Source organism: Cherax quadricarinatus, unplaced genomic scaffold, assembly GCF_038502225.1.
Source record: "Cherax quadricarinatus isolate ZL_2023a unplaced genomic scaffold, ASM3850222v1 Contig28, whole genome shotgun sequence".
In the NCBI taxonomy this organism is placed as follows: domain Eukaryota; kingdom Metazoa; phylum Arthropoda; class Malacostraca; order Decapoda; family Parastacidae; genus Cherax; species Cherax quadricarinatus.
The window spans coordinates 213,862-355,000 of NW_027195054.1; the positions used below are offsets into that span (position 1 = coordinate 213,862).

The following is a 141,139-nucleotide window of genomic DNA, read 5'->3' on the forward strand; positions in this document are numbered from 1 at the left end:
AATCGTCAGTGTTCATGATAACAACACCACCTCCTTTATCAGCGGTGGTGACCCTGATGGTCGTGTCTTCTGCTAAACCTTTGAGTGCATTGATGTAACGTCGAGGTATGACTGGGGAGCTGCGTGTTGAGATGGCTGCTGAGATGATGCCTTGAAGATAGCCTTTTTGGAAGTCGGAGTCATTGTGTCTGTAGTTTTTGGCGATGAAATTGAGGTCTTGTTTTGGTTTCGTGATTCCTGTTGCGAATTTGAGGCCTAAGCTGAGGGCTTCAGTTTCTGTGGTTGACAGTGGACGAGATGAAATATTTTGAATAATTTCAGGTCTTCCTAAACTTTTCCAATTACTATTATCGCAGAGTGTTTGTAGTTTCCTAGTAAGTCTGATCTTCTGTTGAACATTCGCTGTGGTAACTCTGCTGCGAATGATTTCGGCGGTGCGTCTGTTCATGTTGCCCCGGAGTGTTGTGCCTAGTGTTCTGGCTTGGAGGAAAGCTTCCTTTGTAGCATTGTTTAAGTCATCTGCACACTCTTCAAGGTAGGTCCGAGCTGTATCGGAGAAAGGTGGTTTGATGTTGGCAATTTGAGGAGGAGTAGATCTTGGTAAGACCATTTCTTGGATGCAATCACGAAGAAAATTGTGTCTGTTGCGAAGTGAGTAAGCTTTTAGAAGAAGGTCCAGGTATTCTCTGTGTGAAGGATCCATTTCTACTGCAGTGTTCCTGCGCGCACTCAGAATCTGCAGCAATGAGTTTCTTGAAGAAGAATGCACGATGATTGAACAAGTATTTTCTAAACTCCACTATCCTCGTCACTTCATCAGAGACTGCAGACGACGGGCATTAAACATCTTCAACACACCCAGAGAAGACACTGCCGAGAAGAGATACATAGTCCTCCCCACCAACTCCATTGCCAAACACGTTTCCAACATCTTTTCCAATACCTCATTTCAAGTATCTACCTCCACAACCACGACCATCAAGGACATTACCAGTGATAGACAGGACAAGCTTCCACCCTCTGCAGGGGTATACATAATCCCTTGTAATGACTGCAACAAGTTATACGTGGGCGAAACATCAAGGGACCCCAAACACGTATTTCAGAACACCAATACGCAAGCAGGTCTGACGACACAAGGAATGCCTGCGTACAACACCGTAATTCACACAACCACTTGATAAACTACAGAAACTCAAGACTTATCGCCACAGAAGACAACACTCAATACCGAAGAATCCTGGAATCATCACTTATTTCTATATCCGACAACTTCAACCAGAATAGTGGCTTCTATAACATAGCTGAACCACTTGCCAAGAAACTTCTTCATCGCTATCCCACATAAGAACACTGTAGAAGGTCTGCTCACAAACTTATCCAATCTCCTTTCCAAGCTACCCAAGTTTTTAGACTCTATAACCCCACTCGGTACATCATCAGATGCAGCATTCTCCACCTGACCTCAGCATTCTGAACCGGACTATAAATACTCGCATTCCTTCCACCCCAGGTAGTTCTGTTTGTGGCTTGAAAAAGCCCACTGTGTGGGCGAAACGTAGTCAATAAAGGATCACATTATACTGCATATGTGTTTATATTTCCATTATGGGCTAGTGGATGAGGTGATGAATGGACAGGGGATAATGGGGGGTGGGCGGGGGGGGTATTGTTGGGTATGTAGATGATACTACAGTGCTGGTAATGCATGAGGAAGATCTAAGGAAAGTTGGTGGAGTCATTCAGATATTTGGGGACGCTACGGGTATGAGAGTTAATTTAATAAAGTCGAGACTATTAGAGGTGGGGGATTGGATAGGAGGGAGCTTGGGGGAGGGGTTGGGATGGTCAGTAGTGGACAGAATTAGGGTTTGTGGAGTATGGTACATGGCGGAAGTGCAGGATAGTAGGAAGATAAATTCGGAATTAGTTACGAGCAGGGTTTTGGGTAGGCTTGGAGGCTTAAGGGCTAGGGACGTAACATTACAGCAGAGAGTTTTAGTGGTCAACTCTCTGGTTTACAGTAAGGTGTGGGGAGTGGCTGAGGTGTTCCCTTTAAGAGCACAGGATATTGCGGAAATCCAGAGGAAGGTTCTAAGGTATGTGTGGGGGTTTGGGAGGGCATGGTTGAGCAAGGACGTGGTGATGACGGATGTGAGACGTGGGGCTCTTGGCCTGATGGCATTGGGTCACAGAGTAATGGCTTTATATATTAAACAAAGATATGTCCGGACTGGGGGGAACCGGGGAGTCAGGGTAGGTAGGGTAATGGAGGATGCACGAAGATGGTGGTGTGGAAGGGATTTGAGGTATTGTGAAGACATGTTGAGGGTTTTATTGAATGTAGAACAGGTGTCCAAATTAAAGGTCAAACGGATGGTGGGTGCTGTGGTGGGTAAGGGTGTCTTACAAGGGCTTGCTGTATATCCAACATATGACTGGATGAGCATATGGAGGAAGTTTGGCTTGCTTAGAATACCAGCGAGGGTACGGGAGTTAGTATATCGTTTTCTAATGGGAATTTTGGCCTCTAGGGATGTGTTGTGTAAAATGGGTCTTGTGAGAGAGGACTCATGCTTGCACTGTGGGGACACCGAAACGGCTTTTCATGCGGTATTTTTTTGTCCCTCTTTGGAGGGGGTGAGGTTATGGATGGTGAGCGTTATCAGACTTTTTTTTTTTTTTTTGGGGGGGGGGGGGAAATGGCCATTCCTAAGGGCTTTAATGTTGGATGTAACTTTGGTGCCGGGTGATGTGGGTAGGGCTTTAATGTATGTCATGACGGATTATTTACATGTATCTTGGGGGATGAGGGAGGTTCGGGGAGAGTTGAGAATAAAAGCGTTAGCATCGAGATTTTATAGAACGATGTGTAGGAATAGGCAAGTCTATGGGGGGCGGTGGGTAATTAGCTTTTCGGAGGGTTACCGGAATCTCACTGTGGGGGGCCTCCTCCTCATGAACCCAGGGGGCGGGCAAAGGGTTGGTCTCCTACCGGGGGATGCATGAGGGTAGGTTGGTTTAGGCTCCTTTGTTGTGTGGATGGTGAGAGGGCTATGAATGGAGTGGGAAGGAGATGCATGATGAATTTGGAAACCTATGGTTATGTTCACTGCATACAGGATAATCTTTAAACCATGATAACTAAATCTTGGGATCTCGGGTTTAGAGCAGAATGATGTTAATTTTGCACCCAAGTTTAACTTGATCATAGTTCAACTTATGTTTGTGAGGTGCTGTGACCCTGCATAGTAGCTTTGTGGTAGAAAATTTTCTGCTTTTCGGTATAAAAGTTAGTGGGTGGTTAACAACAGGAATCCGGTGTTAACTACAGTTTTGGGTTGCATTTAACCCAGGTACATTTCATTGCTGTCAACAAAATTTGAATTGTTGCTTAGGTTAGCTGTGTTTATTCATGAATTCATGATCTTTGTAGTGTCAGGCTTCGTCAATTTTATGATCACATAAATGGCATCTTTCTCTATGTACCTAACCATGTATATGTGTGGGTTGTAATGACATATGAATATTATGATGAATTGTGAGGTATTGGTTAGGAGTGGCAATTTTAATGTGCAATGTCCATAATGGGGATTGAGTAAGATTCGTCAACCGGTTTTGTTCTTTAGTGTTATTGCGGAAAAATAAGGACGGAACACGTATGAACCTGTATGTCAACATTTTTAATTATATGACTATTGCATGTGCATGATGAATTTTTATTCCCATGATAATGTTCAGTATTATATCATCGTATTCTGTACTGGTAATGGTATTGATGTCCTATGTGGGACCCAAGGCCATGTACACTTGCTGACATATTAATGTATATTGGTTTTGATGGACGTACAGTATAAGCCTGTGTAACCCTGTAATTAGGATAGGTGGTGAGAGATAATAGGAAAAGGAGGGGGGGGTAGCATGTGCCTGCACGAAGTTGTAAGTGCGGTGAGTCTCTCGGCAATGAGATTATAATTATATGAAAGATTAGGAGCTAATTAATTAATTTTTATTTTATCTTTTAGACTGTATATAAAAAAAAAGTTTTGTAGAGGTTTTTTGTTAGTGATGCGGATGTTGTAGCACTTATATATGTCTTCATATTTTGTGATTTGAGTCATTCGTGTATGATATACAAGTATATTGTATACTGAGGGGTTATAAATACAAAATACAAAAATTCGGGAATGAATAGCTACAGAATGTTTTGGTGTATTAAATGCTAATATTACAATATAAATTGAGAGGCCAAAGCATTAGTGCACATAGAAAGTTTTGTATATACAGTCATATGAATTAAGGGCACGTAAGTAGGGTAGGATAGTAGTAATTTTTGATGTATGGTATTTGTTAATTTTGTTAATTATAAGGAATTTTTGTTTTCTTTGTAAATGTTTCATGTTTTGTGAACACGTCAATTGTGTGATATACATGTCTACTGTATCCTGTGTTTTTAAATAAAATAAAAAAAAAATAAGTGTCAGGGGCCCGAGACTGTTCAACTGCCTCCCAGCATACATAAGGGGGATTACCAATAGACCCCTGGCAGTCATCAAGGGGGAATCTGACGTCCACACATGAACTTTTTTATTTTTCGTTCGATTTCTTTCATTTTTTTTTTTTTTGTACGTAAAGAAGCACCTTCCAATAGTAATGTGACCAAGTTTCAATAAGATAGCTCAAAAAACAACTGAGAAAAAAATTATTTACTAATAATCATACATATTGAACAGAAACTTCGACATGGGACTTGGAGAAGCTGTTTTGGCATTATCTACGCATAAAACAATGCTAAACTGTATTTCTAACGGTTAGCATGACTCAAGAAATCGTAATGACACGATTGCAAATAAACCATACCCCCGGCCGGGATTGAACCCGCGGTCATAGAGTCTCAAAACTCCAGCCCGTCGCGTTAGCCACTAGACCAGCTAGCCACAATAAGATTCATCCAACTAGGTATATTTCTACACCATAGGAAAGTTAGCACAGGCACCTCTGTGACCACAAATGCAAGTTTTTACAGACGAATCTCCAGCTAGCGTGGCCGTGACGAACTCTAGCTCAAGTCCCTTCACTGCCGTCAACATGACTCAAGAAATCGCTAGAGTTCGTCACGGCCACGCTAGCTGGAGATTCGTCTGTAAAAACTTGCATTTGTGGTCACAGAGGTGCCTGTGCTAACTTTCCTATGGTGTAGAAATATACCTAGTTGGATGAATCTTATTGTGGCTAGCTGGTCTAGTGGCTAACGCGACGGGCTGGAGTTTTGAGACTCTATGACCGCGGGTTCAATCCCGGCCGGGGGTATGGTTTATTTGCAATCGTGTCATTACGATTTCTTGAGTCATGTTGACGGCAGTGAAGGGACTTGAGCTAGAGTTCGTCACGGCCACGCTAGCTGGAGATTCGTCTGTAAAAACTTGCATTTGTGGTCACAGAGGTGCCTGTGCTAACTTTCCTATGGTGTAGAAATATACCTAGTTGGATGAATCTTATTGTGGCTAGCTGGTCTAGTGGCTAACGCGACGGGCTGGAGTTTTGAGACTCTATGACCGCGGGTTCAATCCCGGCCGGGGGTATGGTTTTTTTTTAACGGTTAGCAGTTCTGTAATTTATCCTTTCTTCATTCTTAAAAAAAATAAATTTTGTATGGTTTTGACTTTTAGCCAAATATCTGACTTTTACCCTCACATAAATCAAAAACAAATTATGATATCTCAAAAAGCAAACCATTAGTTTGTAAAACAATCTTTCCTTTATGTTCGCTGTGAATTTCATTACATTCCTGCTATTATTAACGAATTTCGTGGCTCATATATGTGAATAACTTACTTCCGAGATAATCCGCGAAACAGCCGGACCACCGATTTTTTTTTTTTTTTTTTCGAGAAAATAACATTTTTTCTCAGTCTTATACTGCATTACGAGTGTATATCATAGTTACCCATGTTCGTTTTCTTTAATATAAGGACCCTGGAGGTGAAAGAAAGAGAATGGAAGCCCCTCTCTGAGAATGGGAATCTATTATTCCCGATGGAGCGCTCTGGGAATATGCCATATATTATTCATTCTGGAGTATTTACCATATTTCTTTGTTATTTATATTGTTTAGTATGTCATATTAGATCAATTGTGATAGATAAATAAGCCGTAGAAGCTATAATAGCGTTATATTGAGCCATATTCCCCGGCCACCCCGAGACTGGAATTTTCCATGACGTCAGCAAAATCGTGTCGGGAGGTTCCTGGTTGGTTGGAACTCTACGTATAAGTCCCGCCCAATGTATTATGATGCCAAATCGTCAATTATTATCTTAGAAAGAATAATACAATAAATAAACGAAAAAAAAACGGAAAAAAAAATTGACGACAGGTGAGCACACCTGCCGCGGGTGGTGACGTAACCCTAGGTGTTTTTAAATGACCATAATTCCTTGTAGGAATATCTTATCTTATCTTATCTGTAGAACAATGATTCTGGTACCATTGTGTTGCCAGAGAGTTAAGCTATTTTTATATAAGATTAATTCAGTTTGTGAATTTTTCGACAAAATTTTTCGTTCGCGCTGAGTAAGTACTAATTCCCCCTCAAGCTGGCACTGGACAAGCACCTAAAGTCGGTACCTGACCAGCCGGGCTGTGGCTCGTACGTTGGTTTGCGTGCAGCCAGCAGTAACAGCCTGGTTGATCAGGCTCTGATCCACCAGGAGGCCTGGTCACAGACCGGGCCGCGGGGGCGTTGACCCCCGGAACTCTCTCCAGGTAAACTCCAGGACACAATCTTACTGCTGCTAGCAGTAACTGTTTGGTTAGGGTGCCTAAAAACTTCGTCAGCTTACGAATCCGGTCAGAGAATATCTTGTTTTTAACGAATCCGGTTGGGTGTTAAGGGCAGATTTTGAATCAGGTCATTGGTTCATTTATTTTTGGACAAATCCACACAGTGGATCGCTTATTTGTGAACTAATCCAGGAAATTTTCAGTAACTATAATACTACTGCAAGAATAATACACGCTAATTAAATATCAGAAATACATAATAAATTCTGTTACTATTCGTACAGTACAGGTATCATACGGGAGTCGCCACACAATAACGCCTCATTCCTTCCTCAGTCTTTGCAGAGTACATACTGCGGACGCTACCTGCTGGTCGTGTTGTGCAGTGTTCTGGCTTATGGAATTTCATAGTTTGTACTGGTAAGAGCTGAAGTATCATATTGTTTGTAATGTCTACATGGTAGAGCTTCATACCGTGTATATTTGAGCTTCATGCAGTACATACAGGTATGTTTAATTTTTTTATTTTTGCTATAGTGTATTCTAGTGGGGGGGGGGGGGGGGGTAAGAGCTAACATGAAAATAAGCTAATTATCACTTGAACCAGTTTAGCTATCAACACTTAGCTGCCCACACCCGGGAGCCATTATGTACCTCTGTAATCTTTTGACTATCACCCACACCATGGGTAATGGGGGTACTGACTGCCGCCCACACCATGGGTGTGTGGGGGTAAGACTGCCGCCCACACCACGGGTAAGATAAGATAAGATAAGATTTCGTTGGGATTTTTAACCCCGGAGGGTTAGCCACCCAGGATAACCCAAGAAAGTCAGTGCGTCATCGAGGACTGTCTAACTTATTTCCATTGGGGTCCTTAATCTTGTCCCCCAGGATGCGACCCACACCAGTCGACTAACACCCAGGTACCTATTTGCTGCTAGGTGAACAGGACAATAGGTGTAAGGAAACGTGTCGGAATTTCCACCCGCCGGGAATCGAACCCGGGCCCTCCGTGTGTGAAGCGGGAGCTTTAGCCACCAGACCACCGGGCCACGGGTATGGGGGTACTGACTGCCGCCCACACCACGGGTATGGGGGTACTGACTGCCGCCCACACCACGGGTATGGGGGTACTGACTGCCGCCCACACCACGGGTATGGGGGTACTGACTGCCGCCCGCACCACGGGTATGCCGCCCGCACCACGGGGGGGGTACTGACCGCCGCCCTCACCACGGGTATGGGGGTACTGACTGCCGCCCGCACCACGGGTATGGGGGTACTGACTGCCGCCCGCACCACGGGTATGGGGGTACTGACTGCCGCCCGCACCACGGGTATGGGGGTACTGACTGCCGCCCGCACCACGGGTATGGGGGTACTGACTGCCGCCCGCACCACGGGTATGGGGGTACTGACTGCCGCCCGCACCACGGGTATGGGGGTACTGACTGCCGCCCACACGATGGGTATGGGGGTACTGACTGCCGCCCACACGATGGGTATGGGGGTACTGACTGCCGCCCACACCATGGGTATTTGGGTACTGACTGCCGCCCACACCATGGGTATGGGGGTACTGACTGCCGCCCACACCATGGGTATGGGGGTACTGACTGCCGCCCACACCATGGGTATGGGGGTACTGACTAACACCCACACGATGGGTATGGGGGTACTGACTGCCGCCCACACGATGGGTATGGGGGTACTGACTGCCGCCCACACGATGGGTATGGGGGTACTGACTGCCGCCCACACGATGGGTATGGGGGTACTGACTGCCGCCCACACGATGGGTATGGGGGTACTGACTGCCGCCCACACGATGGGTATGGGGGTACTGACTGCCGCCCACACGATGGGTATGGGGGTACTGACTGCCGCCCACACGATGGGTATGGGGGTACTGACTGCCGCCCACACGATGGGTATGGGGGTACTGACTGCCGCCCACACGATGGGTATGGGGGTACTGACTGCCGCCCACACGATGGGTATGGGGGTACTGACTGCCGCCCACACGATGGGTATGGGGGGTACTGACTGCCGCCCACACGATGGGTATGGGGGTACTGACTGCCGCCCACACGATGGGTATGGGGGTACTGACTGCCGCCCACACGATGGGTATGGGGGTACTGACTGCCGCCCACACGATGGGTATGGGGGTACTGACTGCCGCCCACACGATGGGTATGGGGGTACTGACTGCCGCCCACACGATGGGTATGGGGTACTGACTGCCGCCCACACGATGGGTATGGGGGTACTGACTGCCGCCCACACGATGGGTATGGGGGTACTGACTGCCGCCCACACGACGGGTATGGGGGTACTGACTGCCGCCCACACGACGGGTATGGGGGTACTGACTGCCGCCCACACGACGGGTATGGGGGTACTGACTGCCGCCCACACGACGGGTATGGGGGTACTGACTGCCGCCCACACGACGGGTATGGGGGTACTGACTGCCGCCCACACGACGGGTATGGGGGTACTGACTGCCGCCCACACGACGGGTATGGGGGTACTGCCTGCCGCCCACCCGACGGGTATGGGGGTACTGACTGCCGCCCACACGACGGGTATGGGGGTACTGACTGCCGCCCACACGACGGGTATGGGGGTACTGACTGCCGCCCACACGACGGGTATGGGGGTACTGACTGCCGCCCACACGACGGGTATTTGGGTACTGACTGCCGCCCACACGACGGGTATGGGGGGTACTGACTGCCGCCCACACGACGGGTATGGGGGTACTGACTGCCGCCCACACGACGGGTATGGGGGTACTGACTGCCGCCCACACGACGGGTATGGGGGGTACTGACTGCCGCCCACACGACGGGTATGGGGGTACTGACTGCCGCCCACACGACGGGTATGGGGGTACTGACTGCCGCCCACACGACGGGTATGGGGGTACTGACTGCCGCCCACACGACGGGTATGGGGGTACTGACTGCCGCCCACACGACGGGTATGGGGGGTACTGACTGCCGCCCACACGACGGGTATGGGGGTACTGACTGCCGCCCACACGACGGGTATGGGGGTACTGACTGCCGCCCACACGACGGGTATGGGGGTACTGACTGCCGCCCACACGACGGGTATGGGGGTACTGACTGCCGCCCACACGACGGGTATGGGGGTACTGACTGCCGCCCACACGACGGGTATGGGGGTACTGACTGCCGCCCACACGACGGGTATGGGGGTACTGACTGCCGCCCACACGACGGGTATGGGGGTACTGACTGCCGCCCACACGACGGGTATGGGGGTACTGACTGCCGCCCACACGACGGGTATGGGGGTACTGACTGCCGCCCACACGACGGGTATGGGGGTACTGACTGCCGCCCACACGACGGGTATGGGGGTACTGACTGCCGCCCACACGACGGGTATGGGGGTACTGACTGCCGCCCACACGACGGGTATGGGGGTACTGACTGCCGCCCACACGACGGGTATGGGGGTACTGACTGCCGCCCACACGACGGGTATGGGGGTACTGACTGCCGCCCACACGACGGGTATGGGGGTACTGACTGCCGCCCACACGACGGGTATGGGGGGTACTGACTGCCGCCCACACGACGGGTATGGGGGTACTGACTGCCGCCCACACGACGGGTATGGGGGTACTGACTGCCGCCCACACGACGGGTATGGGGGTACTGACTGCCGCCCACACGACGGGTATGGGGGTACTGACTGCCGCCCACACGACGGGTATGGGGGGTACTGACTGCCGCCCACACGACGGGTATGGGGGTACTGACTGCCGCCCACACGACGGGTATGGGGGTACTGACTGCCGCCCACACGACGGGTATGGGGGGTACTGACTGCCGCCCACACGACGGGTATGGGGGTACTGACTGCCGCCCACACGACGGGTATGGGGGTACTGACTGCCGCCCACACGACGGGTATGGGGGTACTGACTGCCGCCCACACGACGGGTATGGGGGTACTGACTGCCGCCCACACGACGGGTATGGGGGTACTGACTGCCGCCCACACGACGGGTATGGGGGTACTGACTGCCGCCCACACGACGGGTATGGGGGTACTGACTGCCGCCCACACGACGGGTATGGGGGTACTGACTGCCGCCCACACGACGGGTATGGGGGTATGGGGGTACTGACTGCCGCCCACACGACGGGTATGGGGGGTACTGACTGCCGCCCACACGACGGGTATGGGGGTACTGACTGCCGCCCACACGACGTGTATGCCGCCCACACGACGGGGGGGGTACTGACTGCCGCCCACACGACGGGTATGGGGGTACTGACTGCCGCCCACACGACGGGTATGGGGGTACTGACTGCCGCCCACACGACGGGTATGGGGGTACTGACTGCCGCCCACACGACGGGTATGGGGGTACTGACTGCCGCCCACACGACGGGTATGGGGGTACTGACTGCCGCCCACACCACGGGTATGGGGGTACTGACTGCCGCCCACACCACGGGTATGGGGGTACTGACTGCCGCCCACACCACGGGTATGGGGGTACTGACTGCCGCCCACACCACGGGTATGGGGGGTACTGACTGCCGCCCACACCACGGGTATGGGGGTACTGACTGCCGCCCACACCACGGGTATGGGGGTACTGACTGCCGCCCACACCACGGGTATGGGGGTACTGACTGCCGCCCACACCACGGGTATGGGGGTACTGACTGCCGCCCACACCACGGGTATGGGGGTACTGACTGCCGCCCACACCACGGGTATGGGGGTACTGACTGCCGCCCACACCACGGGTATGGGGGTACTGACTGCCGCCCACACCACGGGTATGGGGGTACTGACTGCCGCCCACACCACGGGTATGGGGGTACTGACTGCCGCCCACACCACGGGTATGGGGGGTACTGACTGCCGCACACACCACGGGTATGGGGGTACTGACTGCCGCCCACACCACGGGTATGGGGGTACTGACTGCCGCCCACACCACGGGTATGGGGGTACTGACTGCCGCCCACACCACGGGTATGGGGGTACTGACTGCCGCCCACACCACGGGTATGGGGGTACTGACTGCCGCCCACACCACGGGTATGGAGTACTGACTGCCGCCCACACCATGGGTGGTAAGGCTGCCGCCCACGCCATGGGGATACTGACTGCCGCCCACGCCATGGGGATGGGGGAAGACTGGCGCCCACGCCATGGGGATGGGGGGTAATACTGCCGCCCACGCCATGGGGATGGGGGGTAATACTGCCGCCCACGCCATGGGGATGGGGGTAATACTGCCGCCCACGCCATGGGGATGGGGGGTAATACTGCCGCCCACGCCATGGGGATGGGGGGTAAGACTGCCGCCCACGCCATGGGTGGTAAGACTGCCGCCCACGCCATGGGTGGTAAGACTGCCGCCCACGCCATGGGTGGTAAGGCTGCCGCCCACGCCATGGGTGGTAAGGCTGCCGCCCACGCCATGGGTGGTAAGGCTGCCGCCCACGCCATGGGTGGTAAGGCTGCCGCCCACGCCATGGGTGGTAAGGCTGCCGCCCACGCCATGGGTGGTAAGGCTGCCGCCCACGCCATGGGTGGTAAGGCTGCCGCCCACGCCATGGGTGGTAAGGCTGCCGCCCACGCCATGGGTGGTAAGGCTGCCGCCCACGCCATGGGTGGTAAGGCTGCCGCCCACGCCATGGGTGGTAAGGCTGCCGCCCACGCCATGGGTGGTAAGGCTGCCGCCCACGCCATGGGTGGTAAGGCTGCCGCCCACGCCATGGGGATACTGACTGCCGCCCACGCCATGGGGATGGGGTAAGAGTGCCGCCCACGCCATGGGGATGGGGGGGGTAAGAGTGCCGCCCACGCCATGGGCATGGGGGGGGGTAAGAGTGCCGCCCACGCCATGGGGATGGGGGGGGTAAGAGTGCCGCCCACGCCATGGGGATGGGGGGGGTAGGACTGCCGCCCACGCCATGGGGATGGGGGGGTAGGACTGCCGCCCACGCCATGGGGTTGGGGGGGTAAGACTGCCGCCCACGCCATGGGGATGGGGGGGTAGGACTGCCGCCCACGCCATGGGGATGGGGGGGGTAGGACTGCCGCCCACGCCATGGGGATGGGGGGGTAAGACTGCCGCCCACGCCATGGGGATGGGGGGGTAAGACTGCCGCCCACGCCATGGGGATGGGGGGGTAAGACTGCCGCCCACGCCATGGGGATGGGGGGGTAAGACTGCCGCCCACGCCATGGGGATGGGGGGGTAAGACTGCCGCCCACGCCATGGGGATGGGGGGGGTAAGACTGCCGCCCACGCCATGGGGATGGGGGGGGTAAGACTGCCGCCCACGCCATGGGGATGGGGGGGGTAAGACTGCCGCCCACGCCAGGGGGATGGGGGGGGTAAGACTGCCGCCCACGCCATGGGGATGGGGGGGGTAAGACTGCCGCCCACGCCATGGGGATGGGGGGGTAAGACTGCCGCCCACGCCATGGGGATGGGGGGGTAAGACTGCCGCCCACGCCATGGGGATGGGGGGTAAGACTGCCGCCCACGCCATGGGGATGGGGGGTAAGACTGCCGCCCACGCCATGGGGATGGGGGGTAAGACTGCCGCCCACGCCATGGGGATGGGGGGTAAGACTGCCGCCCACGCCATGGGGATGGGGGGGGTAAGACTGCCGCCCACGCCATGGGGATGGGGGGGGTAAGACTGCCGCCCACGGCATGGGGATGGGGGGGTAAGACTGCCGCCCACGGCATGGGGCTGGGGGGGGTACGACTGCCGCCCACGCCATGGGGATGGGGGGGGTAAGACTGCCGCCCACGCCATGGGGATGGGGGGGGTAAGACTGCCGCCCACGGCATGGGGATGGGGGGTAAGACTGCCGCCCACGCCATGTGGATGGGGGGGGTAAGACTGCCGCCCACTCCATGGGGATGGGGGTAAGACTGCCGCCCACGCCAGGGGGATGGGGGGGTAAGACTGCCGCCCACGCCATGGGGATGGGGGGTAAGACTGCCGCCCACGCCATGGGGATGGGGGGTAAGACTGCCGCCCACGCCATGGGGATGGGGGGGTAAGACTGCCGCCCACGCCATGGGGATGGGGGGTAAGACTGCCGCCCACGCCATGGGGATGGGGGGGGTAAGACTGCCGCCCACGCCACTGCCGCCCACGCCATGGGGATGGGGGGTAAGACTGCCGCCCACGCCATGTGGATGGGGGGTAAGACTTCCGCCCACGCTATGGGGATGGGGGGGTAAGACTGCCGCCCACGCCATGGGGATGGGGGGGTAAGGCTGCCGCCCACGCCATGGGGATGGGGGGGTAAGCCTGCCGCCCACGCCATGGGGATGGGGGGGTAAGACTGCCGCCCACGCCATGGGGATGGGGGGTAAGACTGCCGCCGACGCCATGGGGATGGGGGGGGGTAAGACTGCCGCCCACGCCATGGGGATGGGGGGGGTAAGAGTGCCGCCCACGCCATGGGGATGGGGGGGTAAGACTGCCGCCCACGGCATGGGGATGGGGGGGGTAAGACTGCCGCCCACGCCATGGGGATGGGGGGGGTAAGACTGCCGCCCCCGCCATGGGGCTGGGGGGGGTAAGACTGCCGCCCACGCCATGGGGATGGGGGGGTAAGACTGCCGCCCACGCCATGGGGATGGGGGGGTAAGACTGCCGCCCACGCCATGGGGATGGGGGGGGTAAGGCTGCCGCCCACGCCATGGGGATGGGGGGGGAAGACCGCCCCCCACGCCATGGGGATGGGGGGGGTAAGGCTGCCGCCCACGCCATGGGGATGGGGGGGGTAAGGCTGCCGCCCACGCCATGGGGATTGGGGGGGTAAGACTGCCGCCCACGCCATGGGGATGGGGGGGTAGGACTGCCGCCCACGCCATGGGGATGGGGGGGTAAGACTGCCGCCCACGCCATGGGGATGGGGGGGTAAGACTGCCGCCCACGCCATGGGGATACTGACTGCCACCTACGCCATGGGAGGAGACCAAACAGAGTTGAATAACTATAGGCCAATATCCAACTTACACCCTCTCTCAAAAATCTTCGAAAAATTAATTCATAAACGAATCTACTCCTACCTTATCTCCCAAAACATACTCAACCCCTGCCAATTTGGATTCAGGCCTAATAAAAATACTAATGATGCTATTATACACATGCTAGAACATATATACACTGCAATAGAGAAAAAAGAAGTCCCACTGGGGATCTTCATTGACTTGCGTAAAGCTTTTGATACAGTTGACCATGACTTGCTCCACATAAAATTGTCACACTGTGGTATAAGAGGGCACTCCCTCAACTACCTCAAGTCTTACCTCAGCAACAGAAGCCAATATGTGTACGCAAATGGGGGCAAACTCTTCTGCGCAACCAATTACAGTTGGTGTCCCACAGGGAAGTGTCCTAGGCTCTCTTCTCTTTCTCCTATACATAAATGACCTTCCAAATGCTTCGCAATTACTCAAACCCATACTATTTGCAGATGACACTACATACGTCTTCTCTCACCCGAGCCCAGTCACACTAGCCAATACTGTAAATACCGAATTACAGAAAATATCTACCTGGATGAGAACTAACAAACTTACACTAAACATTGACAAAACCTACTTCATTCAGTTTGGTAACAGAGCTACAGATGTCCCTCTTAACATAATGATAAACGGATCACCTATCACAAAGCTAACAGAGGGAAAATTCTTAGGAATCCACCTTGATAATAGACAAATTTCATACATATATACAACAAATTTCTAAGAAAATTTCCAAGATTGTAGGCATACTATCGAAGATACGGTACTATGTTCCACAGTCAGCCCTCCTGGCCCTTTATCACTCTTATTTACCCCTATCTCACCTATGGAATTTGTGCATGGGGCTCAACAACAACTAACCATCTCAGACCACTAATTACCCAACAAAAGGCTGCAGTTAGAATAACAAATTCTCACTACAGGCAGCACACTCCACCAATATTCAATACACTAAACCTACTCACCATACAAAACATCCATACTTATTACTGCACCTATTACATACATAGAACACTTAACTCTGATATCAACCCTCCCCTCAAACATCTCCTTGCCAACCTCAACAGAACACATGACCATAACACAAGGCACAGATCACTCTTTGATGTTCCTCGTGTCCATCTCACACTATGCAAAAACTCAATGCACATAAAAGGCCCTAAAATCTGGAATTCATTACCTGTAAATATAAAAAACACTACCTGTTTATAAATTCAAGTCTCTTCTCAAAGATCACTTACTCACCCAAAACCAAATAAATACTGAATAACTGAACCTTATAAATTGTATATCTTAAATGTTTCTCACAATTATATCACATAAATGTTAAACCTAAAACCCAATCTAACTTTATTATTTTTTAAATACACTACCTAACAGAATACTTCATACGACTGAATGTACAACAATGCATGCAACCATATGACCTGTCTTTGTAATACTCACTTGTGCTTTATAGTAATCTGTTTACATTAATGTTTTATCATTGATTTCATCATTGCTTAGTTAATCTTAAGTTAATTTTAAGCCAGCCCGTAATGCTATGCATAGTATAAGTGGCTTTGGCATGCTGCTCTTATCTGTATTTTTTTGTACCTCTGTATGTGTGCTCAAATTGTTAATAAATAAAATTGTTAATAAATAAATAAATAAATAAATAAATGGGGATACTGACTGCCACCCACGCCATGGGGGATACTGACTGCCACCCACGCTATGGGGATACTGACTGCCACCCACACCATGGGGATGGGGGGTAAGACTGCTGTCCACACCATGGGTATATGGCCCATTATGAAGATTATTAAACTCGCCTATATGGTGTGTATGGCTGTTAGCTTCATACGGGTTATAATAAACACGGGTGTTGGAGCTTTATAGTTTATACAGTTAAGTTAGTTCATACTGTGTACAGGTGTAATTAAACTTTATACAGCAGAAATAAAGCCTTTATATATTGTTGACAGGTGTAATAGTTTTATACAGTATGCAGGTGTAATGATGCTTTATAGTGTATCCATGAAAAATTAAATGGTATAAAATACCGACAGGTTGTTAGGTAAGACACACATGCAACAGTTAGGCATCTTTATTTCGAAACGTTTCGCCTACACAGTAAGCTTCTTCAGTCGAGTACAGCAAAGTTGATAGAAGCAGAAGACTTGAAGACGATGTAACCAGTCCATCACCCTTGAAGTTTTGAGGTGGTCAGTCCCTCAGACTATGGAACAATGCTCTTCTCCAGACTGAGGGACTGACCACCTCAAAACTTCAAGGGTGATGGACTGGTTACATCGTCTTCAAGTCTTCTGCTTCTATCAACTTTGCTGTACTCGACTGAAGAAGCCTACTGTGTAGGCGAAACGTTTTGAAATAAAGATACCTAACTGTTGCCCGGTGGCCTGGTGGCTAAAGCTCCCGCTTCACACACGGAGGGCCCGGGTTCGATTCCCGGCGGGTGGAAACATTTCGACACGTTTCCTTACACCTGTTGTCCTGTTCACCTAACAGCAAATAGGTACCTGGGTGTTAGTCGACTGGTGTGGGTCGCATCCTGGGGGACAAGATTAAGGACCCCAATGGAAATAAGTTAGTCCTCGATGACGCACTGACTTTCTTGGGTTATCCTGGGTGGCTAACCCTCCGGGGTTAAAAATCCGAACGAAATCTTATCTTATCTTGTTGCCTATGTGTCTTACCTAACAACAGTGTATCCGTGTGTAATGAGGCTTTATACACTGTATATGGATGTATTAAAGCATTATTCTGTGTATTAGGGGTGTTAAGAACTTAATATGAATGTCTCAACAAATCACAATAACACTATTACAAAGAAATCAGGACAGATCTTGCCTGAACCCATTCTGCGATTTGTATAATAATATTCATTTCAAGTAAACTTATTGAGGAATATAGATACAGTATAATAACTTGTGACATGTCAAGGGATCATATTAATGAAAATAAGATATCTGATATACCAGGCAAATTTCCTCAATTTGCTTGTAACAAATAAGTGAACTGTAGATATAAATCCATATGTACTTCTGATAACCCTTTTGGGGCCTAGTTCTTAGGCCTTTTGTCTCCATATTCTGATGCACTACCGTCCACAGGATGGATATGGAGTGCATAATAAACTAGCCACTTTGGCGGCAAAATCTAATCATGTACAAGGTACACAGGCCAAGCTGACATAAAGCATGTACTACTATATAGAAAACCCCCTTGTTGTACAGAACAGTTCAGGCAAATTAGGTCAATTTTATCCCAAGATGCAACCCACACCAGTCTATTAACACCCAGGTACCTATTTTACTGTTAGGTGGACAAATCTATATACTTCAGTGTGAGAGTTGAGTGTACTAGCAATTAAGCTCATAACTCATCCCACCAGTCTTCAAATTTACAATGCTTGTGTACAGTAACAAGGACCAAATTCTTTAAACAATTGGCTTGTTAACGTGCTTTATGATCAAATTTTGTGAATCCATTCTCAGCATCCTGGAATAGCTTGGATAACTTCCCAAATCCTCAGTGACATAACTTCATATGCTCAGTACAGGTTTCAAAAAATAAAGCAGTTGTGGTGAGTGAAATTCAGATGTGTATGTGCAAATATAACAATTTTATGCCTAAAATAGTGTGGAATTTTTATTACCAGTTGAATCACATTTAAATAAATTTGTTTACCTCTTACAAGCAGCTTCAGTATTTAATGGTTGATTCATCTTAGGTTGAATTGCACACAGGCAAATTTTTTGATGTAAAATAGTAAACAAAATCTTTTAACCTATGGAATCCATACCATAATTGAATGACTTTCCTAATCTTCATATTTTAACAACTGGTATGGTTTCCTGAGCACAAGGTTCTTCACACTGACAATGGGTGGCACAAGCCTCAATTTACCAATTTCATTAAATAATAGTGATATTAATATATTACTAGGTAGTAGGTTGGTAGACAGCAACCATCCAGGGAGGTACTACTGTCCTGCCAAGGGAGTGTAAAACAAAAGCCTGTAATTGTTTTACATGATCGTAGGATTGCTGGTGTCCATTTTTGTCTCGTGAACATGCAAGGTTTCAGGCAAGTCTTGCTACTTCTACTTACACTTAGGTCACACTACCCATACATGTACAAGCATATATATACATACATAGCCCTCTGGGTTTTCTTCTATTTTCTTTCTAGTTATTATTCGTGTTTATTTCCTCTTATCTCCATCGGGAAGTGGAACAGAATTCTTCCTCCGTAAGCCATGCGTGTCATAAGCAACTAAAATGCTGGGAGCAAGGGGCTAGTAACCCCTTCTGTATATACATTACTAAATGTAAAAGGAGAAACTTTAGTTTTTCCTTTTGGGCCACCCTGCCTCGGTGGGATACGGCCGGTGTGTTGAAAGAAAGATTAATGTTTTAATTTTTTATTAAGTAACTTAACATATGCTTCTGATTGGCTGGGAAATACTGTTAACCATGCATTCTGTAATAAGAATGACAACCCATATGTTTTGTTTGAATAGGTGAAAGTTTCAAATTTTGCAGAAGTGGTTTAACTTTGAATTGTTGGATTCAGATCAGTTACTGTTTGGGTTCAAATATCTACTATTGGTGGGCTTCATTAAAATTCAGACATTTAAATATTAACTAATTATCTGAACTATTTATACACTACTGGGAATGCTTCAAAGTATGTACAGCACCTAGAATTTATTTTTCCACATTAATTTTACAAACTGAACCCCTTTTACCCTATCTCAGCTCATTTTAAAGCCCAGCCCTAGGTAAGGTATACTATCACTTCCCAGGATGTGACCCACGAGTGTCTGCTAACGCCCGGGTGAACAGGGGGTGTTTCCATCCGGCTAGGGATCAAACCATGGACACTCAGTATGTCAGCTAAGTGCGTTACCAACTCAGATGCATGGAATATGCATTAGGGTTTGGCCTGAAGTCTGTTTGACCATAACTTGCTGCCGTGATAGAGATGGGAGACCTGGAGTTTATCTGGAGAGAGTTCCGGGGGTCAACGCCCCTGCGGCCCGGTCTGTGACCAGGCCTCATGGTGGATCAGAGCCTGATCAACCAGGCTGTTACTGCTGGCTGCACGCAATCCAACATACGAGCCACAGCCCGGCTGGTCAGGTGCCGACTTCAGGTGCTTGTCCAGTGCCTGCTTTAAGACAGCCAGGGGTCTATTGGTAATCCCCCTTATGTATGCTGGGAGGCAGTTGAACAGTCTCGGGGCCCTGACACTTATTGTATTGTCTCTTAACGTGCTAGTGAAAGTGCAAAAAGAAAAAAAAAAAAAGAAAAAAAAAAAAAAAAAATAAAAAATGACAAGGAAGAGTTCCATAGGCACATTCATATTCATATAGTTTATTTGGACATGATACATAGTTGTACAAGGAATTATAGTACTAGTTGAGTGCACATCGAGAGAAAATTGTCAACATTTACGGCCCAAAAATTCACTCTGCAACCAGCTGATATTAGAAATAATGCTGAACAAATGTAGAAGCAGTAGGGGAAGGCTTGGGGGCTTTAGTGCCCAAAATTCATTCATACTTAACCCCATTTCCCCAGTAAAAAAAAAAAAAAAAAAAAAAAGTATAGTAGACAAGTGTAAGTTGCACGATTGTAGACAGCTTTTTCAACATTCCATGATTTAAATTGTTTTTCATTTACATTGTTTGTGGGCATTTGTGTTGAGTGCCACAGCAGGCAGGACACATCCTACAACCCCCCTTCCCATCCACTATGCACTGGGCAATTCCATTGTCTTAGCACTGTGAGGAAAGGTGTAGGTATGTGAACAAACATCTTTCCTCTTGGGTCAGTGCATTGGACTCATACCATATGTTTTTTGTTCATTGCATGCATCTGAATTGCTATCTAAAGAGACTTATCATAAAATCTTGCTTTCAGGTCCTCTTCGGTGGTAAACTAGCCACTTTGGTGGCAAAATCTAATCTAATCTTTGGTGCCATCTGAAAGGTGTGAAGATATCAACATGGATTGCACATGTAGCTTTGAATCTTTAACCAAAAAGTTTTTTAGGGTGTTACTATTAAACAACAAGCTGCTTGAACTAAGAGTTAACATTAGATCAGAACGTACAACAGAGGAAATGTTTTCTTACATATGGAGACTTGATGAAGCTCAAAGGTTTCTGACACCAGTTTTGATTCCACCTACTAAGTCTGAGAGTGTTTCTTTTATGCACTGGAGAGAAGGAGAGAGTGCCTACCGTATTCATGATTTAGATACGGCATTACAATATTATAACTTGGCCATTTTATCTGCACCACATCCAGACATTTTGGCAGACAATGCTGAGGCTCATGACAGAGAAATGTACAAAGCTTTGGCTCAAGGTTATGAGTCACGGTCTATTGTCCTCTTTGACCTACAGCAGTATGAAAAATGCTCAGAGGATATTGATCGTGCTTTGCAACTTAGTTCCTATAGAATTTCGTGTAAAATGTTAGAAATGAAAGCCAGATGTATGATATTCATATCAGAAGGAAAAGACAAGACATTTGATGCTTCAGCTGAATCTTTAAAGTCATATCCTGAATCATTTGCTTATACAAATCCTAAACCACCAAAGTTAACAGAGGTCAACCCTACCATGCCATCACTGAGCAGCAGTGTCAAGCTAGCCTACACACCATCCGAGGGAAGACATCTCATTGCTGATAAAGACATCAACCCAGGTAATATGTTTTAATAAAATATTTTAATATTTACATGCAACATTACAGTGGAACCTCGACTTTAGAGTTTAATTCGTTACGTGAGCTAGCTCATAACTCTATTTGCTCACATATCAAATCAGTTTTCCTCGTTTAAATTAATTGAAATGTCATTAATCCGTTCCAGCGGAATTCCTGCTTTCGGGAGGCAAGACAAAATACTTCAGTATAACGCTAATGTAAACTCTACAGCTTATTTATCACAATTGATCTAATATGACATAATAAACAATATATATAACATAGATATATACTCTATAATGAATAAAATGTCATTATGTGAAGAGTGGTGGCAGCCACTCCCTCTCTGACCATATCTTCCCATTCTTACCCTTCTCAAAATGGAGTGTTTGTAAGGCTAACTGCACTAGGTCACTAGTTTCATAAGGAAAACACTGAAACAATTTATTTATAAATAAGAAATTTTGTATAAAAACATAAAACATAGGAGTGTACGTATTTACCTTGGAGAACAGATGCTGGCGGAGGTGGAAGGTGGGAAAAGATAGGCAGTGGCATGTGCTGTCAGTGGCCCTATAAACCCCAACAACAACAAAGATAGGCAGAGGAGATTGGAGAAGTTAGTTTCATTTCATGTGTTTTCTGTCGCTTAATTGCTAAACTTACTTGCTGCACTCTTAATGCTACACTTTATCGGCTCCTGCTTTAGTATTGTACAGTCATAAATTCCCACTACAGGCAGCACACTCCACCAATATTCAAAACACTAAACCTACTCGCCATACAAAACATCCATACTTATTACTGCACCTATTACATACATAGAACACTTAACTGTGATATTAACCCTCCCCTCAAACATCTCCTTGCCAACCTCAACCGAACACATGACCATAACACAAGGCACAGATCACTCTTTGATGTTCCTCGTGTCCATCTCACGCTATGCAAAAACTCAATGTACATAAAAGGCCCTAAAATCTGGAATTCATTACCTGTAAATATAAAAGAAACATTACCTGTTTATAAATTCAAGTCTCTTCTCAAAGATCACTTACTCGCCCAAAACCAAATAAATACTGAATAACTGAACCTTATAAATTGTATATCTTAAATGTTTCTCATAATTATATCACATAAATGTTAAACCTAAGACCCAATCTAACTTTATTTTTTAAATACACTACCTAACGGAATACTCCATTCTACTGAATGTACAGCAATGCATGCAACCATATGACCTGTCTTTGTAATACTCATTTGTGCTTTATCTGTTTACAATAATGTTTTATCACTGATTACATCATTGCTTAGTTAATCTTTAGTTAATTTTAAGCCAGCCCGTAATGCTATGCATACAAGTGGCTTTGGCATACTGCTCTTACCTGTATTTTTTTTTGTACCTATGTATGTTCAAATTATTAAATAAAATCAATATCATAGAAGTACTATACTACCCTGGTACTGCCTGGTCAAGTCCACAACCCGCACACCTTGCTTGTTTATCTGTGATTTCATGCCTTAATTCCATAGACATCATCCTCTTTTTCTTCTCAGCACTGTCCTTTGCACTTAGTGGAACCTCAAATTTCAAACTTAATCTGTTCCAGGAGCTAGTTCTAAATTCAAAAAGTTTGAAAAGCTTAGCAATATTTCCCATAAGAAATAATGGAAATACAATTAATCAGTTTCAGAAACTCAAAAATATTCGCAAAAAAAAAATAAATTTTATAGATTATAGTTTTACATACACACAATAAATAGTGTACAATTGTGTATTAATAAATTTAAATAAGCATATAAAATAAAATTTTTACTTTATTGAAGATTGGTGATGGGATCTGGAAGATAGGGAGGAGGAGAGAGGGAGTTGGGGTTAATGTTTGGAAGGGGAATCCCCCTCCATAAGGACTTTAGGTATCAAAGGATAGAAGCGATGGTCAACTTGTTTTTTCCATACATCCTGGCAAGCTCAACAAGTTTCACACCACTCTCATACTTCTGTATTATTTCCTTCTTCACATCTAGGGCGTTTCTCACTTTCTTTATCACAGGGGTACCACTAACAAGTTTCTTTGGGCCCATGGTAGCTTATTTCAGTCCCACAAGCACTAAACACAACGAATTAATCGTAAAATGTTTGAATGAGAGCGCAGGTTAGTGTTCACTCGAGCATCAACAAAGCCAGACTGGCTCACGGTGCCTGCGCAGGGACGTGGACAGAGTGGGCTGGCAGACAGGTCTGGTACCTGGCAGTTCAAAAATAGGGGCAAGTTCGATAATAGGGACAAAGTTGGTTCGAAAAAGGCGGTCGATTTTCAAAGAGTTCGATAAGCGATACATTAGAAATTTGAGGTTCCACTGTATCTTAGGACCCTTGGTTAGAAAAAATAAATCTGGCAAAATAACTGCACAGAACACAAGCACAATACACAAATGCTTCCACAGTGAGGTAAACATGTGCACTACTGAGTGGATGTTGTGGTGGTCGCTGCACCAACTCGTGGCGGCGTTCTCAAGCGCTCTTGTAATTCGGATTTTGGCTCATAATTCAGAGCAAAAAATCCACAGAGCGATGGCTCGCATCTCAACAAACTTGTATGCTGGGGCACTTGTAAGTCAAGGTTCCACTGTATTGGTCTACTATTAGATTAGATTTTTTATTTTAACAAATTACATAGCTGTACAGAGGAATATAATAGGTGTTTATGCCAAAAGCCCCTCTGTATACTGAGCATTTTGGGCAAACTTAGATTAACTGAAGAATAGTAAGGCAATAATACATAGTTCATATGGTCATTAGATGAGTTAGCAAGTACAGGAGAATTTAATATTATATCAGGTGATGCTACATGGTTTTGATAAGTCTAGTAGAGACTTTTTACACTATTGAATTAGTGAATAAAGATTACAGTATTACAATGTAACAATTTAAAACAATTTACAGTGTGATGTATTACAGTTTAGTACTGTTTAAAAAATGAAATTTGGTATTACAATGGAACAACATACATTATGATGTACTGTACAGTGGACCCTCAACCGGCGATATTAATCCATTCCTGAGAGCTCATCGTTAATCGAAATAATCATTAGTAAAGTTCATTTTCCCCATAAGAAATAATGGAAATCAAATTAATCCGTGCAAGACACCCCAAAGTATTGAAAAAAAAAAATTTTACCACATGAAATATTAATTTTAATACACACAAACTGAAGAAGACATGCACAGTTACATGACACTTACCTTTATTGAAGATCTGGTGATGATTGATGGGATGGGAGGAGGGGAGACTGTTGATCATCTTAGTGTTTAGAAGGGGAGTCCCCTTCCATTAGCACTTGAGGTAGCAAGTCTTTTTCTGGGGGTTACTTCCCTTGTTCTTTTAATGCCACTAAGACCAGCTTCAGAGTCGCTGGACTTCTGTCGCACAACGTATCTGTCCATAGATACCTGTACCTCTCGTTCCTTTGACTTTCCTAAAGTGGTTCACAACATTGTCAGTGTACAGGTTGCCAACACGGCTTGCAGTAGCTGTCAGGGTGGTTTTCATGAAAAAAGGTTTGCATTTCAAGCAACTTTGCACACATTTCCTTAATCTTAGTAGACAACTTCTCCAATTTCTCTCTCCCCTCCTCCGAAGCAGTTTCCTCAGGTCTGCACTCTTGCTGTTCAAGATCTAGCAGCTCATCAGTGGTTAGTTCATCATTGTCCTCCTCCACCAGCTCTTCCACATCCTCCCCACTAACCTCCAACCCCAAGGACTTCCCCAATGCCACAATGGATTCCTCAACTGGCATAGGATTCTCAGGGTTAGCCTCAACCCCTTCAAAATCCCTTTTGTCTACACATTCTGGCCAGTTTTTTTCCAAGCAGAGTTCAAGGTCCTCTTAGTCACTTTCTCCCAAGCCTTACCTATAATGTTTACACAACTGAGGATGGTAAAATGATCTTTCCAAAACACACTTAGTCAGTTGAGTTTCTGAGGTCACTACAAAGCACCTTTCAAACATAGCTTTTGTGTACAGTTTCTTGAAGTTGGAAATGACCTGCTGGTCCATGGGCTGCAGGAGAGGAGAGGAGTGGTATTAGGAGGCAAAAACTTCACCTTAATGAAGCTCATGTCCCTAGAAAGTCGCTCTGCCAAGTCTGAAGGATGACCAGGAACATTGTCTAATACCAGGAGGCACTTAAGGTCTAATTTCTTTTCAATTAGGTAATTTTTCACATTGGGGGCAAATGCATGGTGTAACCAGTCATAGAAAAAGTCCCTAGTGACCCATGCCTTACTGTTTGCCCTCCACAGCACACGCAAATTAGCCTTGAGGACATTGTTTTTCCTGAACACTGGGAGTTTGAGTGATACACCAATAAAGGCTTCACTTTGCAATCACCACTAGCATTGGCACACATCAACAGTGTAAGCCTGTCTTTCATAGGCTTATGTACTGGGAGTGCCTTTTCCTCCTGAGTAATGTAGGTCCTGCTTGGCATTTTCTTCCAAAACAGGCCTGTTTCGTCACAATTAAACACTTGTTCAGGTTTGTCCTTCACTGTCTATGTACTCCTTGAATTCCTGCACATATTTTTCAGCCGCTTTGTGGTCCGAACTGGCAGCCTCGCCATGCCTTATCACACTATGAATGCCACTACGCTTCTTAAATCTCTCAAACCAACCTTTGCTGGCCTTAAATTCGCATTTTTTTTAATTAAATCGTCATGCAACTTCCTAGCCTTTTCACATATGATTGCTTGAGAGATGCTATCTCCTGCTATCTGTTTCTTGTTTACCCACACCAATAAGTCTCTCGACATCTTCTACTGCTTGCGGTCTTAGTTTCGAAAACATAGTTGCACCTTTGGCAAGGACAGCTTCCTTGATTGCCGTTTTCTTGCCCACAATAGTAGCGATGGTTGATTGGGGTTTATTATACAACCTGACCAGCTCAGAGACACGCACTCCACTTTCATACTTAGCAATGATCTCTTTCTTCATCTCCATGGTAATTCTCACCCTTTTTGCTGTAGGGTTGGCACTAGAAGCTTTCTTGGGGCCCATGGTGATTTATTTTGCAGGTGCAATCACTACAAAGGCTGTGATAATAAGAAATGTTCCAGTTGTATGTTTGGAAGCGACCGCGGTGGCTGGCTTGTGAACACTGGCACCCACGGGACAAGCGAGGCATGCTCAGGCCAAATTGGACGCGTCTCGTACAGAACGAATAGCGCTGGTCGGGTTTTTAAGCGCTAGTCGAGGCAAAATTTTTTGTTAAAATGTATCGCTAGTCGGATTTATCGTTAATCGATGCCATCACTGGTTGAGGGTCCACTGTATTACAATCTACTACTATTAAAACAGCAAAAAGAACAGGCATCCTAATTTCAATGTAGTAAGTGGTTGAGCATTCATCAGCACAATGAGTAGCTTTTGAGAAACTGGTAGTGGTTAGGTATGGTTGTCTGGTTAATTTTGGGTGATGAGGTGATTCTTATTTGGGCCTTAAACTGATTTGCAGACAGGGGTCCTTTAGTTTGTTCTGGCAGTGAATTCCAGATCTTCAAGGCTTTTATGTGCATAGCATTTTTGCATAGGGACAGATGAACACTGGGGTTTATCGAAGAGTGATCTGTGTCTCGTATTATGGTTGTGTGGTCTGTTATAGTTATCAAGGAGGAGGTTTAAGAGTAGGGTTTACATTAGAGTATAGTGTTCTGTGTATGTAGTAGGCACAATAATAAGGGGACATTTTGTATATTTAGTAAGTTAACACTCTTGAAAAGTGGAGTGTGTTGTCTAATGCAGGAGTTAATCACACTGCAGCTTTTTGCTGGGTTATTAAAGGCTTAAGGTGATTTGCTGTGGTTGATCCCCTTGCACAAATACCATAGGTGAGGTGAGGGTAAATGAGTGGTACAAAGCTGGAAGAGCTGATTGGGGTAAATAGTACTGTATCTTTGAAAGGATTCCTACTGTTTTGGAGACTTTCTTGGAAATTTGCTGTATGTGTGTCTGAAATTTGAGAATGCAGTCAAGTGGAGACCTAGAAATTTCTCCTCTGCCTGTCTCGAGATAGATGAACCATTTATCAATGTTTAACTGTACATTTGAAGCTCTGTTTCCGAAAAGGATAAAGTAGGTTTTGTCAATATTGAGAGTAAGTTTGTTGGTTTTCATCCAAGTTTATATTTTTAGCAGTTCAGCATTTACTGTGTCTGTTAGTATAGTTTGGTTTGGGTGAGAAAAGACATAGGTTGTGTCATCTGCAAATAAAATTGGTTTAAGGAGATTAGATGCATTTGGTAGGTCATTGATGTAAATGAGAAAGAGAAGTAGGCCTCCAACAAGAACAGGTTGTGTAGTAGAACAGGCTCCATTTGTGTATACATACTGGGCTCTATTATTAAGTTAAGATTTTAGGTAATCGAGAGTGCCCTCTGACCCTGTAATGTTTAAGGTTTTGGTGCAAAAGGCCATGGTCAACTGTATCAAAAGCTTTTGATAAGTCTGTGAACATTCCCAGGGGAAATACATTTTTCTCGAGTGCAGAGTATTAGTTCAAGCATATGTATAATAGCATTAGTACTTTTTTTCAGTCTGAGCCCAAACTGACAAGGGTTGAGTAAGTTGTGGGATACGAAGTAGGAGTAGACTTGTTTGTGTATTAATTTTTCGAAGATTTTTAGATAGTAGGGGAAGGTTTGAGGTAGGCCTATAATTGTTCAATTCAGTTGGATCACCTCCTTTGAGGATCGGGCTGGCTCTTACTGTCTTGAGTATGGATGGGAAGGTGGAAGATTCAATGGGTTTGTTAACCCTTTGACTGTTTTGGTCTTGTGTATGTCTTACGAGGTACCGTGTTTGACGTATATACGTATACGTACTCATAAATTCTAGCAGCTTTAAATCAAGCAGGAGAAAGCTGGTAGGCCCACATGTGAGAGAATAGGTCTGTGTGGTCAGTGTGCACCATATAAAAAATCCTGGAGCATGCAGTGCACAATGAGAAAAAAAAAAATTTTTTTTTTTTTATTAAAATGCCGACTTTGTGGTCTATTTTCGTATAGTAGTATTTATGATTCTATTCTCGTTTTCTTGGTCTCATTTGATAGAATGGAAAATATATTATAGAAATAGAGGTGATTTTGATTGGTTTTACTGTAAAAGAACCTGGAAATGGAGCTCTAAGTAGGGAAAATGTTTGATTTTTGCCAATGTTCAAAAATAAACAAATGATGTCATTGTCCAATAAATGTCCAACTAGCCATTCTAATATGCAGTCATGAATGGGTTGACATTATTTGTACAATTATTACAGTATTGCAGTAGTCTGCATAACAGTAATTCTTCTATTTTTGTTTGAATAAAAATTCAAAGTAGAAAGCAAGAGTAATATCAGAGAGGCCTGGAGACATGACTGATCAACAAAGAAAATGTTATTTTAGAGCCAGGAATGTCTGCATTGTTCATTCTGAACCTTATTTTGAAATTCATATTTTTTAATTTTCGTGAAATTGGCCAAATTGCAAATTTCTGACCACGTTATTGGGTAGTTGAAATCGGTAAATGGGCAGTTTCTTGTACTCAATCGATAGAAAAAATGGAGTCCACTTCTAAAGAAATAGCTATGAGTTTGGTCGACTGGAACAGAATTAGCATTACGGCAGCGGCAGCGGCAGCAACGGTATCCTACCAGCTCTTCTTTCTCAAAAAAACATCGCTCAACAAAACTTGTGATGGCCTAAAGTGAAAGTTCAACTACTGTACATGAACCCACGTAGACCACAACATGACCCAAGAATACTAAGAATGTAACCCAAATCTTGACAAAATTAGAAGATCTAAGGAAGACAGCCCTGCTAACCCAAACACTGCCTCCGCTGCCAGACAATCACTTAACCCAAGCTCCGAGAAAACAAGCCTTCTCCTCCATTGCTACACAGTATCTACTTCAGTGATACTATGAAAGGATATCGCAGAAGAAACAACACCAGTAATAAAAGAATAACAGCAAGGACCCTAGAACTCAACTTGTCTACCCAGCAGGACGCCAGTGTATCATCAACCCCCCTCACCGCCGCCACCCAAGGAACAACAACAACAACAACAACAACAACAACAAACATGGCTGACTCCCCCTCCAACTCCACTCCCTTCAAAGGATTCACCCATGATAACTCGGGTATGATTATTCCTGACAATATCAAGGACTACATCGTTGCTCTAGAAAATGAAATCAAAGATATCAAAGCAACACTCGAGCGACGAGAATCCAAGATAACCAACCTCGAGAATAAGATCCAAAACCTTGAAGAGAAGATTACATCGGGAAGTGTTGACACAGAAAATACTCTAAAAGCAGCTATAGCCAGTCACACTGAGCAAATAACAACAATAAATATGAAGGTTGAAGAAGCAATCAAGGACTGGAATCAGAACATGCACACTCGACTAAATGAATACCTTGATTTCCAAGACGACAAAACTGAACAAGATAAGTTGTCTGATGCAGTAATAATAAACAGTCCACACATTCCTAGTGACATAACACAAGCACAGTGCAAAGAAACTGCTATCAGGATAATACAGAACCACGTACAAGTCATCGTGCAAAACAATGAAATCAAAGAAACACGTTTGTTAGGAAAACCAGGAAGTAAACACGGTATAATGATCCGACTTCATTCATACGATAAAAGAAAGGACCTAATTAAATCAGCAATTACAATGAAAAATGGAGTGTACATAAATGAGTGTCTAACAGAAAAACGTCAAAACCTTCTGTTCAGGCTGAGAAAACTTAAACAGGAAAACAAAATACATCAGTGTTTCACGCGAGATGGGAAAATACTAGTAAGGAAAACATCAACAGGACAACAATATACTATCTCAAATGAACACGATTTCTCTACCTTCCTTAGAAAAGCTGACATTTCTGTAACAGATTAGATAAGTGCCCTTAATACATATATACGTGTGGTGCATATAGTGTACGTTACTATTATATTGTACATTATTATTTTTATTATTTTTCATCACTAGCTAATGAAATACCTCCAATACTCTATACTTCTTTCTTACTGCTATTAATTGCTCATAATTTTAAATTACAAGTCAAATCTTACTCCAAATTAATAATATTCATTATTCTTACCTGTCCATTTAATTTTGTTTATCACTACTTGTTTTTTTAGTCACTTTTCATTGTGTATGCAATTAGTGTATATTCCAATTACTTTTTTGCAAGTACCAAAACTATCTTTTGCTAGCTAGTACCAACTACCTCATTTTTTTTACTTTTATTGTGCAATAAACTGCTCAATTTATTTAATATTACAAATCAGATCTTACTCCTAAACCAATATAGTGACCACCTGTCCATTTAACTTTGTTTACCATTACTTAATTTTAGTCCCTTATATATTTTCTCCTTTATTTTAGCTTTATATAACTACCCTAGTTTATACATTCACAATTGTTAAAATAATCAAGGTGCTATTCTCAGGTGCTAAAGTAGAATAAGTTCACAATTTTGCCATTATATTCCAAAGCTCATTTATTTGATTACCACTTTATTGTTCACCACAACTTACATTAGTCCCTTTTATATTATTATTTTATACTATACAGTGGACCCCCGGTTAACGATTTTAATCCGTGCAAGAGGGCTCATCGTTATGCGAAATAATCGTTATGCGAATGAATTTTCCCCATAAGAAATAATGGAAATCAAATTAATCCGTGCAAGACGCCCAAAAGTATGAAAAAAAATTTTTTTTACCACATGAAATGTTAATTTTAATACACACAAACTGAAAAAGGTATGCACAATTAAATGACACTTACTTTTATTGAAGATCTGGTGATGATTGATGGGATGGGAGGAGGGGAGAGCATTATCTTCTTACTGTTTAGAAGGGGAATCCCCTTCCATTACGACTTGAGGTAGCAAGTCCTTTTCCGGGGTTACTTCCCTTCTTCTTTTAATGCCACTAGGACCAGCTTGAGAGTCACTGGACCTCTGTCGCACAACAAATCTGTCCATAGAGCTCTGTACCTCCCGTTCCTTTACGATTTGTCTAAAATGGGCCACAACATTGTCATTGAAATAGTCACCAGCACGGCTTGCAACAGCTGTGTCAGGGTGATTTTCATCTATAAAGGTTTGCAGTTCAACCCACTGTGCACACATTTCCTTAATCTTTGAAGTAGGCACAATGGATTCCACAACTGGCATAGGCTTCTCAGGGTTAGCCCCAAACCCTTCAAAATCTTTCTTAATTTCCATACTAATTCTCACCCTTTTTACCACAGGGTTGGCACTAGAAGCTTTCTTGGGGCCCATGGTCACTTATTTTCCAGAAACAGCACCGAAAACACTGTAATAATACGAAATATTCCGAGTGTATGCTTGGATGTTACCGCGGAGGCTGGCTGGTAAACAATGGGACGGCCGGCACATGTGAGGCTGGCTGAGGGCACATTGGACGCGTCTCGGACGAAAATCGGTAAGCGGGTTTTTAATCGGTATGCGCGGCAAAAATTTTGCGATAAAAGTAATCGGTATGCGGAAAAATCGCTATGTGATGCCATCGTTATGCGGGGGTCCACTGTAATTCTAACTTTAAAGAATTACCTTTATAGTACTACCTACTATCATATTCCCAAGCTCCATTATTTGATTATCACTTTATTTGTATTAGTCCCTTTTATATTGTCTCCTTTATTTTAGCTTAAAAAAAAAAAAAAAAAAAAAAAAAAAAAAAAAAAAACCTTAGCTCATTATTTTACATTTGTTAAATAATTCAGGTGCTATTTTTTAGCTTAAGACTATTTATTTTGTTTTATACTTAATTCTAACTATAGATTCACTACAAATCTTATGATTACAAGCATTGATCCTGATACCAACCTCTTATTTAATGACTTAAATGAATCAAACAGTTACTGTAATTACTACACTGCAGAACAATCAAAGGCACTTCTCAGTGCCAACAACAACATAACTATCTTTAACTACAATATCAGATCTTTAAGCAAGCATTACGATGACCTCATAGCATTACTAAATTCCTTACATGCCAATATGTCCATCATTACACTAACTGAAACCTGGCTAAAGCCTGATAGTACAGATGTCTATGCCATTCCTGGTTACACAGCCATACACAACTGTAGGCCAGACCAACAAGGGGGTGGCACAGCCATATACTACTCAGACCAACTAGAATGTATCACTAATACTTGCACAAGGGATGAACATGGGGAATATATAATAGCCAAATTCAAATCCAAATACCTACAAAAACCTCTCACATTGATAAACATTTACAGAGTTCCACAGTCAAACATTAGCCAATTTAGTCAAAACCTAGGAAGTATGATAACTGATGCACGCATGAACAAAGATCACTTACTACTCTCAGGTGACTTCAATATAAATCTCCTGCAAGACCAGGACCCACACGTTACTGAATTCACAAACACAATGAGTAACTGTATGTTGCTACCAACAGTAACAAAACCTACAAGAGTTACAGAGACTAGTGTTTCCCTACTTGACCACATCTGGACCAACACCATATCCCCTTTAAAATCAGGCATAATTACAGATAATACCACAGACCACTACCCTACTTTTCTCATAACAACTCTTGGTAAATTACCCCAAGACACTACTAAAGTCACCTTCAGACTTCACAATGAGGCAGCCATTAATAACTTCACAACAGCAGTAGCAAACATTGACTGGCACACTGAGCTAGAAATCTATACAGACATTGACGAATGTATTAATAATTTTCTAAAAAAGACCCAATACCTCTATAACAAGCACTGCCCTAAAAAAACTAAACAGATGACAGCTAAGAGACTGAACAGTCCCTGGTTAACACCCAGCATTCTCAAATCCATAAATACAAAACACCAATATGAAAAACAGTACAGAATGGGTCACATAACCAGAGACCAAACAAAACGTTACTCGTCAATCCTAACCAGCCTGATAAGAAGGGCAAAAAAATTGTATTATGAAAACAGATTATCCAACTTACGAGGTGATATAAAAAAGACCTGGAAAACCCTATCAGAAATTCTAGGAACAAAAAAGATATCACGAAATAGCGAAATAAAATTAGCAAAATCAGATGAACCCCAACTCCCACCAACAGAAACAGCAAACAGACTCAATGACTTCTTCTCCACTATAGGACAAAACCTTGCCAATAAAATCCCAAGCTCAGATACCCCACCAAATGACTACCTCACTGGCAACTACCCGAACACACTGTTCCTAGCTCCGACTAACCCATACGAAGTCTCCCTTATTATCAACACGCTAAAAAACAAGGCAGGAGATTTAAATACCTTACCACCCTTTATATACAAAAAAGTGTCACAAGTGCTATCACCAATCATTGCAACACTCTTTAACAAATCCATTGAATCCTCCACCTTCCCTACAGTACTCAAAATAGCAAGGGTCACCCCAATCCACAAAGGAAGAGACCAAACAGTTGAATAACTATAGGCCAATATCCAACTTACACCCTCTCTCAAAAATCTTCGAAAAATTAATTCATAAACGAATCTACTCCTACCTTATCTCCCAAAACATACTCAACCCCTGCCAATTTGGATTCAGGCCAAATAAAAATACTAATGATGCTATTATACACATGCTAGAACATATATACACTGCAATAGAGAAAAAAGAAGTCCCACTGGGGATCTTCATTGACTTACGTAAAGCTTTTGATACAGTTAACCATGACTTGCTCCACGTAAAATTGTCACACTATGGTATAAGAGGGCACTCCCTCAACTACCTCAAGTCATACCTCAGCAACAGAAGCCAATATGTGTATGCAAATGGGGCAAACTCTTCTGCACAACCAATTACAGTTGGTGTCCCACAGGGAAGTGTCCTTGGCCCTCTTCTCTTTCTCCTATACATAAATGACCTACCAAATGCTTCGCAATTACTCAAACCCACACTATTTGCAGATGACACTACATACGTCTTCTCCCACCCGAGCCCAGTCACGCTAGCCAATACTGTAAATACCGAATTACAGAAAATATCTACCTGGATGAGGACTAGCAAACTTACACTAAACATTGACAAAACCTACTTCATTCAGTTTGGTAACAGAGCTACAGATGTCCCTCTTAACATAATGATAAACGGATCACCTATCACAAAGCTAACAGAGGGAAAATTCTTAGGAATCCACCTTGATAATAGACTCAAATTTCATACACATATACAACAAATTTCTAAGAAAATTTCCAAGACTGTAGGCATACTATCGAAGATACGGTACTATGCTCCACAGTCAGCCCTCCTGGCCCTATATCACTCTCTTATTTACCCCTATCTCGCCTATGGAATTTGTGCATGGGGCTCAACAACAAGTAACCATCTCAGACCATTAATTACCCAACAAAAGGCTGCAGTTAGAATGGTAACAAATTCTCACTATAGGCAACACACTCCACCAATATTCAATACACTAAACCTACTCACCATACAAAACATTCATACTTATTACTGCACCTATTACATACATAGAACACTTAACTCTGATATTAACCCTCCCCTCAAACATCTCCTTGCCAACCTCAACAGAACACATGACCATAACACAAGGCACAGATCACTCTTTGATGTTCCTCGTGTCCATCTCACACTATGCAAAAACTCAATGCACATAAAAGGCCCTTAAATCTGGAACTCATTACCTGTAAATATAAAAGAAACACTACCTGTTTATAAATTCAAGTCTCTTCTCAAAGATCACTTACTCACCCAAAACCAAATAAATACTGAATAACTGAACCTTATAAATTGTATATCTTAAATGTTTCTCACAATTATATCACATAAATGTTAAACCTAAAACCCAATCTAACTTTATTATTTTTTAAATACACTACCTAACAGAATACTCCATTCTACTGAATGTACAACAATGCATACAACCATATGACTTGTCTTTGTAATACTCACTTGTGCTTTATAGTAATCTGTTTACATTAAAGTTTTATCACTGATGTCATCATTGCTTAGTTCATCTTAAGTTAATTTTAAGCCTGCCCGTAATGCTATGCATAGTATAAGTGGCTTTGGCATGCTGCTCTTATCTGTATTTTTTGTACCTCTGTATGTGTGCTCAAATTTTTAAATAAATAAATAAATAAATAAAGTGGACGAAATCGCCGATTTGTAAATATCGCAGAGGTCGCTAACTTTGCGAGAGCGTAATTCCGTCAGTTATCCATCAAATTTCGATTTTTTGGTGTCATTACAATCGGGAAAAGATTCTCTATCATTGCATAAGATTTTTTTTACATTTTACAAAACCAGGAGACACCTCAGGATTGGAAGTTGCGACAGTCAAGGGGTTAAAGAGTTTTAATAATTGGCGACAACACGTGAGAAACTTTTTTATACACGAGTGATGGTAAGCTATTTAGGTCCCCTGTCTTGTTCTTTAGTGTTTTGATGATAAACAAGATTTCAGTTGGGTTTGTTGAGGCTAAAAATAGATTATTAGGGTAGTTTCCAGTGAATGTTTGGGCTTGGGAATGTTTGGGCTTGGGATTTTACTTGCTAGTTTTTTTCCTTTGGTAGAGAGAAGACATTAAGTTTGTTGGCAGTATCAGTTGGCTGTAGGAGAGGTTCATCTGGTTTCGTTAAGTTAATCAATCTATTTTGTGACAGCGTTTTTGTTCCTAGAATTTCAGATAGGGTTTTCCAGGTCTTTCATATCGCCTTTTATGTCATGAAATCAGTTTTCATAATACAATTTTTTTTTGACCTTATTAGATTGGTTGGTATTGATGAGTAATGTTTTGTGAGATCCTTTATTAGACCCATTCTGTACAGTTTTTCATATAATGTTTTTTATCAATAGATTTGAGGATGCTATTTGTAAGCCAGGGGCTGTTTAGACTAACTCTGTGCTATGATCTGCTTAGTTTTTATTGGGCAATGCATGTTAGTTTTTTTTTTTTATTTTATTTTTTTTTGTAAAAAAATATTAACACATTCATCAATATCAAAGTTGTCTGCTAGCTCGTTTTGCCAGTCACACTTAATGCTGAAATAGTTATTAGCAGATGACTCGTCATGTAGTTGGAATGTGATCTTAGTTGTGTCCTGGGGCACTTTACACAAGTTGGTTATGAGAAAGATGGAATAGTGGTCAGTGGTGTTATGTGATTATGCCTGCTTTTAATGGGGATATAGTGTTTGTCCAGATATGGTGTAGTAATGAGGTATTTGTCAGTGGTTCTTGTAGGTTTTGTTATTGTTGGTAAAAGTAAGCAGCTATTCATAGTGTTTGTGAATTCAGTCACTTGTGGGTCATGGTCATGGAAGAGATTTATGAAGTCCCCTGTAAGTATTAGGTGGTGTTTGTTCATTTCAGCGCTAGTTATTAAGTTTCTTAGTTTTTCACTGAGTAAATATTGGAGTGAGGAACTCAATAAATTGCTCAGACTGTTAGAGGTTTTGTAAGGACTTTGGATTTAAATTTTGCAAAGGTATATTCACCATGTTCATTCCTTGTGCAAGTAGAATTTATACACTCTAGTTCATGGTAGTAGTATATAGCTGTTCCGCCTCCCAATTGATCTGGCCTACAATTGTGTATGGCTGTGTAGCCAGGTATGGAATAATGTTTGTAACATCATGTTTTAGCCATGTTTCAGTGAGAGTAATGAGATATACTGACATTTAGTGAATTCAGTAGTGCCTGGAGGTCATCATAGTGCTTGCTTAGTGATCTGACATTATAATTGAATACTGTTATGTTATTGTTGGCACTGAGTAGTGACTTAGCCTGACTAGCAGTATAATAAAGGCAATTGTTAGGATCATGTGTGTCATTTAATAAAAGGCTTGTCAGGATCGATGTTTGCAATCTTTTAACTAATTCAAGTTTAACAATGTATAAATAGTATAAAGATAACTGTTAATGTTGCACTGGATGTGATACGAGAGCTTATACAAGCAGTACAGAGTTTAGGTAGCAGAACTATTATTCTACAGATTGCATAGATACTTAACAAGTAATAATACAAAAAATATCAAGTTAAAAGATGGTAAAATATGGTCTTAAATAAAATTTAGCACTAATGCTAGACAGTAAACAAAAAAGGGGGTTTTGTATTACACCAACAATTATAGACTGCACACACTAGATAGAAAAAAAAAATAATATAGCAGTTAACAATGGAGGATTGCAAATGGTAGTTACAACTATAAAAGAAGTAGAAATGTTTCTCTTTTTAGACAGTAAACACTTAACTTTGGATTGTATTGCACTAATTGCTTTAGACTGCACACACTAGAGAATAAAAAGTAGTGTATAGTGTATATCTTTTTAGGCAAACAAGATGGTGATCTTGAGGTGTTTAACAAGAATATAAAATGAGGTAATGATTGGACAGCTTAGAATCACTGCTGTCAGATTGACAATGTGGAAATGAGAATTAGATTTTACAGAAAAAATTGGATGAAAAATTTTGTAGGATCTCATAACACTACTTGTGGAAGTGGGTACAAACTGCATATTTATTCGGACTCAATTAGGCCACCTTCACTGAGAATTTTTTTTAGATCGTGTGCGGTAGAAATTAAGTATCTCTTGCCTGTTGATTCCTTCTTGACTGCAATTTTGCCATCCCTTGCAAAGCGCTGGTAAATTTTGTGGTCATATCGTAGGTTTCTTAGTCTGTAAAGGCGATTTTCTTATTTTTGTCAGGCACTCATTGACATACACTTGTTTTCATATTAATAGATGTTATTAAAGTTGAACTTTAGTACCACTGATTTCTTCCCAGTTTGATGACCTATCACTTTACATTCCTTTATTTCATCACTAGGTATTAAGTCAAAGTTGGTCCTGGATAAGTTTTAAGATGGTTTGTTTGCATGTTTCTTGGGTTACAGTTGTAAGGAGGTGGTTGCTATTTACTACAACTGAGCCACATAGTTGTTGTTCAAAGTGGTCTTGGAAATTGTTCATAACATCAGTAAGTTGAAGGTCCATTTTCATTCTTGATGTTGTTGGTGTTTAGTTGGGTTAACAGATCTTTTAGACTGATTGTATCCACAGACTGGGTATGGTTGCTACTTAGATGTTCCAGTGTGCTCAGTTTGTTCAAGAATTGTGATCTTGTCGAGGTAGTGTGTGTTAGAGGTTTGTAATTCCTTAACTTTTTGGGTTAATGTGCCATTGGAGGTTTTAAATTCCTGCATTTCCTGGGTTAGCTTGATGATTGTTTGAGTTTGGATCCTTAGAAGTTTTCCTATTTCTGGGTCCATTAATTCCGTATTGTCAAATCCGAGGAAGGAGTTAACTTGGACATTAGTGGAGGCAGCTATGTTTGTTGTCTGGCGAGTGTTGTGGTGGTGGGTGCTTAGGGTTATATTCTGGCTGGCAGTAGAAATTTTCCTTGGGTAATGCTTCTCTCACCTGTGGTGTTAGGAGTCTTTGACTGGTTACTGAGTGTGGAAAATTTTTTAATTTTCCGAAACTATAGTGCCTAATAGGTGTTTAATGTGTCTATATGGGTCAAAAATGTATTTGAAAATAAGAGTAGAACCAAGAGTTCCCTTTGCGCATGCGCGGATGTGCGGGAGAGAGAGGCGCGGATTGTTTTGAATGGGGTGAAGAAGCTGAGAAAGCATGGAACCACGAAATTGACATTCACGGCGGCCTAAGGATTAACATAGGCCTCATTTCATAATAAGAAGTGTCGTAACTGTTCCTGGTGGAGAGTGAGGGAACGTGATTTACGGGACCACGGTGGTAGTGGTAAAATGGGTGATAAGAGTAGGAGCGGGTGGCAGGTGCACGGCCAGGGTGAGTGTCCAGGGGACATACCCGTGTGTTAATCCTCGCTCATCGGCCTCAGATCTCAATGGAGTGACCTCTAATTTGTGTAATAGTTATGAGACGTTAAATCGTCTTGTGAATGGTAATGTAATCAGTGATAATAACATTGAGTTAAGAGAATGCGGGATGTGAAATAGAGCGCCTTGCTCCGAGTGAACGTGTGACTCTCGTACCGGGGATAATGGAGATTTATAGAATCACGACTTCTAACCGGGACAAACCGACGGATACCTCGTCCTGCCGGAATGAGAACCGTGTCGGTGTAGCAGGACATCGAAACTGAGATGGTGAATGGAAGAAATAAGGAGTATCAATCACCCACAGTTAAGTAACCCTTCTAGTTATAACAAACTTATGCTGGCCAGTAGTGTTATGTTATAATTAGATAGGTTATGAGTGATCCAGCTACCTCAAGTGATCACCAGAGAACATCTGGTAAGTGGTGGGATTATGTACAAATGTTTTCCTTGATGGATGTATCCAGGTGTATCCTACCCCCCTCCCCTTCATTCAGCTAAACTAATATAATCTATACAGTCCACAATTAATTAGTAGCACCGTACTTGTGGGTGCTACCCAATCCATACTGGTCTCGGATAGATATGGATAAGATTGTGAGGTCGAGGGGACCACTTGGTGCGACCAGGGGTGGTTAAGTTTTCTCACATGTCTACACGGGGTGACTACGGTAAACAATATGATTGTCTCCCAATGAGATTACTGGTATGTATATAATGTTGAGGTACATACAGGTAAGCACCCTAGGAAATTTTCCACATCTGCCCGTTGGTCCTTCGAGAACCGGGTGCAATCAGTGAAAAAATTAATTGAATTAATTACTTAATAATTAAGTGACTGATTGAAGGAAGTGGGTGTAGGGTGCACAAGTTTAATCGATCGTGTGATGGATGACAATTAGCCCAATTAATTGCTAGCACATGTGTGGCTAGGATTTATACAAGAGTAAAGTGCAAGAATTACTCTTATAAGGCGCCTACTTAAGTTGTATAATCAGTGATTAATAATTCTCTAACCATGACTGGATCTAATGGAGTTAATGTGGCTGACAAGTCCGTGAATTTTAGAGTAATGAAAGCATCATTACAGGCTATTAAAAGCCATGTGACGAAGGCATTTGATTTAGTGAATCAAAGAACCGTGAACCCTAATGAATTAAAGTTATATTTAGATGCTTTAGAGAGTAGATTTGATTGGTACAAATTGTGGTTTAAAGACTGTGAAAGAGATCTGCTAGAGAATTGTGCAGATGGAATGGAAATGAATGTTTTAATTAATCAACATTACGAATTGGAAGAAAAACTGTCTTGTAAAAGTAAGGCTTTGAATAAATTAAAGGGTGTAAGCCAGGCAGTTGATCAACCTATTAATGCAAAGGGTGTGTTTGCCAAAACCTCCATAGTACGGTCTGGAGGAAATCAGACTAGGTCGGCAGGAATTAATTGTTCAATTGCAGACCAGTCAGCCAAACAGTTCTAAGGATATAACACATAATGACTCTGAAGTATCTGTCAAGCCTCAAAAGGGAAAAATAATCCCAGTGGTAATAATCATAGTTAAGAGTTAAATAGGCACATATCAAGTCAGGAATCAGTAATAGTGGTTCCTCACATCAAGGTAAGAGGAATAAGTACCTCAGTAAGTGTAACCCAGTTAATAAGAGGTCAGGCAAGGAAAAGAGAGACTGCCTCTTCTGCCAGGGTACTCATTTCACTAAAAATTGTAATGCCTGTAATTCATGGGATATTAAAGTGGAAAGAATGAAAGAACTTGACAGATTTATCAGATGTCTAGACAATCATAATGTAAAGGATTGTCATACCAAATTGAACAGTTGCTATCAATGCAACAAGGGAAAGCACCATACAGTTATGTGCAGGGTTGTATGTGATTCTTATAATAATGGTGACAATAATGATAATGTTAATAACCCTGACACTACAGTGACTGATGTAAAGGTTGCAGCTAATGGCAATAATGATGGCCTAGCTGAGGTAGCCTTGACGGTGTTGGATGTAAAAATTCAGGATAAAGGGCATAAATCCAAAACCATACGGCGTCACTCTCCTCAACACTGGTACGGGCCATGTAATATATGGCAGACTACCGCCTAGTAATAATGACTAGAGGAAGTAGTGAATACGGTCACGGTGTCTTACTCTTGAAAGGTCAACCCAGTACAAGTATTCTTCTATCGAGAATGATGTTGAACCAGTCTAATTTGTGGGAGCTGGACAGCATAGGGATTAATGTAAATGAGGAAAGTCCAAATGATTCCTTTACTCAGGAACAATACCTGAAGGATGTTAAATGTGAATCTGGACATTACTGGGTGCGACTTCCGTGGAAGCTTGACAGTCCAGAATTACCTACTAATTATAGGATGGCGTATGGACAGTTAAAGGACCCAGCTCTGCGAACTGAGCAAGACACCAAAATTGTTGACTGCTTATAATGATATAATTAATAAGCAGTTAAATAATAAATTGTTCTTACTTCAGGCGACGATAAATGCACACCTTAAGTGCACAGGCGGTCCACTGAGCGAAGTAATTGGGTAAATAATCTTATGTGGACAATTTCCGGGTGTGACGTCAACTGAAGAGGAACTAATGAGGATATGTGAAGGGGTTAATGAAATAATGAAGAAATGTGCTGGGACTGACTTGGGATACTGAGAGACTTGTTATTGTTAAAGTCTCAAAATTCCAGTATGTCCAATAAATTAATCCAGGGAGCATAGGCTTATGCCCCTGAGAGAATGGAACACTAATTAGTCCATTTTGAGGGATCCATAAATATAGATGGCCATGGAGTTGGTGCCTATATGCAGTAATGTGCTGGGGCTGACTTGGGATACTGAGAGACTTGTTATTGGTAAAGTCTCAAAATTCCAGTATGCCCAATAACTTAATCCAGGGAGCATAGGCTTATGCCCCTGAGAGAATGGAACACCAATTAGTCCATTTTGAGAGTTCAATAAATATGGGTGGCCAGTGAAGATGGAAAAAATTGTACTCCACATTATGTAAGTCGTCTAGCAACGACCTCCGCCCGGCCGCAGTGTGGAAAATTTTTTAATTTTCCGAAACTATAGTGCCTAATAGGTGTTTAATGTGTCTATATGGGTCAAAAATGTATTTGAAAATAAGAGTAGAACCAAGAGTTCCCTTTGCGCATGCGCGGATGTGCGGGAGAGAGAGGCGCGGATTGTTTTGAATGGGGTGAAGAAGCTGAGAAAGCATGGAACCACGAAATTGACATTCACGGCGGCCTAAGGATTAACATAGGCCTCATTTCATAATAAGAAGTGTCGTAACTGTTCCTGGTGGAGAGTGAGGGAACGTGATTTACGGGACCACGGTGGTAGAGTGGTAAAATGGGTGATAAGAGTAGGAGCGGGTGGCAGGTGCACGGCCAGGGTGAGTGTCCAGGGGACATACCCGTGTGTTAATCCTCGCTCATCGGCCTCAGATCTCAATGGAGTGACCTCTAATTTGTGTAATAGTTATGAGACGTTAAATCGTCTTGTGAATGGTAATGTAATCAGTGATAATAACATTGAGTTAAGAGAATGCGGGATGTGAAATAGAGCGCCTTGCTCCGAGTGAACGTGTGACTCTCGTACCGGGGATAATGGAGATTTATAGAATCACGACTTCTAACCGGGACAAACCGACGGATACCTCGTCCTGCCGGAATGAGAACCGTGTCGGTGTAGCAGGACATTGAAACTGAGATGGTGAATGGAAGAAATAAGGAGTATCAATCACCCACAGTTAAGTAACCCTTCTAGTTATAACAAACTTATGCTGGCCAGTAGTGTTATGTTATAATTAGATAGGTTATGAGTGATCCAGCTACCTCAAGTGATCACCAGAGAACATCTGGTAAGTGGTGGGATTATGTACAAATGTTTTCCTTGATGGATGTATCCAGGTGTATCCTACCCCCCTCCCCTTCATTCAGCTAAACTAATATAATCTATACAGTCCACAATTAATTAGTAGCACCGTACTTGTGGGTGCTACCCAATCCATACTGGTCTCGGATAGATATGGATAAGATTGTGAGGTCGAGGGGACCACTTGGTGCGACCAGGGGTGGTCATGTTTTCTCGCATGTCTACACGGGGTGACTACGGTAAACAATATGATTGTCTCCCAATGAGATTACTGGTATGTATATAATGTTGAGGTACATACAGGTAAGCACCCTAGGAAATTTTCCACATCTGCGTCTTGTTTTATTACCCTGACTCCTGGTCATTGACAGTGTTTCAGATAAATTGTAGACAATTGGTGAGTGTTCTGGAATTTTACTGTCTGGCAGTGGGGCAGGTGGTGGAAACGCGGGTCGTCTTTGTTGGTAATTTTGCGCATTTTTGGCAGTTGATCTATATTATTCTGAGTCTCCAAATTTGTCAGTGTTATGTGGGTCTTTACTAGACCATCTTAAGGTTGTTGGGAACCTCGGGTGAAACTAAAATAGACGAGCAGGGTTCTTGCCGCTGCCACTGAAACTGTGACTGACACTGGTATTATTTGTCAAATTTATTATTGTCTTAATTTTTTCTCTTATTTTCATTAACCCTTTGAGGGTTTTCGTCGTACTAGTACGTCTTACGCGTAGGGTTTTTTGACGTACTAGTACTCATAAATTCTAGCGACCTCAAATCTAGTGGGAGAAAGCTGGTAGGCCTTCATATGAAAGAATGGGTCTATGTGGTCAGTGTGCACAGTCTAAAAAAAATCCTGCAGCACACGGTGCATAATGAGAAAAAAAAAACTTTTTCCATTTTTTTTTTTTAATAAATCAGCGACTTTGCAGTGTATTTTCGTATGGTATTTATTGTTGTATTCTAGTTTTCTTGGTCTCATTTTATAGAATGGAAGACATATTACTGAAATTGAGATGATTTTGACTGGTTTTACAATGAAAGGTGCCTTGAAATTGAGCTCAAAGTAGCAGAAATGTTCGATTTTTACCAAACTTCAAAAGTAAACAAATCGTGCCAAGCGTGCAATACACGTCAACTGGTGAGTCTAATATTCTTTCACAAGTGCACCAATAATATTTATACCATTTTTTACACTAATGCAGTAGTCTGCATAACAGTAAATCTTATATTTTTTGTGAGAATAAAAATTCAAAGTGGAAAGCAAAAGAATATAAGAGGGGCCTTGAGACGTGACTAATGACTAGAGGAAATGTCATTTTAGTGCCAGGAATGTCTTTCTTGTTTATTCTGGACCCTATTCCGAAATTGGCATCTTTTGAAATTTGTGTGAAATTGGCAAAATTGCTAAATTCTGACCACTGTACTGGATAGTTGAATTTATAAATGGGTGGTTTCTTGCACCCATTCGATAGAAAAAATGGTGTTCTAGCGAAATATTCATGTTTTTTGTCGACTAGTACAGTGAAATTGGCCGAAAATGGGGCTCAAAGTGGGCAAAATCGCCGATCCGTAAACATCACCGAGACCGCTAACTTTGCGAGAGCATAATTCCCTAAGTTTTCTATCAAATTTCAAACTTTTGGTGTCGTTATGATCGGGAAAAGATTCTCTATCTTTTCATAAGAGAAAATAATTTTTTTTTTTTTTTAAATTTGGCCGACCCTGAGAACGAGTTTCGGAGAGGTCCTGTCAACCCTCAAAGGGTTAAATGGTAGAATGATATATTGCCATAAAATAATTATTAGAAGCAAGTGGGTGTATAAACACAGCATCAGAAATCGAGGGTAACAGAAAAGTTAGTATGTGTACTTAGAACGTCAGTGTCAAGAGATGCTTAAGACATTATACCAAGAACAGTGATATGAATTACAGAAAGTGGTAGAAAGTACTACAACCACTGAAAACTTTAAAAGATAAATTTAAAATATTGAAGATGCGAGTCCATGAGCTTAGCTATTATTAAACTACAAATACAGTGGACCCCCGCATAACGATCGGCTCCCAACTCGACCAATTATGTAAGTGTATTTTTGTAAGTGCTTTTGTAGGTGTATTTTTGGGGGTCTGAAATGGACTAATCCAATTCATTATGTCTTGTGGGAACAAATTAGGTCTATAACAGCACCCAAACAGACTTCTGGATTGAAATATCGTTATGCGGGGGTCCACTGTACTTTAATTACATATAAAAATCATTATTCACTGTAGAAAATTATTTTTACTTGCATTTTTTTTTTTTTATATTTGCTGCACTATACAAGTAATTATTGATATGTAATGGATTGTGTAGTGAATATAGGAAATACTCAGAAGATACTTAACCCTTTGAGGGTCGACAGGCCCTCTCCGAAACTCGTTCTCAGGGTCGGCCAAATTTAAAAAAAAAATAAAAATTATTTTCTCTTATGAAAAGATAGAGAATCTTTTCCCGATCATAAAGACACCAAAAGTTTGAAATTTGATAGAAAACTTACGGAATTATGCTCTCGCAAAGTTAGCGGTCTCGGCGATGTTTACGCATCGGCGATTTTGCCCACTTTGAGCCCCATTTTCGGCCAATTTCACTGTACTAGTCGACAAAAAACATGAATATTCCGCTAGAACTCCATTTTTTCTATCGAATGGGTGCAAGAAACCACCCATTTATAAATTCAACTATCCAGTACAGTGGTCAGAATTTAGCAATTTTGCCAATTTCACACAAATTTCAAAAGATGCCAATTTCCGAATAGGGTCCAGAATAAACAAGAAAGACATTCCTGGCACTAAAATGACATTTCCTCTAGTCATTAGTCACGTCTCAAGGCCCCTCTTATATTCTTTTGCTTTCCACTTTGAATTTTTATTCTCACAAAAAATAGAAGATTTACTGTTATGCAGACTACTGCATTAGTGCAAAAAATGGTATAAATATTATTGGTGCACTTGTGAAAGAATATTAGACTCACCAGTTGACGTGTATTGCACGCTTGGCACGATTTGTTTACTTTTGAAGTTTGGTAAAAATCGAACATTTCTGCTACTTTGAGCTCAATTTCAAGGCACCTTTCATTGTAAAACCAGTCAAAATCATCTCAATTTCTGTAATATGTCTTCCATTCTATAAAATGAGACCAAGAAAACTAGAATACAACAATAAATACCATACGAAAATACACTGCAAAGTCGCTGATTTATTAAAAAAAAATGGTCTAAGTTTTTTTTTTCTCATTATGCACTGTGTGCTGCAGGATTTTTTTTAGACTGTGCACACTGACCATATAGACCCATTCTTTCATATGAAGGCCTACCAGCTTTCTCCCACTAGATTTGAGGCCGCTAGAATTTATGAGTACTAGTACGTCAAAAACCCCTACGCGTAAGACGTACTAGTACGACCAAAACCCTCAAAGGGTTAAAAAAATATTAAAGATTTATACAGTGTTAATTAATCAAGTTTATTCTCTCTAAGGATTACAATGCGGGGGTTTAGAGATTTTGGATATTGTGGTGTTTACACATGTTAAAATACTAATTACAGAGGGGGGCCACTAGGACACCTAGTATGGCTAGGCATTTCGGGCATACTTAGATTAATTCTTAACTTTAAATTATTACAGATTATGGTATTAAGGCTGTGACTACATTATAGTTTGTGTGTTTAGCAATGTGAATGCTTTTGTTTTGGCACAATACAGTGTCTATATTGGAGTATCATAGGCAAACTTATGACTAGTTAGGATTCATTATTTTAAGATTAAGATTCATATTTCTGTGTTTTATAGTCAATGAGTGAGTGAGTGTAAGTGTGAACCACCAGGTGGTTTTCATGTAGTTAGTTGTCGGGGTGTATCAGGGAGATAAGATGTTTTCTAACTGTAGTTTTGAAAGTGATGAATGTGTCAGCAGTTAGTTTTCAGGTAGGGTGTTCCAGATTTTACACCCTTTGACATGCATTGAATTTTTGTAAAGGTTTAGTTGGACACGGGGAATGTCAGAGATGTTTGTCTGGTGTTATGCCTGTGGATCCTGTCACAACAATCAAGAAAGTGGTTTTAGGTCGAGGTTAATTTTGGAATTTAACCCCTTGACTGTCGCAACCCCCAATCCTGAGGTGTCTCCTGGTGTCGCAAAATTTAAAAAAAAAAAAAAAATTTCTTGTGAAATGATAGAGAATCTTTTCCCGATTGTAACCGACGGCGGCGGCGGAAAACTGACTGAATTACGCTCTCGCGAAGTTAGCGACCTCGGTGATATTTACAAATCAGCTATTTTGCCCACTTTGAGCCCTATTTTTGGCTAATTGCATTGTTCCAGTCGACCAAACTCGGCTATTTCTTTAGAACTCCATTATTTTTTTTTTATCGATTGAGTACAAGAAACTGCCCATTTACCAATTTCAACTCCCCAATAACATGGTCAGAAATTTGCAGTTTGGCCAATTTCACGAAAAGTAAAAAATGACAATTTCAAAATAAGGTCCAGAATGAACAATGCAGACATTCCTGGCTCTAAAATAACATTTCTTTTGTTAATCAGTCATGTCTCCAGGCCCCTCTCATATTACTCTTGCTTTCTATTTTGAATTTTTATTCAAACAAAAAATAGAAGATTTACTATTATGGAGACTACTGCAATAATTGAATAAATAACATCAACCCATTTGACTGCATATTAGAATGGACATTTATTAGACAATGACATTTGTTTACTTTTGAACATCGGCAAAAATCAAACATTTCCCCTACTTTGAGCTCCATTTCCAGGTTTTTATAGTAAAATCGATCAAAATCACCTCTATTTCTATAATATGCTTTCCATTCTATCAAATGAGACCAAGAAAACAAGAATACAACCATAAATACTATACGAAAATAGACCACAAAGTTGGCATTTTAATTAAAAAAAACGGTCGGGTTTTTTTTTTTTTTTTTTTTTCTTATGCACTGTGGGCTGCAGGATTTTTTTATATGGTGCACACTGACCACACTCATTCTCTCACATGTGGGTCTACCAGCTTTCTCCTTCTTGATTTGAAGCCACTAGAATTTGAGTACAGTAAGGCCCCGCTTTACGGCGTTTCACCTTACGGCGTTCAGCTAATATGGCGATGTCAAATTATAACCAAAATTTGCTATACAGCAAGTGGTCTTTTAAATACGGTGCCCCCACCCGGTTTGTTTACATTTTCCGTGACCACATCTATTATGTCAGGAAAGTTTCCAAAATTTCAAGCGTTTTAAAGTTACTGCATATTTTATATGTACTCTGATAATTATGCTTATGTGTACCTGTACTTAAATATACTTACACACTGTGCTGGTGTGCAGGTACACATTAAAATCGCTAAGTCTCTCTCTAATCATGACGCCAATACTACGTAATAATAATCACTCTTGGGCACACTAAATGTCTTACTTTACATCAATATAGGCATTTTCATTAATCCATCTATGATACTTTCCTCAAAATTATATATGAAACCCATTACATAGCATATAAACATGATACATACTCGGAATAAAAATTGATGTAAACGAGATTTGTTTACAAAGCAGCTGTGTAGGTAGTGTCGGAAGAATTACGTTTTCTCTAGTCAAACACTGGGGGGGGGGGGGTTAACTGTAGAAAAATATTCTCTTCGTATGCCTTTACTCTATTTATAGCAATTCACGACCCTTGTGGGTTTAGTGCTTTTTATAATAATAATTATTATTAATAATAATAATATTAATATTATTATTATTGGGCAGCAGCGACTTCCAAGCTCCGTACTTTTCTCCAACTATCAGAGCTACCAATGCTCCTATGATGACCTAGTTACAAGCAAAACTGCACTACCCAACGTAGCACCCAGAATGACCAAAGATTACCAACAGTGAAACCTACAAATCGAAAATAGAGATCAAAGGAAGACTGCCCACAAACCGAAAGCAACACCCCGCTGCCAGCCGAACAACGTAACCCTAAGCTTTGTATTACCTGGACCTGGAGGGTCCAGGTAATAACTACAACTTCTTAACTACAACAATTCCTGTAGTATTATGAGGTGCAATCTAAGAGGAAACAGCACCAAGGCCAGCAAGAAAACACCGAAAAATCAACTATTCAACAAGTGTAGCCAGGAGGACGCCGGCCCAGCAACCACCCCACTCACCACCGCTCAAGGCGACACCACAACAATAACAACAAACATGGCTGCCACCAGCCCATCCTCCCCTCTCTTCCCCGGATTCAACCTACCAAGTAGTCTCTCAGGTATGACCAACGATCCAGATACCCTAAAGACATGCATCTCCAACTTAGTTATTGAAAATATGAATCTTCGAGAGACTAACAAAACAAGACACCAGGATGACACAACTCGAAAACAAAATCCTCAGTCTTGAACAAAAGTTATCAACACCAGGAATGACTGTGACAAGACCATCCAGACAGTCATAGATAGCCATACCCAACAAATAATATCTCTTAATACAAAGGTTGAAGAAGCAGTAAAAGAATGGAAGAACAACTTAGATAACCAGTTCAGTGACTACTTTGCTCTCCAAGAAGATAAAACTGAACAAGATAAACTATCGGACGCAGTAATAGTTAACAGTCCACTTTTTCCCAGTGATATGAACCAAACAAACAGTAAAGAAATTACTCTGCAGATCATAAAGGACCAAACAAGTGTTATTGTACCAGTCTGAAATAAAAGAAGCCAGGTTACTAGGATCCCATGGTAGAAAGTGTTATGCTTAGATTCCACTCACATGACAGGAAAAAAGACTTAATTATTGCATCTATTAAAGTAAAGAAAGAGGTATACATAAACGAGTGTCTTACCATAAAACGTCAGAACCTCCTGTATAGAGTCAGAAAACTTAAGCGGGAGAATAACGACACAATACACCAATGCTTCTCACGGGATGGGAAAATTCTTTTTAGGAAAACAAATGTAGGTCAACTGTACACAATGAACGAGAATGATCTATCACGATTTCTCAGGGATACTGATCTTACAGAGAATAACTAAACAATGTCCAACCTAAAAGCCTACATAGTGTAGTGTATGTTTTGCTCCATTATTGTTCAAATTTCATTGTACAATCTCTTAGTAACTAAATAATCAACTACCTCATTTTGTGATTTTACTAGTAAGCATAAGTCACCTTATGTAATTTTCTTATTTACTATTGTTTGCTTAAACATTAGCTGAATTGATACTTTCTCTGTCCATATTACTACCTCATATTTTTTTAAATACTATCAATTGATATTACTTACTAAAATTAATAATTATCATTTTTACTATAATTTTAGTTTACTCTTAACATTTTTGACATTTAATAACCATTACTTGTCTAATTACCTTTACCTGTTTTAATACCACATTTACTATCTTAGAGTACTCTTACCTTGTACTGCCATATAACCTCTAGTATAACTACCAGTGCAATATTGAATGAAATAAACATTACTTTTTCACTTTTTTTGTAATCATTATTACTTACTAAAATTTTATTAAACACCATATTTACTACCAGTCAGTTTTACTTTTGTACATTAAACATTATTTTATACTTCCATAACATTTTGTTGCCAAATTTTCAAGTTTGTATATTCAACTCCAACCTTTATATTATCCTTTGTACCTGTCTACCATCTTACTATCATATTATAACCAAGACATTACCATTGTTATTTTTTACTATTATTCTTTAGGTACTTTAATAGTGAATTTTATTTTGTCAATTTAAATCTAGTTATACTCTTGATCTTGTCAACAACCTATACCAGACTCTAGTGCAATTGCAAGTACCATTTCAATTTGTATTTTTATATTATAATTCCTACTCTAAGATTGTTTTCATATCTTAGTGACTATATTGTGTGTGCAATTAGTGTATATTTCAATTATATTATTGTTCAAGGCCCTTAACTATCTTTTGCTAACTAGTACCAACTACTTCATATATTTTTTTTCTACTTTTTTTTATTCTTTTGCTACCTTAACTTGTATATTTTATCTTGTCAATTTAAATCTAGTTATACTCTAATTCTTGTAAACAACTTACATAACACCTTAGTGCAATTACAATTGAGAGTCTTGTGCCATTTTATATTATTAGATTAAACTCAGTTGTACTATAGTCAATACCAAATTCATTATATTAGACCATATTGCAATTACTAGTGAGAGACTGGTGCTATTTTTAATTTGTATTTTTATATTATTAGATTAAATCTAGTTGTACTATAGCTCATTCTAGCTCAAAACAGACTACACAAAAGTCATTATATTAGACCTTAGTGCAATTACAAGTGAGAGTCTTGTTCTATTTTAAATTTGTATTTTTATATTACTAGTTTATACCTAGTTGTACTTTAGTTCATTCCAGCACAACACATAGACAACATCAACTTCATTGTGTGTAGTAGTGACTATACTCTATATGACCAAAATACTCTAGCTATATACTTATCCAAGCTTCCCACCACTACAGATATCAGTACTAGAACTCAACACATAACTCAGGATATAAATAACCATAATTTAAACCTAGAAGATGATTGATCACGTTGACCCTGATCTAAACCTCCATAATCTGACACCCAATCAAAACCTATTGGAAAGTAACTGCCTTTATTACACAGCATCACAAGCCAGCACTATCCTAAACAATGCTAAAAGTCTATTAGTACTTAACTACAACATCAGGTCCTTAAGCAAACACTATGATGACCTGGCACTCCTTGAATCACTAAAGACACCCTTCTCCTGCATTATTCTTACTGAGACCTGGCTTAAGCAGGACAAAATAGATATCTACCCTCTACCAGGATACACAGCAATTCACAACTGCAGACCAAACCAAGTTGGGGGTGGTATTGCAATCTATTACTCTAACCAATTATCTTGTATTAGCACCACTTGCTTTAGTGATGAATATGGGGAATACATTTTTGCTAATTTTACTGTAAAAAACCTTAAGACACCTATAACAATCGGTGCCATTTACCGGATACCTCACACAAACATCCCAAATTTCAGTGAGAAATTAGTCACTAATAACAAACAGACAAATGAATAAGCACCACCTTCTCTTAGCTGGAGACTTCAACATCAACCTTGGCTTACTAGATGATCAGCCTGTAACTGATTTCATCAACATATGAACAACACACTTCTCATACCAACAATAACTAAACCAACCAGGCTGACTGAGACAAGTGAAACCATAATAGACCACATATGGACCAATATACTAGCCCCCCTTAAATCAGGGATTATCACAGATAGCACTACAGACCACTACCCTACCTTCCTCCTGACAAACATTAATAAACCACCACTTGAATACAACAGTCTCATTTAGACTCCATGACGAGGCCTCAATAAGGAAGTTCACAGCTGACCTAGAGATTGTTGACTGGCCTACAGAATTCTCCAAGGCCAATGGTATTGATGACTGGACAGACATTTTTCTTAAATTACTTAGACTATACAAAAAACATTGTCCTATAAAAATGAAACAAATCACAAATAAAGGCGTTGGTTGCCCATGGCTAACCAGCACCATTCTGAAATCCATTGACAAGAAACACCAATATGAAAAGCAATATAGACAGGGCTTAATACAAATATTCTTAAACACTATTCATCAGTTCTCACCAAAGTAATAAAGAAAGCCAAACAACTATACTACTCCAGTAGATTCACAGACACTAGAGGAGATATAAAAAAGACCTGGAAAACACACACTCAGATTCTAGGGACCCACAAACTGAAAAAAAAACAAGAATATTGTCCTAACTAAACCTAATGAAACACCACTACATCCCACTGACACGGCTAACAAGATAAACGACTTCTTCTCAACCATAGGATCTAATCTCGCCAATAAAATCCCACATACTAATGCCCATGCCGGGGACTACCTAGATGGGAATTTCCCAAATTCCTTCTATCTTGCACCAACTGAGCCCTCGGAAGTCACCGAGATTATAAAGTCAATTAAAAACAACTCGGGGAATCTGTCTAATGTCCCACCGTTACTGTACAAGCGAGCGGCCCATATCCTTTCGCATGTTGTTTCATTACTTTTTAACAAGTCACTAGAAACTAGCACCTTCCCGAAACTACTCAAGATGGCAAGGGTTACACCAATACATAAAGGTGGTGACCCTACAGACTTAAACAACTAAAGGCCAATATCAAACTTACCATTGCTATCCAAAATCCTTGAGAAACTCGTGCACAGGAGACTATACGTATTCATTTATAACAGCACAAAACGTACTCAACCCCTGCCAATTTGGATTTAGGAAAAATAAAAGCACTAATGATGCAATCATAAAAATGCTAGATCTGCTTTACACAGCATTGGAAAATAAGGAATATCCTAAGAAAAGCTTTTGACACAGTAGACCATGACATCCTACTCCACAAACTTGACCATTACGGTATAAGAGGCCATGTGCTTGCTTATTTCAAATCTTACCTTACTAATAGGTATCAGTATGTTACCATTAAAGACACAGCATCAACAACACAGCCACTTGATACTGGAGTTCCGCAGGGAAGTGTCCTTGGTACCCTGCTCTTCCTCATGTACATCAATGATCTTCCAAACGTATCCCAACACCTGAAACCCATTCTCTTTGCTGATGACACGACTTGCGTCATCTCTCACCCTAATCTTGCCACCCTCAACACCATTGTTAACGAGGAGCTGATTAAAATATCGACTTGGATGACAGCCAATAAACTTACGCTTAACACTGACAAAACCTACTCTATTATGTTTGGTAGCAGAGCAGGAGATGCACAAATTAACATTAAGATTGACAACACTCTAATTACCAGACATAATGAGGGCAAATTCCTAGGCCTATACCTTGACAACAACCTGAATTTCAGCACCCATATCCAACACATAACCAAAAAAGTATCCAAAACAGTTGGGATCCTCTCCAAGATACGATACTACGTGCCGCAAAATGCCCTTCTCACACTATACCACTCACTTATTTATCCATACCTCACCTATGCTATTTGTGCTTGGGGATCAACTGCAGCAACACACTTAAAGCCAATAATAACCCAACAAAAAGCTGCAGTAAGAATAATCACTAAATCCCATCCCTGGCAACACCCCCCCCCCCACTCTTCATAGATCTAAACTTACTCCCTGTTCAGTACATCCACACTTACTACTGTGCAATCTACATCTACAGGACCTTAAACTCCAATATCAACCTTGACCTAAAACGCTTTCTTGATAGTTGTGACAGAACCCACAGGCATAACACCAGACACAAACATCTCTACGATATTCCCCATGTCCGACTAAACCTTTACAAAAATTCAATGTATGTCAAAGGCCCTAAAATCTGGAACACCCTTCCTGAGAACTCTAGAACTGCAGACACATTCATCACCTTCAAAACTACCATTAGAAAACATCTTATCTCCCTGATAAACCCCATCAACTAACTACACGAATACCACCTGGTGGTTCACACTTTCACTCACTCACCCATTTGACCATAAACAGAAATATTAATCTCAATCTTAAAATAATGAATCCTATGATACTCCAATACTGAAACTATGTACTGTGCCAAACCAAAAGCATTCACATTGCTAAACTCACAAATTAGTATTTAGTCACTTAGCCATAATACCAACTTGCCTCATAATTTGTAATAGTTTAATTCTTTATTTTAAAATAAGTCTGCCCGAAATGCCTAGCCATGCTAGGCATTCTAGTGGTACACTCTGTAATCATTATTTAACTATATGTAAACCACACAACAACCAAATTCTGTAAATTCAACATTGTAATCTTTATAGAGAATAAACTTTGAATTTGAATTATTATTAATAATATTAGAATTATTATTATTTAATATTAATATTATTATCTTCATTCACTCTAAAAATGGTGTGTTGCTGTTTGTTTATTCTGAACTAACTTGTACACAATGTAAGAGTATTTGTGTTGAGGTAATTATTATTAAAATAAAAAAATATTGAGGTAAATGTTTTACAAACTCTTGCAAATGGACGTGAATGAACTAAAAGTGGACACACATTAATACGCATTTCGCCTGACCAAGTGATCGTCCACTACTTGTTCAGTTTGTGTTCTTACATTCTCAACTTTGTATCTCGTTCTCTCTCTCGTTTACTCTTTCGTTAACTAGTTGGCTCTTATTGACGATGGCATCTAAGGTTAGCTGTAATAAAAAGAGAAGCTGTAAGCCTCTTGCTTTAAGTGCCAAGTTAGATGATGATGGTGTGCCATTTTGATTTTATTCAATAAACGCCCTGCCACTCACCTCCCGCACATTAATATTAATATTTTAACCCTTTCAGGGTCCGTCCCGTTGATCTACGGCTTTACGTTCAGGGTCCAAACCGTAGATCTACGCCATGAGCTCAGCTCGCTCTGATAAACTGTGAGTGGTACATTTGGGCCTAGATATGAGAGAATACATCTATGTGGTATGTGTGCACCACATAAAACAGATCCTGCAGCACACTGTATAATGAGAGAAAAAAATGAAATGATTTTTCGTTTAAAACAGCAACTTTGCAGTGTTTTCTTGTATGTTTTTTATAGTTGCATTTGCGATTTCTTGGTCTCATTTGATAGAATGGAAGACATATTACAGAAATAGAGATGATTTTGATTGGTTTTAGCACTGGAAATGGCTTGAAACTGAGCTCAAAGTAGCAGAAATGTTAAATTTTTGCCGATATTCAAGAGTAAACAAACGACCTCACACATCTAATACACACCAGCTGGTGGGTCTAATATGCATTCACAAATATGGTGATGATATTTATACAATTATTACAGTATTGCATAACAGTAAATCTTCTATTTTTTGGTGTGAATAAAAATTCATTATGTGAATAAAAAATCAAAATGGAATTTATTTGTAAAGCCTCAAAACATAACTAATGAACAGAGGAAATGTTAGTTTAGTGCCAGGAATGCCTACATTGTTCATTCTGGACCCTATTTTGAAATTGGAATATTTTGAACTTTGTGTTAAATTGGCCAAATTAACAATTTCCGATCACTTTATTTTGTAGTTGAAACAGTTGACTTGGCGATTTCTTGTGCTCAATCGATAGAATAGAAGTAATACTAGTGAAATAGCTAAGAATTTGGTTGACTGGAATAATGTAATTGGCCTAAAATGGGAGTCAGTCGGCAAAATCGCCGATTCGTAAATATCGCTGACGCATCAAAATTCGCGAGAGCATAATTTCGTCAATTTTCCCCTCTTCAAGGGGGGCTCCTTGGCGTGGTGAAGAGGCTCTTGGTCTGAGGAATTAGCCCTGTCGGTCTTCTTCCTCAGACCGAACCTAATTACCCCCCATTCTCCCCTCCCCTATCCCATCCTCCCCATCCTCCCCTTTTTCCATTCCTCCTCCTCCTCCTCACCCCTCCCTTTTGCCCTTCCTCTTTTTAGCCTTCGTGATTTCTCCCACAGGCGTGCTAGTTCCTAGGTAGGGGAAAGGACACCGGGGTCGATCCCATTCCGTTGAGGTTTCTTGGCGGTGGCGTAGTTTGCCGTGGAATCTGGATTGCCTAGGGATGTCCCGATCCCTCTCCGGTATCCCGGAGTAGCTTTGGGTGTCTTTTGGGCGACGGGTGTATCTCTGGAAGCCACCTTTCGGATTCCGGGGGTGGTGGCTGAAGGAGGTATGCTTTGTGGCGGATATCCGGCCGCCCTCTCTTTTGTCCACCGAGGTAGCTCGGCAGATGTGAGGTTGCTATCCCGGATTGCTGGTTTACTGGCATGAAGGGTAGGGTATGGCACGGGTTCCATGCTGCATCTGCGCTACTAGCGGTGTCGAGTCCTCTTGGGCGCGGAGGGAGATTTCCGGCCCTTTCATTCCTCCTGGGAACTATTCCTCCCCGCTCCCCCCTTTTTTTATTCTTTTTTTTGTTTTTATTTTCTTTTCTTCTTTCTTTTTTTTCTTAAAAACAAAAAGCAAAGGAGTAACCTAACCATGGCAGCCCTAGTCCATGAAACCACTACCCCCGGGCCCCTTCTTGATACCGCACCCCATTCTGACCCTGCCTTGTGTTTAGACCACTCTTCGGACACTCCTGATGCCCCTGTACCTCTTGCTGGTGCTGTTTCCTCACCCGCTTCAGGTACCGGGGCTTCGACTGACTCCTTCGATTTGTCTGAACTCCGCTCTCCTTTGACTATGCTTCCGGCTTCTCCCTCTACGGTACGGCAATTTTCAAATCGCCCACCCGTTTCATGCCGGACCAACTCCGGTCCTACTCCTAAACGCCAACGTCAATCTCCTGATGATGCTCCGTCGTTACCTTCCCATTCTACTCGGAAACGACCGACACGTCAAGCACTCCCTCTCCACGCTCAGTTTCGGACCACACAATGGACTAAATTCTTTACTTTAAGACCAACTTCTTCTTCTGCCTACCTTTCTGACCATAGTATTGCCAAAGCGCTCCTGCGTCATGTTGGCAGAGATATTTCATTTCACGCTCTCAAGAGCGGTACGCGCATCGTCACTGTCCAGAATGCTACCCAAGCTCATGATCTTTCTCTCCTTTCGAATATCGATACTACTCCTATCACTATTGAAAAACATCTTTCTCTCAATTCTTGTAGTGGTACTGTCATTCTGCCCCATACCATAGTCCAACAGAATTTCCAGTCATGTGGCAATGACATTTTTGAACAGCTGGAACTCCAGGATCTCCCAATCCTCAAAGTAGACACTTATGTCCTTCCTGCCCGGGGGCGGAGACGTTACCCTTGCAATGTGGCTCGTTTAACTTTTGACAGCCGAGAGCTCCCGTCCTCTGTGTATGTCGCGGGACATCGGTTACAAGTTCGAAAGGTGATACCTACACCGCAACAATGTAGAAATTGCTGGCGTTTTGGTCACCCAGCGAAATATTGCAGATCTATGGCCGAATGCCCAGTCTGTGGTGCCGACAACCATTCTAATACATCTTGCAGTCAACCTCCATCTTGCCTTAATTGTAATGAAGCTCACCCTTCGTACTCCCGCCGTTGCCAGGTCTACTTAAATGAACGTGAAATCCGTTGCCTCAAAGAGGCAGAAGGTCTCCCTTATGCTATGGCAGTTACTCATCTCCGCCTCCAAGGGAGACTACCCCGTGTTTCTTATTCTCGTGTTTCCAAACATCCCCCCACTTCTGGGGTCCCATCTTCTGCAGCCTCCTCTGTTGTTACCCCTCCCATAGCCATTACGGCATCTAATCCTTTTGCTGTCCTTGGCTCTGACGTCCCGACTACAACTCAGTCTGTTCTCACATCTTCGCGTCCTTCCTCACAAGCCCCAGTATCGACAAGACCTCGTACGACACCTAATACCAATCGCCCCTCTACTCAGAAGTCCAAAAAATCCACATTGCTTAAATCTTCTTTGCCCCTTCCTTCCCTTCCCTTCCACCTCCACACGTTACCTTTCCAGTCTCTGTACCTAGTTCTTCCCCTCTCTCTGGCTCTATTACAAGTGTGGAGATTCACCCTCCTCCTCGTACTATGCCTTCCACCCCCGTCCCCTCCCAAGTTTCTCCCTCTTCTGTCACCTCCCAGGTTTCTACCTCTTCTGTCCCCCCCCACACTTCATCTCCAGTCCCTTACACTTTTCCCTCCCCCTCTACTTTGGTACAGTCCATTACTGTCCCAATCTTTACTCACCCTCCTCCTCCTATCTCCAATATGGTTTCCCATACATCTTTGAATTCAGAAACACTTGAAGCCATTTCAGAATATATTGCAGAGACTAAACCTTCAATGGACACTGATTCACTTCCTGTTCCTTCTCTTCCCTCTCCTCCATCTTCACAACCCCATTCTTCGCAACGCTCCGTTCCTTCGCTACTTGAACATCTTCCAATGCCACCACACGTTGACTTTTCTAACCCCTCTAGTCCGTAGGTGCCTTTACCTACAGATTCCTGATATTTTCTTCATCGCCAATCATGGCCTATTTACAGTGGAATGTCCGCGGCCTCAGGGGTAATCGGGGTGAGCTTCAGATGTTGCTTTCCAGGTTTTCCCCTGTTGGTGCTTGCTTACAAGAACCAAAATTACACTCGGCTGTTTTCCAACCTATCTCAGGCTATAATTTATTGTATTCTTCGGATCCTTTCTCAGATGGAACCTTTAATGAAAGTGCCCTTCTTCTACGCAATGATATTCCGTACTGTCAACTATTTGTCCATACCTCGCTGCATTACACTGCAGCCCGTATCCACTTGAATAAGTGGTTTACAATATGTTCTTTATATCTCTCTCCTTCTCGAGCATTTTCTATCCCAGACTTTGCCTTTCTTGTTTCATCCTTACCACCACCACTTCTGTTACTTGGTGATTTTAATGCCCACCATTTCCTCTGGGGGGGGTCTCATTGTGACTCACGTGGCATTCAGTTGGAGGCTTTTCTTGCCTCTCACCCCCTCCATGTTTTAAATACGGGTACTCCCACCCATTTTGATCCTCGTACTCATACTCTCTCTTGCATCGATCTATCAGTCTGCTCTTCCTCCACAGCACTAGACTTCACCTGGTCTGTTCTACCAGACTTACATGACAGCGATCATTTTCCGATCATTCTTACTTCTCCTTCCTATTCACCACCTTCCCGTAGCCCTCGCTGGCAATTTGATCGGGCAAATTGGGATCTTTACTCACACCTCACTGCTTTTAGTGAGGTTCCTTCTTCATCCTCCATTGATGAGCTCCTACACATCTTCTCGACATCAGTTTATACCGCAGCTTCTCATTCTATACCCCACACCTCAGGCAGGCATTCTCAGAAGTGCGTGCCTTGGTGGTCTCCTGCTTGTGCTCGTGCAGTACGTTTGAAACGTGCTGCATGGGGCAGGTACCGGTACAATAGAACCGCTGAGAGACTTGTTGATTTTAAGCAGAAGCGTGCGATCGCTCGCCGTGTCATCCGTGAAGCTAAACGCACTTGTTGGCGAGACTATGTTTCCACCATCACCTCTGCTTCTTCTATGAGTGCAGTCTGGAAAAAAGTGAGGAAATTGAGTGGTAAATACTCTCCTGACCCGGCTCCTGTTCTACGGGTCACTGGTGTTGATATAGCAAACCCTCTCGACGTTGCCATTGAACTTGGCACACATCTGGTCCGTATTTCCCGAGGGCTCCATCTATGCCCCTCGTTTCTTTCCTCAAAGTCTGCCAGAGAGTTAGTACCCTTGGACTTTTCTTCTCTCGGAGAAGAACAGTATAATGTGCCTTTTACACTTCAAGAACTGGAGGCAACGCTCTCAGCTTGCCGATCATCGGCAGCTGGGCCTGATGACATTCATATTCGTATGTTACAACATTTACATCGGTCAGCCCTTGTAGTCCTCTTACACCTCTTCAATCTTATTTGGGCACAAGGAGTTCTTCCCCAGCTGTGGAAATCTGCCATTGTTCTCCCTTTCCGCAAACCGGGTACTACAGGACATGATGCCTCCCACTATCGCCCCATCGCTCTTACAAGTGCAGTTTGCAAAGTGATGGAACGCCTCGTAAATCGACGTTTAATGTGGTATTTGGAGACTCACAACAGTCTCTCCGCTAGTCAATATGGCTTTCGTAAGGGTCGTTCTACCATAGACCCCTTACTACGCTTGGATACGTATGTTCGTAATGCCTTTGCGAATAATCACTCAGTTATTGCCATATTTTTTGACCTTGAGAAGGCATATGACACAACTTGGAGGTATAATATTTTGGCCCAGGCCCATTCCTTAGGCCTCCGAGGCAATCTACCATCCTTCCTTAAGAACTTTTTAACTGACAGACATTTCCGTGTTCGAGTCAATAATGTTCTTTCCCCGGACTTCGTCCAAGCTGAAGGTGTCCCTCAGGGATGTGTTCTAAGCACAACACTTTTTCTCCTTGCTATAAATGATTTGGCCTCTGTTCTTCCACCCAATATTTGGTCATCACTCTATGTTGATGACTTCGCTATTGCTTGTGCAGGCGCTGACTGTCACCTTATTGCAGTTTCTCTCCAGCATGCGGTCGACCGTGTTTCCACTTGGGCCACCACACATGGGTTTAAATTTTCAAGTACCAAAACTCACCAAATTACTTTCACTAGACGCTCTGTTATCTCCGATCATCCTTTGTATCTCTATGGCTCCCGTATCCCCGAACGTGATACAGTCAGGTTTCTAGGCCTTCTCTTTGACCGTCGGTTAACCTGGAAACCTCACATTACCTCTCTGAAGGCAACTTGTCACAGCCGGCTAAACCTTCTTAAAACCCTTGCTCATCTTTCCTGGGGAGCTGATCGTCGAACTCTGCTTCGCCTACATTCAGCCCTCGTTTTATCGAAACTCGATTATGGTGACCAGATTTATTCCGCGGCCTCTCCTGCTACTCTCTCTAGCCTTAACTCTATCCATCACCAAGGCTTACGTTTGTGCCTTGGTGCTTTTCGCTCTTCCCCTGTTGAGAGCCTATATACAGAAGCAAATGTTCCATCCTTGTCTGATCGCCGTGATGCCCATTGCCTTCGTTACTATGTACGCTCTCACGATCTACACAATCCTTCCATTTATAGAATGGTCACCGATATTAGTAGACATTCTTTATTCGTTCGCCGCCCCTGTTTGCTCCGTCCCTTTTCTCTTCGCCTACTTTCACTCTTGTCTTCCCTTCAGTTACCACCTTTATATGTTCATGTAGCATCTCACTTTTCCCTACCCCCCTGGGAAGTTCCAGCTGTTCGGGTCTGTTCTTTCTCACTCCCTTGCTCGAAAGCTCAACTGCCTACGGTGGCTTCCCGCTCTCTTTTTCTTGATCACTTCCACTCTCATTCTCATGCCACCGCTGTGTACACAGATGGCTCTAAGTCTTCAGACGGCGTCGGATTCGCAGCAGTGTTTCCGGACAGCGTCGTACGAGGGCATTTACTATCTTCAGCTAGCATTTTTACTGCTGAACTGTATGCCATTCTTGCAGCACTTATTCGTATCGCATCTATGCCTGTGTCATCATTTGTAGTAGTCTCAGACTCCCTTAGTGCTCTACAGGCTATACGAAAATTTGATACATCTCATCCCCTAGTTCTCCGTATCCAACTTTGGCTACGCCGTATCTCTACCAAACATAAAGATATTGTTTTTTGTTGGGTCCCTGGTCATGTCGACGTACAGGGCAATGAACAGGCAGACACTGCTGCGCGGTCAGCAGTATATGACCTACCAATTTCCTATCGAGGTGTTCCATTTCTGGACTATTTTGCTGCAATAGCTACCCACCTTCGCACCCGTTGGCAACAACGTTGGTCAACTCTGCTCGGTAACAAACTTCATTCTATTAAACCGAGCATAGGTTACTGGCCGTCTTCTTGTCATCAGTGCCGAGGTTGGGAGACCACTCTCTCCCGCCTTCACATTGGCCACACTCGTCTTACTCATGGGTATCTCATGGAGAGGCACCCTGTTCCTCTCTGTGAGCAGTGTCAAGTTCCAGTATCGATTAGCCACATTCTGTTAGACTGCCCTCTCTATCAACGAGCACGCAGAATTTACCTCCAACGTCGTCTTCGTTCTCCTACTCTCTCTCTACCTTCCCTTCTTGCTGATGGACCCTCCTTTAATCCTGACTCTCTCATTGACTTCTTGACAACGACTGATTTACTCCACAAACTCTGATGATACTTTTCACACTCCCCTCAGCCCTTTCTGGTTCAGTCTCTTGCTGCCCTTTACCCTTTCACCATCCACTGCCCCGCTGTTATCCGTAACCTGTTGCTCATCCATCTCCCTTTTGCCACCTGATGCCCTCGCTTCCTTCCTGCCCTGCAGCGCTGTATAGTCCTTGTGGCTTAGCGCTTCTTTTTGATTATAATAATAATAATAATCGTCAATTTTCCACCAAATTTCGTACTTTTTGTTTTATTACCTTCACAAAAAGATTCTCTACGACTTCATAAGAAAAAATAAAAAATTTTTTTTTGAAAATTCTTGGACACTGGTGCGTGACTCCAGATTTGGGCCTTGGACCCTGAAAGGGTTAAGATAAGTAATAAGTGTACTCTGTGTGTATCTTACCTTTTATTGTGTTTTTTAATGCCTATTTCTATTGCTAATTTAATGAGTTAGTGTTAATTTGTTGTTTGGCATTTATTGCATATTTTATATGCTCTGGTAATAATACTTATGGAGCCAGGTGGAGGGACAACATTACGTTTTCTCTGTTCAGCCATCAGAGAAAACTTGTATGAATCTGCGTTTGGCCCAGCCACTCCCCCACTCCGCTTTTGTTTACAATTTTCGGCATGAATTATTCATTACTTCTACCTTTGTTTATGATGGCATCTAAAAGTAGTTGTTCACTGAATTTAATAATTTCTAACAAGGCATGTCGATGTTAATATGGCTCTTGGCCACAGTGTAGGTAGCCAGTAGGTGTAGCCCAGGCTACACCTACCGGCTACCTACACTGACTTTATACAAATAAATACTACTCGCCTCTCTTCCTATATTAAGACTACACATTTTAAGGTAAATAATGAGTGTACTGTATGTGCATTTTACCTCTCAGGGATGTTTTAAATATCGTATATTAACCCTTTGACTGTCGCGGCCGTATATATACGTTTGCGAGGTACCGTGTTTGACGTATATATACTCATAAATTCTAGCGGCTTCAAATCAGGCAGGAGAAAGCTAGTAGGCCCATATGTGAGAGAATGGGTCTGTGTGGTCAGTGTGCACCACATAAAAAAAATCCTGGAGCACGCAGTGCATAATGAGAAAAAAAAAACTCCGACCGTTTTTTTTAATTAAAATGCCGACTTTGTGGTCTATTTTCGTATAGTATTTGTGGTTGTATTCTCGTTTTCTTGGTCTCATTTGATAGAATGGAAACTATATTATAGAAATGGAGGTGATTTTGATTAATTTTACTATAAAAAGAACCTGGAAATGGAGCACAAAGTACAGGAAATGTTTGATTTTTGCCGATGTTCAAAATTGAACAAATGATGTCATTGTCCAATAAATGTCCAAATAGCCATTCTAATACGCAGTCATGAATGGGTTGATGTAATTTTTACAATTATTACAGTATTGCAGTAGTCTGCATAACAGTAAATCTTCTATTTTTTGTTTGAATAAAATTTCAAAATAAAAAGCAAGAGTAATATCACAGGGACCTGGAGACATGACTGATGAACAAAGAAAATGTTATTTTAGAGCCAGGAATGTCTGCATTGTTCATTCTGGACCTTATTTTGAAATTGTCATATTTTTTAATTTTCGTGAAATTGGCCAAATTGCAAATTTCTGACCATGTTATTGGGTAGTTGAAATCGGTAAATGGGCAGTTTCTTGTACTCAATCGATAGAAAAAATAGAGTTCTGAAGAAATAGTTATGAGTTTGGTTGACTGGAATAACGGAATTAGCCGAAAATAGGGCTCAAAGTGGGCGAAATTGCCGATTTTTAAATATCGCTGAAGTCGCTAACTTCGCGAGAGCGTAATTCCGTCAGTTTTCCATCAAATTTCGTTTTTTTTGGTGTCTTTACAATCGGGAAAAGATTCTCTATCATTTCATAAGAAAAAATAATTTTTTTTTTTTTTCGAATATTTTGCGACACCAGAAGCAACTTCAGGATTTGGCCCTTCGACAGTCAAAGGGTTAAGTACAAGACGGGAGCCAGTGCTACCTACACCTGGGCTACCTGCACCTGACTTCCTACAAATAAGTACTACTCGCCTCTCTCCCTACATTAAGATTTCAAATACTTTAAGATAAGTAATGAATTTACTGTGACTGTATTTTACGTTGTGTGTTTTTAATGCCTAGTTCTATTACTAACTTAATATAATTTAGTGTAAACTTGTTGTCTGGCATTTATATGCATTTATAAATGGAAAAAAAGGAGTTCTGCCTTCCGGCGACAGCCTGGAACCTAACCCGCCGTATAAGTGGGGCCCTACTGTATAATGTATATACATCAAACACAGTACCTCATAAAACGTATACGGCCGCGACAGTCAAAGGGTTAAGGTCCTGTAGATATAGATTGCACAGTAGTAAGTGTGGATGTTCTGAACAGGGAGTAAGTTTAGATCTATGAAGACGGGGGGGGTGTTGCCAGGGATGGGATTTAGTGATTGTTCTTACTGCAGCTTTTTGTTGGGTTATTACTGACTTTAGGTGTATTGCTGCAGTTGATCCCCACGCACAAATAGCATAGGTGAAGTATGGATAAATGAGTTAATGGTATAGTGTGAGAAGGGCAGTTTGCGGCACGTAATATCATATCTTGGAGAGGATCCCCATCGTTTTGGATACTTTTGTGTGTTGGATATTTTATTTTTTTTTTTTTTTTTTTTTATCATCACACTGGCCGATTCCCACCAAGGCAGGGTGGCCCGAAAAAGAAAAACTTTCACCATCATTCACTCCATCACTGTCTTGCCAGAAGGGTGCTTTACACTACAGTTTTTAAACTGCAACATTAACACCCCTCCTTCAGAGTGCAGGCACTGTACTTCCCATCTCCAGGACTCAAGTCCGGCCTGCCGGTTTCCCTGAACCCCTTCGTAAATGTTACTTTGCTCACACTCCAACAGCACGTCAAGTATTAAAAACCATTTGTCTCCATTCACTCCTATCAAACACGCTCATGCATACCTGCTGGAAGTCCAAGCCCCTCGCACACACAACCTCCTTTACCCCCTCTCTCCAACCTTTCCTAGGCCGACCCCTACCCCGCCTTCCTTCCACTACAGACTGATACACTCTTGAAGTCATTCTGTTTCGCTCCATTCTCTCTACATGTCCGAACCACCTCAACAACCCTTCCTCAGCCCTCTGGACAACAGTTTTGGTAATCCCGCACCTCCTCCTAACTTCCAAACTACGAATTCTCTGCATTATATTCACACCACACATTGCCCTCAGACATGACATCTCCACTGCCTCCAGCCTTCTCCTTGCTGCAACATTCATCACCCATGCTTCACACCCATATAAGAGCGTTGGTAAAACTATACTCTCATACATTCCCTTCTTTGCCTCCAAGGACAAAGTTCTTTGTCTCCACAGACTCCTAAGTGCACCACTCACTCTTTTTCCCTCATCAATTCTATGATTCACCTCATCTTTCATAGACCCATCCGCTGACACGTCCACTCCCAAATATCTGAATACATTCACCTCCTCCATACTCTCTCCCTCCAATCTGATATTCAATCTTTCATCACCTAATCTTTTTGTTATCCTCATAACCTTACTCTTTCCTGTATTCACCTTTAATTTTCTTCTTTTGCACACCCTACCAAATTCATCCACCAATCTCTGCAACTTCTCTTCAGAATCTCCCAAGAGCACAGTGTCATCAGCAAAGAGCAGCTGTGACAACTCCCACTTTGTGTGTGATTCTTTATCTTTTAACTCCACGCCTCATGTCAAGACCCTCGCATTTACTTCTCTTACAACCCCATCTATAAATATATTAAACAACCACGGTGACATCACACATCCTTGTCTAAGGCCTACTTTTACTGGGAAATAATTTCCCTCTTTCCTACATACTCTAACTTGAGCCTCACTATCCTCGTAAAAACTCTTCACTGCTTTCAGTAACCTACCTCCTACACCATACACTTGCAACATCTGCCACATTGCCCCCCTATCCACCCTGTCATACGCCTTTTCCAAATCCATAAATGCCACAAAGACCTCTTTAGCCTTATCTAAATACTGTTCACTTAAATGTTTCACTGTAAACACCTGGTCCACACACCCCCTACCTTTCCTAAAGCCTCCTTGTTCATCTGCTATCCTATTCTCCGTCTTACTCTTAATTCTTTCAATAATAACTCTACCATACACTTTACCAGGTATACTCAGCAGACTTATCCCCCTATAATTTTTGCACTCTTTTATCCCCTTTGCCTTTATACAAAGGAACTATGCATGCTCTCTGCCAATCCCTAGGTACCTTACCCTCTTCCATACATTTATTAAATAATTGCACCAACCACTCCAAAACTATATCCCCACCTGCTTTTAACATTTCTATCTTTATCCCATCAATCCCGGCTGCCTTACCCCCTTTCATTTTACCTACTGCCTCACGAACTTCCCCCACACTCACAACTGGCTCTTCCTCACTCCTACAAGATGTTATTCCTCCTTGCCCTATACACGAAATCACAGCTTCCCTATCTTCATCAACATTTAACAATTCCTTAAAATAGTCCCTCCATCTTCCCAATACCTCTAACTCTCCATTTAATAACTCTCCTCTCCTATTTTTAACTGACAAATCCATTTGTTCTCTAGGCTTTCTTAACTTGTTAATCTCACTCCAAAACTTTTTCTTATTTTCAATAAAATTTGTTGATAACATCTCGCCCACTCTCTCATTTGCTCTCTTTTTACATTGCTTCACCACTCTCTTAACTTCTCTTTTTCTCCATATACTCTTCCCTCCTTGCATCACTTCTACTTTGTAAAAACTTCTCATATGCTAACTTTTTCTCCCTTACTACTCTTTACATCATCATTCCACCAATCGCTCCTCTTCCCTCCCGCACCCACTTTCCTGTAACCACAAACTTCTGCTGAACACTCTAACACTACATTTTTAAACCTACCCCATAAATCTTCGACCCCATTGCCTATGCTCTCATTAGCCCATCTATCCTCCAATAGCTGTTTATATCTTACCCCAACTGCCTCCTCTTTTAGTTTATAAACCTTCACCTCTCTCTTCCCTGATGCTTCTATTCTCCTTGTATCCCATCTACCTTTTACTCTCAGTGTAGCTACAACTAGAAAGTGATCTGATATATCTGTGGCCCCTCTATAAACATGTACATCCTGAAGCCTACTCAACAGTCTTTTATCTACCAATACATAATCTACCAATACATAATTTAGGTTGTCGAGGTATAGACCTAGGAATTTGCCCTCATTATGTCTGGCAATTAGTGTTGTCGATCTTAATGTTGCGCAGCACCTGCTCTGCTACCAAACATAATGTAGTAGGTTTTGTCAGTGTTAAGTGTAAGTTTATTGGCTGTCATAAAAGCCAGAATTTCGAGCAGCTTGTCGTTGACAATGGTGTTGAGGGTGGCAAGATTAGGGTGGGAGATGACGCAAGTGGCTGTGTTGATGAGGCTGTCTCTTTAATGGTGACATACTGATACCTATTAGTAAGGTAGGATTTGAAATATGCAAGCACATGGCCTCTTATACCATAATGATCAAGTTTGTGGAGTAGGATGCCATGGTTTACTGTGTCAAAAGCTTTTCTTGGGTTCCTAGTGGATATTCCTTATTTTCCAATGCTGTGTAAAGCACATTTAGCATTTTTACAATTGCATCATTAGTGCTTTAATTTTTCCTGAATCCAAATTGGCAAGAGTCGAGTATGTTTTGTGCCGTTATAAATGAATAGTCTCCTGTGCACAAGTTTCTTGATAAATTAGACACATGTGCAACTCTTGGGTATCTTTAATGAGGAAATGTTTCACCACACAGTGGCTTCATCAGTCCATACAAAGGAGAATCTTGAACAGGAGGAGAATGAGGTAATCAGTCCCTCAACCTAGTGTCAATGTGGTCAGTCCATCAATCTTGAATAGAATATTCTATTCAAGATTGATGGACTGACCACATCGACTCTAGGTTGAGGGACTGATTACCTCTTTCTCCTCCTGTTCAAGATTCTCCTTTGTATGGACTGATGAAGCCACTGTGTGTGAAACGTTTCCTCATTAAAGATACCCAAGAGTTGCACATGCCTAATTTATCAACATGTCGGTTCTCTGAACCATTCATCTACACAAGTTTCTTGAAGATTTTGGATAGCAATGGTAAGTTTGATATTGGCCTATAGTTGTTTACATTTGTAGGGTCACTTTTATGTATTGGTGTAACCCTTGCTGTCTTGAGTAGTGTCGGGAAAGTGCTAGTTTCTAGTGACTTGTTAAAAAGTAATGTAATAGTATGCGAAAGGATGTGGGGCCGCTCGCTTGTACAATAATGGTGGGACGCGAGACAGATTCCCCGAGTTATTTTTGAGTGACTTCATAATCGCGGTGACTTCCGTGGGCTCATTTGGTACAAGATAGAAGGAATTTGGAAAATTACCATCTAGGTAGTCCCCGGCACGGGTGTTGTTACGTTCGATTTTACTGGTGAGATTAGATCCTATGTTTGAGAAGTAGTTTATTTTTTAACTGTATCAGTGGGATGCAGTGGTGTTTCATTAGGTTTAGTTAGGACAATATTCTTGTTTTTTTTCAGTCTGTGGGTCCCCAGAATCTGGGAAAGTGTTTTCCAGGTCTTTTTTTTTTTTTTTTATATCTCCTCTTGTCAGTGAATCTGCTGGAGTAGTACAGTTGTTTGGCTTTCTTTATTACTTTGGTGAGAACTGATGAATATTGTTTAAGAATATCTTTGTGTATTAAGCCCTGTCTATATAGCTTTTCATATTGGTGTTTATCAATGGATTTCAGAATGCTGCTGGTTAGCCATGGGCAACTGAGCCGTTTATTCGTGATATGTTTAATTTTTATAGGACAATGTTTGTTGTATAGTCTATTTTGATAAAAATGTCTGTCCAATTGTCAGTACCATTGGCATTGGAGAATTCTGTAGGCCAGTCAACAGTCTCTAGGTCTGCTGTGAAATTCCTTATTGAGGCCTCGTCATGGAGTCTAAATGAAACTTTGTTGTATTCGAGTGGTGGCTTACTAATGTTTAAGAGGAAGGTTAGGTAGTGGTCAGTAGTGCTGTCTGTGATCATCCCTGATTTAAGGGGGGCTAGTATATTGGTCGATATGTGGTCTATTATGGTTGCACTCGTCTCATTCAGCCTGGTTGGTTTAGTTTAGTTATTGTCGGTATGAGATGTGTGTTCGTGTTGATGAAATCAGTTACAGGCTGATCTGGTAGGCCAGGGTTGAAATTGAAGTCTCCAGCTAAGAGAAGGTGGTGCTTGATCATTTGTCTGTTTATTAGTGCCTTTAGATTCTCACTGAAATTTGGGATGTTTGTGTGGGATATCCGGTAAATGGCACCGATTGTTATAGGTGTCTTAAGGTTTTTTACAGTAAAATTAGCAAAAATGTATTCCCCATATTCATCACTAAAGCAAGTGGTGCTAATACAAGATAGTTGGTTAGAGTAATAGATTGTAATACCACCCCAACTTGGTATGGTCTGCAGTTGTGGATTGCTGTGTATCCTGGTAGTGGGTAGATATCTATTGTCCTGCTTAAGCCAGGTCTCAGTAAAAATAATACAGGAGAAGGGTGTCTTTAGCGACTCAAGGAGTGCCAGGAGTTCATCATAGTGTTTGCTTAAGGACCTGATGTTGTAGTTAAGAACTGATAGACTTTGAGCAGTGTTTAGGATAGTGCTGGCTTGTGATGCTGTGTAATAAAGGCAGTTACTTTCCAGTACGTTTTGATTGGGTGTTAGATTATGGAGGTTTAGATCAGGGTCAACGTGATCATTCATCTTTTAGGTTTAAATAGTGGTTATTTATATCCTGCATTGTGCGGCGAGTTCTAATACTGATATCTGTAGTAGTTGGAAGTTTGGACTATATAGCTAAAGCACTTTGGTCCTATAGAGTATAGTCACTAATAAATATAATGAAGTTGATATTGTCTGTGTTGTGCTAGAATGAGCTAAAGTACAACTAGGTATAAACTAATAATATAAAAATACAAATTAAAATGGTACAAGACTCGCTTGCAATTGCACTAAGGTCTAATATAAGTTAACAAGAACAAGAGTATAACTAGATTGAAACTGACAATGTAAAATACACAAATTAATGAACCAAAAGAATAAAGTAAAAAAATAAGTGACAATGACTTGGTTATAATGTGATGAATGGTTTGAAAAGCAGACAAGTTGAAGATTGAGACACTTGTGCAACACATGGGAATCTTTATTGAAGAAACATTTTGCCACACTGTGGCTTCATCAGTCCAATACAAAGTAGAAATGGGTAAGGAGAGGAGGAGTTCGAGGTAATCAGTCCCTCAACCTGGAATCGATGTGTTCAGTCCATCACTCTTGTCAGACACTGCAACATCATGGGATCTTGGTACAATGACTTCAATGCTTGCCCAACCTGTGGACGACTACCTACTTACACAAGTGGCAGGTCCCACTGTGATCCCCCCGCCCCCTGCTTCAACTCGTCTGACTGCCGTATATAAGCCACCTCTCTGGCCCTATGCTGCACTTCCTACAAGAGTGATGGACTGAACACATCGATTCCAGGTTGAGGGACTGATTACCTCGAACTCCTCCTCTCCTTACCCATTTCTACTTTGTATTGGACTGATGAAGCCACAGTGTGGCAAAATGTTTCTTCAATAAAGATTCCCATGTGTTGCACAAGTGTCTCAATTCTTCAGGAAACGTTTTGCCACACAGTGGCTTCATCAGTCCAATACAAAGTAGAGAGGCGTAAGGAGAGGAGCAGCTTGAGGTAATCAGTCCCTCAGCCTGGAGTCGATTCTACAAGATTGATGGACTGAACACATTGACTCCAGGCTGAGGGACTGATTACCTTGAACTACTCCTCTCCTTGCACCTTTCTACTTTGTATTGGACTGATGAAGCCACTGTGTGGCAAAACGTTTCCTGAATAAAGATCCCCATATGTTGCATAAGTGTCTCAATCTTCGACTTATAATATGAAAGTAAGATGGTACAAGGGACAATATAAAGGTTGGAGTTGAATATACAAACTTGAAAATTTGTGAACATAAGGTTAAGAAAAGTATAAAATAATGATTAATGTGCAAAAGTAAAATTGACTGGTAGTAAATATGGTGTTTAATAAAATTTTAGTAAGTAATGATTACAAAAAATATTAATAAATAAAATGAAAAAAGTTTATTTAAAGTACAGTGGACCCCCGCATAATGCTATTAATCCGTTCCTGAGAGCTCGGTGTTATGCGAAATTATCGTTATGCGAATTAATTTTCCCCGTAAGAAATAATGGAAATCAAATTAATAGGTGCAAGACACCCAAAAGTATGAAAAAAAAAATTTTTTACCACATGAAATATTAATTTTAATACACACAAACTTAAGAAAACATGCACAGTTACATGACACATAACTCTTCAAGGGGGGGCTCCTTGGCGTGGTGAAGAGGCTCTTGGTCTGAGGAATTAGACCTATCGGTCTTCTTCCTCAGACCGAACCTAATTACCCCCCAATCTCCCCTCCCCTATCCCATCCTCCCCTTTTTCCATTCCTCCTCCTCCTCCTCCTCCTCCTCCTCCTCCTCCTCCTCCTCCTCACCCCTCCCTTTTGCCCTTCCTCTTTTTGTCCTTTGGGATTTCTCCCACAGGCGCGCTAGTTCCTAGGTACGGGAAAGGATACTGGGGTCCATCCCATTCCGTTGAGGTTCTTAGTGGTGGCGTAGTTTGCCGTGGAATCTGGATCGCCTGGGGATGTCCCGATCCCTCTCCGGTATCCCGGAGTAGCTTTGGGTGTCTTTCGGGCGACGAGTGTATCTCTGGAAGCCACCTTTCGGATTCCGGGGTGGATATGCTTTGTGGCGGATACCCGGCCGCCCTCTCTTTTGTCCACCGAGGTAGCTCGGCAGATGTGAGGTTGCTATCCTGGATTGTTAGTTTACTAGCATGATGGGTAGGGTATGGCACGGGTTCCATGCTGCATCTGCGCTACTTGCGGTGCTGAGGTCCTCTTGGGCACGGAGGGAGATTTCTGGCCCTTTCATTCCTCCTAGGAACTATCCCTCCCCGGTCCCCCCTTTTTTTATTCTTTTTTTTATTTTTTTCTTTCTTTTTTTTCTTAAAAACAAAAAGAAAGAAGTAACCTAACCATGGCAGCCCTAGTCCATGAACCTGGTACCCCCGGGCCCCTTCTTGATACCGCACCCCGTTCTGACCCCGCCTCATCTTTGGACCACTCTTCAGACATTCCTCATGCCTCTGTACCTATTGCCGGTGCTGTTTCCTCACCTGCTTCAGGAACTGAGGCCTCGACTGACTCCTTCGATTTATCGGACCTTCGCTCTCCTCTGACTATGCTTCCGGCCTCTCCCTCTACAGTGCGGCAATTTTCAAATTGCCGACCCGTTCCACGTCGGACCAACTCTGGTCCCACGCCTAAACACCAACGACAATTACCTGCTGATGATACTTCTCCACCTTCTCGTTCTTCTCAGAAACAATCGACACGTCCTTCACTACCTTTCCACGCTCAGTTTCAGACTGAACAATGGACTAAATTCTTCACTTTACGACCAACTTCCTCTACTGCCTATCTTTCTGACCATAGTATTGGCAAGGCACTCCTACGCCATGTTGGTAAAGATATTTCTTTTCATGCTCTTAAGAGCGGTACGCGCATCATTACCGTACAGAATGCTACCCAGGCTCATGAGCTCTCTCGTCTTTCCCTTATCGATACTGTTCCTGTCACTCTTGAAAAACATCATTCCCTTAATTCTTGTAGTGGTACCGTCATTCTGCCCCATACCATAGTTCAACAAAATTTCCAGACATGTGGCACTGACATTCTTGAACAGCTGGAACTCCAAGATCTCCCAATCCTCAAGGTAGACACTTACGTTCTTCCTGCCCGTGGGCGGAGACGATACCCTAGCAATGTGGCTCGTTTAACTTTTGACAGCCGAGAACTCCCATCCTCGGTTTATATAGCAGTACATTGGTTACAAGTTCGAAAGGTGATCCCTACACCACAACAGTGTAGAAATTGCTGGCGATTTGGCCATCCAGCGAAATATTGCAGATCTATCGCCGAATGCCCAGTCTGTGGTGCCGATCCTCTTCAAGGGGGGCTCCTTGGCGTGGTGAAGAGGCTCTTGGTCTGAGGAATTAGCCCTGTCGGTCTTCTTCCTCAGACCGAACCTAATTACCCCCCATTCTCCCCTCCCCTATCCCATCCTCCCCATCCTCCCCTTTTTCCATTCCTCCTCCTCCTCCTCACCCCTCCCTTTTGCCCTTCCTCTTTTTAGCCTTCGTGATTTCTTCCACAGGCGCGCTAGTTCCTAGGTAGGGGAAAGGACACCGGGGTCGATCCCATTCCGTTGAGGTTTCTTGGCGGTGGCGTAGTTTGCCGTGGAATCTGGATTGCCTAGGGATGTCCCGATCCCTCTCCGGTATCCCGGAGTAGCTTTGGGTGTCTTTTGGGCGACGGGTGTATCTCTGGAAGCCACCTTTCGGATTCCGGGGGTGGTGGCTGAAGGAGGTATGCTTTGTGGCGGATATCCGGCCGCCCTCTCTTTTGTCCACCGAGGTAGCTCGGCAGATGTGAGGTTGCTATCCCGGATTGCTGGTTTACTGGCATGAAGGGTAGGGTATGGCACGGGTTCCATGCTGCATCTGCGCTACTAGCGGTGTCGAGTCCTCTTGGGCGCGGAGGGAGATTTCCGGCCCTTTCATTCCTCCTGGGAACTATTCCTCCCCGCTCCCCCCTTTTTTTATTCTTTTTTTTGTTTTTATTTTCTTTTCTTCTTTCTTTTTTTTTCTTAAAAACAAAAAGCAAAGGAGTAACCTAACCATGGCAGCCCTAGTCCATGAAACCACTACCCCCGGGCCCCTTCTTGATACCGCACCCCATTCTGACCCTGCCTTGTGTTTAGACCACTCTTCGGACACTCCTGATGCCCCTGTACCTCTTGCTGGTGCTGTTTCCTCACCCGCTTCAGGTACCGGGGCTTCGACTGACTCCTTCGATTTGTCTGAACTCCGCTCTCCTTTGACTATGCTTCCGGCTTCTCCCTCTACGGTACGGCAATTTTCAAATCGCCCACCCATTTCATGCCGGACCAACTCCGGTCCTACTCCTAAACGCCAACGTCAATCTCCTGATGATGCTCCGTCGTTACCTTCCCATTCTACTCGGAAACGACCGACACGTCAAGCACTCCCTCTCCACGCTCAGTTTCGGACCACACAATGGACTAAATTCTTTACTTTAAGACCAACTTCTTCTGCCTACCTTTCTGACCATAGTATTGCCAAAGCGCTCCTGCGTCATGTTGGCAGAGATATTTCATTTCACGCTCTCAAGAGCGGTACGCGCATCGTCACTGTCCAGAATGCTACCCAAGCTCATGATCTTTCTCTCCTTTCGAATATCGATACTACTCCTATCACTATTGAAAAACATCTTTCTCTCAATTCTTGTAGTGGTACTGTCATTCTGCCCCATACCATAGTCCAACAGAATTTCCAGTCATGTGGCAATGACATTTTTGAACAGCTGGAACTCCAGGATCTCCCAATCCTCAAAGTAGACACTTATGTCCTTCCTGCCCGGGGGCGGAGACGTTACCCTTGCAATGTGGCTCGTTTAACTTTTGACAGCCGAGAACTCCCGTCCTCTGTATATGTCGCGGGACATCGGTTACAAGTTCGAAAGGTGATACCTACACCGCAACAATGTAGAAATTGCTGGCGTTTTGGTCACCCAGCGAAATATTGCAGATCTATGGCCGAATGCCCAGTCTGTGGTGCCGACAACCATTCTAATACATCTTGCAGTCAACCTCCATCTTGCCTTAATTGTAATGAAGCTCACCCTTCGTACTCCCGCCGTTGCCAGGTCTACTTAAATGAACGTGAAATCCGTTGCCTCAAAGAGGCAGAAGGTCTCCCTTATGCTATGGCAGTTACTCATCTCCGCCTCCAAGGGAGACTACCCCGTGTTTCTTATTCTCGTGTTTCCAAACATCCCCCCACTTCTGGGGTCCCATCTTCTGCAGCCTCCTCTGTTGTTACCCCTCCCATAGCCATTACGGCATCTAATCCTTTTGCTGTCCTTGGCTCTGACGTCCCGACTACAACTCAGTCTGTTCTCACATCTTCGCGTCCTTCCTCACAAGCCCCAGTATCGACAAGACCTCGTACGACACCTAATACCAATCGCCCCTCTACTCAGAAGTCCAAAAAATCCACATTGCTCAAATCTTCTTTGCCCCTTCCTTCCCTTCTTCCACCTCCACACGTTACCTTTCCAGTCTCTGTACCTAGTTCTTCCCCTCTCTCTGGCTCTATTACAAGTGTGGAGATTCACCCTCCTCCTCGTACTATGCCTTCCACCCCCGTCCCCTCCCAAGTTTCTCCCTCTTCTGTCACCTCCCAGGTTTCTACCTCTTCTGTCCCCCCCCACACTTCATCTCCAGTCCCTTACACTTTTCCCTCCCCCTCTACTTTGGTACAGTCCATTACTGTCCCAATCTTTACTCACCCTCCTCCTCCTATCTCCAATATGGTTTCCCATACATCTTTGAATTCAGAAACACTTGAAGCCATTTCAGAATATATTGCAGAGACTAAACCTTCAATGGACACTGATTCACTTCCTGTTCCTTCTCTTCCCTCTCCTCCATCTTCACAACCCCATTCTTCGCAACGCTCCGTTCCTTCGCTACTTGAACATCTTCCAATGCCACCACACGTTGACTTTTCTAACCCCTCTAGTCCGTAGGTGCCTTTACCTACAGATTCCTGATATTTTCTTCATCGCCAATCATGGCCTATTTACAGTGGAATATCCGCGGCCTCAGGGGTAATCGGGGTGAGCTTCAGATGTTGCTTTCCAGGTTTTCCCCTGTTGGTGCTTGCTTACAAGAACCAAAATTAAACTCGGCTGTTTTCCAACCTATCTCAGGCTATAATTTATTGTATTCTTCGGATCCTTTCTCAGATGGGACCTTTAATGAAAGTGCCCTTCTTCTACGCAATGATATTCCGTACGGTCAACTATTTGTCCATACATCGCTGCATTACACTGCAGCCCGTATCCACTTGAATAAGTGGTTTACAATATGTTCTTTATATCTCTCTCCTTCTCGAGCATTTTCTATCCCAGACTTTGCCTTTCTTGTTTCATCCTTACCACCACCACTTCTGTTACTTGGTGATTTTAATGCCCACCATTTCCTCTGGGGGGGGTCTCATTGTGACTCACGTGGCATTCAGTTGGAGGCTTTTCTTGCCTCTCACCCCCTCCATGTTTTAAATACGGGTACTCCCACCCATTTTGATCCTCGTACTCATACTCTCTCTTGCATCGATCTATCAGTCTGCTCTTCCTCCACTGCACTAGACTTCACCTGGTCTGTTCTACCAGACTTGCATGACAGCGATCATTTTCCGATCATTCTTACTTCTCCTTCCTATTCACCACCTTTCCGTAGCCCTCGCTGGCAGTCTGATCGGGCAAATTGGGATCTTTACTCACACCTCACTGCTTTTAGTGAGGTTCCTTCTTCATCCTCCATTGATGAGCTCCTACACATCTTCTCGACGTCAGTTTATACCGCAGCTTCTCATTCTATACCCCAAACCTCAGGCAGGCATTCTCAGAAGTGCGTGCCTTGGTGGTCTCCCGCTTGTGCTCGTGCAGTACGTTTGAAGCGTGCTGCATGGGGCAGGTACCGGTACAATAGAACCGCTGAGAGACTTCTTGATTTTAAGCAGAAGCGTGCGATCGCTCGCCGTGTCATCCGTGAAGCTAAACGCACTTGTTGGCGAGACTATGTTTCCACCATCACCTCTGCTTCTTCTATGAGTGCAGTCTGGAAAAAAGTGAGGAAATTGAGTGGTAAATACTCTCCTGACCCAGCTCCTGTTCTACGGGTCGCTGGTGTTGATGTAGCAAACCCTCTCGACGTTGCCATTGAACTTGGCACACATCTGGTCCGTATTTCCCGAGGGCTCCATCTATGCCCCTCGTTTCTTTCCTCAAAGTCTGCCAGAGAGTTAGTGCCCTTGGACTTTTCTTCTCTCAGAGAAGAACAGTATAATGTGCCTTTTACACTTCAAGAACTGGAGGCAACGCTCTCAGCTTGCCGATCATCGGCAGCTGGGCCTGACGACATTCATATTCGTATGTTACAACATTTACATCGGTCAGCCCTTGTAGTCCTCTTACACCTCTTCAATCTTATTTGGGCACAAGGAGTTCTTCCCCAGCTGTGGAAATCTGCCATTGTTCTTCCTTTCCGCAAACCGGGTACTACTGGACATGATGCCTCCCACTATCGCCCCATCGCTCTTACTAGTGCAGTTTGCAAAGTGATGGAACGTCTCGTAAATCGACGTTTAATGTGGTATTTAGAGACACACAACAGTCTCTCCGCTAGTCAATATGGCTTTCGTAAGGGTCGTTCTACCATAGACCCCTTACTTCGCTTGGATACGTATGTTCGTAATGCCTTTGCGAATAATCACTCAGTTATTGCCATATTTTTTGACCTTGAGAAGGCATATGACACAACTTGGAGGTATAATATTTTGGCCCAGGCCCATTCCTTAGGCCTCCGAGGCAATCTACCATCCTTCCTTAAGAACTTTTTAACTGACAGACATTTCCGTGTTCGAGTCAATAATGTTCTTTCCCCGGACTTCGTCCAAGCTGAAGGTGTCCCTCAGGGATGTGTTCTAAGCACAACACTTTTTCTCCTTGCTATAAATGATTTGGCCTCTGTTCTTCCACCCAATGTTTGGTCATCACTCTATGTTGATGACTTCGCTATTGCTTGTGCAGGCGCTGACTGTCATCTTATTGCAGTTTCTCTCCAGCATGCGGTCGACCGTGTTTCCACTTGGGCCACCACGCATGGGTTTAAATTTTCAAGTACCAAAACTCACCAAATTACTTTCACTAGACGCTCTGTTATCTCCGATCATCCTTTGTACCTCTATGGCTCCCGTATCCCCGAACGTGATACAGTCAGGTTTCTAGGCCTTCTCTTTGACCGTCGGTTATCCTGGAAACCTCACATAACCTCTCTGAAGGCAATTTGTCACAGCCGGCTAAACCTTCTTAAAACCCTTGCTCATCTTTCCTGGGGAGCTGATCGTCGAACTCTGCTTCGCCTACATTCAGCCCTCGTTTTATCGAAACTCGATTATGGTGACCAGATTTATTCCGCGGCCTCTCCTGCTACTCTCTCTAGCCTTAACTCTATCCATCACCAAGGTTTACGTTTGTGCCTTGGTGCTTTTCGCTCTTCCCCTGTTGAGAGCCTCTATGCAGAAGCGAATGTTCCATCCTTGTCTGATCGCCGTGATGCCCATTGCCTTCGCTACTATGTATGCTCTCACGATCTACACAATCCTTCCATTTATAGAATCGTCACCGATATTAGTAGACATTCTTTATTCGTTCGCCGCCCCTGTTTGCTCCGTCCCTTTTCTCTTCGCCTACATTCACTCTTGTCTTCCCTTCAGTTACCACCTTTATATGTTCATGTAGCATCTCACTTTTCCCTACCCCCCTGGGAAGTTCCAGCTGTTCGGGTCTGTTCTTTCTCACTCCCTTGCTCGAAAGCTCAACTGCCTACGGTGGCTTCCCGCTCTCTTTTTCTTGATCACTTCCATTCCCATTCTCATGCCACTGCTGTGTACACAGATGGCTCTAAGTCTTCTGACGGCGTAGGATTCGCAGCAGTGTTTCCGGACAGCGTCGTACAAGGGCATTTACTATCTTCAGCTAGTATTTTTACTGCTGAATTATATGCCATCCTTACAGCACTTATCCGTATTGCATCTATGCCTGTGTCATCATTTGTGGTTGTCTCAGACTCCCTTAGTGCTTTACAGGCTATACAAAAATTTGATACACCTCACCCCTTAGTCCTCCGTATCCAACTTTGGCTACGCCGCATCTTTACTAAGCATAAAGATATTGTTTTTTGTTGGGTCCCTGGTCATGTTGACGTACAGGGCAATGAACAGGCAGACACTGCTGCGCGGTCAGCAGTACATGACCTACCAGTTTCTTATAGAGGTATTCCATGTACGGACTATTTTGCTGTAATATCTTCCCACCTTCACACCCGTTGGCAACAACGTTGGTCTACTATGCTCGGCAACAAACTTCAGTCTATTAAACCGAGTATAGGTTACTGGCCGTCTTCTTATCACCAGTGTCGAGGTTGGGAGACTACTCTCTCCCGTCTTCGCATTGGCCATACTCGTCTTACTCATGGATATCTCATGGAGAGGCGTCTTGCTCCTCTCTGTGAGAATTGCCAAGCTCCATTATCAGTCAGCCACATTCTGTTGGACTGCCCACTTTATCAACGAGCACGCAGAATTTACCTCTGTCGTCGTCTTCGCCCCGCTGCTCTCTCTTTACCTTCCCTTCTCGCTGATGGACCCACCTTTCATCCGGACTCTCTCATTGACTTTTTGACAACGACTGACTTACTTCACAAATTCTGATACTTTCAGCCCTTTCTACTTGTATCTCTTGCTACCCTCTACCCCCGTACTATCCCCTGCCCCGCTGTTTTCTGTAACCTGCTGATCATCCCCCCTCCCTTCTGCCATCCAATTCCCTTGCTTCCTTCCCTACCCTGCAGCGCTGTATAGCCCTTGTGGCTTAGCGCTTCTTTTTGATTATAATAATAATAATCAGTTTCGGACCACACAATGGACTAAATTCTTTACTTTAAGACCAACTTCTTCTGCCTACCTTTCTGACCATAGTATTGCCAAAGCGCTCCTGCGTCATGTTGGCAGAGATATTTCATTTCACGCTCTCAAGAGCGGTACGCGCATCGTCACTGTCCAGAATGCTACCCAAGCTCATGATCTTTCTCTCCTTTCGAATATCGATACTACTCCTATCACTATTGAAAAACATCTTTCTCTCAATTCTTGTAGTGGTACTGTCATTCTGCCCCATACCATAGTCCAACAGAATTTCCAGTCATGTGGCAATGACATTTTTGAACAGCTGGAACTCCAGGATCTCCCAATCCTCAAAGTAGACACTTATGTCCTTCCTGCCCGGGGGCGGAGACGTTACCCTTGCAATGTGGCTCGTTTAACTTTTGACAGCCGAGAACTCCCGTCCTCTGTATATGTCGCGGGACATCGGTTACAAGTTCGAAAGGTGATACCTACACCGCAACAATGTAGAAATTGCTGGCGTTTTGGTCACCCAGCGAAATATTGCAGATCTATGGCCGAATGCCCAGTCTGTGGTGCCGACAACCATTCTAATACATCTTGCAGTCAACCTCCATCTTGCCTTAATTGTAATGAAGCTCACCCTTCGTACTCCCGCCGTTGCCAGGTCTACTTAAATGAACGTGAAATCCGTTGCCTCAAAGAGGCAGAAGGTCTCCCTTATGCTATGGCAGTTACTCATCTCCGCCTCCAAGGGAGACTACCCCGTGTTTCTTATTCTCGTGTTTCCAAACATCCCCCCACTTCTGGGGTCCCATCTTCTGCAGCCTCCTCTGTTGTTACCCCTCCCATAGCCATTACGGCATCTAATCCTTTTGCTGTCCTTGGCTCTGACGTCCCGACTACAACTCAGTCTGTTCTCACATCTTCGCGTCCTTCCTCACAAGCCCCAGTATCGACAAGACCTCGTACGACACCTAATACCAATCGCCCCTCTACTCAGAAGTCCAAAAAATCCACATTGCTCAAATCTTCTTTGCCCCTTCCTTCCCTTCTTCCACCTCCACACGTTACCTTTCCAGTCTCTGTACCTAGTTCTTCCCCTCTCTCTGGCTCTATTACAAGTGTGGAGATTCACCCTCCTCCTCGTACTATGCCTTCCACCCCCGTCCCCTCCCAAGTTTCTCCCTCTTCTGTCACCTCCCAGGTTTCTACCTCTTCTGTCCCCCCCCACACTTCATCTCCAGTCCCTTACACTTTTCCCTCCCCCTCTACTTTGGTACAGTCCATTACTGTCCCAATCTTTACTCACCCTCCTCCTCCTATCTCCAATATGGTTTCCCATACATCTTTGAATTCAGAAACACTTGAAGCCATTTCAGAATATATTGCAGAGACTAAACCTTCAATGGACACTGATTCACTTCCTGTTCCTTCTCTTCCCTCTCCTCCATCTTCACAACCCCATTCTTCGCAACGCTCCGTTCCTTCGCTACTTGAACATCTTCCAATGCCACCACACGTTGACTTTTCTAACCCCTCTAGTCCGTAGGTGCCTTTACCTACAGATTCCTGATATTTTCTTCATCGCCAATCATGGCCTATTTACAGTGGAATATCCGCGGCCTCAGGGGTAATCGGGGTGAGCTTCAGATGTTGCTTTCCAGGTTTTCCCCTGTTGGTGCTTGCTTACAAGAACCAAAATTACACTCGGCTGTTTTCCAACCTATCTCAGGCTATAATTTATTGTATTCTTCGGATCCTTTCTCAGATGGGACCTTTAATGAAAGTGCCCTTCTTCTACGCAATGATATTCCGTACTGTCAACTATTTGTCCATGCCTCGCTGCATTACACTGCAGCCCGTATCCACTTGAATAAGTGGTTTACAATATGTTCTTTATATCTCTCTCCTTCTCGAGCATTTTCTATCCCAGACTTTGCCTTTCTTGTTTCATCCTTACCACCACCACTTCTGTTACTTGGTGATTTTAATGCCCACCATTTCCTCTGGGGGGGGTCTCATTGTGACTCACGTGGCATGCAGTTGGAGGCTTTTCTTGCCTCTCACCCCCTCCATGTTTTAAATACGGGTACTCCCACCCATTTTGATCCTCGTACTCATACTCTCTCTTGCATCGATCTATCAGTCTGCTCTTCCTCCACTGCACTAGACTTCACCTGGTCTGTTCTACCAGACTTACATGACAGCGATCATTTTCCGATCATTCTTACTTCTCCTTCCTATTCACCACCTTCCCGTAGCCCTCGCTGGCAATTTGATCGGGCAAATTGGGATCTTTACTCACACCTCACTGCTTTTAGTGAGGTTCCTTCTTCATCCTCCATTGATGAGCTCCTACACATCTTCTCGACATCAGTTTATGCCGCAGCTTCTCATTCTATACCCCAAACCTCAGGCAGGCATTCTCAGAAGTGCGTGCCTTGGTGGTCTCCTGCTTGTGCTCGTGCAGTACGTTTGAAACGTGCTGCATGGGGCAGGTACCGGTACAATAGAACCGCTGAGAGACTTGTTGATTTTAAGCAGAAGCGTGCGATCGCTCGCCGTGTCATCCGTGAAGCTAAACGCACTTGTTGGCGAGACTATGTTTCCACCATCACCTCTGCTTCTTCTATGAGTGCAGTCTGGAAAAAAGTGAGGAAATTGAGTGGTAAATACTCTCCTGACCCGGCTCCTGTTCTACGGGTCACTGGTGTTGATATAGCAAACCCTCTCGACGTTGCCATTGAACTTGGCACACATCTGGTCCGTATTTCCCGAGGGCTCCATCTATGCCCCTCGTTTCTTTCCTCAAAGTCTGCCAGAGAGTTAGTACCCTTGGACTTTTCTTCTCTCGGAGAAGAACAGTATAATGTGCCTTTTACACTTCAAGAACTGGAGGCAACGCTCTCAGCTTGCCGATCATCGGCAGCTGGGCCTGATGACATTCATATTCGTATGTTACAACATTTACATCGGTCAGCCCTTGTAGTCCTCTTACACCTCTTCAATCTTATTTGGGCACAAGGAGTTCTTCCCCAGCTGTGGAAATCTGCCATTGTTCTCCCTTTCCGCAAACCGGGTACTACAGGACATGATGCCTCCCACTATCGCCCCATCGCTCTTACAAGTGCAGTTTGCAAAGTGATGGAACGCCTCGTAAATCGACGTTTAATGTGGTATTTAGAGACTCACAACAGTCTCTCCGCTAGTCAATATGGCTTTCGTAAGGGTCGTTCTACCATAGACCCCTTACTACGCTTGGATACGTATGTTCGTAATGCCTTTGCGAATAATCACTCAGTTATTGCCATATTTTTTGACCTTGAGAAGGCATATGACACAACTTGGAGGTATAATATTTTGGCCCAGGCCCATTCCTTAGGCCTCCGAGGCAATCTACCATCCTTCCTTAAGAACTTTTTAACTGACAGACATTTCCGTGTTCGAGTCAATAATGTTCTTTCCCCGGACTTCGTCCAAGCTGAAGGTGTCCCTCAGGGATGTGTTCTAAGCACAACACTTTTTCTCCTTGCTATAAATGATTTGGCCTCTGTTCTTCCACCCAATATTTGGTCATCACTCTATGTTGATGACTTCGCTATTGCTTGTGCAGGCGCTGACTGTCACCTTATTGCAGTTTCTCTCCAGCATGCGGTCGACCGTGTTTCCACTTGGGCCACCACACATGGGTTTAAATTTTCAAGTACCAAAACTCACCAAATTACTTTCACTAGACGCTCTGTTATCTCCGATCATCCTTTGTATCTCTATGGCTCCCGTATCCCCGAACGTGATACAGTCAGGTTTCTAGGCCTTCTCTTTGACCGTCGGTTAACCTGGAAACCTCACATTACCTCTCTGAAGGCAACTTGTCACAGCCGGCTAAACCTTCTTAAAACCCTTGCTCATCTTTCCTGGGGAGCTGATCGTCGAACTCTGCTTCGCCTACATTCAGCCCTCGTTTTATCGAAACTCGATTATGGTGACCAGATTTATTCCGCGGCCTCTCCTGCTACTCTCTCTAGCCTTAACTCTATCCATCACCAAGGCTTACGTTTGTGCCTTGGTGCTTTTCGCTCTTCCCCTGTTGAGAGCCTCTATACAGAAGCAAATGTTCCATCCTTGTCTGATCGCCGTGATGCCCATTGCCTTCGTTACTATGTACGCTCTCACGATCTACACAATCCTTCCATTTATAGAATGGTCACCGATATTAGTAGACATTCTTTATTCGTTCGCCGCCCCTGTTTGCTCCGTCCCTTTTCTCTTCGCCTACTTTCACTCTTGTCTTCCCTTCAGTTACCACCTTTATATGTTCATGTAGCATCTCACTTTTCCCTACCCCCCTGGGAAGTTCCAGCTGTTCGGGTCTGTTCTTTCTCACTCCCTTGCTCGAAAGCTCAACTGCCTACGGTGGCTTCCCGCTCTCTTTTTCTTGATCACTTCCACTCTCATTCTCATGCCACCGCTGTGTACACAGATGGCTCTAAGTCTTCAGACGGCGTCGGATTCGCAGCAGTGTTTCCGGACAGCGTCGTACGAGGGCATTTACTATCTTCAGCTAGCATTTTTACTGCTGAACTGTATGCCATTCTTGCAGCACTTATTCGTATCGCATCTATGCCTGTGTCATCATTTGTAGTAGTCTCAGACTCCCTTAGTGCTCTACAGGCTATACGAAAATTTGATACATCTCATCCCCTAGTTCTCCGTATCCAACTTTGGCTACGCCGTATCTCTACCAAACATAAAGATATTGTTTTTTGTTGGGTCCCTGGTCATGTCGACGTACAGGGCAATGAACAGGCAGACACTGCTGCGCGGTCAGCAGTATATGACCTACCAATTTCCTATCGAGGTGTTCCATTTCTGGACTATTTTGCTGCAATAGCTACCCACCTTCGCACCCGTTGGCAACAACGTTGGTCAACTCTGCTCGGTAACAAACTTCATTCTATTAAACCGAGCATAGGTTACTGGCCGTCTTCTTGTCATCAGTGCCGAGGTTGGGAGACCACTCTCTCCCGCCTTCGCATTGGCCACACTCGTCTTACTCATGGGTATCTCATGGAGAGGCACCCTGTTCCTCTCTGTGAGCAGTGTCAAGTTCCAGTATCGATTAGCCACATTCTGTTAGACTGCCCTCTCTATCAGCGAGCACGCAGAATTTACCTCCAATGTCGTCTTCGTTCTCCTACTCTCTCTTTACCTTCCCTTCTTGCTGATGGACCCTCCTTTAATCCTGACTCTCTCATTGACTTCTTGACAACGACTGATTTACTCCACAAACTCTGATGATACTTTTCGCACTCCCCTCAGCCCTTTCTGGTTCAGTCTCTTGCTGCCCTTTACCCTTTCACCATCCACTGCCCCGCTGTTATCCGTAACCTGTTGCTCATCCATCTCCCTTTTGCCACCTGATGCCCTCGCTTCCTTCCTGCCCTGCAGCGCTGTATAGTCCTTGTGGCTTAGCGCTTCTTTTTTGATTATAATAATAATAATATGGTGCCGATGACCATTCTAATACGTTTTGCAATCGATCTCCCTCTTGCCTTAACTGTCATGAGGCTCACCCTTCGTACTCTCGCTGTTGTCAGGTCTATTTAAACGAGCAGGAAATCAGTTACCTTAAAGAGACAGAAGGTCTCCCTTATGCCATGGCAGTTTCTCATCTCCGCCTCCAAGGGAGACTCCCACGTGTTTCTTATTCCCGTGTTTCAAAACGTCCCCCCACTTCTGGTATCCCATCTTCTACACCCACCTCTGTGGTTACCTCTCCCATAATCACTCCTGTATCTAATCCTTTTGCAGTCCTCGGCTCAGACGTCCCTACTTCAACGCCTCAGTCTAATCTCGCTTCTTCGAGTTCTCTCACAAGCCTCAGTATCAACGAGACCTCGTACGACACCTCCTCCCAATCATCCCTCTACTTCTCAAAAGTCAAAAAAAGGTCCGTTAACACCTCCTACCCATCTTCCACCTCCTCATTTTACCCTCCCTGTCTCTGTCCCTGGTTCTTTCCCTCTCACTGGCTCAGTTACAAGTGTAGAGGTTCACCCTCCTCCTCGTAATGTACCTTCCTCCCCTGTTCCCTCCCAAGTTTCTTCCTCTTCTGCCACTTCCCAGGTTCCTGCCTCTTCTGTCCCCTGCCACGCTTCTCCAGTTCCCTCCACCCTTTCGCCCCCCCCCTACCTTGGTACAGTCCAATACAGTTCCAATATTTACTCATCCTCCCCCTACCATTCCCAATATTGTCTCCCATACGACATCTCTGAATTCCGAAACACTTGAAGCAATCTCTGAATATATTGAAGAGACCAAACCATCAATGGACACTGATCCACCTTCCGCTCTTTCTCTCTCCTCTGCTCCATCTGCGCAACTCCTTTCTTCACAGCGCACCGTTCCTTCGCTGCTTGAACGTTTTCCACTGCCTCCGCATGTGGACTTTTCTAACCCTTCTAGTCTGTAGGAACCCTTACCTGCGGATTTCGAGTATCTTTATCATTGCCAATCATGGCCTATTTACAGTGGAATATACACGGCCTCAGGGGTAATCGGGGTGAGCTTCAGATGTTACTCTCCCAGTTTGCCCCTGTTGGTGTTTGCTTACAGGAACCAAAATTACACTTTGCTGTTATTTCTCACATCTCAGGCTATAATTTATTGTATTCTTCAGATCCTTTTCCTGATGAGACCTTTAATGAAAGTGCCCTTCTTCTCCGCACTGATATTACATACCATCAGCTATTTGTTCATACTTCGCTGCATTACACAGCAGCCCGTATCCACTTACATAAGTGGTATACGCTCTGTTCTTTATATCTCTCTCCTTCTCGGGCATTATCTATTCCGGATTTTGCCTTTCTTGTTTCGTCATTACCACCACCGATTCTGTTACTTGGTGATTTTAATGCCCACCATTTCCTCTGGGGGGGGTCTCACTGTGATTCCCGTGGAATTCAGTTAGAGGCTTTTCTTGCCACCCACCCCCTCCATGTTTTAAATACCGGTACTCACACCCATTTTGATCCTCGGACTCATACTCTCTCTTGCATCGATCTCTGTCTGCTCTTCCTCCGCCGCATTAGACTTCACTTGGTCTGTTCTCCCAGACTTACATGACAGTGATCATTTCCCAATCATTCTTACTTCCCCTTCATATTCGCCACCTCTTCGCACCCCACGCTGGCAATTTAATCGGGCAAATTGGAACCTTTACTCACACCTGACTGTTTTTAAAGAGGTTCCTTCTTCGTCCTCCATCGATGAGCTTTTACACCTCTTCTCGTCCTCCGTTTTCACCACAGCTTCTCATTCTATACCCCAAACTTTGGGCAGGCATCCTCAGAAATGCGTGCCTTGGTGGTCTCGTGCTTGTGCTCCTCTTCAAGGGGGGCTCCTTGGCGTGGTGAAGAGGCTCTTGGTCTGAGGAATTAGCCCTGTCGGTCTTCTTCCTCAGACCGAACCTAATTACCCCCCATTCTCCCCTCCCCTATCCCATCCTCCCCATCCTCCCCTTTTTCCATTCCTCCTCCTCCTCCTCACCCCTCCCTTTTGCCCTTCCTCTTTTTGGCCTTCGGGATTTCTCCCACAGGCGCGCTAGTTCCTAGGTAGGGGAAAGGACACCGGGGTCCATCCCATTCCGTTGAGGTTCTTGGCGGTGGCTTAGTTTGCAGTGGAATCTGGATTGCCTGGGGATGTCCCGATCCCTCTCCGGTATCCCGGAGTAGCTTGGGGTGTCTTTTGGGCGACGGGTGTATCTCTGGAAGCCACCTTTCGGATTCCGGGGGTGGTGGCCGAAGGAGGTATGCTTTGTGGCGGATATCCGGCCGCCCTCTCTTTTGTCCACCGAGGTAGCTCAGCAGATGTGAGGTTGCTATCCCGGATTGCTGGTTTACTGGCATGAAGGGTAGGGTATGGCACGGGTTCCATGCTGCATCTGCGCTACTAGCGGTGTTGAGGTCCTCTTGGGCGCGGAGGGAGATTTCCGGCCCTTTCATTCCTCCTGGGAACTATTCCTCCCCGCTCCCCCCTTTTTTTATTCTTTTTTTATTTTTATTTTCTTTTCTTTCTTTTTTTTTTCTTAAAAACAAAAAGCAAAGGAGTAACCTAACCATGGCAGCCCTAGTCCATGAAACCACTACCCCCGGGCCCCTTCTTGATACCGCACCCCATTCTGACCCTGCCTTGTGTTTAGACCACTCTTCGGACACTCCTGATGCCCCTGTACCTCTTGCTGGTGCTGTTTCCTCACCCGCTTCAGGTACCGGGGCTTCGACTGACTCCTTCGATTTGTCTGAACTCCGCTCTCCTTTGACTATGCTTCCGGCTTCTCCCTCTACGGTACGGCAATTTTCGAATCGCCCACCCATTTCATGCCGGACCAACTCCGGTCCTACTCCTAAACGCCAACGTCAATCTCCTGATGATGCTCCGTCGTTACCTTCCCATTCTACTCGGAAAAGACCGACACGTCAAGCACTCCCTCTCCACGCTCAGTTTCGGACCACACAATGGACTAAATTCTTTACTTTAAGACCAACTTCTTCTTCTGCCTACCTTTCTGACCATAGTATTGCCAAAGCGCTCCTGCGTCATGTTGGCAGAGATATTTCATTTCACGCTCTCAAGAGCGGTACGCGCATCGTCACTGTCCAGAATGCTACCCAAGCTCATGATCTTTCTCACCTTTCGAATATCGATACTACTCCTATCACTATTGAAAAACATCTTTCTCTCAATTCTTGTAGTGGTACTGTCATTCTGCTCCATACCATAGTCCAACAGAATTTCCAGTCATGTGGCAATGACATTTTTGAACAGCTGGAACTCCAGGATCTCCCAATCCTCAAAGTAGACACTTATGTCCTTCCTGCCCGGGGGCGGAGACGTTACCCTTGCAATGTGGCTCGTTTAACTTTTGACAGCCGAGAACTCCCGTCCTCTGTATATGTCGCGGGACATCGGTTACAAGTTCGAAAGGTGATACCTACACCGCAACAATGTAGAAATTGCTGGCGTTTTGGTCACCCAGCGAAATATTGCAGATCTATGGCCGAATGCCCAGTCTGTGGTGCCGACGACCATTCTAATACATCTTGCAGTCAACCTCCATCTTGCCTTAATTGTAATGAAGCTCACCCTTCGTACTCCCGCCGTTGCCAGGTCTACTTAAATGAACGTGAAATCCGTTGCCTCAAAGAGGCAGAAGGTCTCCCTTATGCTATGGCAGTTACTCATCTCCGCCTCCAAGGGAGACTACCCCGTGTTTCTTATTCTCGTGTTTCCAAACGTCCCCCCACTTCTGGGGTCCCATCTTCTGCAGCCTCCTCTGTTGTTACCCCTCCCATAGCCACTACGGCATCTAATCCTTTTGCTGTCCTTGGCTCTGATGTCCCGACTACAACTCAGTCTGTTCTCACATCTTTGCATCCTTCCTCACAAGCCCCAGTATCGACAAGACCTCGTACGACACCTAATACCAATCGCCCCTCTACTCAGAAGTCCAAAAAATCCACATTGCTCAAATCTTCTTTGCCCCTTCCTTCCCTTCTTCCACCTCCACACTTTACCTTTCCAGTCTCTGTACCTAGTTCTTCCCCTCTCTCTGGCTCTATTACAAGTGTGGAGATTCATCCTCCTCCTCGTACTATGCCTTCCACCCCCGTCCCCTCCCAAGTTTCTCCCTCTTCTGTCACCTCCCAGGTTTCTGCCTCTTCTGTCCCCCCCCCACACTTCATCTCCAGTCCCTTACACTTTTCCCTCCCCCTCTACTTTGGTACAGTCCATTACTGTCCCAATCTTTACTCACCCTCCTCCTTCTATCTCCAATATGGTCTCCCATACATCTTTGAATTCAGAAACACTTGAAGCCATTTCAGAATATATTGCAGAGACTAAACCTTCAATGGACACTGATTCACTTCCTGTTCCTTCTCTTCCCTCTCCTCCATCTTCACAACCCCATTCTTCGCAACACTCCGTTCCTTCGCTACTTGAACGTTCCTTCGCTACTTGAACATCTTCCAATGCCACCACACGTTGACTTTTCTAACCCCTCTAGTCCGTAGGTGCCTTTACCTACAGATTCCTGATATTTTCTTCATCGCCAATCATGGCCTATTTACAGTGGAATATCCGCGGCCTCAGGGGTAATCGGGGTGAGCTTCAGATGTTGCTTTCCAGGTTTTCCCCTGTTGGTGCTTGCTTACAAGAACCAAAATTACACTCGGCTGTTTTCCAACCTATCTCAGGCTATAATTTATTGTATTCTTCGGATCCTTTCTCAGATGGGACCTTTAATGAAAGTGCCCTTCCTCTACGCAATGATATTCCGTACTGTCAACTATTTGTCCATACCTCGCTGCATTACACTGCAGCCCGTATCCACTTGAATAAGTGGTTTACAATATGTTCTTTATATCTCTCTCCTTCTTGAGCATTTTCTATCCCAGACTTTGCCTTTCTTGTTTCATCCTTACCACCACCACTTCTGTTACTTGGTGATTTTAATGCCCACCATTTCCTCTGGGGGGGGTCTCATTGTGACTCACGTGGCATTCAGTTGGAGGCTTTTCTTGCCTCTCACCCCCTCCATGTTTTAAATACGGGTACTCCCACCCATTTTGATCCTCGTACTCATACTCTCTCTTGCATCGATCTATCAGTCTGCTCTTCCTCCACTGCGCTAGACTTCACCGGGTCTGTTCTACCAGACTTACATGACAGCGATCATTTTCCGATCATTCTTACTTCTCCTTCCTATTCACCACCTTTCCGTAGCCCTCGCTGGCAATTTGATCGGGCAAATTGGGATCTTTACTCACACCTCACTGCTTTTAGTGAGGTTCCTTCTTCATTCTCCATTGATGAGCTCCTACACATCTTCTCAACATCAGTTTATACCGCAGCTTCTCATTCTATACCCCAAACCTCAGGCAGGCATTCTCAGAAGTGCGTGCCTTGGTGGTCTCCTGCTTGTGCTCGTGCAGTACGTTTGAAACGTGCTGCATGGGGCAGGTACCGGTACAATAGAACCACTGAGAGACTTGTTGATTTTAAGCAGAAGCGTGCGATCGCTCGCCGTGTCATCCGTGAAGCTAAACGCACTTGTTGGCGAGACTGTTTCCACCATCACCTCTGCTTCTTCTATGAGTGCAGTCTGGAAAAAAGTGAGGAAATTGAGTGGTAAATACTCTCCTGACCCGGCTCCTGTTCTACGGGTCACTGGTGTTGATATAGCAAACCCTCTCGACGTTGCCATTGAACTTGGCACACATCTGGTCCGTATTTCCCGAGGGCTCCATCTATGCCCCTCGTTTCTTTCCTCAAAGTCTGCCAGAGAGTTAGTACCCTTGGACTTTTCTTCTCTCGGAGAAGAACAGTATAATGTGCCTTTTACACTTCAAGAACTGGAGGCAACGCTCTCAGCTTGCCGATCATCGGCAGCTGGGCCTGATGACATTCATATTCGTATGTTACAACATTTACATCGGTCAGCCCTTGTAGTCCTCTTACACCTCTTCAATCTTATTTGGGCACAAGGAGTTCTTCCCCAGCTGTGGAAATCTGCCATTGTTCTCCCTTTCCGCAAACCGGGTACTACAGGACATGATGCCTCCCACTATCGCCCCATCGCTCTTACTAGTGCAGTTTGCAAAGTGATGGAACGCCTCGTAAATCGACGTTTAATGTGGTATTTAGAGACTCACAACAGTCTCTCCGCTAGTCAATATGGCTTTCGTAAGGGTCGTTCTACCATAGACCCCTTACTACGCTTGGATACATATGTTCGTAATGCCTTTGCGAATAATCACTCGGTTATTGCCATATTTTTTGACCTTGAGAAGGCATATGACACAATTTGGAGGTATAATATTTTGGCCCAGGCCCATTCCTTAGGCCTCCGAGGCAATCTACCATCCTTCCTTAAGAACTTTTTAACTGACAGACATTTCCGTGTTCGAGTCAATAATGTTCTTTCCCCGGACTTCGTCCAAGCTGAAGGTGTCCCTCAGGGATGTGTTCTAAGCACAACACTTTTTCTCCTTGCTATAAATGATTTGGCCTCTGTTCTTCCACCCAATATTTGGTCATCACTCTATGTTGATGACTTCGCTATTGCTTGTGCAGGCGCTGACTGTCACCTTATTGCAGTTTCTCTCCAGCATGCGGTCGACCGTGTTTCCACTTGGGCCACCACACATGGGTTTAAATTTTCAAGTACCAAAACTCACCAAATTACTTTCACTAGACGCTCTGTTATCTCCGATCATCCTTTGTATCTCTATGGCTCCCATATCCCCGAACGTGATAGTCAGGTTTCTAGGCCTTCTCTTTGACCGTCGGTTAACCTGGAAACCTCACATTACCTCTCTGAAGGCAACTTGTCACAGCCGGTTAAACCTTCTTAAAACCCTTGCTCATCTTTCCTGGGGAGCTGATCGTCGAACTCTGCTTCGCCTACATTCAGCCCTCGTTCTATCGAAACTCGATTATGGTGACCAGATTTATTCCGCGGCCTCTCCTGCTACTCTCTCTAGCCTTAACTCTATCCATCACCAAGGCTTACGTTTGTGCCTTGGTGCTTTTCGCTCTTTCCCTGTTGAGAGCCTCTATACAGAAGCAAATGTTCCATCCTTGTCTGATCGCCGTGATGCCCATTGCCTTCGTTACTATGTACGCTCTCACGATCTACACAATCCTTCCATTTATAGAATGGTCACCGATATTAGTAGACATTCTTTATTCGTTCGCCGCCCGTTTGCTCCGTCCCTTTTCTCTTTGCCTACATTCACTCTTGTCTTCCCTTCAGTTACCACCTTTATATGTTCATGTAGCATCTCGCTTTTCCCTACCCCCCTGGGAAGTTCCAGCTGTTCGGGTCTGTTCTTTCTCACTCCCTTGCTCGAAAGCTCAACTGCCTACGGTGGCTTCCCGCTCTCTTTTTCTTCATCACTTCCACTCCCATTCTCATGCCACCGCTGTGTACACAGATGGCTCTAAGTCTTCAGACGGCGTCGGATTCGCAGCAGTTTTTCCGGACAGCGTCATACGGGGGCATTTACTATCTTCAGCTAGCATTTTTACTGCTGAACTGTATGCCATTCTTGCAGCACTTATTCGTATCGCATCTATGCCTGTGTCATCATTTGTAGTAGTCTCAGACTCCCTTAGTGCTCTACAGGCTATACGAAAATTTGATACATCTCATCCCCTAGTTCTCCGTTTCCAACTTTGGCTACGCCGTATCTCTACCAAACATAAAGATATTGTTTTTTGTTGGGTCCCTGGTCATGTCAACGTACAGGGCAATGAACAGGCAGACACTGCTGCGCGGTCAGCAGTACATGACCTACCAATTTCCTATCGAGGTGTTCCATTTCTGGACTATTTTGCTGCAATAGCTACCCACCTTCGCACCCGTTGGCAACAACGTTGGTCAACTCTGCTCGGTAACAAACTTTATTCTATTAAACCGAGCATAGGTTACTGGCCGTCTTCTTGTCATCAGTGTCGAGGTTGGGAGACTACTCTCTCCCGTCTTCGCATTGGCCACACTCGTCTTACTCATGGGTATCTCATGGAGAGGCACCCTGTTCCTCTCTGTGAGCAGTGTCAAGTTCCAGTATCGATTAGCCACATTCTGTTAGACTGCCCCCTCTATCAACGAGCACGCAGAATTTACCTCCAACGTCGTCTTCGTTCTACTACTCTCTCTTTACCTTCCCTTCTTGCTGATGGACCCTCCTTTAATCCTGACTCTCTCATTGACTTCTTGACAACGACTGATTTACTCCACAAACTCTGATGATACTTTTCGCACTCCCCTCAGCCCTCTCTAGTTCAGTCTCTTGCTGCCCTTTACCCTTTCACCATCCACTACCCTGCTGTTATCCGTAACCTATTACTCATCCATCTCCCTTTTGCCACCTGATACCCTCGCTTCCTTCCTGCCCTGCAGCGCTGTATAGTCCTTGTGGCTTAGCGCTTCTTTTTGATTATAATAATAATAATCCTGCTTGTGCTCGTGCAGTAAGTTTGAAACGCGCTGCATGGGGCAGGTACCGGTACAATAGAACCACAGAGCGACTCCTTGATTTTAAACAGAAGCGTGCGATCGCTCGCCGTGTCATCCGTGATGCTAAACGCACTTGCTGGCGAGATTGTCTCCACCATCACCTCTGCTTCCTCTGAGTGCAGTCTGGAAAAAAGTACGAAAACTGAGTGGTAAATATTCTCCTGACCCGGCTCCTGTTCTGCGGGTTGCCGGTGTTGATATAGCAAACCCACTAGATGTTGCCAATGAAATTGGCAATCATCTGGTCCATATTTCTCAGGGACTCCATCTATGCCCCTCATTTCTTTCCTCAAAGTCTGCCAGAGAGTTAGCACCCTTGGATTTTCTTCTCTCAGAGAAGAACAGTATAATGTGCCTTTTACACTTCAAGAACTGGAGGCAACACTCTCAGCTTGTCGATCATCGGCAGCTGGGCCCGACGACATTCATATTTGTATGCTACAACATTTACATCAGTCAGCCCTTGCAGTCCTATTACGCCTTTACAATCTTATTTGGTCACAAGGAGTTCTTCCACAGCTGTGGAAATCCGCCATTGTTCTCCCTTTCCGCAAACCAGGCACTACAGGACATGAAACCTCCCACTATCTTCCCATTGCTCTTACCAGTGCAGTTTGCAAAGTAATGGAACGCCTAGTAAACAGACGTTTAGTGTGGTATTTAGAGACACACAACAGTCTCTCCACTCGTCAATATGGCTTTCGTAAGTGACGTTCTACCATAGACCCCTTACTACGCTTGGATACTTATGTTCGTAATGCCTTTGCGAATAACCACTCAGTTATTGCCATATTTTTTGACCTTGAGAAGGCATATGACACAACTTGGAGGTATAATATTTTAGCCCAAGCCCACTCCTTAGGCCTTCGAGGCAATCTACCATCCTTCCTTAAGAACTTTTTAACTGACAGACATTTCCGTGTTCGGGTTAATAATGTGCTCTCCCCGGACTTTATCCAAGCCGAAGGTGTCCCCCAGGGATGTGTTCTGAGCACAACACTTTTTCTCCTTGCTATTAATGATTTGGCCTCTAGTCTTCCATCAAATATTTGGTCATCACTCTATGTTGATGACTTCGCTATTGCCTGTGCAGGCGCTGACTGTCACCTCATTACAGTTTCTCTCCAACATGCAGTCGACCGTGTTTCCAATTGGGCCACCACATGTCGGTTTAAATTTTCCAGCACTAAAACCCACCAAATCACTTTCACTAGACGCTCTGTCATCTCCGATCATCCTTTGTACCTCTATGGCTCCCGTATCCCTGAACGTGATAGTCAAGTTTCTGGGCCTCCTCTTTGATCGTAGGTTATCCTGGAAACCTCACATTACCTCTCTGAAGGCAACTTGTCACAGCCGGCTGAACCTTCTTAAAACCCTTGCTCATCTTTCATGGGGAGCTGATCGTCGAACACTCCTTCGCCTACATTCCACCCTTATTTTATCGAAACTTGATTATGGTGACCAGATCTGTTCAGCGGCATCTCCTGCTACTCTCTCTAGCCTTAACCCCATTCATTGGTGCTTTTCGCTCTTCCCCTGTCGAGAGCCTCTATGCAGAAGCGAACGTTCCATCCTTATCCGATCGCCGTGATGCCCATTGCCTGCACTACTATGTACGCTCTCATGATCTCCGCAATCCTTCCATTTATAGAATGGTCACTGATGTTAGTAGACATTCTTTATTTGTTTGCCGCCCCTGTTTACTCCGTCCCTTCTCTCTTCACCTTCATTCGCTCTTGTCTTCTCTTCAACTACCACCTTTCTATGTACATGTAGCGTCTCACTTTTCCCTACCCCCCTGGGAAGTTCCAGCTGTTCGAGTCTGTTCTTTCTCCCTCCCTTGCTCGAAAGCCCAACTGTCTACGGTCGCTTCCCGCTCTCTTTTTCTTGACCACTTTCACTCTCATTCTCATGCCATTGCTGTGTACACAGATGGCTCTAAGTCTTCTGACGGCGTAGGATTCGCAGCATTGTTTCCAGACAGCGTCGTACAAGGGCATTTACTATCTTCGGCTAGTATTTTTACTGCTGAATTATATGCCATCCTTACAGCACTTATCCGTATTGCATCTATGCCTGTGTCATCATTTGTGGTTGTCTCAGCCTCCCTTAGTGCTTTACAGGCTATACAAAAATTTGATACACCTCACCCCTTAGTCCTCCGTATCCAACTTTGGCTACACCGCATCTTTACCAAGCATAAAGATATTGTTTTTTGTTGGGTCCCTGGTCATGTTGACGTACAGGGCAATGAACAGGCAGACACTGCTGCACGGTCAGCAGTACATGACCTACCAGTTTCTTATGGAGGTATTCCATTTACAGACTATTTTACTGCAATATCTTCCCACCTTCACACCCGTTGGCAACAACGTTGGTCTACTATGCTCGGCAACAAACTTCAATCTATTAAACCGAGTATAGGTTACTGGCCGTCTTCTTATCACCAGTGTCGAGGTTGGGAGACTACTCTCTCCCGTCTTCGCATTGGCCATACTCGTCCTACTCATGGATATCTCATGGAGAGGCGTCTTGCTCCTCTGTGAGAATTGCCAAGCTCCATTATCAGTCAGCCACATTCTGTTGGACTGCCCACTTTATCAACGAGCACGCAGAATTTACCTCTGTCGTCGTCTTCGCTCCGCTGCTCTCTTTACCTTCCCTTCTCGCTGATGGACCCACCTTTCATCCGGACTCTCTCATTGACTTTTTGACAACTGACTGACTTCACAAATTCTGATACCTTCAGCCCTTTCTACTTCAATCTCTTGCTACCCTCTACCCCCGTACTATCCCCTGCCCCGCTGTTTTCTGTAACCTGCTGATCATCCCCCCTCCCTTCTGCCATTCAATTCCCTTGCTTCCTTCCCTACCCTGCAGCGCTGTATAGCCCTTGTGGCTTAGCGCTTCTTTTTGATTATAATAATAATACATGACACATACCTTTATTGAAGATGTGGTGATGATTGATGGAATGGGAGGGGAGACTGGATGGTTTTAGTGTTTAGAAGGGGAATCCCCTTCCATTAGGACTTGAGGTGTCGAGTCCTTTTCTGGGGTTGCTTCCCTTCTTTTAATGCCACTAGGACCAGGTTGAGAGTCGCTGGACTTCTGTCGCACAACATATCTGTCCATAGTGGCCTGTACTTCTCGTTCCTTTATGACTTTCCTAAAGTGTTTCACAACAGTGTCAGTGTAATAGTCACCAGTACGGCTTGCAATAGCTGTCTGAGGGTGATTTTCAGCCATGAAGGTTTGCACTTCAAGCCACTTTGCAGAGATTTCCTTTATCTTTGAAGTAGGCAACTTCAATTTCTCTCTCCCCTCCTCCAAAGCAATTTCCTCAGGTGTGGCCTCTTGCTGTTGAAGTTGATCTAGCAGCTCATCAGTGGTTAGTTCTTCATTGTCCTCCTCCACCAACTCTTCCACATCCTCCTCACTAACCTCCAACCCCAAGGACTTCCCCAATGCCACAATTGATTCCTCAACTGGCATACTACTCAGGGTTAGCCTCAAATCCTTCAAAATCCCTTTGGTCTACACATTCTGGCCAGTTTCTTCAAAGCAGAGTTCAAGGTCCTCTTAGTCACTCCCTCCCAAGCCTTACCTATAACGTTTACACAACTGAGGATATTAGTGATCTCTCCAAAACTCTCTTAGTCAATTGAGTTTGAGGTCACTACAAAGCACATTTCAAACAGAGCTTTTGTGTACAGTTTTTTGAAGTTTGCAATAACCTGCTGGTCCTTGGGCTGCAGGAGAGGAGTGGTATTAGGAGGCAAAAAACTTCACCTTAATGAAGCTCATGTCCCCACAAAGTCGCTCTGCCAAGTCTGTAGGATGACCAGGGGCATTGTTTAACACCAGGAGGCACTTAAGGTCTAATTTCTTTTCAGTTAGGTAATTTTTCACAGTGGGGGGGGGGGGCAAATGCTTGGTGTAACCAGTCTTAGAAAAAGTCCCTAGTGACCCATGCCTTATTGTTTGCCCTCCACAGCACACACAAATTAGCCTTGAGGATATTCTTTTGCCTGAACGCTCTGGGAGTTTGAGTGTTACACTAATAAAGGTTTCACTTTGCAATCACCACTAGCACTGGCACTTCCATCTGTATTAGAACTGCCACTGGGGAACAAAAGTGTCCCAATTCGCCGAGGAGTGAGGAGCTTCTTATCACGAGGCATGGTGAACAAGGTCTACTAAAATGGTGTTCCCACAGTGCACTTCTGGGTCCGATTTTTTTTCTACCACGCACACCAACCCCCCACACCCATTCTCGCACATCTAGGCCTACCAGCCTTTTCCCGCGTACTAGTACGTCAAAAACCCTGGCGCGTAAGCAGTACTAGTACGGCTGAAACCCTGAAAGGGTTAAGTATGGTTTCTGGTTAATTTTGGGCGATTATGAAATTTCTAAGTAGGACCTTAAATTGATTTGCAGGCAGGGGTCCTTTAGCGTGTTCTGGTAATGAATTTCAGATCTGGCCCTTTATGTGCATAGCATTTTTGCACATGGAGAGATGGACATGAGGGATATCGAAGAGTGATTTGTCTTGTATTATGGTTGTATGTTCTGTTGCAGTTATCGAGTAGTAGTTTGAGAGGAGGATTTATATTCGAGTGTAGTGTTCTGTGCATATAGTAGGCACAATAATAAGTGTTTAATGTTTTGTATATTAAGCAAGTTTAGACTCTTGAAAATTGGAGGAGTATGCTGTCTAATACAGGAGTTTGTAATCAATCACACTGCAGCTTTGTGTTGGGTTATTAAAGGTTCAAGGTGACTAGCTGTGGTTGAGCCTTATGCACCAATACCATAGGTGAGGTAAGGGTAGATGAGAGAGTGGTATAGAGTAAGAAGAGCTGATAGGGGTACATAGTGCTGTATCTTTGAGAGGATACCTACTGTTTTGCTGTATGCGAGTTTGGAATTTGAGATTGCAGTCTAGGTGGAGACCTAGAAATTTGCCATCTGTGTGTCTAGAAATGGATGAACCATTTATTAGTATTAAGTTGTACATTTGTAGCTCTTTTCAAGTAGCATGAAGTAGGTTTAGTCTATATTGAGAGTAAGTTTGTTGGTCATCCAAGTAGATATTTTTAGTAGTTTGGCACTTAGTGTCTGTTAGTATGGTTGGGTTTGGGTCCAAGTTTCCCTCATTGTAGGTTAGCTGTGAATTGTTCTAGTTATGGCATTATAGCTTTTATTTTAATAAATTGTAATTTTTCCAGGCGAGATAGTGAGCGTTGATGATGGGTATTGCAACACAGTGTTCATGGAGACATCAGTAGTGCACTGTACTGTATGCTTAAGAAGAAGCATGACCCCTATACCCTGCCCCAACTGCAATATGGTTAGAATGTTAAGTTTTTATGGTTTCATATTCCCCTTCAAAAGGAGTTTCTCTATGCTGTTTTAAGGTTCTTATCCAAGGTATTATAGCTACCCTTCCCAGCTTCAGATCAAACTTGATTAACTACCATTCCCTAGGCACTAATATGTTCACCATGAATATATATCAAAATAATCAGGCTTGATAAGCTATTTCAGTACATTCATCCTTTGATTGAATGCACCTCAGAAATTCAGGACAAAATCCCCTAGGTCACTTGATTTGGAAACTTGAAAAAATCTTAATTGTTGATTACAGAAGTGTTTTTGTTATGACTATGGCAAAACAATTTTCTTTATTCACCATACTCACCATTCGCAGCCCACCACTCCACTCGCCTCTTAGTCAACTATATGAAGGGTTTACCGTATTGTAAGTTTTTTTCCTTGAATGAAGATGCATTTTATAAGTTCAGTTATGCTTCAGCTCATTAAGTTTCAAGTATGGGCTACTAGTTTATTTCCTTAATGGAAATTATGTAAGTTATGCACAACATTACAGACTTAAACTAGGAGTTGACTGTATAAATATTGAATAGTTTAATGTATTATTATTTAACAACCAAGATGAGTGTCTGAGATAGCAGACCCATTTCAGCTGTGAGCTTGTTCACTGGTAAGGCTATGCTTTTGACTACACTAATGGAGAAGCTGGCTGTTACACTGGTTTAGAATGTGAATTGTTTAAACAATGATACACTATTGATAACATGGTACTTCTCAAGCTTATCTACTAGCCCCACCTAGGTCCTCTCTCATGTGTACATACTCAGCCAATTTCTTTTATCTACCTATGGAATAGTTATGGATTTTGCTAGCCCAGGTGAGTGGGGATATACACCTGATCCATCCTGGAAGTGCCCCTTGCTTCCATTTGAGGAACCATAACTATTCAGTGCAGAACACATCATATGAAACATAGGCGAGGTGGATAATGTAGGCAAATAAATGATGCAAGTAAGTTTGAGGTATATGACAGGTTCGACATAGTTTGAAGCAAGAAGTCGAAAGTTCTCTCGGTTACCTCCAAAAACCATATGATTAGATTTTCCTCAAAAGACAGGCATAATAGATGAGTTGAAGTGGGTTGGAGAAACTGCAGTTGCCAACCCTGAGAAGATCAAGCTTAATAATGATGAGGACAACGAAAGTTTCTTTGTAATTTATAAAGAAGGGGTTACTACCCCGTTGCTCCTGGCATTTTAGTAGCCTCTTATGACACGTATGGCTTATGGAGGAGGAATTCTGTTCCACTTCCCCATGAAGTTTAGCAGTGTTACGAGCTATAAATTAAACAGCAAGAAGTCCCCGACTCAAAGCAAGACTAGAGTTAAAGGGTCATTTCTTGACTATAAAACTTCCCACTCTGGGTTCTACTGGCCACCCCTTGCATCCCCAGGTCCAACAACCAAGTGTGATGCAAGCTCTCTTGAGTCATATTAATGGCAGCTCTTTCAAAATATCAGCTGCACCTGGGAATGATGATTTGGGTGTCAGTCTACAGTTGCTGCAGGGAAGTCTTAACCATATTACAGTATGTTTCAGGAGGTGGGAGTCCATTTGTGGATCATGGCATAACAAGTGCTCACACAATCCATCCATCTCATTTGTGGTAGGTCATGGACTCTTTGGTAGGGAAAACACGTCATCAGTACTTATCCTCCAACCTGTGGACTTGGCCAGCCATCAGCCCTCAAACTAATGATGATAAAAAATGATGTAACAACAATCTGTTACTAGAATAATATCTACAATGTGTATTTGGGAACTTCACAGTACTGATTAAACACATAAGTAAATGAGAGTACAAACAAGCTTGTTCTAATACTTTTTTTAATGAAATGAAAATAGTATTTAGTTTTCTATGTATAATTTTACATTGTTTAAATAGTGCTTGTGTAGTTGTGTGTTTTAACTTGGTTATAATAAATTATTAATCATTTGATTCTTTGGATTGTATTTCAACTGCTTCTAGCCGGACATGACTCATGAAATCGTAATGACACAATTGCAGACAAACCATACCACGTGGCTAACGCGACGGTCTGGAGTTTTGAAACTCTGACCGCGGGTTCAAATCCCGCCCATGGTATGGTTTGCTCCTAGCCGTAAGTGCCACCAGTAGTTGAATATTTTTTTAATATTCAGGCTTCTCTGTAAGTACTATGACCCCATTAGTTGACTTTTGACAAACATGGGGCTGAGAAAGACATGCAGAGCACTTCTCTTCTGAATAAATGCTTGGCACCCTAAGTCACTTCTGTATATGACCCAAGAATAAATTTCTCACTAAGTGCCAATACTAACACATCTTGTGCTTTTAACAGTAGACCACCTACATCATTTTTACAGTACATGTACTGTAGATGAATGGTTCACAGAACTGATAAGTTGATAAATTAGACATGTGTGCAACATTTGGGTATCTTTAATGAGGAAACATTTTGCCATACAGTGGCTTCATCAGTCCATACAGAGGAGAATGGTGAAGAGCAGGATGAGTTTGAGGTAAGCAGTCCCTCAGCCTTGAGTTGATGAGGTCAGTCCATCAGTCTTGAAACAAATACAGCACATGTGTGAAGAAGTGGCTTGTATACTGTAGGCAGGAGAGGTGCAGCAGCCGTAGGTGGTATCACATTTGACGAATGTGGAAGCAGGTTGTGCCCAAGGGTTAGGCAAGTCGAAGAATTCTCTATATTAAGATCCCAAGATGTTGCTGTGTCAGACAGGAATGTAGAGGAGTACATGTACTTTTTCATTATAATAATAATATAGTACATATACAGTAATTGGTAAATTTAGATCTGTACCATTTTTGTGATTAAATGCTGTTGGTTTTGTATTTTGAGATTTGTGCAGTTATACAATATAGAATTGCATTTTAATTATCTTTTTTTAGGTGATATTTTGTAGTGTGGAGTGTCGTACAGACGGAATGTCAGGGATCCATTGGCAAGAATGCCCTATTTTACCAACACTCTTTGCACTAGACATGAAAAAGTGTCCTGCATTGGCATACAGAATAATGATGAAGACATCTCATGCCAAACTCAAGGGAATGATACCACTGCTGCGACTTGAAGCCAAAAAAAAATCCCCAAAGAATCATGGCTTTAACAAGGAAGGAATCTATGATGAGAAACATTACAGATCAGTGTATCACCTGGTAACTAACAAAGAAAAACTGTCTTCACAAGAACTACTCAGGAAATGCATACAAGCTTTTATCATTACCAAACTTCTGCATCTGAGTGGACGCTACTTTCTTACCAGTGATGGAAAGCCCTTCACTCCAAGTCGCAAAGATATTATCTTGACTGGCAGCACGCTCGTCCATCATATGATGAACCTTACCTGTAATGCTAAAGCCATTACGTCCTTGCAGGTAACCTTTCCTCTTATTTCATTTTGTTTGCTGGCAATTTATCAATTCTTTTCATCATTATTTTAAATGGGATGTGTATCAATTCTTCCTAAGATCATCATTGCTTGTATGAAAGCCTACCTTTTCTTCTTCTCTACATATTAAACGGTGATTTGAAAAACTATGTATTGTAATGGTATTCTATAATGAAATGATAACTTTAGATCTATTCAGTATAGTAATCCTGTTACAGCCGAGCATGTTTTACTACATTTACAGTATTGCATGAAGGACCTTTACACAATCTGTTCTTTGCATGCTTTATTAATTTGAACATGATAGAGAAGTACAAGGAATAAAATTTTTAAAGTGCAGCATGCCAAAGCCCCTTGTATGCAGAGCATTATGTGCAGGCTTAAAATTAACTTAAGATTAACTAAACAATAATATATTCAGTGGTACAAAAATTATTATAAAACAGATAATTTAGTACAAATAAGTGTTAGAAAGACAAGTCATATGGTCATTTACTGTGTTGCTGTGTAATCAGTAGAATGGAATATTCTGTTAGGTAATGAAGTTAAATAGTAAAGTTTGATTGGGTCACGGGTTGACATTTATGAGATACAATGAGATACATATGAGATACAATTTACGAGATACAATTATTCAGTATTTATTTAGCTGTGGGTGAGCAAGCGATTTTTGAGAAGACTTGAATTTATAAACAGTGTTTCTTTTATATTCACAGGTAATGAATTCCAGATTTTAGGGCCTCTTATGGTGCATTGAGTTTTAGCATAGCGTGCGATGGATACAAGGAACATCAAAGAGTGATCTGTGCCTTGTGTTATGGTCATGTGTTCTGTTGAGGTTGGTAAGGAGATGTTTGAGGGAAGGGTTTGTCAGAGTTGAGTATTCTATGTATGTAGTAGGTGCAGTAATAAGTATGGATGTTTTGTATTGTGAGTAGGTTTAGGGTTTTGAATATTGGAGTGTGCTGTCTGTAGTGGGAATTTATCATCATTCTGACTGCAGCCTTTTGTTGGGTGATTAGTGGTCTGAGATGGTTTATTGTTGTTGAGCCCCATGCACAAATTCCATAGGTGAGATAGGGGTAAATAAGCGAGTCATACAGGGCAAGGAGGGCTGACTGTGGAACATAGTACCGTATCTTCGATAGTATGCCTACGGTCTTGGAAATTTTTTTGGGAAATTGTTGCATGTGTGTGTGAAATTTGAGTATTATCAAGGTGGACTCCTAGGAATTTTCCCTTTGTGTGTTTTGTGATACGTGATCCATTTATCATTGTGTTAAGAGACACATCTGCAGCTCTGTTACCAAACTGAATGTAGTAGGTTTTGTCAATGTTTAGAGTAAGTTTGTTGGTCCTCATCCAGGTTGATATTTTCTGTAATTCGGTATTTACAGTATTGGCTAGCATGACTGGGCTCAGGTGAGAGTAGACGTATGTAGTGTCCTCTGCAAATAGTGTGGGTTTGAGTAGTTGCGATGCATTTGGTAGGTCATTTATGTATGAGAAAGAGAAGAGGGCCTAGGACACTTCCCTGTGGGACACCAACTGTAATTGGCTGTGCGGAAGAGTTTGCCCCATTTGTGTACACACATTGGCTTCTGTTGCTGAGGTATGACTAGGTAGTTGAGGGAGTGCCCTCTTATACCATAGTGCGACAATTTTATGTGGAGCAAGTCATGGTCAACTGTATCAAAAGCTTTACATAAGTCAATGAAGATCCCCAGTGGGACTTTTTTTTTCTCTATTGCTGTATAAATATGTTCTAGCATGTGGATAATAGCATCATTAGTATTTTTATTAGGCCTGAACCCAAATTGACAGGGGTTGAGTATGATGTGGGAGATGAGGTAGGAATAGATACACTTATGGATTAATTTTTCAAAGATTTTAGAGAGAGGGTGTAAGTTGGATATTGGCCTATAGTTATTCAAGTCTGTGTGGTCTCCTCCTTTATGGATTGGGGTGACCCTTGCTATTTTTGAGAACTGTAGGAAAGGTAGAGGATTCAATGGATTTGTTAGTGTTGCAATGATTGGTGATAGCACCTGTGACTTTTTTGTATTTAATGGGTGGTAAGGTATTTAATTCTCCTGTCTTGTTTTTTAGTTTGTTGATAATAAGGGAGACTTCAGTTGGGTTAGTCAGAGCTAGGAACAGTGTGTTCGGGTAGTTGCCAGTGAGGTAGTCATTGGGTGGGGGTATCTGAGCTTGGGATTTTATTGGCAAGGTTTTTCCTATAGTGGAAAAGAAATCATTGAGTCTGTTTGTTGTTTCAGTAGGTGGGAATTGGGGTTCATCTGGTTTTGTTAATTCAATTTCGCTATTTCGTGTTATCTTTTTTGTTCCTAGTATTTCTGATAGGGTTTTCCAGGTGTTTTTTATGTCACCTCGTAAGTTGGATAATCTGTTCTCATAATATTGTCCTGTAAAAACGAAACATCACAAACAAACGGCTTGGTTGCCCATAGCTAACCAGCACCATCCTGAAATCCACTGATAAGAAACTCCAATATGAAAAGCAATATAGACAAGGCTTAATACACAAAGATATTCTTAAACACTATTCATCAGTCCTCACCAAAGTAATAAAGAAAGCCAAACAATTATACTACTCCAGTAGATTCACTGACACAAGAGGAGATATAAAAAAGACCTGGAAAACACACACTCAGATTCTAGGGACCCACAAACTGAAAAAAAACAAGAATATTGTCCTAACTAAACCTAATGAAACACCACTGCATCCCACTGACACAGCTAACAAGATAAATGACTTCCTCTCAACCATAGGTTCTAATCTCGCCAATAAAATCCCACGTACCAATGCCCATGCCGGGGACTACCTAGATGGGAATTTCCCAAATTCCTATCTTGCTCCAACTGAGCCCACGGAAGTCACCGAGATTATAAAGTCACTTAAAAATAACTCAATGCTAGATCTGCTTTACACAGCATTGGAAAATAAGGAATATCCACTAGGAATTTTTATTGATCTAAGAAAAGCTTTTGACACAGTAGACCACGGCATCCTACTCCACAAACTTGACCATTATGGTATAAGAGGCCATGCGCTTGCATGTTTCAAATCTTACCTTATTAATAGGTATCAGTATGTCACCATTAAAGACACAGCATCAACAACACGGCCACTTGATACTGGAGTTCCGCAGGGAAGTGTCCTTGGTCCCCTGCTCTTCCTCATATACATCAGTGATCTTCCAAACGTATCTCAACACCTGAACCCCATTCTCTTTGCTGACGACATGACTTATGTCATCTCTCACCCTAGTCTTGCCACCCTCAACACCATTGTTAATGAGGAGCTGATCAAAATATCGACTTGGATAACCGCCAATAAACTTACGCTTAACACTGACAAAACCTACTACATTATGTTTGGTAGCAGAACAGGAGATGCGCAAATTAACATTAAGATCGACAAGACTCTAATTGCCAGGCATAATGAGGGCAAATTCCTAGGCCTATACCTCGACAACAACCTGAACTTCAGCACCCATATCCAACACGTAACCAAAAAAGTATCCAAAACGGCTGGGATCCTCTCCAAGATATGATACTACATGCCGCAAACTGCCCTTCTCGCACTATACCATTCACTTATATGTCCATACCTCACCTATGATATCTGTGCTTGAGGTTCAACTGCAGCAACATGCCTAAAGCCAATAATAACCCAACAAAAAGCTGCAGTAAGAATAATCACTAAATCCCATCCTTGGCAACACCCCGACCCCCACTCTTCATAGATCTAAACTTACTCCCTGTTCAGTACATCCACACTTACTACTCTGCAATCTACATCTACAGGACCTTAAATTCCAATATTAACCTTGACCTAAAATGCTTTCTTGATAGTTGTGACAGAACCCACAGGCACAACACCAGACACAAACATTTCTGACATTCCCCGTCTCCGACTAAACCTTTACAAAAATTCAATGTATGTCAAAGGCCCTAAAATCTGGAACACCCTACCTGAAAATTCTAAAACTGCAGACACCTTCATCACCTTCAAAACTACCATCAGAAAACATCTTGTCTCCCTGATACACAATGTCAACTAATTACACGAATACCACCTGGTGGTTAACACTTACTCACCCATTTGACCATAAACAGAAATATCAATCTCAATCTCAAAATAATGAATCTTAATTAGTCATAAGTTGGCCTGTGATACTCCCATACTGAAACTGTGTAGTGCCAAAACAAAAGCATTCACATTGCTAAACTCACAAACTAGTATTTAGTCACTTAGCCATAATACCAACTTACCTCATAATTTTGTAATATTTTAAACTTAAGATTTAATCTAAGTCTGCCCGAAATGCCTAGCCATGCTAGGTGTTCTAGTGGTACACTCTGTAACTATTATTTTACTACATGTAAACCACACAATAACCAAATTCTGTAAACTCAGCATTGTAATCCTTATAGAGAATAAACTTTGAATTTGAATTGAATTTGAATAAAATTTTTTAGTCCTTCTTATTAGGCTGGTTAGGATTGACGAGTAACGTTTTGTTTGGTCTCTGGTTATGTGGCCCATTCTGTACTTCTTTTCGTATAGGTGCTTGGTATTTATGGATTTGAGGATACTGGGTGTTAGCCAGGGACTGTTCAGTCTCTTTGCAGTCATCTGTTTAGATTTTTTTTTTAGGGCAGTGCTTGTTATAGAGGTATTGGGTCTTTTTTAGAAAATTATTAATACATTTGTCAATATCTGTATAGATTTCTAGCTCAGTGTGCCAGTCAATGTTTGTCACTGCTGCTGTGAAGTTATTGATAGCTGCCTCATTGTGAAGTCTGAAAGTGACTTTAGTAGTATCTAGGGGTAATTTGCCAAGGTTTATGAGGAAGGTAGGGTAATGGTCTGTGGTATTACGTGATTATGCCTGATCTCAAGGGGGATATGGTATTGGTCCAGATGTGGTCTAGTCGGGAAACACTAGTCTCTGTAACTCTTGTAGGTTTTGTTACTGTTGGTAGCAACATGCAGTTACACAGTGTTAGTGAATTCAGTAACATGTGGGGTCTTGGTCTTGTAGGAGATTTATATTGAAGTCACCTGAGAGTAGTAAGTGATCTTTGTTCATGCGTGCATCAGTTATCATACTTCCTAGGTTTTCACTAAAACGGCTAATGTTTGACTGTGGTACTCTGTAGATGTTTATCACTGTGAGAGGTTTTTGTAGGTATTTGGATTTTGAATTTAGCTATTATATATTCCCCATGTTCATCCCTTGTGCAAGTATTAGTGATACAGGTCTCCCTCAACATTCACGAGGGTTAGGGGATCAAGAGCCTCACGAATGTTGAAAAATCGCGAATGTTTGGTGCCCCAATATATTGTAGGGAAATATAATACAATACTGCTTCCTTAACTTGTTGAACCATGAACAATCATAAAATACATGAAAACGTCATAAATTGTACTAAATACATACGTTATGGCTTAATAACATGTATGTTATTAAATACCACTGCCTCCACCACTGCGAGTCCCTGCTACCCTCCCTCTGACCCCCCACAACTAGCAGGCAGCCCTCCCACCACTGTGTGGCGAGTGTTTTGTTTGTTCATTATTTGCTATTAAACTACAGTGTAAATACAGTGGACCCCCGCTTAGCGATCACCTCCCAATGCGACCAATTATGTAAGTTTATTTATGTAAGTGCGTTTGTATGTGTATGTTTAGGGGTCTGAAATGGACTATCTACTTCACAGTATTCCTTATGGGAACAAATTCGGTCAGTACTGGCACCTGAACATACTTCTGGAATGAAAAAATATCGTTAACCGGGGGTCCACTGTAATGTCAACCCATTTATGACTGCATATTGGAATGGCTATTCGGACAGGTATTGGAAGGTGACATCATGTGTTTACTCTTGAACACAGCAAAGAATCAAACTTTTGTGCTACTGCTAATAATAATAATAATATAATAATAATAATAAATACGATAGAATTGAAGAAGGAAATTGTACAAAAATACAAGGGTTGAAGCAGTGGTGGAGGAAGTGGTTGACGCATCGTCAGTGTGGCTTTGTTTATGCTGGAGTGAGTATTAGTCTCCGTGCTCTTCCAAACATTTCGCAATAATTCATTGTATTTGGTGCTTGTAGATTGAGTGGTAGAGACAATGATATGATATTTACTAACATTTATGTTATAAATAATAATAGTACATTATGAATAACATTTATTATTATTATTATTATTATTATTATTATTATAGTTATTAATATTAACATGTACTATTATTATTATTATTTATATTAACATTTATAATAATAATAGTTATTCATAATGTACTATTATTATTTATAACATATGTTAGTAAATATCACTGCCTCTACCACTCCAGTCACACTCAATCTACATGCACCAAATACAATGAATTATTGTGAAATGTTTGGAAGAGCACGGAGACTAATACTCCAGCATAAACAAAGCCACACTGATGATGCATCAACCACTTCCTCCACCACTGCTTCAACCCTCGTATTTTTGTACAATTTCCTTCTTCAATTCTATCGTATTTACTAATTATTATTTATTATTATTTATTATTATTTATTTTTTATTTTTTTATTATCACACCGGCCGATTCCCACCAAGGCAGGGTGGCCCGAAAAAGAAAAACTTTCACCATCATTCACTCCATCAATGTCTTGCCAGAAGGGTGCTTTACACTACAGTTTTTAAACTGCAACATTAACACCCCTCATTATTATTATTATTATATTAATATTATTATTAGCATTAGCAGAAATGTTTGATTCTTTGCTGTGTTCAAGAGTAAACACATGTCACCTTCCAATACCTGTCTGAATAGCCATTCTAATATGCAATCATGGATGGGTTTACATTATTTATACTGTAGTTTAATAGCAAATAATAAACAAACAAAACACTCGCCACACAGTGGTGGGAGGGCTGGCTGCCAGTTGCAGGGGTCGGAGGGAGGGTAGTAAGGACTCGTGGCGGTAAACTTAAATATGATTTGGCGGCTGGGAATTTGGCGGTTGGGAATTCGCAAATGTGTGAAGCCCGCAAAAGTTGAAAACGCGAATGTTGAGGGAGACCTGTACATTCTAGTTGGTCTCAGTAGTATATAGCTGTGCCACCCCCTTGTTGATCTGGCCTACAGTTGTGTATGGCTGTGTAACCAGGAATGGCATAGACATCTGTAGTATCAGGCTTTAGCCAGGTTTCGGTGAGAGTAATGGAGGACATACTGGCATGCAGGGAATTTAATAATGCTATGAGGTCATTGTAATGTTTGCTTAAAGATCTGATATTGTAGTTAGTTATGTTGTTGTTGGCTCTGAGAAGTGCCTTTGATTGTTCTGCTGAACACTATTGTCACACTCGGCTCACACACGGGTCCAGGGGTAAATCCCCAGTACGGGTGAAAACATTAGGATGTGTTTCTTTAAGACACCTGCTGTCCATGTTAAATTCAGTAAAATAGATACCTGGGTGTTAGTCAACTGGTGTGGGCCACATCCTAGGACAAAATTGGCCTAATTATCCTGAAATGCTCTGCATAACAAGGGGTTCTCTGTATAGTAGTATGTTATCTAGGCCTGTATACCTTGTTCTTGTAATTGTAGAAATAGATATTTTTTTTTTCCAACACGCCAGTCATCTCTCACTTAGGCAGGGTGGCCCCCCCAAAAAATGCATCATTCACCCATAATCACTGTCTTCGTAGAGGTGCCCAGATATAACAGTTTGGATGTCACTCCAAACAGCCAATATCTCAAACTGCTCCTTTAAAGTGCAGGCATTGTACCTCCTATCTCCAGGACTCAAGTCTAACAGGTTTCCCTGAATTGCTTCACAAAATATTACCCTGCTTACACTCCAACAGCTCATAAAGTTCCAAAAACTATTCATCTCCATGCAGTCTTGTCTAACATGATCACACATTCCTACTTCATGTCTAGGCCCCTTGCACATAGACCTCTTTTACCCCCCTTCCTCCATCTTTTACTAGGATGACCCCAACCCCTCCTCCCCTCCACTACAGATTTATAATCCCTCCCCCCTCAGTCATTTTATTTTGCCCCAGCCTCTCTAAATGACCAAACCATCTCAGTAACCCCTCTTCAGCCCTCTGAATAATACTTTTTGTAACTCCACATCTAATTTCCACACTGAATTCTCTGCATAATATTTACACCATACATCGACCTTAGACATGACATCTCTACTGCCTCCAGCCTCCTCCTCGCTGCAGCATTCACAACCCAGGCTTCACACCCATACAAGAGTGTTGGTACCACTGTACTTTCAAACATTCCCTTCTTTGCCTCCATTGATAATATTTTTTTTGTCTCCATATATACCTCAATGCACCACTTGCCTTTTTTCCTTCATCATTGGTATGGTTAACCTCTTTCTTCATAATTGCCTTTTTCAAACTTCTGACAAAAGTATATCTAAAGCATTAGCTTCTTCCTCGGATGAGCATTTTCTAAAGAATTTTCCTTCTCACAACAGTACTAGTAGACAGTTGAAATCTTCCAAACCCTCCTGTTTTTCTGATTCTATTTCTCCATCACTGTCATGATTAAAATGGTCCAAAAAGTATTAAATATTTAATGCCATACAAGCATTTAGTACTGATGGTGTGCCTTTTTATCTGTCGAAGGAGTTTGATGCCAAGCTTAGAGTATTGGTTTTGTTTGTTGTCTTGCATAACTTCGTAACATCATTACACCACAAGTGCTATATTTTTTAATTTTATTAATACCTTATTTGAAAAAGTTAATAAATATGAGGAAATCAGTCGATATTATCAATAATCTTGTATCAGAATCTGTAATCCATAAATTAGAAATAATTTAAGGAAGTATAGTAGTGAAAAATTATGCACATGATTAGTAATTGATAGTGATTTTTTAATGGTTAATTTAGATTTTGTACTGACAAAAATTAAATTTGTTAGACTACTTATTTATACTATGCTTCAAGACTAGAGCTGTATCATTAAAGATTTATTTATTATGATTGCTATTTTACAAAATAAAACCTCTTTAAGGGAGGCTCCTTGTTGTGGTGAAGAGGCTCTTGGTCTGAGGAATTAGACCTGTTGGTCTCCTTCCTCAGACCGAACCTAATTACCCCCCAATCCCCCCTCCCTTATCCCATCCTCCCTTCTTTTTTTCCTCCTCCTCCTACCCCCCACCCCTCCCTATTACCCTTTTTTTTTTTTTTTCTCCACAGGCACGCTAGTTCCTGGGTAGGGGAAAGGGTACCGGGGTCCATCCCATTCCGTTGAGGTTCTTGGCGGTGGTGTAGTTTGCCGTGGAATCTGGATTGCCTGGGGATGTCCCAATCCCTCTCCGGTCTCCTGGGGAGTGGTTTTGGGTATCTTTCGGGCGACGGGTGTATCTCTGGAGGCTGCCTTTCGGATTCCGGGGTGGTGGCCAAAGGAGGTATGCTTTGTGGCAGATATCCAGCCACCCTCTCTTTTGTCCACCAAGGTAGCTCGGCAGATGTGAGGTTGCTATCCCAGATTGCTGGTTTACTGGCATGATGGGTAGGGTATGGCACGGGTTCCATGCTGCATCTGCACTACTTGTGGTGCTGAGGTCCTCTTGGGTGCGGAGGGAGATTTCTGGCCCTTTCATTCCTCCTAGGAACTATCCCTCCCTGGTCCCCCCCCCCCTTTTTTTTATATTATTTTTTTTTTTCTTAAAAACAAAAAGAAAGAAGTAACCTAACCATGGATGCCCTAGTCCATGAACCTGCTACCCCTGGGCCCCTTCTTGATACCGCACCCCGTTCTGACCCCGCCTCGTCTTTGGACCACTCTTCGGACACTCCTAAAGCCTCTGTACCTCTTGCCAGTGCTGTTTCCTCACCCACTTCAGGTACTGAGGTCTCGACTGACTCCTTCGATTTATCTGACCTCCGCTCTCCTTTGACTATGCTTCCGGCCTCTCCCTCTAAGGTGCGGCAATTTTCAAATTGCCGGTCCGTTCCACGTCGGACCAACTCTGGTCCCACTCCTAAATGCCAACGACAATTACCTGCTGATGATACTTCTCCACCTTCTTGTTCTTCTCAGAAAAGATCGACATGTCCTGCACTCCGTTTCCATGCTCAGTTTCAGAATGCACAATGGACTAAATTCTTCACTTTACGACCGACTTCCTCTGTTGCCTATCTTTCTGACGATAGTATTGGCAAGGCACTCCTATGCCATGTTGGTAAAGATATTTCTTTTCATGCTCTTAAGAGCGGTACGTGCATCATCACTGTACAGAATGCTACCCAAGCTCATGATCTTTCTTCTGTTTCCCATATCGATACTGTTCCTGTCACTATTGAAAAACATCATTCCCTCAATTCTTGTAGTGGTACCGTCATTCTGCCCCATACCATAGTTCAACAAAATTTCCAGACGTGTGGCAATGACATTCTTGAACAGCTGGAACTCCAAGATCTCCCAATCCTCGAGGTAGACACTTATGTTCTTCCTGCCCACGGGCAGAGACGATACCCTGGAAATGTGGCTCATTTAACTTTTGACAGCCGTGAACTCCCATCATCAGTTTATGTAGCAGGACATCGGTTACAAGTTCAAAAGGTGATCCCTACACCACAAGAGTATAGAAATTGCTGGCGATTTGGCCATCCAGCGAAATATTGCAGATCTATAGCCGAATGCCCAGTCTGTGGTGCCGATGACCATTCTAATGTCTTGCAATTGACCTCCCTCTTGCCTTAATTGTCATGAGGCTCACCCTTCGTACTCTCGCCGTTGCCAAGTCTACTTAAATGAGCAGGAAATCTGTTACCTCAGAGGCAGAAGGTCTCCATTATGCCATGGCAGTTTCTCATCTCCGCCTCCAAGGGAGACTACCTCACGTTTCTTATTCTCGTGTTTCAAAACGTCCCCCCACTTCTGGGGTCCCATCTTCTGCAGCCTCCTCTGTGATTACCTCTCCCATAGTCACTCCTGTATCTAATTCTGTTGCTGTCCTGGGCTCAGACGTCCCTACTTCAACACCTCAGTCTGTTCTCGCTTCTTGTTCTCCCTCGCAAGCCTCGGTATCGACGAGATCTCGTACGACACCACCTCCCAATCGTCCCTCTACTTCTCAGAAGTCAAAAAAAGGTCCTTTAACCCCTCCTTCCCTTCCACCTCATTTTACCTTCCCTGTCTCTATACCTGGTTCTTCCCCTCACTGGCTGTTACAAGTGTAGAGGTTCACCCTCCTCGTACTGTACCTTCCTCCTCTGTTCCCTCCCAAGTTACTTCCTCTTCTGCCACCTCCCAGGTTTCTGCCTCTTCTGTCCCCTTCCATGCTTCTTCTCCCTTTCTGCAAACCGGGCACTACGGGACATGAAGCCTCCCACTATCGTCCCATTGCTCTTACCAGTGCAGTTTGCAAAGTGATGGAACGCCTGGTAAATAGACGTTTAGTGTGGTATTTAGAAACACACAACAGTCTCTCCACTCGTCAATATGGCTTTCGTAAGGGACGTTCTACCATAGACCCCTTACTATGCTTCGATACGTATGTTCGTAATGCCTTTGCGAATAACCACTCAGTTATTGCCATATTTTTTGACCTTGAAGGCATATGAAACAACTTGGAGGTATAATATTTTGGCCCAAGCCCACTCCTTAGGCCTCCGAGGCAATCTACCATCCTTCCTTAAGAACTTTTTAACTGACAGACATTTCCTTGTTCGGGTCAATAATGTGCTCTCCCCGGACTTTATCCAAGCTGAAGGTGTCCCCCAGGGATGTGTTCTGAGCACAACACTTTTTCTGCTTGCTATAAATGATTTGGCCTCTAGTCTTCCATTAAATATTTGGTCATCACTCTGTTGATGACTTCACTATTACCTGTGCAGGCACTGACTGTCACCTAATTACAGTTTCTCTCCAGCATGCAGTCGACCGTGTTTCTAATTGGGCCACCACACGTGGGTTTAAATTTTCCAGTACCAAAACTCTCCAAATTACTTTCACTAGATGGTGTGTCGTCTCCCATCATCCTTTGTACCTCTATGGCTCCCGTATCCCTGAACGTGATAGTCAGGTTTCTGGGCCTTCTCTTTGACTGTAGGTTATCCTGGAAACCTCGCATTACCTCTCTGAAGGCAACTTGTCACAGCCGGCTGAACCTTCTTAAAACCCTTGCTAGTCTTTCATGGGGAGCTGATCATCGAACTCTCCTTTGCCTACATTCCACCCTCATTTTATCGAAACTTGATTATGGTGACCAGATCTATTCAGCGGCCTCTCCTGCTACTCTCTCTAGCCTTAACCCCATTCATCACCAAGGATTACGTTTATGCCTTGGTGCTTTTTGCTCTTCCCCTGTTGAGAGCCCCTCTGCAGAAGCGAATGTTCCATCCTTATCCAATCGCCGTGATGCCCATTGCCTTCGCTACTATGTACGCTCTCATGATCTCCGCAATCCTTCCATTTATAGAATGGTCACTGATATTAGTAGACATTCTTTGTTTGACACCCCTGTTTACTCCGTCCCTTCTCTCTTCGCCTACATTCACTCTCGTCTTCTCCTCAATTACCACCTTTCTATGTTCATGTAGCATCTCGCTTTTCCCTACCCCCCTGGGAAGTTCCAGCTGTTCGAGTCTGTTCTTTCTCTCTCCCCCTTGCTCGAAAGCCCAACTGTCTATGGTCGCTTCCCGCTCTTTTTCTTGACCACTTCCACTCGTGCCATTGCAGTGTAAGCAGATGACTAAGTCTTCTGATGGCGTAGGATTTGCAGCAGTGTTTCCGGACAGCGTTGTACGAGGGCATTTACTATCTTCGGCTAGTATTTTTACTGTTGAATTGTATGCCATTCTTGCAGCACTTATCCGTATTGCATCTATGCCTGTGTCATCATTTGTGGTTGTCTCAGACTTCCTTAGTGCTTTACAGGCTATACAGAAATTTGATACACCTCATCCCTTAGTCCTCCGTATCCAACTTTGGCTACTCCGCATCTTTACCAAGCATAAAGATAGTTTTTTGTTGGGTCCCTGGTCATGGTGACATACAGGGCAATGAACAGGCAGACACTGCTTCGCGGTCAGCAGTACATGACCTACCAGTTTCATATAGAGGTACTCCATTTACGGACTATTTTGCTGCAATAGCTACCCACCTTCACACCCGTTGGCAACAGCGTTGGTCTACTCTGTTCGGTAACAAACTTCAATCTATTAAACAGAGTATAGGTTACTGGCCATCTTCTCACCAGTGTTGAGGTTGGGAGACTACTCTCTCCCGTCTTCGCATTGACCATACTCGTCTTGCTCATGGATATCTCATGGAGAGGCGCCCTGCTCCTCTGAGAATTCAGGTTCCATTATCAGTCAGCCACATTGTCAGTGCCCACTTTATCAACGAGCACGCAGAATTTACCTCCGTCGTCGTCTTCGCTCCGCTGCTCTTTACCTTCCCTTCTCATAGATGAAAGGTGGGTCCATCAGGACACTCTCATTGACTTTTTGACAACTGAATTACTTCACAAACTCTGATACCTTCAGCCCTTTCTACCTCAATCTTTTGCTACCCTCTACCCCCGCACTATCCCCTGCCCCGCTGTTTTCTGTAGCCTACTGATCATCCCTCCCCCCTTCTGCCGCCCAATACCCTTGCTTCCTTCCCTACCCTGCAGCGCTGTATAATGCTTGTGGCTTAGCGCTTTTTGATTATAATAATAATAATACAAAATGCATGTGGATTTACAATGCTGGCATTGTGTTTTTACCCCTTTTCTTAATATATAATTATGTATAGTTTCTTCATAATTGCAGGAATATCAATTGTATATTCTCAGTATATTTCCTGTTTCTTTAATTCTGTTATTAGGTTAATGTGAGCATTTCTCAATTACATCATGGGAAGATGTATGGTAGTGGAATTTACTCTGCATCAAGTCTAATGAATCACTCCTGCAATCCAAACTGTTCAGCATTTTTCTATGGTAAGACTGAGGTTGTGAGAGCAGTGCACTTCATCCCTGCTGGCAAGCAATTAACCATCTCGTATGGGGAAATCTTTACTGATAAAAGCAGAGCTTCCAGGTTGGTTTCTTTGATGACTCGGTACCACTTCCAGTGCAAATGTGAGGCCTGTGAACACTCCTGGCAACCTCTCAGTGATGTCTCACCATTACCACTTCTTAAATGCACGAACTGTCACGAAGCAATAGACTCATTCACTCAAGTGTGCTTTAAGTGCTGTATTAACTATGGTAAAAATGTAGGAAAAAATGCTGCACCATACAACTACAAGCTCATCAGTAAGAAAATAGAAAAATTTCAGGATGAGTATCAGATTGCCAAGGAAAACATCTTCATCAAAGGCAACTACTCTGATAGAGATATGAAGGTGGTACGTGTTTTAATTAAACTTTTGTGTAAGTATATGAAACAGCCATGTCCTCTTCTTATGGATGCAATGAATACACTGTGCTATCTTTTTGACAAACGTGGTTCTTGTGTTTATTATCAAAATGACCTGGAATTGCCATGTGCAATTTCATAAGCATGAATTTGAGTCGGTTAAGCTTTCCTATTAAAAGGCATTGATTGATAAAACTTTTAAAAAAGGTGATTAATTTTAAAAATAAAATTTGTTACCCATGTTTATTTCATTTGTCAGTCTTCTAAATGTGCTTTAAATAATTCAGTTTTTACTGTATTTTTAAGTCTTATTATAAGATCATTTTTTATTTTGGTTATGTATATGAATTTACACAGAAACTCAGAAATACTATTAATGGAAAATATTATAAGGTGTTATAACATGAGAAGTTTCAATAGATCATGTTTTCTTTGTGAATTCTTGAATACACTGTGATAAAGGCTTAGCTTGTGTATCTAGATTAAAGAATTCAATATTCTGTTCATCTGTTTTCACAAAATCGCTATATAGAGTAGCTTTAAGAGCTCGCTATTAGTTAATTTTCTTGGTTATGAGTGCTTTGCCTTTGAATTTTTTTTTTTTTTTTTTTTTTATTTTTTAAATTAACAGGTTTTAGTTATAAGTATTTTGATATAAATTAAATTCCATAATTATACAGTAATTAATATTTGCATAACTTTTCCTTAAACTTTGCATTTATAGTACAGTATTATCTCATGGTCCATTCAGTTGTGGGTTTTTATTTATTTTTTTTTAATTTGAAGATATTAGCCTACTTGGTTTTTTAGATTTAATTTTATATTGGCCTACTTTATTTTTTGGTTTAATTTTATGCATCTTGTCATGTAGTTTATTATGGAAATTAAAATCAAGAACAGATTTATCAGTGATTTTAATTTTGCAAAACAAATTAGTCCTGTGGCAATGTTTTTGTGATACTTTACTACCTGGGCTACTTCACAGCACTTTATGTACTCATTTTTAACACACCAGCCATCTCCACCAAAGTAGTGGGACCTGTAAAAGAAGAAAAATTCACCATCACTTGCTCCATCACTGTCTTGCCAGAGGCTCACTGATACTACAGCTCAGAACTGCAAATATCTCCACCCCTACTTCAGAGTGCAAGCACTGTACTTCCTACCCTTCAGGGAAACCAGTTAACCAGAATTGAGTCTGAAGGTGGGAAGTACAGTGCCTGCACTCTGAAGGAGGGGTAGGGGCACTTGTAGTTCAGAACTGTAGTAATGGCATACCTCTGGCAAGGTAGTGATGAAATGAATAATGGTGAAAGTGTTTTATTCTTTTTCAGGTCACCCTACCTCTAAGCAACATGTATCAAACCCTGTCTTTATCAGATTACCTGGACATATTGGAAGCCTGGAAAAAAGGCCTGAGAAAATTTTGAAAGACTATAATATCTCCGGCTAGCAAGAATTGAAAAGATTCTATTGGCTAATAAGAGAATACAACACTTACTTGGCAAGTACGTTACATTGGCTAGCTACAGTAATGCCATACAAAATTATAGTTCAGAAAAGATGTCCAACTGGGAGACTGCATCCCTCAGAAAACTATATTATGACCTCTATCACAAGGTTGCAACAAAATGTTGAGTCTCTGTAAGAAACTTTCATCCTTAGCTGAGGGTCTTTGATGCCAGTGAGGCACTCATGATTTAAAAGACTAGGATCTGCCTTTCTGTTCCTTGGGTCGAACCTGAATTTGGATTCAGGCCTAATAAAAATACTAATGATGCTATTATACACATGCTAGAACATATATACACTGCAATAGAGAAAAAAGAAGTCCCACTGGGGATCTTCATTGACTTACGTAAAGCTTTTGATACAGTTGACCATGACTTGCTCCACATAAAATTGTCACACTATGGTATAAGAGGGCACTCCCTCAACTACCTCAAGTCATACCTCAGCAACAGAAGCCAATATGTGTACGCAAATGGGGCAAACTCTTCTGCACAACCAATTAGTTGGTGTCCCACAGGGAAGTGTCCTTGGCCCTCTTCTCTTTCTCCTATACATAAATGACCTACCAAATGCTTCTCAATTACTCAAACCCACACTATTTGCTGATGACACAACATACGTCTTCTCCCACCCGAGCCCAGTCACGCTAGCCAATACTGTAAATACCGAATTACAGAAAATATCTACCTGGATGAGTACTAACAAACTTACACTAAACATTGACAAAACCTACTTCATTCAGTTTGGTAACAGAGCTACAGATGTCCCTCTTAACATAATGATAAACGGATCACCTATCACAAAGCTAACAGAGGGAAAATTCTTAGGAATCCACCTTGATAATAGACTCAAATTTCATACACATATACAACAAATTTCTAAGAAAATTTCCAAGACTGTAGGCATACTATCGAAGATACGGTACTATGCTCCACAGTCAGCCCTCCTGGCCCTATATCACTCTCTTATTTACCCCTATCTCACCTATGGAATTTGTGCATGGGGCTCAACAACAAGTAACCATCTCAGACCACTAATTACCCAACAAAAGGCTGCAGTTAGAATGATAACAAATTCTCACTACAGGCAGCACACTCCACCAATATTCAATACACTCAACCTACTCACCATACAAAACATCCATACTTATTACTGCACCTATTACATACATAGAACACTCAACTCTGATATTAACCCTCCCCTCAAACATCTCCTTGCCAACCTCAACAGAACACATGACCATAACACAAGGCACAGATCACTCTTTGATATTCCTCGTGTCCATCTCACGCTATGCAAAAACTCAATGCACATAAAAGGCCCTAAAATCTGGAATTCATTACCTGTAAATATAAAAGAAACACTACCTGTTTATAAATTCAAGTCTCTTCTCAAAGATCACTTACTCACCCAAAACCAAATAAATACTGAATAACTGAACCTTATAAATTGTATATCTTAAATGTTTCTCACAATTATATCACATAAATATTAAACCTAAAACCCAATCTAACTTTATTATTTTTTAAATACACTACCTAACAGAATACTCCATTCTACTGAATTTATAACAATGCATGCAACCATATGACCTGTCTTTGTAATACTCACTTGTGCTTTATAGTAATCAGTTTACATTAATGTTTTTCACTGATTTCATCATTGCTTAGTTAATCTTAAGTTAATTTTAAGCCAGCCCGTAATGCTATGCATAGTATAAGTGGCTTTGGCATGCTGCTCTTATCTGTATTTTTTTTGTACCTCTGTAAGTGTGCTCAAATTATAAATAAATAAATAAATAAATATTTCCCCAGGCACTGTATGACCTCTTACAATTTAGCGCACACACCTATAACTAATAATGCAAGAAACATAAATGCCTACATAACAGTAAATACTGTTATGCAGTTTGCAAAATTATTGCACGAGTTGCTTCAGTTTGTAAAGCTTGAAAAATTCCAGTATCATGGCATGAGAGTACACATTGGGAACTTCTCGGTGAATGTACTAAATGCTAACATACCTAGGGAGTTACCAACCTATCTTTCTGTATACAAGATCCTCCCAACTTTATTTGTTACATCTGAATTATGCTGCTCAGTTATGGCCTCCATATTACAGATTGGACATTGTAGTGTAGGAAAATATACAAAGAAGGATGAAGTTGATCACACGTTTCAAAAACCTTTCCTTCAAAGATAAGCTGAAGGCACTGAATTTGCACTCTTGAAAGGTCTAGAATGAGGGAGAATGATTGAGGTGTACAAATGAAAAACTAGAATGGATGATGTATAAATAACATGCTAAAAAATACCTAACCCAGATGTGACTCGCAACAATAGATGATGGACAACTTTAGATTTAGGAATGACCCTTGTCTATGTAGCACTTTCTTTGATTATAATAATAATTAGATTTAGAAAGTGTATAGGGAAGTACTGTATTGGTCTCACAATTGTAGATGAGTGGTACAAATTTCTAATTATTCAGTGAAGCAAGAACTTGGGGTACTTTAGTTACCCTCCAACCTCCTTCCTCTCCTGTTACACTGCAGGCCTCTTCTACCCCAGCCAACGCATCTCTCTAGGTTCATACTCCCTGCCCCCCCCCCTTAGACCTCTTTGGTTGCATCTGTAGTTCCTCCGACCTTTCCTTGCAATGCCTCTCCTGTCTGACATGGCATCGTCGGCTTCCATAATGACTGAGATGTTAGATGCTATTTCCAGCTATGTTGTGGGGGACAACGCCTCCGATGGACACTGGGACTCCCTCTACCCCTTCTGTTTCACGACCCTCGCAACCATCTATTCCTCAGCAACATTCACATTCTTCCTTGCTTACACGTTTACTGTTAACCCCACCCCATCAAGGGAGGTTCCTTGATGTTGGTGAGGGGGCTCTTGATCTAAGGAACTGGATCTGTGCTCCTGTTCCCCGAATTGAGTCTGAATACCTTCCATCCCCCCCCCCCAAATGTTCTGTATAATCCTATGGGTTTAGCACTCCATGATTATAATGTTACCCCCTAGATGTTGACTTAACAGATCCTAATAGCTTAAAGGTTTTATCGTTTATTATTGTTGCCAATTTTATTTCTGAACATAGTCTTTTTTACAATGGTATATTCGTGGCCTTAGGGGCAATCGGGGAGGACTCCAAGTGTTGCTCTCCCAGTTGTCCCCAGTACGTGTTGGGTTCCAAGAGCCCAAAATTTGTTCTGGAGTTTACCTGGAGAGAGTTCCGGGGGTCAACGCCCCCGCGGCCCGGTCTGTGACCAGGCCTCCTGGTGGATCAGAGCCTGATCAACCAGGCTGTTGCTGCTGGCTGCACGCAAACCAACGTACGAGCCACAGCCCGGCTGATCCGGAACTGACTTTAGGTGCTTGTCCAGTGCCAGCTTGAAGACTGCCAGGGGTCTGTTGGTAATCCCCCTTATGTGTGCTGGGAGGCAGTTGAACAGTCTTGGGCCCCTGACACTTATTGTATGGTCTCTTAACGTGCTAGTGACACCCCTGCTTTTCATTGGGGGGATGGTGCATCGTCTGCCAAGTCTTTCGCTTTCGTAGTGAGTGATTTTCGTGTGCAAGTTCGGTACTAGTCCCTCTAGGATTTTCCAGGTGTATATAATCATGTATCTCTCCCTCCTGCGTTCCAGGGAATACAGGTTTAGGAACCTCAAGCGCTCCCAATAATTGAGGTGTTTTATCTCCGTTATGCGCGCCGTGAAAGTTCTCTGTACATTTTCTAGGTCGGCAATTTCACCTGCCTTGAAAGGTGCTGTTAGTGTGCAGCAATATTCCAGCCTAGATAGAACAAGTGACCTGAAGAGTGTCATCATGGGCTTTGCCTCCCTAGTTTTGAAGGTTCTCATTATCCATCCTGTCATTTTTATAGCAGATGCGATTGATACAATGTTATGGTCCTTGAAGGTGAGATCCTCCGACATGATCACTCCCAGGTCTTTGACGTTGGTGTTTCGCTCTATTTTGTGGCCAGAATTTGTTTTGTACTCTGATGAAGATTTAATTTCCTCATGTTTACCATATCTGAGTAATTGAAATTTCTCATCGTTGAACTTCATATTGTTTTCTGCAGCCCACTGAAAGATTTGGTTGATGTCCGCCTGGAGCTTTGCAGTGTCTGCAATGGAAGACACTGTCATGCAGATTCGGGTGTCATCTGCAAAGGAAGACACGGTGCTGTGGCTGACATCCTTGTCTATGTCGGATATGAGGATGAGGAACAAGATGGGAGCGAGTACTGTGCCTTGTGGAACAGAGCTTTTCACCGTAGCTGCCTCGGACTTTACTCTGTTGACGACTACTCTCTGTGTTCTGTTAGTGAGGAAATTATAGATCCATCGACCGACTTTTCCTGTTATTCCTTTAGCACGCATTTTGTGCGCTATTACGCCATGGTCACACTTGTCGAAGGCTTTTGCAAAGTCTGTATATATTACATCTGCATTCTTTTTGTCTTCTAGTGCATTTAGGACCTTGTCGTAGTGATCCAATAGTTGAGACAGACAGGAGCGACCTGTTCTAAACCCATGTTGCCCTGGGTTGTGTAACTGATGGGTTTCTAGATGGGTGGTGATCTTGCTTCTTAGGACCCTTTCAAAGATTTTTATGATATGGGATGTTAGTGCTATTGGTCTGTAGTTCTTTGCTGTTGCTTTACTGCCCCCTTTGTGGAGTGGGGCTATGTCTGTTGTTTTTAGTAACTGTGGGACGACCCCCGTGTCCATGCTCCCTCTCCATAGGATGGAAAAGGCTCGTGATAGGGGCTTCTTGCAGTTCTTGATGAACACAGAGTTCCATGAGTCTGGCCCTGGGGCAGAGTGCATGGGCATGTCATTTATCGCCTGTTCGAAGTCATTTGGCGTCAGGATAACATCGGATAGGCTTGTGTTAATCAAATTTTGTGGCTCTCTCATAAAAAATTCATTTTGATCTTCGACTCTCAGTCTGGTTAGCGGCTTGCTAAAAACTGAGTCATATTGGGACTTGAGTAGCTCACTCATTTCCTTGCTGTCATCTGTGTAGGACCCATCTTGTTTAAGTAGGGGCCCAATACTGGACGTTGTTCTCGATTTTGATTTGGCATAGGAGAAGAAATACTTTGGGTTTCTTTCGATTTCATTTATGGCTTTTAGTTCTTCCCGCGATTCCTGACTCCTAAAGGATTCTTTTAGCTTAAGTTCGATGCTTGCTATTTCTCTGACCAGTGTCTCCCTACGCATTTCAGATATATTGACCTCTTTTAGCCGCTCTGTTATTCTTTTCCGTCGCCTGTAAAGGGAGCACCTGTCTCTTTCTGTTTTACATCTACTCCTCCTTTTTCTTAGAGGAATAAGCCTTGTGCATACATCGAGTGCCACCGAGTTAATCTGTTCTAGGCATAAGTTGGGGTCTGTGTTGCTTAGTATATCTTCCCAGCTTATATCGGTTAGGACTTGGTTTACTTGGTCCCACTTTATGTTTTTGTTATTGAAGTTGAATTTGGTGAATGCTCCCTCGTGACTAATCTCATTATGTCGGTCTGGGGCTCCGCGCATACATGACTGAACCTCAATTATGTTGTGATCTGAGTATATTGTTTTTGATATGGTGACATTTCTTATCAGATCATCATTGTTAGTGAAGATGAGGTCTAGTGTATTCTCCAGTCTAGTAGGCTCTATTATTTGCTGGTTTAAATTGAATTTTGTGCAGAGATTTAAAAGCTCACGTGAGTGTGAGTTTTCATCAGAGCTGCCTCCTGGTGTTATTACTGCAACAATATTATTTGCTATATTCCTCCATTTTAGGTGCCTTAAGTTGAAATCCCCCAGGAGCAAGATGTTGGGTGCAGGAGCTGGAAGGTTTTCCAGACAGTGGTCAATTTTTAACAGCTGTTCCTGGAATTGCTGGGATGTTGCATCCGGAGGCTTGTAGACTACCACAATGACTAGGTTTTGGTTCTCGACCTTTACTGCTAAAACTTCCACTACATCATTTGAGGCATTTAGCAGTTCTGTGCAAACAAGTGACTCTGCAATGTACAGGCCAACCCCCCCCCCCCCCTTTTGCCTGTTCACTCTGTCACATCTGTATAGGTTGTAACCTGGGATCCATATTTCGTTGTCCAAGTGATCCTTTATGTGGGTCTCAGTGAAAGCCGCGAACATTGCCTTTGCCTCTGCAAGCAGTCCACGGATGAAAGGTATTTTGTTGTTTGTTGCTGGCTTTAGACCCTGTATATTTGCAAAGAAGAATGTTATCGGACTGGTGGTATTGTTGGTACTGGGGGGGGATTTTTTTTCCGGGATTAGTATCTGTATCTGTTGGTTTGGAGTGGAGGCCATCGACTGTGGTTCCACTCCAGGAATGACTGGATTTGGTGTACGATTTCTGCCATTTCCTGCCAGTTTTTTTTCCTTCCTGGCACTAAAAAACCTCTCCCTCTTGAGTGGCTGTGGCTACCCAGGTTTTCCCATGGCCTGGATGTTTTGTATCTTTTTGTCCCCTTTAGATGGTATGCCTGGCAATTTAAGTTATAGCACAGTCTTTCCTGTACTGAAGAGGTACACAGTTCAGGGTGAAAAAGCTTACAGGAAGGGAGTTTGCATTTTCCTGTTGTCATATGGGCATGGCATTTTCTAGGGTGGTCATAGTTGCACGTCCCATCTGTTTTTCCAGATTTCCCATGCCAGCAGATACCGAGTGCATAGTATGTGCACAGGCTTGGTTTCCGTTTGCCTTGGGTTTCTGTGACTGTATTCCCTGTTGGTGCATGTTTCCCTGTCTTACTTCTATCCTCCCTAGCACCAACAATGGAGCTCCCACCAGTTGTTTTTGGTAATATATCCTCACTATTGCTAGTGGAGTCCTCTTGTTTGCTATTTCCTGCGGTATTTCTAGTTTGCAATATTTTTTTATCTTATCTTTGACTACACTTGTTTCCCTACTATGGCTCCTGTCCCCTATGAGGTCATTTATATGTATTCCTTCCTGCGTATAATTCCCGACTACCTGGACAAAATCTCCAGCTTCACCATTACTGTCTCCCAGGACAGCATCTCCAGCTTCCCCATTACTGTCTCCCAGACAGCACAGCTTCCCCATTATCTCCAGCTTCACCATTACTGTCTCCCAGGACAGCACCTCCAGCTTCACCATTACTGTCTCCCAGGACAGCACTATCAGCCCCACATTTACTGACTACCAGGACATCATCTCCAGCCTTACAGTTTGTGACTACATGGCCAGTATCAAGGGCAGTACCATTCAGCCCAGACTTTTTATGTTCCCATCTGTTGTAGAAAGCTTCCAGGTTTTCTATGAAAGCAGCTTTGATGTTGACCTCTTTTAATACCCTTGTGATTTTAGTCCACAGATTTATCTCATTTGGGCATACCCAAAAACACTTCCCTGTTTTAATACTGCTTGTAGCTAGTTCTTGGATATCTGCACAAGGGGCGTGACACCAATTTCCACAAAAATGACAATTTATGCATGTGGAGGCCCGTTTGTTTGACTGACCACAGACTACACACAGCTTCATAATGATTTGAATGGTTGATTTACTGCAATTCTACTAGCAACCTCTTGAATATTCTATTAATAACCTGCTAGGTAGTGCACAACGAAACCGTTTGAAACCAGTCCAGGGTTCGGACCAGTCCAGGGTTCGGACCAGTCCAGGGTTCGGACCAGTCCAGGGTTCGGACCAGTCCAGGGTTCGGACCAGTCCAGGGTTCGGACCAGTCCAGGGTTCGGACCAGTCAAGGGTTCGGACCAGTCAAGGGTTCGGACCGGTCTATCTGATCTGATCAGTGGGTCACTTATTTAAACCATACTGGTCGGAGATTTGAGCTAACACATGAAGGATCTACTGGAAATTATCTACCCGAGTAATATGTGATTTGATTGATACAAAAGTATAACTTGCGTGTTGAAGAGCCGGTGACTGCTGGCACTCCTACAATGACGAACGGTCGACCTCCACCCTTGTTTATCAATCGCTGTATCTAGCTTCTCTATTTTTTTTTCCGTCTCCACCACAATAAATGCTATATTATCACTATAGTTGACTGGTGCAAATTTTGGAGGAAGGACGCTTTTTCTGTAGTAATTATTGCTTCTCATTGTGTATATTGCGACCGCTGGTAATTACAGGTTATATGAAATTCACAGCATATGTCTGGTATTTCAAGAAAAAAGAAACTAATGAAAGTCACTCCACTCCACTAAGTACCATTATAATACTGGTTAGTTGCTACTACAACACTGTATTCTGCTATTCACTGGTATCACTAGATTATATGCGAGTACACTAGCAAGCCAGGAAGATTTTTAAGAACAGCTGACCTGTGGTAAGTTTCTGGCAACTTCTGGCACCTGCCTCTATAGGCTTATCACTTCATTTACAAATTCACCTGTTTTCAAATGACACTTTAGCCTTTATCATCAATATACTAGGGAGCCACTGTAGTATACACTATACACTATGTATACTCAATGTTATCAGGGAGACTTTCTTTCCTCTGACACGAAGTTCAATTATTATTATTTTTTTCACACGGGACACAGGCCTATGATTCCCCTCTGGCAGTAAACTCTGCTAGGTAGTGCACACTAATTCTCCTTTTTTGACTCGGCATATAATGATTTCCGCCCAAGATTGGTTCCAGGCGCTAGAGGGATGTATCGTATAGGATTGATGACACAAATTAAAGTTCTAGCACGTAAGAGCGACCGTGAAAACACCAGAAAGCCCGGAGCACAATGAGGCACGCTGACACATGGTGGGTTATAGATCTACTCAGTTCTGCTGTCATTCGCCCCGTTTCAGGCTGTGCTGTTATATCTTCGGATCCTTTACCTGACGAATCTTTAAGTGAAAGCGTGCTTCTTGTGTGCATTGATATACCGTACCAACAAGTTTTTATTCATTCCCCGCTGCATTATACTGCAGCTCGGATGCATTATTTTTTTTTTTTTTTTTTTTTTTTTACACAGGGTTTGACAAGGTTAGGTTAAGAATCTCTAGCTTTATTGACAAGCTATTTACAGGTTAAGAATTCCTAACTTTATTGGCAAGGTAAGAGTTGTTACCTACATAAACTCGTTTATCTCTATCTCTCTCTCTCTCTCTCTCTCTCTCTCTCTCTCTCTCTCTCTCTCTTCCCCTCTCTCTTCCCCTCTCTCTTCCCCTCTCTCTTCCCCTCTCTCTTCCCCTCTCTCTTCCCCTCTCTCTTCCCCTCTCTCTTCCCCCCTCTCCCCCCCTCTCCCCCCCCCATGCATTCTGTATCTCTGATAGTGTGTTTTCAATTTCTTCTCTACTGCCACCCATCTTGCTGTTGGGTGACTAACGCTCGCCACCACCTGTGGGAAGTCCCACTGCGACACTCGTGGTGATCAGTTGGAGAGACTTCTCACTTCTCACCCTCTTCATGTTTTAAATACAGGTGTTCCTACCCATTTTGACACTTGCACTCGGTCTCTTCCCTTCATTGATCTTTGTCTGTTCCTCGCCCATTACACTTGATTTCATGTGGTCTGTTCTTTCAGATTTACACGATTGTGATCACTTTCCTATCTCTTTCTTCTGCTACATATACCCAACTGTTTTGTAACCCTCGTTAGCAATTTGCTCAAGCAGATTGGGAATTATACTCCTGTCATATCACCTGTTGCGAGGGCCCCCTTTCGTCGTCTATTGATGAACTGGGGTACCAATTTTTGACCTTAATCCTGACTGCGGTGACTAGTTCTGTCCTCCAAACCTTGGGTAGACGTTCTCAGACAAGCATACTTTGGTGGTCTCTTACATGCGCCTGCACAGTGCATTTAAAAACATGCTGCATGGGGCTGTTTTCAATATAACTACTGAGGAGCATCTGTTGAATTTTAAGCAGGCAAGGGCAGTTGCTCACTGCATCATATGCTATGCTGAATGAGCTTGTTGGCGAGACTGTGTCTACCATTACCTTGTCTTCCCCTATGTACGCGATTTGGAAAAAGACCCAGCTCCCGTTTTGCGAGTTGCTGGAATTTATCTCTTTGCCTACATTCGCTCTTGTCTTCCCTTCAGTTACCACCTTTTTATGTTCATGTAGCATCTTGCTTTTCCCTGCCCCCCTGGGAAGTTCCAGCTGTTCAAGTCTGTTCTTTCTCACTCCCTTGCTCGAAAGCCCAACTGATCTTTTTCTTGATCACTTCAGTTCTCATTCTCATGCCATCGCAGTGTACACAGATGGTTCTAAGTCTTCTGATGGCGTCGGATTCGTGGCAGGGTTTCCGGACAGTGTCGTGCAGGGACATTTACTATCCTCAGCTAGCATTTTTACAGCTGAATTGTATGCCATTCTTGCAGCACTTATCCGTATTGCATCTATGCCTGTGTCATCATTTGTGGTTGTCTCACTAACTTAGTGCTCTACAGGCTATATGAAAATTTGATACACCTCACCCCCTAGTCCTCTGTATCCAACTTTGGCTATGCCGTATCTAAACCAAGCATAAAGATGTTTTTTTGTTGGGTCCCTGGTCATGTTGACGTACAAGGCAATGAACAGGCAGACACTGCTGCGCGGTCAGCAGTACATGACCTACCAGTTTCATATGGAGGCGTTCCATTTACGGACTATTTTGCTGTGATAGGTACCCACCTTCACACCCATTGGCAACAATGTTGGTCTAATCTCCTCGGTAACAAACTTCATTCTATTAAACTGAGTATAGGTTACTGGCCGTCTTCTTGTCATCAGTGTCGAGGTTGGGAGACTTTCTCTCGTCTTAACATTGGCCACACTTGTCTTGCTCATGGGTATCTCATGGAGAGGCACCCTGTTTCTCTCTGAGACGTATCCGGTTCCAGTATCGTTAGCCACATTCTGTTAGACTGCCCTCTATCAAAGAGCACGCAGAATTTACCTCCAACGTCGTCTCCGCTCTACTACTCTCTCTTTACCTCTCCTCCTTGCTGATGGACCCTCGTTTAATCCTGACTCTCATTGACTTCTTGACAACAATTGACTTACTCCACAAACTCTGAGGATACCTTTCACACTCCCCTCAGCCCTTTCTACTTCAATCCCTTGTTACCCTCTACCCCTGCACTATCCACTGCCCCACTGTTCTCCGTAACCTACTAATTATCCCTCTCCCTTTTGCCACCTGATATCCCCGCTTCCTTCCTGCCCTACAGTGCTGTATAGTTCTTGTGGTTTAGAGCTTCTTTTTGATAATAATAATGCTGGAGTTGATGTTGCAGAACCTTTAGAAGTTGCCAGAGAAATTGGGAACTACCTTGTCCGTATCTCCCGAGGGCTTCACCTCTGTCCCTCATTTCTTGCGTCTAAACCTACCAACGAGCAATTGCCCTTAGATTTCTCCTTCCATGGATTGGAGCCACATAACATACCTTTCAGTCTTCTAGAAATTAAGGTTCACACTTTCCATGTGCCGGCCGTCGGCACCGGGACCTGACAATATCTATATCGGTATGCTACACCATCTCCATTCTATGGCCCTTCCTGTTCTTTTATGTCTTTTCAATCTAATTTGGGAGTGAGGGGTTCTCCCTCAACACTGGAAATCAGCTACTGCACTGCCGTTTTGCAAACCTGGTGCCACGGCACTTGACACCTCTCGCTATCGTCCCATTGCCCTGACCAGTGTGGTCTGGAAGGTGATGGAACGATTAGTGAATAGACATCTGTTGTGGTTCTTAGAGATGTGCAATAGCCTTTCCCCTCGCCAATATGGCTTTCACAAAGGCCGTTCTACTGTAGACCCCTTGCTCCACTTAGATACATATATTTGAAATGGCTTTGCTAACAACCACTCTCCTAGCAGTCTTTTTCGATCTAGAGAAGGCATATGACACCACTTGGAGGTATAACATTCTAGCCCAAGCCCACTCCTTAGGCCTCCGCAGTAATCTACCAAACTTCATCGCTGCTGTCTTGTCCGCTAGACATTTTTGGGTCTGTATTGGCGCCTTGCTTTCCTCGGACTTTGTACAAGTCGAAGGAGTCCCACAAGGTCGTGTCCTCAGTACTATTATTTTTCTCTTAGCTTTAAATGACCTACCTTCCATTTTTCCTTCGCATATTTGGTCATCACTTTGTTGATGACTTTGCTATAGCTTACTCGGGCGCTGACTGTCGACTAGTAGTGGCCTCCCTTCAGGTAGTAATAGACAGTCTCCCATTGGACCACTTCTAATGGCTTTAAATTTTTCAATACGAAAACCCGATTCATTACCTTCACTAGACGCCCGCTTATACCAGATACTCTCTTGTACTTGCACGGTTCACGTATTCCAACATGTGATGCAGTCAGGTTTCCGAGCCAGCTCTTTGACTGCCAGCTGATGTGGAAACCTCACATTTCTTCATTAAAGACAACTTGCCATGGTTGGCTAAATCTCCTTAAGGTTCTTGCACGTCGTTCATGGGGAGCAGATTGTCATGCTCTCCTCCATTTGCATTCCACCCTAGTCTTGTCCAAGCTAGATTATGATCAGATCTATTCTGCAGCTTCTCCCACAACTTTAAGTTAAATCCTATTCATCACCAAGGTCTCCGCCTGTGTCTTAATGCCTTTTGTTCGTCCCCTGTTGAGAGCCTCTATACAGAGGCGAATTTTCCATCCTTGTCTGATTACCGTGATGCTTGTTGCCTGTGCTGTTATGTTGGATCCCATGACCTCTACAATCCTTCCATATATAGGATAGTCACTGATGTTGGTAAACGTTCTTTGTTTGTTCATCGCCCCTGTTTACTCCATCCCTTTTATCTCCGCATACATTCGCTTGTCTTCTCTTCAGTTACCACCTCTCTGTTCATGTAACCTCTCACTTTTCCCTGCCCCCTTGGGAAGTTCTGGCTGTTAGTGTCTGTTCTTTCCCACTGCCATGTGCAAAAGCCCAACTACCTATTGTGGCTTCCCGCTCTTTATCTTTAACATTTCCACTCTCATTCTCATGCTGTTGCAGTGTACACCGATGGTTCTAAGTCTTCTGATGGCATTGGATTCACAGCAGTGGTTCCGGACAGTGTCATACAAGGGCATTTAATACCCTTGGCTAGGCTGAATTGTATGCCATTCTCGTAGCACGTGTACGTATTGCATCTATGCCTGTGCCACTATGTGCTTGTTTCAGACTCCCTTAGTGCTTTACAGGCTATACGGAAATTTGATACGCCTCGCCCCTTAGTTCTTCATATCCAACTTTGGTTATGCCGTATCTCTAGCAAACAGATAGTTTTTTGTTGGGTCCCTGGTCATGTTGACGTACAGGGCAATGAACAGGCACACTGCTGCACAGTCAGCAGTACATGACCTCCGTTTTATATAGAGCTGTTCCATTTATGGACTATTTTGCTGTAATTGCAACCCATCTTCACACCCGTTGGCAACAAAATTGGTGTGATCTGCTCCATGACAAACTTCATTCTGTTAAGCCAAGTATAGGTTTCTGGCCGTTTTCTTGTCATCAGTGTCTAGATTGGTAGACTATTCTCTCCCATCTTCACATCGGCCACACTCGTCTTACAGGTATCTCGTGGAGAGGCATCCTGTTCCTCTGAGAATTGTCCAATTCCAGTATCTGTTAGTCACATTCTGTTGGACTGCCCCCACTATCAACAAGCACGCAGAACTGACCTCCAGCGTTGTCATCTCTGCTGCCCTTTCTTTACCATCCCTTCTTGCTGATGGACCCTCCTTTAATCCGGACACTCTTGGTGCCTTTTTGACAGCAACTGATTTACTACACAAACTGATGATGATGTGTCTGGCACTCTTCTCTGCCTTTTCCACTTTTGCACTAACCACTGCCCTGCTACACTTCAGAACCTAATAATCAAACCTTTCCCTCTTACTACCCATTACCCCTGCATCCTTCCCTGCCCTGCTGCGCTGTATAACCCTTGTGGTTTAGCGCTTCTTTCTGATTAAAATAATTGGGGTACCTTAAAATATAGGTTGGACAACTACATGGGTGGGTATAAATTAGACCTGCCAAGCATTGGTTAGGCCTGCATTTCTCCAGTGCTCTTATGTTCTTGTACTGAATCCACGGTTCTAATTCACGACTTAAATATTAGACGCAAAGCTGTGACTCCTCCACAAATACCGACGGAAGGCATCTTTCAGTTTTAGAATCATTTGGTGTCCATACCATTAGCAAGAATTGACTAACTGGTATCTAGGCTTTAATCTGTCATATACAATGAATTATGTTGACAGTTTAGTTAACTTGGTGTTTAAACTGGAAACAGTTAGTTTCAATGCCCTCAAATAACCTCTGTATTGAATTGATCAAGCCACTTGAAACTTTAATGTGTTGCACATGTCTAATTCCTCATCTTGACCTGATGCCTGACCATTCACCTACAATAGCCACTACATGTATAGCCAGTGTTGTGCTTGCAGTCCCCAGCTCATCTTGGTTGACAATGCTCTCGCTTCACACTGAGTGTCTGTGGTTCAGTCCCCAGCTTGGGTGGAAACATCGACTTTGTTTCCTTACACTTGCTGTCCCTGTTCACCTACCAGTAATTTGGTACCTGGCTGTTAGTCGAATGGTGTGGGGGACAAGATTGAAGGACCCCAGTGGAAATATGACAAAACAGTCCTCAATGACACACTGACTTTCTTGGGTTATTCTGGGTGGCTGACCCTTCCCTGGATTAAAAATCTGAACAAATCTCATCTTAATCTTATCTTACCTCTAAGAAGGTATCCAATTGTTTTGCAATGCACAAGAAAACCTATACCCCTTTATCCTGTCTTGCCATAGGAATGTGATTAAGATAAGCGTGTTTCAGTTGCTAAGTGATCAAAGAGAGGTATCCCTGTATTCCACAAGCCCAGCCCCCTCTACTTCAGTGCATGCAAAAAAGAATACAGTAGACTGTTATATTACACGGGTTTTATGTGGCACTTTTTGGTTATTGCACTATCGAAAAATTGTGGCAGTTTTATACAACTTCATAAAATTAACTTTAACGTGGTTTGGTTTGCGGGAGGGGAAAAAATTTGGAGTCACCCACAGGATACTTCCCCAACACAGCTAGGAGCTAGCCGTGTTTATGTTTGTGGATTGAGTTTAGATCTTTTAATTGCTATATCTTTATCTGTCAAGCAATCATGGCACCCAGTAGGTATAAGTTTTGCTGAAAGTGGCAAGAAAAGGTTCAAGTCTTTGAATTACGAAGAAAATCGAGATATTAAACAAGCTTAAGAGTGACTCATATGTGGTGGATATAGTGAGGGCCTATGGCCTTAATGAAGCATCGGTTCATACAATTAAAAAGAATGAGGTGAATATATGAGCTTGTGTAATGAATAACCCAGGATGTCATCTCATGAAAAGAATTAAACATAGATTACAACAAGTAAATAAAACTGAAAACTTGTTGCTTGTGTGGATCAAACAAAAAACAAAGAAAGGTGCACCACTTATTTATCTTAATTCAGGAAAAGGCCTTACAGTTGTTTAAAGCAGTGTGTGTTAAGGAAGGCCTGAAAAGAGTGCATGTTTACCACAGGCTGGTTCCACAACTTTAAGTTGCATAATAAGTTACATAATATTAAACTTTCTGATGAAAATACTTCAGCTGATCATACAGCAGCAGCAAGTACAGTGGACCCCCGCATAACGATTACCTCCGAATGTGACCAATTATGTAAGTGTATTTATGTAAGTGCGTTTGTACGTGTATGTTTGGGGGTCTGAAATGGACTAATCTACTTCACAATATTTCTTATGGGAACAAATTCGGTCAGTACTGGCACCTGAACATACTTCTGGAGTGAAAAAATATCGTTAACCAGGGGTCCACTGTAATTTCCCTGCTGAACTGCAGGAAATTTATTTCCGAGGGAGATTGAGCCACATCAAGTGTTTAATGCTGATGAGACAAGTGTTTTTTGGAAGAAAATACCAACAAGAACTTATATCAGTCAGCAAGAGAAAAGTGCATCAGGCTTCAAGACAGCAAAGGATTGCTTCACCTTGCTCCTTTGTGGTAATGCTTCAGGTGATTTCAAGTGTAAGGCCATGGTTATTTACTGCCCTAGGAATCCTCGTGCTTTCAAAGGTGTAGACAAAAATGCCTTGCCAGTAATTTGGAGGTCAAACAGTCGCTGATTTTCCCTTGCTTGAGAGTCAAGTTCAGGAAATTGTTCAGCTGGCAAGATTACCAGGTGATGGTTTTGAAGATATGAATGAAGATGTAAATGAGCTCTTAGGAGATAATGAAGATGATGAAGATAGGAGTCCAGAGGAAATGTTGACAGAGCTTGATGCACAGATACAAGGGAGCCATACAACAGAAAAAGATGAAGAACCTGAAGAGAAACAGTTAGCATTGCAGCAGTTATGTGAACAGTTCCATGTTGCTGCTAAACTAGCAGACTTTTTTCACTGAAGAGGACCCTGACAAGTCTAGAAGCAGTGCTTTGAAATGGGGTCTAGACCAGCTGATGATTCCTTACTGTCAGCTGTTTAATGTACTGCAGGGTAAAAGAGCCCAGAGATCCATTACAGAATTTATACACACTCCAGTACAACCATCAACTTTAGTAACGGAACCTTTACCATCCGCTTCTACCGACAACCAACAACCATCCACCTTAGCCCAGTAGGGCCAAACCATGCATCTCCACTCTTCACAATCATCCACAAACACTAGTACACACAATTTAAGGTAAGAAATACTATTATTTCTGTTGCATTTGTAGTCTTAAGCAGTAAAAACATAATATATCACAACATTGAACTACAATTACATATTCACTTTTATTTTTGTAAGATCAAATTTCATACACATATACAACAAATTTCTAAGAAAATTTCCAAGACTGTAGGCATACTATCGAAGATACGGTACTATGCTCCACAGTCAGCCCTCCTGGCCCTATATCACTCTCTTATTTACCCCTATCTCACCTATGGAATTTGTGCATGGGGCTCAACAACAAGTAACCATCTCAGACCACTAATTACCCAACAAAAGGCTGCAGTTAGAATGATAACAAATTCTCACTACAGGCAGCACACTCCACCAATATTCAATACACTCAACCTACTCACCATACAAAACATCCATACTTATTACTGCACCTATTACATACATAGAACACTCAACTCTGATATTAACCCTCCCCTCAAACATCTCCTTGCCAACCTCAACAGAACACATGACCATAACACAAGGCACAGATCACTCTTTGATATTCCTCGTGTCCATCTCACGCTATGCAAAAACTCAATGCACATAAAAGGCCCTAAAATCTGGAATTCATTACCTGTAAATATAAAAGAAACACTACCTGTTTATAAATTCAAGTCTCTTCTCAAAGATCACTTACTCACCCAAAACCAAATAAATACTGAATAACTGAACCTTATAAATTGTATATCTTAAATGTTTCTCACAATTATATCACATAAATGTTAAACCTAAAACCCAATCTAACTTTATTATTTTTTAAATTCACTACCTAACAGAATACTCCATTCTACTGAATTTACAACAATGCATGCAACCATATGACCTGTCTTTGTAATACTCACTTGTGCTTTATAGTAATCAGTTTACATTAATGTTTTTCACTGATTTCATCATTGCTTAGTTAATCTTAAGTTAATTTTAAGCCAGCCCGTAATGCTATGCATAGTATAAGTGGCTTTGGCATGCTGCTCTTATCTGTATTTTTTTTTGTACCTCTGTAAGTGTGCTCAAATTATAAATAAATAAATAAATAAATAAAAAATAAAAAGTCATTTAACTTTTTGGGGGCTCCCAGAAACGTAACCCTATTTTTCCCATAAATTCTTCAGTTTATCTAACGTGGTTTTTTACCTAACACGGCATTTTCAGGAATATAACTACCGTGTAATATAACTGCCTACTGTAGTTCAGAGTGATGATAAAATGCAGGAAAATATAAAAATGTGTGTGCATGTACTCACTTATTTGTACTCACCTATTTGTGGTTGCAGGGGTCGAGTCCTAGCTCCTGGCCCCGCCTCTTCACCGGTTGCTACTAGGCCCTCTCTCTCCCTGCTCCATGAGCTTTATCAAACCTCGTCTTAAAACTGTGTATGGTTCCTGCCTCCACTACATCATTTTCTAGGCTATTCCACTGCCTTACAACTCTATGACTGAAGAAATACTTCCTACTATCTCTCTGACTCATTTGTGTCTTCAACTTCCAATTGTGGCCTCTTGTTTCTGTGTCCCCTCCCTGGAACATCCTGTCTTTGTCCACCTTGTCTATTCCACGCAGTATTTTATATGTCGTTATCATGTCTCCCCTGACCCTCCTGTCCTCCAGTGTGGTCAGGCCGATTTCCCTTAATCTTTCCTCATAGGACATTCCCCTTAGCTCTGGAACTAACCTTGTCGCAAACCTTTGTACTTTCTCTAGTTTCTTGACGTGCTTTATCAAGTGCGGGTTCCAAACAGGTGCTGCATACTCCAGTATGGGCCTGACATACACGGTGTACAGTGTCTTGAATGATTCCTTACTAAGGTATCGGAATGCTGTTCTCAGGTTTGCCAGGCGCCCATATGCTGCAGCAGTTATCTGATTGATGTGTGCTTCCGGAGACATGCTCGGTGTTATACTCACCCCAAGATCTTTCTCCTTGAGTGAGGTTTGCAGTCTTTGGCCACCTAGCCTATACTCTGTCTGTGGTCTTCTGTGCCCCTCCCCCATCTTCATGACTTTGCATTTGGCAGGATTAAATTCGAGAAGCCATTTGCTGGACCAGGTGTCCAGTCTGTCCAGGTCTCTTTGAAGTCCTGCCTGGTCCTCATCAGATTTAATTCTCCTCATTAACTTCACATCATCTGCAAACAGGGACATTTCTGAGTCTAACCCTTCCGTCATGTCGTTCACATATACCAAAAATAGCACTGGTCCTAGGACCGACCCCTGTGGGACCCCGCTCGTCACAGGTGCCCACTGTGATACATCATTACGTACCATGACTCGTTGTTGCCTCCCTGTCAGGTATTCTCTGATCCATTGCAGTGCCCTTCCTGTTATATGCACCTGATGCTCTAGCTTCTGCACTAATCTCTTGTGAGGAACTGTGTCAAAGGCCTTCTTGCAGTCCAAGAAGATGCAATCAACCCACCCCTCTCTCTCTTGTCTTACTTCTGTTATTTTATCATAAAACTCCAGAAGGTTTGTGACACAGGATTTGCCTTCCGTGAAAACGTGCTGGTTGGCATTTATACTCCTGTTCCGTTCCAGGTGCTCCACCACTCTCCTCCTGATAATCTTCTCCATAATTTTGCATACTATACACGTCAATGACACAGGTCTATAGTTTAGTGCCTCTTTTCTGTCTCCTTTTTTAAAAATGGGAACTACATTTGCCGTCTTCCATACCTCAGGTAGTTGCCCAGTTTCCAGGGATGTGTTGAAGATTGTGGTAAGTGGCACACACAACATATCTGCTCCCTCTCTAAGGACCCACGGGGAGATGTCTGGTCCCATTGCCTTTGAGGTATCGATGTCCCTTAGCAGTTTCTTCACCTCCTCCTCATCTGTATGTATGTCGTCCAACACTTGTTGGTGTATTCCTTGCTGGTGTCCCCATCTGGTCTGTCCCCCCAGAGTCCTTCCTGTCTCTACTGTAAATACTTCCTTAAATCTCGTGTTGAGCTCCTCACATACCTCTTGATCGTTTCTTGTGAGTTCTCCACCTTCTTTCCTCAGCCTTATCACCTGGTCCTTGACTGTTGTCTTCCTCCTAATGTGGCTATACAGCAGTTTCGGGTCAGATTTGACTTTCGATGCTATGTCGTTTTCATACAGTCGCTGGGCCTCCCTCCTTATCTGTGCATACTCGTTTCTGGCTCTTCTACTAATCTCCTTGTTTTCCTGGGTCCTATGCCTCCTGTACCTTTTCCATTCTCTGTTGCACTTAGTTTTTGCCTCCCTACACCTTCGGGTAAACCAAGGACTCGTTTTGGTCTTCCTATTATTTCCGTTTCCCTTGGGAACAAAACTTTCCTCTGCCTCCTTGCACTTTGTTGCCACATATTCCATCATCTCGTTTACTGATTTTCCTACCATTTCTCTGTCCCACTGAACCTCCTGCAGGAAGTTTCTCATACCTGTGTAGTCCCCCCTTTTATAGTTTGGCCTGTCCCCTTCAGTTCCTGTTACCTTCTCCACTTGTAACTCTACTATATAGTCAAAACTCAGAACCACATGATCGCTAGCTCCAAGGGGCCTCTCATAAGTGATGTCCTCAATGTCTGAACTGCTCAGGGTGAACACAAGATCCAGTCTTGCTGGCTCATCCTCCCCTCTCTCTCTGGTTGTGTCCCTGACATGTTGATGCATGAGGTTTTCAAGTACCACATCCATCATCTTGGCTCTCCATGTTTCGGGACCCCCATGTGGCTCCAGGTTTTCCCAGTCGATCTCCCTGTGGTTGAAATCGCCCATTACCAGTAACTTTGCTCTGCTCGAGTGAGCTCTTCTTGCCACCTCAGCCAGTGTGTCCACCATCACCCTGTTGTTTTCTTCGTACTCCTCTCTTGGCCTCCTGCAGTTCTGTGGTGGGTTATACATCACTCCAATGACTACTTTATGTTCTCCGGACTGAATTGTACCTACAATGTAGTCTCTTTCTCCAATCATGTCCATGCCTTCCATTTCCTCAAATCCCCATCGGTGTTTTATGAGCAGTGCAACCCCTCCTCCTCCTCTACTCCTTCTATCTTTCCTCAGGATCTGATATCCTGTTGGGAAGATTGTGTCTGTTATTGTCTCAGCGAGTTTTGTTTCTGTGACTGCTATGATGCCTGGGGATTTTTCACTGATTCTTTCATTCCACTCCTCATGTTTATTCATTATTCCATCCGCGTTTGTGTACCAAACCTTTAGTTTCTTTTCTATCATTGTGGTCATGCAAGAATATTGGGGTTGGGGGAGCGAGAGCCTTGGTGGGGGCCTATATTGGGCTGTGGTGTAGGTGGGGTTTGTGTTGATGGGGGTGGGGTCAGAATGCCCATAAGGGACAGCTGTTGGGGTGAGGTTTGTGATATGGGGATTGGTGGCAGAGGGAACAGTGAGTGGGTTGTAGTATAGGTTGCTCAGTTGCGTTGGGAATGTCGCGGGTGGAGTCTTTTGGTGGGAGATTCTGTGGGGTGTGTTTGCCCTTCCTCCTGTGTCTGGGTCCTGCTCATTTTCATTGCTTCTCGTTCCTCCTTGCGTCTCTGTACCCTCTCTTTCAGTGTAGTCCTTTCTTCTTGTGTTCTGTCGCGGTCGAGGTATACTCTCTGGTACCCCTCTTTGTCCCTCAGTCTTGCTTTCTCTTGCAGAATCCTGGTTCGAACTGATTCTTCCTTGAAAGTTACTCTGACAGGCCGT

The 141,139-nt window shown here is 43.1% G+C and overlaps 1 protein-coding gene across 3 annotated transcripts; it reads left to right on the plus strand.

The window, feature by feature from the left end:
- The first annotated feature begins 7,088 nt into the window (after positions 1-7,088).
- LOC128701790 (SET and MYND domain-containing protein 4-like) lies at positions 7,089-119,131 on the plus strand. Of its 3 annotated transcripts, XM_070079840.1 has the most exons (6): positions 7,101-7,203; positions 19,668-19,749; positions 20,788-21,578; positions 100,244-100,365; positions 103,303-103,788; positions 117,691-119,131. In XM_070079840.1, the coding sequence occupies exons 3-6, from the start codon at positions 20,873-20,875 to the stop codon at positions 118,366-118,368; spliced, it is 1,992 nt and encodes a 663-aa protein (XP_069935941.1). In that variant the 5' UTR covers positions 7,101-7,203; positions 19,668-19,749; positions 20,788-20,872; the 3' UTR covers positions 118,369-119,131. The 3 variants fall into 3 exon arrangements, with proteins under 3 accessions (XP_069935940.1, XP_069935941.1, XP_069935942.1); XM_070079839.1 differs by lacking the exon at positions 19,668-19,749 and having other exon boundaries at positions 7,089-7,203; XM_070079841.1 differs by lacking the exons at positions 7,101-7,203; positions 19,668-19,749 and adding an exon at positions 7,272-7,290.
- Positions 119,132-141,139: the final 22,008 nt, after the last annotated feature.

Excerpts from the sequence above, each read along its gene's own strand:
- LOC128701790 (XM_070079839.1), top strand. The coding sequence starts at position 20,873 with ATGGATTGCACATGTAGCTTTGAATCTTTAACCAAAAAGTTTTTTAGG. Across the intron at positions 100,366-103,302 it reads CCTGCCCCAACTGCAATATG|GTGATATTTTGTAGTGTGGA; the intron begins GTTAGAATGTTA and ends ATCTTTTTTTAG. Across the intron at positions 103,789-117,690 it reads AAGCCATTACGTCCTTGCAG|GTTAATGTGAGCATTTCTCA; the intron begins GTAACCTTTCCT and ends TTCTGTTATTAG.